This window comes from Trichomycterus rosablanca, chromosome 17, assembly GCF_030014385.1.
Source record: "Trichomycterus rosablanca isolate fTriRos1 chromosome 17, fTriRos1.hap1, whole genome shotgun sequence".
In the NCBI taxonomy this organism is placed as follows: domain Eukaryota; kingdom Metazoa; phylum Chordata; class Actinopteri; order Siluriformes; family Trichomycteridae; genus Trichomycterus; species Trichomycterus rosablanca.
In genome coordinates this window covers 20,113,090-20,230,424 of record NC_086004.1, presented here as the reverse complement: position 1 = coordinate 20,230,424, position 117,335 = coordinate 20,113,090, and the positions used below count along the sequence as shown (strand labels likewise).

Genomic DNA, 117,335 nt, shown 5'->3' with positions numbered 1-117,335 from the left:
AAAATCCATTTATAGTGCAGTCATCTTTCATGTGTTACTGTGGGTATGAAAACGTTTTACTTTATTTACTTTGTATCACTTGTATAAACTATTCCTTTAATGTGAATGCAGATTTTGTTTGTGTATAAACTGTATTTTAATTTCTTTTGTACTTTTTTATTATAATAAATGTCCTTTATGTAAATCACTTTAAGTGCTGTATTTGCTTTGAACTTTTTTTTACAGTAAACATTGATGACGATCAACAAGTCCTGCCAAACCAGTTTCTCATTGTAATCAAATAGCTGTTAGCACTACTGTTTGTATGCACCCTAAATACATCATCACAGTTTAATATTTTTCATAACAATGATAAATTATTGGCCCCCCTTGTAAAGCTGAGTGAAAAGGGTTATTAAAAATGACCTTTTGGGCCGCTCAGGTGGCGCAGCGGTAAAACACGCTAGCACACCAGAGCTGGGATCTCAGCTCTGTCATCCGGCTGGGCTGGGTGGCTGCATGAACAACAGTTGGCTGTTGTTCATAGGGTAGGACAAGCCGGATAGGGACTCCTCATAACTGGGCAAATTACGACCTCTGCTGGCTGATTGATGCCGTCTGAGTCGAGGAATAATGCGATCAGGGTGTGGCTCTCCTTGCACAAAACTGATCAGCATATAAACTCGCCTCATGCACATGTCGGAGAGGGCGTGTGACAGTCCCACACTCTTCAATCGGGGCGGGGGTCAGCTCCAGTGGAGAGGAAGCATAACGCAATTGGGTATAATTTGGACGTGCTAAAATCAGGAGAAAAAGGGAGGAAATGCATTTAAAAATGACCTTTTGTTTAATTAGCTTATTCTTAAACTAAAAATTAGATAAATGTAACCATATTTAAAATAAAATTATTTAGCGCTTCACCAGCAAAACTACAAAGTCTTGTGTAATGCTTGATGAAATTGGAGAATTCAAAGCAAGAAATGTAAGGGCATAATAATGTAATAAAAAAATAATAATCTATAAATAATGAATCCCATCTTGACAAATCCTGCAGGCCCCTATGTCCTCTCTTCAGAACTTTCAGCTTTCTATTGGGGTTAATGGTGCAGAGATGGAAAAGAACCTGTTGGATTCTCTGCAGCACTCAATAAATCAGACCATTTAGGTAGAGTCGCAAGGACGAAGCTGCTGTTGAATAGAAGCTTTTTGTCAGCCTGCACTACAAACCACATGGCTAGTATAGTCCTGATGGTGAAACATGGTGATGGCAGCATCATGCTTTGGGTGCACTGCTCAGAAGCACAGAAAGACTGGTAAGAATGGAGGGACTAAAGACTATAGAAGACTATAGGACATTCACCTTTAGTGTCATTCACCTATCAGTGTCTCCAATTAACCTGACTGCATGTTTTTGGAATGTGGGAGGAAACCGGAGCTCCCGGAGGAATCCCACACAGACACAGGGAAAACATGCAAACTCCACACAGAAAGGACCCGGACCGCCTCACCTGGGAATTGAACCCAGGACCTTCTTGCCGTGAGGCGACAGTGCTACCCACCGAGCCACCGTGCCGCCCAAGCATGATAAACAGTTGATGAAAAAAAAGTTTATTTGCAAAACAAGAATATTGTTGCAAGAAAGAAATGAGAATAAAGACGATTTGTCAACAATGTACTCTAAGTTTAATTCAAGTCAAATTAAGACTGTGACTGAATACTTAATGTGTTAAGACAAACTACAATTGGTTATGTTTTTTATGATAATTAGACCACATTTTACATGTCATTTCAGAGGGCTCAACCTATTCCTGCAAATATACTTCATAAAATTAAAAGCATGTGAACATATCTTCTGATTATTCCCAACAGGTGTACAAAATCAATTTTATGAAAATAAATAAAAATAATGTGCCTGTCCAACTTTTTTGTAGCACGTGTCCAAAGCAAGGTCCATAGAGACATGGTTTGGGCATCTTTAAAAGAGTAGAGGCAAAAGGGAGGTGAGACGGTAATCTAAATAAATGCCTTTTGGAATGGGGTGTCCAATACAATGTCCAAAATGTTTATGGTCAGGTGTCCACATACATTTAGTCATGATATTTATTTGATCAAAGATCGTTTCATGTAATTCGTCCCTCTATAAGAAATGAAGTAAAACACATTTCACAGTATAAATCTTTATTGCTACGTAGCTGAAAATGTAATTAAAAATACAGCTTTTCTGCCCCAAACTAGTCATAGCAGCATCTCAAATGAAAGAATGAGCCATAACCCACCTTAAAGCTCATAGGAAATCAGGTCTAGCTGAAACACAGCAAAAGTGCTCACGTTTAGTCAATCTCCTAAATCAATAAACAAAGACATTCCTCTTCGTACTAATTATAACATAACCTTTAGCAGATTTCTGCATGCTAAAATAAAAAAAAACATAAAAATATCATATACATTATGCTTTGGATATTTATAACAATTTCTTATAAACAACAATCTTCATTTGTACAAAGTAACCGGTTCATACAGTTTATTACACGTACTTGTTTATATAGGGCATGCATCTGACATTTAATACATTAATAATCTGTATCTTCAAAATATGAGTTTGAAGGGGTGACGATAGGCCATAGAACCTTTAAGAAGGACCTATAGATTGGCATGAACCCATGAAGTACAAAAATAAACTTCAGCTTCTTGGCATTGAGAGAAAATATTTAGGCATCTCTAGAAAATAATGTACAGAAATAATAATGAGCTCAAACTTTGGTCACATGGCAAACAAAGTGGAACATCCTCCAAATTTCCAAATTCTTGTCGACTATCAACAAGACATATTTTGGAAAACAGTTGGAGAATTTATAATGAATAAAAAACAGATTTAAAGCAATAGATCTTGAAAATGAAACCAAAGATTAATGCACATAATTCACGAGCAAGCGTACAATCTATTTGACATTTTGACTCTCAGGCAGTATAATTAATTACCGGCAGGCAAATGAATTGATTTCACACAAGTTGGATAAAATACCTTTAGTTAATACAAGGTTTTAACAATGTTTCAAAAGAGACTGTACATGACAGTATATCCCAGAATGTCTACATCACAGTTGTATTTAGAGTACATGGTAGACATTTTCTCTTAACCAGGGAATTGTAAATAAAAAAATCTATCTATCTATCTATCTATCTATCTATCTATCTATCTATCTATCTATCTATCTATCTATATGAATGTATATACATATAGATATATAGATATGTACACACACACACACACACACACACACACACACACACACACACACAATATTACTTGACACAATGTGTCTGTCAATCAGACGTTCTGAGTAGCTTAGCTTGCACATGCAGTACCAGCATCTACCAGTGGTCACTGATTCCCACAGCAAATGATATTTTCCTCTCACTGTTTCCAATATGGGCGGCATGGTGGCTCAGTGGGTAGCACTGTCGCCTCACAGCAAGAAGGTCCTGGGTTCGATCCCCTGGCGGGGCGGTCCGTTCGGGTCCTTTCTGTGTGGAATTTGCATGTTCTCCCTATGTCTGCGTGGGTTTCCTCCGGGAGCTCTGGTTTCCTCCCACAGTCCAAAGACATGCAGTCAGGTAAATTGGAGACACTGAATTGCCCTATAGGTGAATGTGTGTGTGTGTGTCTGCCCTGCAATAGACTGGCGCCCCGTCCACGGGTTACTGTGTGCCTTGCGCCCATTGAAAAGCTGGGATAGGCTCCAGCAATTCTACTATGAACAGGATAGAGCAGGAGTGAGTAGCAACAATCGTTTCCATTCAAATCTAGAGTCCCATCACCAGTCAAATGTGTTTGTGCACTTAGATTCAGCTTATATATATACAAAGTGCTTTTGCATTGTAAGGTCCTACTGATTAAAAAAAAGGAAAGAAAATGAACTTGAGCCTTAATTTACAGGATACAACCAAATAACATTCTGTTTACTTTACAACACCATCCCAACCAACAGAGAATTTTAGTTTGTTTAATATTTTTCGAAAATACTAATTTATGAGTGAAAATTTTGTGAAGTGACTCTTGAAGACTTAAAAAATCTGACTCTTAATAGGGCTACAAGGTTAACGAACATAAGACTTTAGCAAATAATAACGTTTACTATAATTAAAATAAATTTAAATGAGCAAATTACTAGGAAACAAAATGACAAATGTTGGAATATTTATGGTTTTAGCAAGAGATCTCAAGCTCTGCTTTGCTATAGGGCTGGGCGGTATATCGCAAATATCGATATATTCGATATTAGTTTTCACACGATGTTGAAAATGACCATATTCGATATATAGAGTATGTCTAGGATACACAGGTTACCATTTAAGAACATTTAAAACAGCACAAAAACTGTGTTCAGCACGCTTTCTTTTGCGCATGAGCAGGTGGGCGTGTACACGCACACGCTTGCAAACTGAATCACTAAAACGAGTCAGAAACGACTCTTTTCAAACGAATAATTCATTGGAATCGAATCAGGGAGCTGTGCTCTTATCTATGGTAAAAGATTCATGACGCTCACTTTATTTCATTATGGTGTCCTGCGTAAACAACTCCATGAACAAGTTCATTTGTTAAAGAGATTCAGTCGTGGACCAGGCCTGAATAAACAGCTGTATAAACCAATCAGAGCTTCCGAATTCAGATTTTGGGCAGAATTTCAATCTCCCTCTTTATTGATTGTAGATGCATAAGTGACAGTTTAGTTAACAAATTTACATTTACATTTACATTTTTGGCATTTAGCAGACGCCTTTTATCCAAAGCGACTTACCTGTACATTACAGTTACAGTATACAGTCTGAGCAATTGAGGGTTAAGGGCCTTGCTCAAGGGCCCAACAGTGGCAACCTGGCAGTGGTGAGGCTTGAACCAACAACCTTCTAATTACTAGTCCAGTACCTTAACCACTAGGCTACGACTTGCCCAGTTTCAGCTTTTTACCGGGAAAGCTGAGAGAATAAATGATCTAAAGTGGTTTTCATTAGTTATGTGGACAAACAGTTGGAAATGGATTTATATATTCTGGAAATATTCTGGAAACATACAAGATGACCTCCAAGAAGAAAGACAAGTAAATTATATCCCTAATGGAACAACACACGAATATAGATTTGGTCTCAGTTTGAAGAAGAGAAGCTCAGGTAAGCAGCGGTTATGATTTTATGCTGCTGTGTGGTTGATCTGGGTCATGGTGCTGCTGTTTACCATGCACTTTCATTTTGCAATGATAGCAAAGCATTATCAAATATTGAACTTTTTCGGGATTTTTTTGATGCTCATTTATTTAAAATACAATGGACAGCATAAATGTGATCGTGAGATTCTGCTGGTTTGTTTGATATTAATATTGTCAATATTAACACAAAAACAGCCTTGTAATAATACGAAATATAAACACTGTAATTGGTCAGAATTGATCAGAACTACAATGTTTTGTGTTTTTAAGATAACTTATACAAAACAATATAAAGTAAAACACAGACAGTAGCCTGCCATTGCGCGTTAAAAAACTCATTTCTCAATATGCTTTTGAGAAGTGGCGATATACGATACGATATAATGTAAATAATGCTTAAGGGAGCTACACTAGTTGAGGGAGTTCATAATGTGTGTCTCTACGTATATGAGTTATGGCTCTTTGTGAGACTGAAGAGATGTGGTCACCGACTGCGCCTGTTTTAGTGTCTGTCTGAGCTCTCCTCGGCCAGAGCGGGTGTGGTAGGGGAATCGACAATGATGTGATTGGGAGGGGTAAAAAACATTTGGCACAAAGACTTTAGCTTTGCAGCTTATATTTACAAAATATGGATATGGTGTCACATGGATTCATGAGCAGTTTAGAAAAATGCTCCACAAGGCCACTTACAGTCACTTTTACATACTTTTTAATGTTAGGACATAAATGTACACAGTTGTATTGGCACAAAGCAGGGAGTCATTTGCAAACCAAGTTTTTTCTATGAATAGCATATGCTTTAAAAAAAGGATATGATTTTTATAAGGAATATATTCATGAGTTTTAGATTCAGAGCCTCATCACCCCGAACACAGGAAACATTTTAGAGATCAGCAATTTTGTACTGCTTTGTACAAAAGCTTTATACACATTAGTAAGGAACATGTAAGTCATGGCAGTCATAGGACTAATTAATTGGAAAGCACTATGAAACCAGCACACTGGCACTGAAATTGGGATTCGAATCTCAGCGGTCCAATCAGCCAGCAGGGCGTCTACACATAAATACATAATTGGCTATGTCTGGGGGAGGGGATGGGGATGGCTGAGACGGATAGGCACCCTGTCCAGGGTATTCCTGCTTTGCGCACCAGCCATGACCCTGACCAGGATACAGTGGTCGATGCAAATAAAGAGATGAATCGGAACAATAAATAATTGGAAACGATACTTCAAGTCTAAAACTTAGTTTAAATTAAATTTTCAATTATTTTATGATATTTTATTTCTTTCGCCATAGCGGATCTAGTCCTCATACCAGACTTGGCACAGTTCTTATACCAAAGGCCCTCCCAACTCAACCCTTCTATTTTATCCAAGCTTGGGACCAGCACTAAGAGCTCACTGACAAATGCACCTTCCAATATCTAGGCTGTTTCTCCTTCCCATCCCACAATTACTAGCCAACCATATCCATGTAGATGTCTGACTGGCCAAGTTTAAATCGTGGATCTCAGGGATGTGCTGCTAAAATGCGTGTACAAATTTTTACCCAATTGCGTTATGCTTCCTCTCTACTGGTGCTGACCCCCACCCCTGATTGAGGAGAGCAAACTGACACGCCCCCTCCGACACGTGAGCAGTAGCCGACTGCATCTTTTCACCTGCACGAGGCGAGTTCATATGCGATCAGCCCTGTGCACGGACAGACACACCCTGATCAGCATTATTCCTCTACATTGTGCAGACGCCATCAATCAGCCAGCAGAGGTCATAACTGCATAAGTTATGAGGTCCCTATTTGGCTCCCTCCCTGGATGAACAACAAGCCAAACATTGTTCATATAGCCGCCCAGCCCAGCCAGATGGCAGAGCTGAGATTTGATACAATGTATTCAAAATCCCAGCTCTGGTGTGCTAGCGTATTTTATTGCTGACTTTGCAAATAATTTGCATACAGTGAAGAAAAGCTCAGCTTAATTCTTTGCTTAAAGAAAATCCTCTGTGGGGACCAAAAGTCTGAGAGCACCAGTGAAAATGCTTTTGTGGTTCGAAACTCGGCGTTGCCACCGGTCGGCTGGGCGCCATCTAGCGGGCAAAATTGGCAGTGCCTGCAGCAGACACTACTTGGCTACCGTGACTGCTGGGGCGAGATGACCGGACTATGTGGGTGGGGTTTTTTAATGCTGTGTAAGGACCCTGATTAACAGATAGAGGCACAATCTTTCACGGCTATTAGGTTCTAGTTGCTTTTAACTCATTTGACGCGTAAATACGTGAGTATGTAGCATCGGTTAAGGTTGAACCACTTGATCTAATGCCACACATAATAGTATGTCAAGACACTCAACATCACATGTGATAATATTCATTAGAAACAGTATTCAGTACAGTGTGTGTGTGTGTGTGTTAAGACAACCAATTAATTTACATGCCATGAAAAACCAGAGTGCTAGACTAATAGCAGGTGGTCTTTCACAAGATGCGCTACTTCAATTTATAATACAGATGTATGCGAAAGGTTGACACCCCTAACCAAATGACATCTGAAGCAATTGTTTCTTTTTTGTTTTTATATGGAATATAAAGGCTGTAGTTCGATTGTAAAGGTCGTCTGTCATCTACACAGCCTAACAATTGGAAGGTGCAACTGTCAGTGCATTTTCAGTTCTGTCCCAAGCCCGAATATAAATAAAGAGGGCTGGGCACCCAGGTGGTACAGCAGGATATTCCGAATTCGAATCTCAGCTTTGTTACTGACCGGCTGGGCACCCCTTAGTAGGCACAATTGGCAGTGTCTGAAGCAGACCAAATTTGCCACCAAGTCTGCTGGGTGGGAAAAAGCCGGAATAATAAGTAGGTGGGGTCTTTGACGCTGTGTTAGGACCCTGGTCAGTAGCCCGAGGTGCCTGTACAGAGGTGGAGGAACACTGAGATCAGTGCGTATGGGAGAATAAGAGGGGGTCGGAGGGAGCATGTGTCGCGCAAATGTACCCTCCTCGGACGCAACAGGGGTCCCCGGCAGCAGAAGAGTTATTGGCAGTGCTAAAATTGGGAGAAGTCATTTAATGTGGCAACCGAGAGCAGCCGAAAGGGAGAAAATTAAACAGTGTGCAAGTAATTGTGCAATAATGCTTGCAGAATAAAAAAAATAATGTATTTATCATTTTAATGTTTTGTTGCAAAGGTTGTGTTTTTGTCTTTTCACTTTAAAACACAAAATATGTACACTGGTATTACACAGTAATGCCCAACTCATACATACTTACACTGATCAGCCATAACATTAAAACCACCTCCTTGTTTCTACACTCACTGTCCATTTTATCAGCTCCACTTACCACATAGAAGCACTTTGTAGTTCTACAATTACTGACTGTAGTCCATCTGTTTCTCTACATACTTTTTTAGCCTGCTTTCACCCTGTTCTTCAATGGTCAGGACCCCCACAGGACCACTACAGAGTAGGTATTATTTAGGTGGTGGATCATTCTCAGCACTGCAGTGACACTGACATGGTGGTGGTGTGTTAGTGCGTGTTGTGCCAGTATGAGTGGATCAGATACAGCAGCGCTGCTGGAGTTTTTAAATACAGTGTCCACTCACTGTCCACTCTATTAGACATTCCTACCTAGTTGGTCCACCTTGTAGATGTAAAGTCAGAGACGATCGCTCATCTATTGCTGCTGTTCGAGTTGGTCATCTTCTAGACCTTTATCAGTGGTCACAGGATCCTGCCCATGGGGCGCTGTTGGCTGGATATTTTTGGTTGGTGGACTATTCTCAGTCCAGCAGGGACAGTGAGGTGTTTAAAAACTCCATCAGCACTGCTGTGTCTGATCCACTCATACCAGCATAACACACACTAACACACCACCACCATGTCAGTGTCACTGCAGTGCTGAGAATGACCCACCACCCAAATAATACCTGCTCTGTAGTGGTCCTGTGAGAGTCCTGACCATTGAAGGACAGCATGAAAGGGGGCTAACAAAGCATGCAGAGAAACAGATGGACTACAGTCAGTAATTGTAGAACTACAAAGTGCTTCTATATGGTAAGTGGAGCTGATAAAATGGACAGTGAGTGTAGAAACAAGGAGGTGGTTTAAATATTATGGCTGATCTGTGTATATTACATAATTAGTTCTGCTAAACTATGTTATTAATTAGATTTATGCATTTAAATATACTAAAGGTATTTATGATGTTAGTAGACACAAGGTATGTATGTACAAACAAAGCTAGCCATTTTGATCACATTGTCAAAGCTTTTAAAAAAAGTGCAACTGCTCCAAAACAATCTCACGTTTAATGGCACAAAATCTGCTGAAAATACAGATTTAATATGTATTAATGACTAATTTCCTGGTTCGGATACTAGATGAAAAAAAAAGCCCAGTCATGCTCAATCAGTATCAGCGTTACTTTGCAGCAGTTTAGTGCAAAGATCAAATATGTACAGTATTTATGCATTAAGGAGCTCTAAACCAGTTGCTCATGGCACATTTCAAGTACTCCTAATAGCTCCCAACTATGCTGTGATTTTAGCCCGAAGTAATAAGGTCTTTTTTTCTGTTCCCCATCCAAATTAGAGGGCTGTGTGCTTGATGCTTCAATGTTATGAAACATACAGGATGACCTACCACCACTATTGCACGTTTCCACCACAGCCCAGAATGTGCTGTGTGATGCACTATTCTTTTTCATTGTGCAAAAGGGTTCCAAAAAGTCCTCCACGTTGACCTGTGCTCCAGCAATAACCAGAATTCATTCCAGAGAAAGTTTCCATACAATAAAGAACGGCTTTTCCTTCAGGACCAGGATGGCAACAATTAGGAGAAAAAAATGAATTGGCATTACTGGCTAATAAAAAATGCATACCAGACCAGTGTGGACCCTGGAACCCCATAACCAACTGCAATAGGCACTTTTCTTACCTTCTGGTCACGGTTTAGCCCCTTAAATCTTTCTGCTATTAAACAAAATCCTGCTTAGATGTGTGACTCCAGTCGTAAAGGGCAATGTAGCTATGAGGTATTCTAGTTCACATTGTAGTTTTTTCTATGGGACAGCCCATCCTTCTCAAGACCTCGTTTAACTGGTCCTGAAATGTGTGCATTTTCCCAGTTCTCTAGTATCCTGCTTGTGAGATTTCACCCCAGACCAATCCAGGTACGCTGGATGCTACCACATAAGCACATGCAGGCCTTCACGCACAGATGTGAGCTGAATGAACTGGAGAATCACAGGTACCAAGAAGACGACTCCAACCTGCCTTTAAAATATGGCACTAGATCACAAAGTAGCACCGACTACAATGCCGTGTCATAGACCTCCTGTTGAAATGTGGTAGGAGGGAGACCAGGGTGAGGTTGGTCCCAGTTTGGATCTCTGTTGATAGGTGGAGTCAATGAAGGTGGGGGGCCTGGAACCACAGAATTTTGGCTCATCAGCTGCTCCCGAACATCTTGCTCCAGACTGGGAGGGACAACCAACTGATCCTCAGGGTCTGGCTGAGCAGGCGCAGCAAAATAACCAGATTTCTTTTTAGGTGCTTCAAGCGCTACCTCAATGACGTTGTGGCTGTCCTCAGGTGCCACGATGGAACCGTTGGAGAGTTTTTTCCAAAAGAGGCTGGAAGTAGATGGAGACTTTTTCAGGTCTGAGATCTCCCGGCCACAAACAGCCAGGAGGCAGCCGTTCGCGGTCGAGACCACCACGCTGTTCTGACGACGCATCTTGTTGTTGGAATAATCATGCCGGAGGTCCAGCTCCTTCGGGCTGTCAGGACGTCCAGAGCGGAGCTGAAAAGCACAGCAGTGGATGTCTACCTCCACCTCCAACTTACTCCCGTTGGAAATGACGCCGTTCAACGGTGCCTCATCGTCGCTGTCCAAACCGTTGTCGGACTGATTGCTGGAGAAGGTAGCAGAGGAAGGTTGTCGCTGGAAGAGAGCAGGGTGATTTCCCGGTACTAGGCTTCCAGGACCCACAGAATTGCACAATGTGGCAGCTGGGTGTAGGCTGCAGTGGCGCTCCGGGCGTGCATTAGGGCCTGAGGAATTTTGTTCATCAGATGCTGTAGAGCCAGCCTCACTGCCCACCTCTGAGGCAGATGTCTCACTGCTGAATTCTGAAGCAATGCCACTACTAGAGGAGGAAGTGGCTGGATCAACAGGTGGCACAGATATGGAAATGGGGGTAGGTACAGTAGTCACTCGAACATCATTGGAGAGAGGAGGCTCACAGGTACAACTATCCTCCCCAATGTGCAGAGCCACCACCACTGCCCCGACATTGTCCCGGCACCCATAACTCTGAGCAAGCGTGCAGAGTTTTTTGGCAGCGGCCCGCGGGTCTCGGACAGCCAGTACGGTTTTCACCGCTTCCTGGTAGGAGAGGTGCTGAAAAAGCGCCCTGTTTCCCAAGATTAGAAATTCATCCTGTGTACACAGGGGTTCAGTGCGCACCCAGGGCTTGGGTAACACCCAAGGTGACAGGTAGGAGCAGCCCAGCAGGCGAGAACAGCATGTTACCCCACTCACCTTGTTATCCTGCAATACAAAGAGATCAGAGGACACTTCAGTTGTTCAGATGTTGCGGTCAGATGTTAGCTTCGGAGTATGAGCATGAAGGAACGTACTGAGTGATCAAGAGGAACTGAAAATAGCAAGACTGCAGGAAGTCATAAAACTCTAATTCTAAATTAGTAATGCTAAAATTATACAGTACATTCTTTTCACACTTCACTAGGAATTTATCAGTACCAAGTTAAAATAACTGAGCGAAAGCTAATATTAGCAGGAACATTGTGCATTAACCCTATTTCAGTAAACTACTATTCAGAATTAATATGTTTTCCAAACAGACAACATCGTATGCCATGAGTCAGGGCTTAGTTGGGCCAATTAATTTGAATATGTACACTGATATGCCAAATTTCCACCCGGATCTCAGTCTGCCACACAATGCCCTAACAAGCAAATGAGCGCCACAAGCTAGCGCACGCCTCTTCTGACACATCGGTCAGCATCACATTACACAAAGAGCATGTGCAGGTATGGATGACCACACTAGTTTTTCTATATTCTCTGTTGCAACGACAAGTACATAAATCCCTGTAGTGTTCACCTCTCAGACATAGGGTGTGTTCAAAAAGCTAGTGAGCTCTCTACATAGGCAGCATTTTACGTCATCCTATGCGCGCTCCCGAGAATGAAGCTGTTCGAAATCCTAGATGCCTTAATATCCTCACTACTGAGGCATCTTAAAATGTCAATGTTATTTTGACTCAAGAACGAGTGAGCATCGGAAGCGTCCTTAGTGATCAAGGCAATCCCAGCATTCAGTGCGGCAGCTCTTCTCTCACAAAAAAAAAACTAAAAACATGGCTGACGGTGCGGAGAAACTAGTTATTTTCAAACGTAAATAAATTATTATTGATTTTTAACTTGTATAAACTTGCACGAGTGTTTTTATTTGCAAGTTCGGGCTTGTCAGCGAATGTAACCGTTTTCTGTACACGAAGGGAGATAGGGAGAAGAGAGTTAGTTGACATGCTAGCACGCTGTGCTACCCCATCCCACTGGTTTCAATCCGATGGAATCGCTGTCTAAGTAGCGCGTTCGAATAACCTGTCTTATAAGTCATTGACTTATTAGAATTCTCTCTACTGAGGCAGCTGCCTATGTAGGCAGTAAGACAGCAAGGCAGCTCCCTAGGTTTTCAAACACACCCACAGTCAGTTGTCTCTGATCTGATGAGTGCCTGGCCTGAAGGGTGCATATGACTGATATGATTGTTACAGTGGGTAAATGTTACAGTGGGTAAATTACAGTTTGAACTTAATCAGACAAAAAGGTCTGGCTCCATCCGACCCTGCCGTAACCCTGCTGCACTGTATGTGCTGACCACATACAGTGGTACCTTAACTCAACGTCATTTAGGAACTCAATTTTTGCTTTCCATCCACCTTTAAACCAAAATCTAAGAATACATCCGGTAAAAAGACACGCTGCAACCAGGGCTGGATTCTGAGTACGTGGTATCGAATCCAGCTCTGCTTCACCGGTTCGAAGCTGAGTGGCTGTATGGGCAACGATTGGCCGGTTGCTCAGTTGGGGGGGGTGGGACAAAGAACCGTGGATGTGGGTCTCTCTCTGTCAGAATGCGATTACGACCTCTGCCGGCTGATTAGAGGCGCCTGCACAAGAGATGAGGAAGAGTGCCCTTAGGGTGTGTCTCTCCGCATGCAACGCTAGGTGGCACCAAACTCATCAATGTGTGGGTGGCAAAAATGCATCTGGCTGCTGCTTATGATCTCCTCGGTCAGGGCAGGGTTCGGCATAGACAGAGAGGAAGCACATGATGCAAATTAAACAATTGGATGCGCTAAAGGGGGAGAAAAAGGGGAAACAATTTATTTAAAAAAAGTATAAGAATAAATCTGGCTTTAAGAGACAAAATCCTAATCCTGCAGAGGAAAACTGCAAATTAGAATGATTCACTAAATAAGCTATACAGAAGTTTACCCATAAATTACACTTAAACATCATATGTGAAACATGTTAGATGTTACATCTTATGTATGTTTTACAGATGCAGGGTGCAAACCAGTAAATGAACATGTTATGGTAAAATTTACCTCGGTTATAATTGCTTTGGCTGTTTTCACCCTCTCTGTCTCCTCAGCACTCTGTTCCAGACTAAAGACCTTGGACAAGGTCAGTGCTTGGCCGTCTCTGCAAAGAACAGCTTGGCAGGTGCCCACGTTGGCCACAGTCAGGCTGAAGTAGCTTCCTAGCTCTGAGGGCTCCTGATGAATGTAGCAGAGGAGACCCGACGCACCAAGCTTCTGTCCGGCCATCCCCAGCTTTCTGTGGTACCAAAAAAAACAATAATCTGCATCCTATATCCACTCTGTACAATATTGTTTATTTATATGTATTAAGACATTTATACGTCTAAATAAACTGTTTGGTCTAACATATGTTGACACCCTTTAAAAATAGTGGGTTTGGGTGTTTCAGCTACACCCATGGCTAAAAAGTGTATAAGATGAATAAGCTGTGCTATTGGCCAGTCAGGCGTCTACATAGACATGATTGGTTACGTCTGACATGTGGGATAGCCGAAGCCTTGCGTTTGATTGGCACCCTGTCTAGGGTGTTCCCACCTCGCTCCCAGTGTTTCCCGGTGGAACCGGACCCACCATAATACGTCTCCAACTTTGTGGCAGCTAGGAAATGTCATTTCTTGTTCCAGCATGACAGATCTCGAGGAGTTTACTGGGGTTGATGGCAGAGCCTTCAAAGCCTGACCCCGCTAATACTTTTTTTTTACTGAATGGGCACAAATTAATGAAGACACACTTCATTGAAAACTCTTTCCAAAGAGTGGATGCTGTCCACTGCAAAATGGGGTGTTGGGTTAGGGTGGCAACTCTATATTAATGCCCATTGTTTGGAAAGAGATGTCCACCAAGTTCACAATCAGGCACTCACATACTTACGACTATACACTGATCAGCCATAACATTAAAACCACCTCCATCGTCTCTGACTTTACATCTGCAAGGTGAACCAACTAGGTAGGAGTGTCTAATAGAGTGGACACTGAGTGGACACGGTATTTAAAAACTCCAGCAGCGCTGCTGTGTCTGATCCACTCATACCAGCAAAACACACACTAACACACCACCACCATGTCAGTGTCACTGCAGTGCTGAGAATGACCCACTACCTAAATAATACCTGCTCTGTGGTGGTCCTGTGTTAGTCCAGTGGTAAACCGGCGACAGGGTCATGAGCGGCAAAGGCTCATTGATGCACGTGGGGAGCGAAGGCTGGCCCGTGTGGTCCGATCCAACAGACGAGCTACTGTAGCTCAAAAAGCTGAAGAAGTTAATGCTGGTTCTGATAGAAAGGTGTCAGACTCCATGCCTCGACGGGTCAGGGCTGTTTTGGCAGCAAAAGGAGGACCAACACAATATTAGGAAGGTGGTCATAATGTTATGCCTAATCGGTGTAAACCCTCAATAACATAAAAATGATTTTTAATAGTGCTCATCATTCATTCATTGCACAAAGTGTTTGAGCGTGCATGCATAACACCCACCTGTGTGAGGTGAGAAATGTGTTGGACATGTACACACTGTCCACACAGCTGTGTTGGACCTCTTCAGCCAGCACGTCTCCCATGGTGCACTGGAGCAGTCGTGGCACCTCTTCATTACGGTCACCATCAAATATGCTGTACACCGCCTCCATGCCATCTCCAAAGCGGTCCATGGTCAGCACGGACACGCACAGCCTACACAGACGGAGCAGAGCTTAGACGCTTAATTCCCTAAACCGCTTTATCTTGGTCAGGGTTGCGGTGGGTCAGGTTTTACCGGGAAACAATTGTCTGTGTAGATGCCCTGCAGATTATTTTCACATCCAATCTTTTGCATTAGACTGTACATACATTTGCCAGCCACCCTTAGTGATAAATGCCATCATAAAAGAGGAACTGGACTATTCTCAGTACAAAGTTTACACTGAATTAGTGGCGTGTTTGTGGTTGCCATTCAGTCAGACTGAGTCATTTAGAAACATTAAACACAACAGGGGAACCTGAGTGGTGGAAAAACATCCTTGTTTTTTATATGACCTGAAATAATTCAGAAAAGGGTGGGGGGCAATGACTTTTTCACACCATTGTATACATAAACTACTATAAGCAAATAAACAGAAGACAGAGCAGAGAAAAGAAACAGATGTGTGACAGTGATGGCAGAGACAGAGGAATGGAGGCAGCCCTTTAAGGAGGAGCCTAAACCGATGGCTCATTAAAAATACAATATGAGCTCTTGCAAACAACGGGATCTGAGCCCACATGGCAAAACACACGGCAATGAACATAAGGATTCAATGTTGCCAGTTTATGGACATGTGACCATTTTTTTATAAAACAAGGGCGCCCAGGTGGTACAGTGGGATATTCCGCTAGCACACCAGAGCTGAGATTCTGAACTCCTCGGTTCAAAATTCGTCATTGCCACACGTCGGCTCTGGCAGGCATAATTAGCAGTGCCTGCAGCAGATACTAATTGGCCATTGTATCTGCTAGGGCGGGACAACAGGATTTTGTGTGGGTGGGGATCTTCATACGCTGTGTAAGGACCCTGACTGGGGGAAGAGACATCTGTGTCGAACGCAGGGCCGAGAAGAGGAGGGCTGTCCACGTGTTGGAGGAGGCGTAAGCAGCGACATGCTCTCCTCGAATGCAATCGGGTATCCCTCAGCAGCAGAAGGTAAATTGACTGTGCTAAATCGGGAGGAGAATGGGGTAAAATGCTTTAAAAAAAAAGGGGCCACTGACGTTTTATGGATCTTGCTTTATGCACAGGGGCCTACCCCAAACCGCTGCCTCAGAGCTGGAAAAATATCATTAATCTCCCAAAAACTAGGCTGTTTAGCCAAATCCCAGACCCTGCCAATCCCTGACAGATACCTGACCAGCCAATAGCATTACTGTCGAACCCCAAATCTCAGCAGCCACCCGAGTGCATTATTCATCTTATATAATTAATCTTGGGGGCATTATTCCCATACTCTCCTAATGTAGCTGTTCCCAATTCGCCACTTGTGTCCAATCATTCGCCACTATTGTCTTAACAATTACAAATAACCCCTTGCTCCACCCAAGTGCCCCTCCATCTTATATACTTTTTTGTATAACAAACTGTATAACAAACACGTAAACCCAGTAACTAGGACATGGCTAGGAAGGGGTGTCCGCATACTTTTGGAAATATAGTGTATGTGTCATTGACTTAGTGCTGCTCACTTGTTTCTTTGGCCACTCATTTCAGCGTAGCCATGATCCCAAAGATTACATGTGCCATGTGAGTCCCCTGCAGTCTTCTGGTCCAGCTTCAGAGTAGTAATATGACTAAAAGAGATTCAAACACAACAAATATAGTCGTCATCAGTAAAGGCAGCGAATATGTGAATGTAAAAAAAAAAACCATGCACATAATTAAGTTTGCTTCTGAATTATTTGTTGTACTTTTGCATATTTATCCCTCTTAGATTTTCAGACTAAACTTAATATAAGACAACCTGGCAACCTGATCAACCACAAAATACAGTTTACAACTATTATTTAAGTTATTGAAGCAACTAAAGTCATTCAATACCAAATGACCTGGTGTGCACTCTCTTTGTTACTTAATCAACAAATTAACAAAATTCTAAGTGCTCAGTCTAAGTGCTGGACACACCCAGACTTGACCCTGTTCTAAATTGAATCACTTAAATGAAACCAAGCAATGTGAAGTACTCTAAAAAGCTCTAAACAAGCAGCAAACTATGCCATCATTAAAAAATGAGATGAGAAAAAAGGATTGAAATATAACATTTAAAGGATAACAAAGACGTCTCAGACACTTGGACTACAGTGAACCAAAGTGAGAGTTAATCTTCAAATGGAGTATATTTGGAACACTGATGAATCTTCCCAGAAGTAGTTGGCCTGTCAATTCTTCCTAGAGAGACAAACAACTCATCCAGGAAGGCACAAAGGACCCCAGATTAGGGCTGGGTGATATATCGCAAATATTGATATATTCGATATTATTTTTTACACTATACGAAAAATGACCATATTCGTTATATTAAGTATGCCTAGGATATACAGATTACCAGTCAGAAATGACTCTTTTCAAATGAATTATTCATTGGAATCGAATCAGGGAGCTGTGCTCTTATCTATGGTAAAGATTCATCCGTTTTGCTCGATCTATTTCATTACGTAAACAACTCCATGGATCAGTGTGCATGTGTTCCAGTGATTCCGTCGTGGTTTAAGCCTTGATAAACAGCTGTATAAACCAATAAGAGCTTCCGAATTCAGATTTTGGGCAGAATTTCGGTTGTTCCTCTAATCTAAAGCAAGATATGCAATTTTTTTTTGGATTTCTCTGGTATGTGTCATTTAGGTGAGCTGGAATAAAAAAAAAGCTCTCTCTTTATTGGTTGTAGAAGTGTAAGTGACAGCTTTGAAAGCTGAGACAATAAATTACCCGTTGGATATAGATTTATATATTCTGGAAATATTCTGGAAACATGAAGGAAAACATTTACAAAAAAGTGGATTTTATCCCTAATGGAACAACACAGATACAGATTTGTCTCAATTTGAGGAAGAGAAGCTCAGGTAAGCAGCGGTTGTGAGTTTATGCTGCTGTGTGGTTGATCTGGGTCGGGTGCTGCTGTTTACCATGGTGGTTTACATGGTGGTGGTTCAATGATGCTGTGCTTCAACATCGGAAAAACTTCCTCACAAAAAACATGGAAGACTGATCTTCAGCTATCAGAAGTGTTTGGTTGCAATAGTTGCCAAATGTGCTATTACTTCTTTCAAATGGGTGAGTAATCACTTAAAAGCTGTTATGCATTTTCTATATTGAATTTTATTTGGAGATCTCAAACCATGTGGTGTGACACTACATTAGCAGTAAACATTTTAGAGCTATTTTCAGATACAAAGTACCCTGTGCTGATGCTTACACTGCTGATCTTTCTCCAAAACAGACGTAGTTGCTCACCTGAACAGGTTGAGGGTCTTGTGTTCCAGTATGAGGCTGCTGTTGCCGGTCAGGTCCAGCTCCTGCAGAGTGGCAGACAGAGAATCTGGCAACAAAACCTCTGTGAGCTCATTGCAGCTCACATCCACCAGCTGTAACACAAAAAAAGCAGAAGATTGGACATGTGTTGTAAAATGTGCACAGATGGAGCCTTTAAATGTGAGCCCAGCATGTATCCATCTTCCAATTAAACTCCTATCAAATCCCCATTACCATAACTTAGAGAAATGCAGGTACCAGACATGGTAGAACAAGCTAGTCCAACACTTCTGAGATCTTGAGCTTAAATCTCAGCTCTGCTATTGACTGCCTGGTTGCCTTTACAAACATAATTGGCTACGTTTACGAGAAGATGCTGATGCTGGTCAGTGACACCTGCACAGAGATGGTGAATAATAGAGAGCAGTGCGTGACTCTCTGTACGTGATACTGATCCCTGTGTGAACATGCATCATGCAGGTAAAAAGAAGCGGTTGGCTACTAAAATTGAGTAGAGATCTGCAGCAGTAGAAGAGAGATACAACCAGGTAATTGGATATGACTAAATTGCGAGAACAAGGGGAAAATGCATAAATAGAATTTTAAAAAACATAAATACACTGATCAGCCATAACATTAAAACCACCTCCTTGTTTCTACACTCACAGTCCATTTTATCAGCTCCACTAACTGTATAGGAGCACTTTGTAGTTCTACAATTACTGACTGTAGTCCATCTGTTACTCTGCATGCTTTGTTAGCCCCCTTTCATGCTGTTCGTCAGTGGTCAGAACCACTACAGAGCAGGTATTATTTAGGTGGTGGATGATTCTCAGCACTGCAGTGATACTGACATGGTGGTGGTGTGTTAGTGTGTGTTGTGCTGGTATGAGTGGATCAGACACAGCAGCGCTGCTGGAGTTTTTAAATACCGTGTCCACTCAATTAGACACTCCTACCTAGACCCACCTTGTAGATGTAAAGTCAGAGACGATCGCTCATCTATTGCTGCTGGTTGAGTTGGTCATCTTCTAGACCCTCATCAGTGGTCACAGGACACTGTCTATGGGGAGCTGTAGGCTGGATATTTTTTTTTGGTTGGTGGACTATTCTCAGTCCAGTAGTGACAGTGAGGTGTTTAAAAACTCCAGCAGCGCTGCTGTGTCTGATCCACTTATACCAGCACAACACACACTAACACACCACCACAACGTCAGTGTCACTGCAGTGCTGAGAGTGATCCACCACCCAAATAATACCTACTCTGTGGGGGTCCTGACCATTGAAGAACAGGGTAAAAGCAGGCTAAAAAAGTATGTAGATAAACAGATGGACTACAGTCAGTTATTGTAGTGGAGCTGATAATATGGACAGTGAGTGTAGAAACAAGGAGGTGGTTTTAATGTTATGGCTGATCAGTGTATAATGTCAAGCTATTTCCATATGCAAACACAGGCAGCACAATGAATCATACAAAAGCAGTGACTTGTCATAAGATGCCACCTTTCCAACAACCTAGTTTAGAAGTGACCATCTCACCAATTCACCTCACTTGCATGTCTTTGGACTGTGGGAGGAAACCAGAGCTCCTAAAGGAAACCCACGTGGATACGCGGAGAACATGCAAACTCCACACAAAAAGGACCAAGGACCTTCTTCTTGTTGTTGTTGAGGCGACAGTGCTATCCACTGAACCACAGTGCTGCCCAACTTACATGCAGAGTCAATTATGTTCGCCAGGGCACTGTTAGATAACAACCAGTATTAACAAAGGCACTTTTGTTGGTCCTGTCCATGCTTATCACATACAGACCTTTATCTCGGGCAGGTTCAGGACTTCAGGAAAGACACTGATGTGATTGGAGTGTGCTATCAGGGTGTGCAGTCTCTTGCAGCTGAAAACAGTTGAGGGGATGGTCTTCAGCTTGTTGCCGCTCAGATTCAGCTCTTCTAGGAGCTCCAGTTTGCTTAGCTTACTGAGATCAACAACAAAGAGGAAACAGCAGAGATTACTGTTAGGTTTTATTCTCATTTACCTTAATAATAATACATGATTTAAATTGGTACATTAATAAAGTGCAACAAAATACCATTATTAATATCAAGCAAAATAACTATCAATGTGCGCTCAGGTGGCGCAGCGATCTGTTACACCCAATGTTTCCCAGTGGACCTTGACCAGGATAACAGAGTTAATGTATTATTTATTTTATTAAGATTTTTTTTTTCTCCCCAGTTTTCTCCCCTAATCTAGTCGTGTCCAATTACCCATCAGCATTATTTCTCAGCCCTGTGCAGGCGCCATCAGTCAGCCAGCAGAGACAGCAGTTGCACCAGTTTTGAGGACCCATGATCCGACTTTTTACCCCTAACCTTTGGACTGTAGGAGGAAACCGTGGCTCCCGAAGGAAACCCACACAGACATGGGGAGAACATGCAAACTCCACACATAAAGGACCCGGACCGCCCAACCTGGGAAACAAGCCAGAGCCTTACCTGACTTTATTTTGACCATGGATTTGACCATGTGTCTCAATTCCTGCCCCTCCCCATCTCCAAACTATTCAAAAACTAAAAGCTTTAGTTTTATTAAATCTATTAAATATTTCTGGCTTTCTTACTTGTTCAGTTCATTTTTTTTTTTTCTAGCACGTCCAATTTTTACCCAATTGCATTATTCTTCCTCTTTACTGGTGCTGACCCCCTCCCCCACGATTGAGGAGAGCAACAGACACACGCCCCCTCCGACTTTATCTTTTCTCCTGCACGAGGCGAGTTCATATGCGGATCAGCCTTGTGCACGGAGAGCCACACCCTGATCAACATTATTCCTCTACTCTGTGCAGATGCCATCAATCAGCCAGCAGAGGTCGTAATTGCATCAGTTATGAGCTCCCTATCCAGCTCCCTACCTGGATGAACAACAGCCAAACATTGTTCATATAGCCACCCAGCCCAGCCGGATGGCAGAGCTAAGATTCGATACGATGTATTTAAGATCCCAGCTTTGGTGTGCTAGCGTATTTTACTGCTGCACCACCTGAGCAGTAGTTCATGCAGGTGGTGACTAGACTCTTCTTTTTTCTCCCATTTTCTCTCAGTTTAGCGTAGTCAATCTTACGCTGCTGGGGGATCCCTGATTGCAGTCGAGGTGGGTATATTGCTGCTCACGCCTCCTCCAACCTGCACACAGCCCTTAGCGGAAACCTTTTTCACCTATGCATTCTGCACAGGCGCCGCTCTATCTGCTAACCAGGGTCCTTACACAGCGTTTAAAGACCCCACTCACAAAGTCCAGTCCTCCCACTCTAGCAGAGACAGGTCTGCTGCAGAAACAGCCAATTATGCCCACTAGATGGCGCCCAGCCGACCGGTGACAATGCCGAGTTTCAAACCGAGGAGTTCAGAATCTCGCCGCTGGTGTGCTAGTGGAATATTCCGCTGTTCCACCTGGGTGCCCCAGACTCTTCTTGACCAGATCAGAAGTTGCGTAAGTGGCTGCAGATTCACATTTGGGAATTGGAAATGACTAAATTTAGAGATGAATGGGAAAATCCAGAAAAGAAATAAAAAAGGAAACTGTTTATATAATATAATATAATATAATATATTATAATTAATGAATGAAGTAAATGCACTAAGGTTCAAAACCAGTTTATTCTGGATTACTGACCATATAGTGATTTCCTAGTCTGGATTTTTTGCTGTATGAAAATAAAAAAATATAATAAGAGGATAAGATAAGAGAATACATTACGAGACTTTAATACCTCGCCGGGAAAGACAGCAACTGGTTGTAGGCCATGTGCAAAACCCGCAGATTCTGGTGGCCCGCCAGAACAGCAGCGCAGTTCTCATTCAGGTTGTTCCCTGTGAGGTACAGCTCCTGAAGGGTGCTTAAGCTCTCCTCGGATTGGCTACTCGGTGGGATTGTTTCCAGTGCATTGGCTGATACATTCAGGTATTTTAAACTGGGGGTGAAAAAAAGTGATGAGTATGTTTATTACCCTGTTAATATGAATCATGGAGACGATCAGCTAATGACTTATCCAAAGACACTTATTCAAATGGACAGAGCTGCCTGCTGGAATGACTGTGATACAACGTCCTCTCATCAAGCATCTTAGGATAAAACAGATAAGAGAGGAAATCGATAGGCTTGCATCTCTTAATGGAAGCAATATGAAAACACTTATCGAAAAATATCCTGGCTGAAGCAGGGAGACGCTCTAAAAGATCCAACGCTGCTAGATGTCATTATTAGAGATTTAATAATGGCCTTAAAGGCCAACCAATTATTTAATTCAGCTGGAAATTGCTTCTCTGGCTCGTATTACACCACCACACCCTAAGTCTGCTTTCTTTTCTACACAAACACGGGAGATCCATCTCCAGTGGCCTGAAAGTAGATTATACATCGACATCTGCAAAGACAGATCTGTACAGTTTCTTCAGGCTGCTTTCACTATGCTCAAGCTTTGGCCCAATCTACAGATCAGATTCTGGCTGTGCGTTTTTGTATTCTGTCTGTGCTGCGAAAGAGCACTGCAGCATGCTGCAGAGCCACAGGCCCACGAGGCAGGAAGAAACCCAGCTGTAGCACGTTCGGCACCTGCAGCTGACGTATAGAGACAGGGTGGAAGGAAGAGGTCTAGTACGGAAAAGGAATAAAAGCAGGACGGCATAAAGATGTTAAGACTAGAACTTGTAAGAGCACCGGAAATAGTCGAAGGATGTGCAGGACTGAAAAAGGAATGACCTACTTTAAGGCCTTGTAGAAGAAGCCCTCCGGGAGTTCGCTGAGCTTGTTGTGCTGCAGGTCCAGGGTTTCCAGAGGGATGTGGTCCAGTAGTTCAGGGAGGCGTTGCAGTGCATTGTTGCCCACTAGGAGCTTTCTCAGACTCAGACCACTAAGCAGTCTAATGATAGAGAATGGTAAAGAGAGATAGAAAAGATAGTCAACAGTGAGACTTCTTCTCACCTTGTCAATGTTAATGCCCAATATAATGCAATATATATATATATATATATATATATACAGTGTATCACAAAAGTGAGTACACCCCTCACATTTCTGCAGATATTTAAGTATATCTTTTCATGGGACAACACTGACAGAATGACACTTTGACACAATGAAAAGTAGTCTGTGTGCAGCTTATATAACAGTGTAAATTTATTCTTCCCTCAAAATAACTCAATATACAGCCATTAATGTCAAAACCCCCGGCAACAAAAGTGAGTACACCCCTTAGTGAAAGTTCCTGAAGTGTCAATATTTTGTGTGGCCACCATTATTTCCCAGAACTGCCTTAACTCTCCTGGGCATGGAGTTTAGCTTCACAGGTTGCCACTGGAATGCTTTTCCACTCCTCCATGACGACATCACGGAGCTGGCGGATATTCGAGACTTTGCGCTCCTCCACCTTCCGCTTGAGGATGCCCCAAAGATGTTCTATTGGGTTTAGGTCTGGAGACATGCTTGGCCAGTCCATCACCTTTACCCTCAGCCTCTTCAATAAAGCAGTGGTCGTCTTAGAGGTGTGTTTGGGTCATTATCATGCTGGAACACTGCCCTGCGACCCAGTTTCCGGAGGGAGGGGATCATGCTCTGCTTCAGTATTTCACAGTACATATTGGAGTTCATGTGTCCCTCAATGAAATGTAACTCCCCAACACCTGCTGCACTCATGCAGCCCCAGACCATGGCATTCCCACCACCATGCTTGACTGTAGGCATGACACACTTATCTTTGTAATCCTCACCTGATTGCCGCCACACATGCTTGAGACCATCTGAACCAAACAAATTAATCTTGGTCTCATCAGACCATAGGACATGGTTCCAGTAATCCATGTCCTTTGTTGACATGTCTTCAGCAAACTGTTTGCGGGCTTTCTTGTGTAGAGACTTCAGAAGAGGCTTCCTTCTGGGGTGACAGCCATGCAGACCAATTTGATGTAGTGTGCGGCGTATGGTCTGAGCACTGACAGGCTGACCCCCCACCTTTTCAATCTCTGCAGCAATGCTGACAGCACTCCTGCGCCTATCTTTCAAAGACAGCAGTTGGATGTGACGCTGAGCACGTGCACTCAGCTTCTTTGGACGACCAACGCGAGGTCTGTTCTGAGTGGACCCTGCTCTTTTAAAACGCTGGATGATCTTGGCCACTGTGCTGCAGCTCAGTTTCAGGGTGTTGGCAATCTTCTTGTAGCCTTGGCCATCTTCATGTAGCGCAACAATTCGTCTTTTAAGATCCTCAGAGAGTTCTTTGCCATGAGGTGCCATGTTGGAACTTTCAGTGACCAGTATGAGAGAGTGTGAGAGCTGTACTACTAAATTGAACACATCTGCTCCCTATGCACACCCGAGACCTAATAACACTAACGAGTCACATGACATTTTGGAGGGAAAATGACAAGCAGTGCTCAATTTGGACATTTAGGGGTGTAGTCTCTTAGGGGTGTACTCACTTTTGTTGCCGGTGGTTTAGACATTAATGGCTGTATATTGAGTTATTTTAAGGGAAGAATAAATTTACACTGTTATATAAGCTGCACACAGACTACTTTTCATTGTGTCAAAGTGTCATTTTGTCAGTGTTGTCCCATGAAAAGATATACTTAAATATCTGCAGAAATGTGAGGGGTGTACTCACTTTTGTGATACACTGTATATATATGCAGCTTATATAACAGTGTAAATTTATTCTTCCCTCAAAATAACTCAATATACAGCCATTAATGTCTAAACCACCGGCAACAAAAGTGAGTACACCCCTAAGAGACTACACCCCTAAATGTCCAAATTGAGCACTGCTTGTCATTTTCCCTCCAAAATGTCATGTGATTTGTTAGTCTTACTAGGTCTCAGGTGTGCATAGGGAGCAGGTGTGTTCAATTTAGTAGTACAGCTCTCACACTCTCTCATACTGGTCACTGAAAGTTCCAACATGGCACCTCATGGCAAAGAACTCTCTGAGGATCTTAAAAGACGAATTGTTGTGCTACATGAAGATGGCCAAGGCTACAAGAAGATTGCCAACACCCTGAAACTGAGCTGCAGCACAGTGGCCAAAATCATCCAGCGTTTTAAAAGAACAGGGTCCACTCAGAACAGACCTCGCGTTGGTCGTCCAAAGAAGCTGAGTGCACGTGCTCAGCGTCACATCCAACTGCTGTCTTTGAAAGATAGGCGCAGGAGTGCTGTCAGCATTGCTGCAGAGATTGAAAAGGTGGGGGGTCAGCCTGTCAGTGCTCAGACCATACGCCGCACACTACATCAAATTGGTCTGCATGGCTGTCACCCCAGAAGGAAGCCTCTTCTGAAGTCTCTACACAAGAAAGCCCGCAAACAGTTTGCTGAAGACATGTCAACAAAGGACATGGATTACTGGAACCATGTCCTATGGTCTGATGAGACCAAGATTCATTTGTTTGGTTCAGACGGTCTCAAGCATGTGTGGCGGCAATCAGGTGAGGAGTACAAAGATAAGTGTGTCATGCCTACAGTCAAGCATGGTGGTGGGAATGCCATGGTCTGGGGCTGCATGAGTGCAGCAGGTGTTGGGGAGTTACATTTCATTGAGGGACACATGAACTCCAATATGTACTGTGAAATACTGAAGCAGAGCATGATCCCCTCCCTCCGGAAACTGGGTCGCAGGGCAGTGTTCCAGCATGATAATGACCCCAAACACACCTCTAAGACGACCACTGCTTTATTGAAGAGGCTGAGGGTAAAGGTGATGGACTGGCCAAGCATGTCTCCAGACCTAAACCCAATAGAACATCTTTGGGGCATCCTTAAGCGTAAGGTGGAGAAGCGCAAAGTCTCGAATATCCGCCAGCTCCGTGATGTCGTCATGGAGGAGTGGAAAAGCATTCCAGTGGCAACCTGTGAAGCTCTGGTAAACTCCATGCCCAGGAGAGTTAAGGCAGTTCTGGGAAATAATGGTGGCCACACAAAATATTGACACTTCAGGAACTTTCACTAAGGGGTGTACTCACTTTTGTTGCCGGTGGTTTAGACATTAATGGCTGTATATTGAGTTATTTTGAGGAAAGAATAAATTTACACTGTTATATAAGCTGCACACAGACTACTTTTCATTGTGTCAAAGTATCATTTTGTCAGTGTTGTCCCATGAAAAGATATACTTAAATATCTGCAGAAATGTGAGGGGTGTATTCACTTTTGTGATACACTGTATATATATATATATATATATAGAGAGAGAGAGAGAGAGCAATATAATGCATAAAATCCACAAGGAAAAGTTATTTTTCTCTTAATTTCTCAAAATAAATAAGTTATATTTATGAGTAGTTTTCTTTTCAGTCGCTGCTGTATTATTTTATGGGTCGCCAAAGTGGATCATTCTGGCCTTTTGACACCGTATGCCCTTCCTGACACAACCATCTCTATTTTATCCAGACTTGGGGCCGACACCGAGAACCCACTGATGAGTACCCCCATCTATTCCTGTGTAGACGCCTAACCAGCTGACAGCACCGCTGAGATTCATACACTGTCCCTATTCAAAACAGGGACAGTCATAGCCTAGTGGATAGAGCTTTGGGCTATCAATCAAAAAGTTGAGAGTTTGAATCCTGGCTCTGCCATGCTGCCACTGCTGGGCCCTTGAGCAAGGCCCTTAACCCTCTCTGCTCCAGGGGTGCCGTACAATGGCTGACCCTGCGCTCTGACCCCAGCTTCCAAATAAGCTGGGATACGCTAAGAAAGAATTTAGTTGTACTGTATGTCTGTATATGTATATATGACAAATAAAGGCATTCTATTCTATTCAGATCCTAGCGGTAGTGGGCTGGTGTATTATACCAGTGGTCCCCAACCACCGGTCGTAATGGCAACCAAAACAAAATTACACACACTTCAAATGTTATTGTCTCCTATCACCCCTAGGTGGGAGCGTCTTATTGCAGCAAAAAAAGCTTGGGGTTCTCACTGATTTTTCATCATTGGTAAGTAATATTGTTATGCTACAATATTGTTACTTTGTGTTTTTTATTATGCTCTTGTATAATTTTGTTTTAAATCCTCCTGCCCCGCTGGTCTGTGGAATTATATCTTATATGCAACCGGTGTGTGGTGCGAAAAGGGTTTGGGACCACTGTATTATACCACTGCGTTACCTGACCGTCCAAATTGCATTCATAACTACTTATAATAAATATGTTGTTTTTGATTAATTATTATTTATAATCAGTAAAACATTGTTTTTTTTTTTCTTTTTCTCCAATTCCCCCTTCCCAATTTTCTCCCCTAATCTAGTCGTATCCAATTACCCTGATTGCGTTACGCTTCACCTTAAGCGATACAACCCTCCACTGCTGACTGAGGAGCTTCGCAACTGACACACGCCCCATCCGACACGTGCACAGTACCGACTGCCTCTTTTCATCTGCACGAGGCGAGTTCATATGCGGATCAGCCTTGTGCACGGAGAGCCACATCCTGATCAGCATTATTCCCCAACTCTGCGCAGACGGCATCAGTCAGCCAGCAGAGGTCGTATTTGCACCAGTTATGAGGAACCCTGGTCCGGCTCATTCCACCCTGAACAACAGCCAATCGTTGTTCATGTGGCCGCCCAGCCAAGCCGGATGGCAGAGCTGAGATTCGATATGATGTATTCGAAATCCCAACTCTGGTGTGCTAGCGTATTTTACTGCTGCGCCATCTGAGTGGCCAAATAAAATGTTGGTTTTAAAATAAAATCCCAAAAGATTTCATGCTAGCACACCAGAGCTGACATCTCAAACTCATCAATTCGAATCTCAGCTCTGCTACCGGCAAGCTGGGTGCATACACGAGTAATGATTGGCTCGTTCGCAGGGAGGGTGCCTGAGGAAATACCTCATAACTGATGGAATTACAACCTTCCCTGGCTAATTGTTGGTGTCTGCACAGAGTCGTGAGTTAATGGGATAGGGGTGTGACTCTCCGTGCACAAAGCTGGTCCACATATGAACTCGCTTCGTGCAGGTGAAAAGATGCAGTCGGTACTGCACATGTGTTGGAGGGGGCGTGTGTCAAGCACGGCACTCCATAGTCAGGAGTGTTGGTCAACATCAGTAGAGAAGAAGCGTAATGCAATCGGGGGAAAAGCATTAACTACGGTAAGATAGCTGACCCAAAGTCCCACTGGCTTCTCCTAAGGTCCATGAATCACTAGACAGTTCAAGGGTGTACTTATCTCACTTGTCTCCACCAGATTAAAATGACTGACTGAATATAGATTAGGACTGCTAATGATATTGCTGTATTGGTGGTGAGTATTTGTGCATTATTGAGATTAAAAACAAACAGCAGCAAAATAGCTTCACAGTAGAAATAAATCATTAGGCTGCAAATAACGCGGCAGAACTCAGATAACCAGGACAACTGTTACCTGTGGTCTGATTTTACCCTGCAGGACCTTGCAAACAAAATTATCCAAAAACAGGTTCCTGTAAGATACACTGGATAGCAACTTTACAAAGCATTTCCCCTCCAGAGTTCTTTATTTCCCCTGAGAGCTTCACTAGATCTGGGGAATTTTGAGGCCAAGTCAACACTTCAAACTCATTGTGCTCCTCAAACCATTCCTGAAGAATTACAAGAACATATACTGTTCATATACAATTATAACATTATGACCACAGACAGGTGAAGTGAATAACACTGATTATCTCTTTATCACGGCACCTGTTAGTGGGTGGGATATATTAGGCAGCAAGTGAACATTTTATCCTCAAAGTTGATGTGTTAGAAGCAGGCAAAATGGGCAAGCGTAAGGATTTGAGCGAGTTTGACAAGGACCAAGTGATGGCTAGACTACTGGGTCAGAGCATCTTCAATACTGCAGCTCCTTTGGGGTGTTCCCGGTCTGCAGTGGTGCACGTAGGGAGTACAAATGGAGTACAGTGTGATGCTTTGAGCAATGTTCTGCTGGGAAACCTTGGGTCCTGCCATCCATGTGGATGTTACTTTGACACGTACCACCTACCTAAGCATTGTTGCAGACCATGTACACCCTTTCATGGAAACGGTATTCCCTGATGGCTGTGGCCTCTTTCAGCAGAAAATGCGCCCTGCCTGCCCCAAAGCAAAAATGGTTCAGTAATGGTTTGAGAAGCACAACAATAAGTTTGAGGTGTTGACTTGGTCTCCAAATTCCCCAGATCTCAATCCAATCGAGCATCTGTGGGATGTGCTGGTCAAACAAGTCCAATCCATGGAGGCCCCACCTCACAACTTACAGGAGTTAAAGGATCTGCTGCTAACATCTTGGTGCCAGATACCACAGCACAACTTTAGGGGTCTGGTGGAGTCCATGCCTCGACGGGTCAGGACTGGTTTGGCAGAAAAAGGGGGACCAACACAATATTAGGAAGTTGGTCATAATGTTATGCCTGATCGGTGTACATTTAATTTAATTAAATATGAATTAACCTACATTTTTAGTTTAGTTTAATTCATCAATAGTAATCCCAACAGCCAGTTTATTTAAGACGTGATATAACTTACATTGACCAAAATCAGAACTTGGACTGTCTAGTGATATTTTTATTAACATACATTTTCATACCATAGTAAATATCATGACAAATTAAAAGTAGTGGTTCCTTACATTAATTTCATGTGTCTATATGCTGCTAATGGATATTACCAATTTGTCCCAGCAAAAATGTCTATAGATCCAGAAATAAGTCCAGGAAAGTGACTCTTACTGTTTATCTCGACACAGAAACCTTTTGGTTCAATTAGTTACAAACAGTTTCCCTGTTAATGTGACATTCATTGCAATTTTGGCATTTTACCAGTGCAAACCTTGTATCTTACCCTTTCGACACAGACAGTAAGTGGACTCACCCACCGTCCTGGCTTCCCTCCAAAGGCTGACCAGACTTTAATTCCTCCCGTGTAAATCTCATCAATTTGACTTAATAAAATGATGGGCCACTGAACAGTCTTCTGAGGATGATTTAAAATACATAAACACTTACTGACCTGGCTGGAAGCTCCAACAGCAGATTGTGGGAGACATCCAGCACCTCAATCTTCCTGCTGTCACAAACCCAGTCTGGCAGGTATTCCACACAGTTCCTATTAAATCAGCACAAAATTATGTCCATGATTATCAATTTAGTTTAGTTCTTTTTAGTTCTGCTTGACATTTAACACACTTTATTGTTGTGCATTTAATTTTAAATATAAGAATTGCCGTTTTACCCATCGATCTACACTTAATGACCCACGATGAGAATTTTTAAAGTTCTAAAAATCTATTAAAAATTAAACATTTAAATCTATTACCACAAAAGTGACAGTTCACACAACAATGACCCGAAGCATACAGCCAAAACAACAGTAGATTGGCTTTGGCGCAAGCTTTGGAATGCTCTTGACTTACTAAGCCAAAGCTCAGACTAAAACCTCATGGAAAATCTGAAGAATTAGTTTACATACGATTGCCATCCAATGTGATGGAAGTTGACAGGATGAAAGAATCTGCTATTATGAATGGGAAAAACTGTCCAAATCCAATTTTGTAGAGTTTCTAGGAATTAAATTTTTTAGAATTAAAATTTCTGATTTTTGCAAAATGTTTTTACTTTGTCATTATGGGTGATAAACTGTATGTTGATTGGTAAAACATGAATTATAACTATTTAAAAATGGTTATAAATCTTCTACAATATACTATAAAACATTCATTCATTCGTTGTCTGTTTTACCACCGCTTTATCCTATTTAGGATCATGGTGGGTGCAATTCACCAGACGAAAGGTAGGAAACAACCTGGACCAGTCCATCACAGGGCAAACAAAACACACACACACACACCTAGAGCAATTTTAGTAGCTCCAATTAACCTGACACACAGAAAGGTCCTGGACGGCTCCACCTGCGAATTGAACCCAGGACCTTCTTGCTGGGAGGCATCAGTGCTACCCACTGAGCCATCATGCCACCCTCCTATAAAACATTTATATTAATAATAATAATATACACCGATCAGCCATAACATTAAAACCACCTTCTTGTTTCTACACTCACTGTTGATTTTATCAGCTCTTACCATATAGAAGCACTTTGCAGTTCTACAATTACTGACTGTAGTCCATCTGTTACTCTGCATGCTTTGTTAGCCCCCTTTCATGCTGTTCTTCAATGGTCAGGACCCTCCCAGGACCACTACAAAGCAGGTATTATTTGGGTGGTGGATCATTCTCAGCACTGCAGTGACAATGACATGGTGGTGGTGTGTTAGTGTGTGTTGTGCTGGTATGAGTGGATCAGACACAGCAATGCTGATGGAGTTTTAAACACCTCACTGTCACTGCTGGACTGAGAATAGTCCACCAACCAAAAATATCCAGTCAACAGTGCCCCATGGGCAGTGTCCTGTGACCACTGATGAAGGTCTAGAAGATGACCAACACGAGCAGCAGCAATAGATGAGCGATCGTCTCTAACTTTACATCTACAAGGTGGACCAACTAGGTAGGAGTGTCTAATAGAGTGGACAGTGAGTGGACACAGTATTTAAAAACTCCAGCAGCACTGCTGTGTCTGATCCACTCATACCAGCACAACACACACTAACACACCACCACCATGTCAGTGTCACTGCAGTGCTCTGTGGTGGTCCTGACAATGGAAGAACAGGGTAAAAGCAGGTTAAAAAAGTATGTAGAGAAACACATGGACTACTGTCAGTAATTGTAGAACTACAAAGTGCTTCTATATGGTAAGTGGAGCTGATAAAATGGACAGTGAGTGTAGAAACAAGGAGGTGGTTTTAATGTTATGGCTGATCAGTGTATATTCTCTACAACTCACCATGATAGGTCCATGTGTGTTAGCTGGTTTGGAACTGGATAGATGTTGACTGTTGCTAGACCTGTGAGAAACAACAGTGCACCTAAGATCTTTTCAATTACTACATCAAAGTATTGTTAAAAAATGTACTTTAAAATGCTTAAAATGAATGTATTTACAGAAAATCAATGACTTTTAATAGCTTGTTCATCCTAATTTAGGGATCATGGGATATAATAGGTAAATAGCAATTACAGGCAATACATTTACATTCACCCACCCAATCATTTACTTGCTCAAGCTGCTAACTCGCTTTGCTTGCTCATTTCTGCTCTCAATGCTTGCTTGGTCAATTAACCATCCAATAATCAAGCTATCCAATTGCTAATAAACTAACCTCCAAGCGTGTAAGGTTCTCATCACCCTGTAAATAAACTGTCAACCCCCCACTAACTCTTTGGAATTAACTGGCACATCAACTAAGCCTTTCTTGACCAACATCAGTATCCAGCCATACAAACGCTCTTGTATGACTAAATGGCCAGAAATTTCAACAGACAAACTTCAAAGTCTTGTGAGAAGCCTTCTCAAAAGAGTGTCTATTGTTACAGATGAAAAGATCACAGAGAAGTCACTCTATGTCAATACCATTTGGTCCAACAAGCTCATAGTCAGGTGTCCAAATACTTTTGGCCATATAGTGTACTTACACTTTACTCACCCACTTACTAACTTAAACTACTTACTTTAAACTAAACTTTAAAATCTATTTAGCAACTTTCTAGGGTCCTAAGCATCTTTCAATAATCTGTTCCCTACTCAGATTTTACCCAGTGCCAGCCTAGGATGAAACTAGCCATCCAAAAGGAGATCCACTCACGATTGTTATTAGCATACAGAGTACGCAATGCAAAACCACTGAGGGTGAGCTCTTCCAGTTCGTTGCGCTCGCAGTGTAAGCACTCCAGATTGCAGGTGGCACTCAGGTCCAGTGAGGTCAGTCGGTTATCCCTCACATCCAGTTGAGTAAGTTGCTTTATGGGCTCCAGTGTCTCGCTCTTCATACAGCAGAGCCCGTTAAGCCTAGAAAACAGTCAGAGCACCAAAGTATAAAAATTAAAGGGCAGAGAACATGATTAATGCAAGAGAAGACTATCCAAAACAGAAGAGGTGCAATCAAACAGACATGAATTAGTAGTTCCATATGACCACTTGAGAAGAACTTTAAGAGAAAAGCATTCTGACTTTAAAAAATGAATGCCTGATGCTATGGCTAGGTCAATGTTAAAAAGTGCATAAAACACACGCTAGCACACCAGAGCTGGGATCTTGAATACATCGTACTGAATATCAGCTCTGCCATCTGGCTGGGCTGAGCGGCCACAAGAACAACGATTGGCCTGTCATTCATATAGGGGCGGGGTAGGGTCTCCTCTTGGCTAATGCAACTACGACCTCTGCTGGCTGATTTATGGTGCCTACAAAAGGGTGGGGAAGGAAGCTTTAATCATGGTGTGTCTCTCCGTACACAGGGCAGATCCGCATTAGCACTCGCCTAGTGCAGGCGGAAAAATGCATACGGCTGCTGCCCACGTGTCGGAGGGGGCGTGGGTTAGTTTCGTTCTCCTCAATCACAGAGCGGGGATCGGCATTAGTGGAGAGAAAGCGTGATGCAATCAGGTAACTGAAACTGAACGCGCTAAAAAGTCGAGACAAAACGGGGAGAAAATGCATAAATAAAAAATAAAAAATGCATTTGTGCCACTCAGGTGGCACAGTGGTAAAACACACTCTAGCACACCGGAGCTGGGATCTCAAATACATTGTATTGAATCTCAGCTCTGCCATCCGGCTGGGCTGAGCGGCCACATGAACAGCGATTGACCTGTTGTTCATATAGGGGTGGGGTAGTAGTAAGCCGAATAGGGTCTCCTCGTAACTAATGCCAGCGGGGAAGGAGTGCATTGATCAGGGTGTGTCTCTCCGTACACAGTGCAGATCCGCATTAGCACTCGCCTAGTGCGGGTGAAAAAATGCATACGGCTGCTGCCCAAGTGTCGGAGGGAGCGTAGGTTAGCTTTGTTCTCCTCAATCAGAGTGGGGATCGGCATTAGTGGAGAGGAAGCGTGATGCAATCGGGCAATTGGACATGCTAAAAAGTCGAGAGAAAACGGGGAGAAAATGTATAAACAAAATACAAAAAAAAATGCATTTGTAATAACTCGGGAGGGGGGGTGGGGGTTATTTGTTATTAAATCTGTGGACCAACCTGAGCACTGGTAATGAGTTTGCAGATCACACTGGAATAACCCATTTCTTAATGTTCTCCAGCTGGTTAAACAGTATCTCATGCAGAGAGGGTCTATGTTAACCTCAAATTCCCACTTGCATCTGGTGTTTATCAAATATTCTTCTAAGAGGAATGCACGGCCCTCCACCACCAGAGGAGCAGTGGTTTTGAAGGTATACCCCAGTTTTATCTCCAACAATAGGGGTTTTAGGAATACAGTAACATTTCTTTTTATAAATGTTTTCTCTAAGGGCTTGTTTAGACCAGGTTGTTGTATGCAAAATTTACCATGCAGGACAGCAATTCTTTGACATTCAAATTTGTTTATCACAGCGTCCACAGGATCGTCTTATTTGAAAGCCCAGCATTCTCAGAGCTCGTAACGTCTGAGGGAAGGAAGACTGGATGGAGGCTGGATGTTACTCTCTTGATGTGTCTGAATATTCCAACAATTTAATAACAATATTTCCAAATGCACAATATTGATATAATTAGGTTTTTTTTTTTTTACCATCTACAGTCCATAACATTATTAGCAGATTAAGAGTATCTGGACAAAAAACCCCAAAACTGAAAACAAATATGTCTGTGACCCTCCATCTCTCAGACGGCATTATAATTATAATAAACATAACCACGTGGGCTCAGGAATACTTTAGGAAACACAGTTTGGGCTGTGTCTTGTGAACTGCAAGTTAAGAATCAACTACGCAAAGTAAAATCAGCAATATCCAGAAATATGCAGAAAGCAGGGGCGAGAAGAGGAGGGCTGTGCATGTGTCGGAAGAGGCGTGTACAGCGACGTGCTCTCCTCGGATGCAATCTGGTATCTCTCAGCAGCAAAAGACAAAACTGAGTGTGCTAAATCGGGAGGAAGATGGGGAAAAAAAATGCATTAAAAAAATACGCCAGCACACCTGAGCTGACATTTAGCTCTGCCATCCGTCTGGGCTGGGCGCCCACATGAACAATGATTGACTGTTGTTCATACAGGGTGGGAGCCGGATAGGGACTCCTCATAACTGAGCGAATTACAACCTCTGCTGGCTGGTTGATGCCGTCGGCACAGAGTCGAGGAATAATGCTGATCAGGGTGTGGCTCTCCTTACACAAAGCTGATCCGCATATGAACTTGCCTTGTGCAGGTGAAAAGATGCAGTCGGTACTGCACACGTGTCGGAGGGGGCGAGTGTCAGTCTTGTTCTCCTCAATCAGGGCAGGGATCGGCATAAGTAGACAGGAAGCGTAATGCAATTTGGATAATTGGATATGCTAAAAAGTCGGGAGAAAATGCATAAACAAAATATTTTTAAAAAAAGAATGGGGGGGTCCACTTTTAGAAATTTAGAACTTGTCCAAGTCGTGTCCAATTACCCTGATTGCGTCCTCTATACTGATTCGACCCTTCACCGCTGACTGAGGACGCCTCTCAACTGACATACGCCCCCTCCGGCACGTACAGTCAGTACAGACTGCATTTTTCACCTGCACGAGTCGAGTTCATATACTTGACGGGCACTGTGTATGGAGGGCCACACCCCCATCAGCATTATTCTTCAGCCCTGTGCAGGCGCCATCAGTCAGCCAGCAGGGGCAGCAGTCGCACCAGTTATGAGGACCTACGATCCGACTTTCTTACCCTCTAACCCTGAACAACAGCCAATCGTTGTTCATGCTGCCGCCCAGCCCAGTCGGAAAGGCGGAGCAGAGATTCGATACGATGTATTCAAAACCCCAACTCTGGTGCGCTAGCGTACTTTACCGCTGCGCCACCCGAGCGGCTAACTAATTGTAACCTTAACTATATAGTGACTGTACCGTTTTAATTGATAATAAAAAAAAATGCAAATCTTTGCTGATTGTTTTTACTTCATATTTCTACCGTCCCAACATTTTTGGAATCAGGTTTATAAAAGATGTTGCTACTGATTGGAATGGAATTATAAATGAAAATTGTTACAGCAAACACCCTAAACCTCCCTGTCAGAAAAACTAGTTGGATAACCCACAAGCGGAGAGTTCGCTGAGCCGCAAATTGCCCCTGGACAGATGTGTTACACAAGATTTCCCAACACACTGTCAGAATAATCATAAGGCATGTAAAAGAAAAGCCAGCAGTCTGTGAAAAAAAAGCTGCAGGAAATAAAAACAAGAGGAATGACAGTTACAGAGAAAAATATAAGCAACTGCAATCATTTTAATCCTCCAACCCACACAAAAGAGCTGCTTTTCCACAAGCATTAAAAAATACCTAAAGAATGGTGAAATAAAACAATATGGACTTCAGTTATCCTGGCAAATTAAAAACAGTTAGTAAAGAATGTGTTGGGTGGCCAGGTTGCGCAGCAGGATATTCCGCTAGCACACCAGCGCTGAGATTCTGAACTCCTAGGTCATAATTGGCAGTAATTGGCAGTGCCTGCAGCAGATACTAATCGGCCACCGTATCTACTAGGGCAGGACGACCGGACTATGTACGGATGGGATCTTCATACGCTGTGTAAGGAACCTGATTGGCCTGTGCAGAGTGCAGGGGCGAGAAGAGGAGGGTTGTTGTAATTGGATGGTGCAGCTGTAAACTACGCTAGCCAACTACTAATGAGAACCCAGCTGTGTCTACACAGACATGGCTGGCTATGGAAGGGGGGTAGACAAGCACCCTAGCCACTGGGAGGTGCACTTGACAGTGCAATCTCAGTGCTGGTCCCAAGCCTGGATAAAAATGAGGAAGGTTGCACCAAGAAGGGCATCCGGCATAAAAACTAGTATGCCGAACAGAATGACATGATGACCCTTAAATGCGGGAACAGCCGAAAATAAAAATAATACTATTATTATTTTTTATTTATGCATTTTCTCCCAATTTAGCATAGTCATTTTGTCTTCCGCTGCTGGGGGATCCCTGATTGCAGTTGGGGTGGGTATATTGCTGCTCACGCCTCCTCAGACCTGCGAGTGGAACCCTTTTTCACCTATGCACTCTGCACAGGTGCCTCTCTACCTGCCAATCAGGATCCTTACACAGCGTTTGAAGAACCCACCCACATAGTCCGGTCATCCTGCCCTAGCAGAGACGTGTCTGCTGCAGACACTGCCAATTATGCCCGCTACATGTCGCCCAGCCGACCGGTGGCAATGCATACTATTATTTTAGTATACCAAATAATGAATTCCAAACAATTGTGCTACTGTGATCAGTATGTACATTTAGAAGTGCAAATATAAGGCCGCTCAGGTGGCGCAGCGGTAAGAACACATGCTGGAACCAGAGCTGGGATCTCGAATACATCGTATCGAATTTGAGCTCGGCCTGCCGGCTAGGCTGAGCGGCCACGTGAACAACGATTGGCCAGTTGTTCAGATATGGGTGGGATTAAGCCGGATAGGGTCTCTCTCTCATAAGTAATGCAATTACAATTGATGTCGCCTGCACAGAGATGAGAAAAGAGTGCTCTCAGGGTGTGTCCCTCCGTACACAGTGCTGAGCTGCACTGTACTCGTCAAAGTGTAGGTGATAAGATGCATACGGCATGCTGCCCACGTGTCGGAGGGGGCGTGGGTTAGCTTCGTTCTCCTCAATCAGAGCGGGGATTGGCATTGGTGGAGAGGAAGCAAGACGCAATCGGGCAATTGGACGCGCTAAAAAGGGAGAAAAAGGGGGAAAAAATGCATAAAAAAAATATACATATATAAAAAAGAAGTGCAAATATAAGTTGTGGATCAACAAGTCTTCTCTCAACTACTTAATGAGCACAGCTCGGTCCAGGTCACAGAGGCTCTAATATCTTCCCTTTTTTTTCTCTTTTTCTCTCCCTCTGTTCTAATCCTAGCTCTCTTTTATGAGTCTTGCTGGAGCTCTGATCCCCCACAGGTGCACCAGGCCCCCTGCAAATTCAGAATCCTGCATAAAGAACAAGTGTTTTCTTAAAGCCAAGAGCAGAAATTGAATGCAATGACTGAACCACCTGATGGATGTTGGGAGGATATAGTATATGACTGGAAACTCCAAAAGAGACATGCAATCCATGAGCAAAATATTGGTGTGTCAGGTCAGATATGAGTACTGTTTCATGAGAAAACAGCCAGCCAGGAATGGTTAGGAGAGAGCAATGCACAGGAAGAGAGTCCATCTAGCAGGTATGTTCACTCTCTCATGTACTGGTGATCTTACATTACCATTGTCTATTGATCCTGCATTATGCATGAAGATACTGACAACAGTACTGAGAGAGAGAGAGAGCAAGAAAAAGAGAGAGTGAGAGAATAAAGTGAAGCATAACAAGGAAAAATTACAGGCCATACACAGATGCAAACAAGCACAAATATACTATATGATCAAAAGTCTGACCATGAGCTTGTTGGACACTATATTCTTATTCATTTATTTGGATTTTAATTCCATGATAGTATTATATTTCTGTCTGCTTATTTTATCATTTGGGCTATTTTTGATTAAAATTTTTTTGGCTGCAAGGTTCTAGTCATGTGCAGAGGTGGAAAGTAACGAATTACATTTACTCGCGTTACTGTAATTGAGTAGTTTTTTTGTGTACTTGTACTTTTTAAAGTAGATTTTACAACCTGTAATTTTACTTTTACTTAAGTATGTTTTGTATTAAGAATTGTAATTCGCTACATTTTAAATAACATCCGTTACTGAGTAAAAAAAAAAAGGAGAAAACAATAAAAAAACTCGACATCAAACCGGCCCGTTAGGCTGTTTGATCCGGCCCGCTGAGCATTTACAAAATTTTTCTTTAGAGTAGGGCTTGCGAACTGAATCACTGAGTTAACGAGTCAGAAACGACTCTTTTCAAATGAATTATTCATTGGAATCGATTCAGGGAGCAGTGCTCTTATCTATGGTAAAGATTCATTCGTTTTGCTCACTCTGTTTCATTATGATGTTGTGCTTAAACAACTCCATGAATCGGTTCATTTGGTGAAGAGATTCAGATGTATAAACCAATCAGAGCTTCAGAATTCAGATTCTGGGCGGAATTTCAATCTCTCTTTTCATTGGTTGTTGTATTAATGACAGTTTAGTGAACGAATCACCAATTTAAGCTTTTTACCGGGAAAGCTGAGAGAATAAATGATCTACAATAGTTTTCATTAGTCAGGTGGATAAAACAGTTGGGTATGGATTTATATATTCTGGAAACATACAAGATGGTCTTATATAAAGTGGATTATATCCCTAATGGGACAACACATGAATATAGATCAGGTAAGCAGATAAGTGGTTATGATTTTCTGCTGCTGTGTGATTGATCTGGGTCGCGGTTCTGCTGTTTACGGTTGGCTTTCATTTTGCAACGATAGCACAGCATTATCAAATATTGTGATTTTTTATGTTCATTTATTTTAGTATTTTTTTTTTTTAAGTAAAACGAACAGCATAAATGTGATTGTGAGATTCTGCTGGTTTGTTTTTGATTTTGATCATGTTCCTATGAGGGTGTAAGACCCTAACCATCTAACCCCCCCGCTACCGCTTCGGTGAACACCCGACATCCCACCCCCCACCCTATGCCTTCCACGAACCCGCCAGCCCAGGGTGTTTCTTTATTTCCAGTTCTGAAAGTTGGCAACCTTAGTTGGCACTATTGACCTGAACCAAGTTAGTTTGCGTCAAGTCCAACAAGCTATAAAATACAGCGATTTATTGAGGATAAGCAGAAATAATGCTGTTTTTAATTGATAACAGCAGTTGCAGTCTGTTAGGTGTGTAGAGAGGCTAAATCCACACATGAACTGCTAATATGCTGCATGGCTGGTGAGCTGTAAGTAGTCTGCTGTATCATTCCACTATTAACTTCTGTTGGAAAATGACGTCCCTCCTTCTGTTAAAAAACAACTAAGTAACGTTTACTCTAAGTACATTTTAAATGAGTTACTTTTTACTTGAGTAGATTTTTAGACTAGTAATTTTACTCGTACTTAAGTAAAAAATCATCAAAGTAATAGTACTTTTACTTGAGTACAATATTTTAGTACTCTTTCCACCTCTGGTCATGTGTATTCCTTGGTGTATTCTATAAGTATGTGTTTTACCATACCAGACCCCGACAAACTGCCCCACCTACTGGGGGAGCACAGAGAGAGCTGCACACTAGCAGCACTCTATACACACACCTGCCACCAGGTAAGGGACAGTGGGTGAGCATGTCTCATACACACACACGCACACACAAGACAAGTGAGCAAGACAAGATGCCATTCTGTACCATGAACAAAAGGCACAATATTCATGCCAGGCAGGGATGCTAATAATAATCCAATACCTGACATAAATCTGTGAAAAAAGGTTGACAGTTAACATTACAATCTAGACTGGAACTATGGATCTTACACACTGAGACAGTGATCTGCTGGAATCTGACATTGATTCTATGGGTCTGTCCAAAAACCTAGTGAGCTGCCTTGCTATCTACTGCCTACCTAGGCAGCTGTCTAAGTAGAGAGGATTCTAATAAGACATCAAACTTATAAGTCATATTATTTAGACACACCACTTAAGACAGCAATGATGGCGATTACATCACCACAGATTTGCTTACTAAGCTAACACAGTTACCTTTCAAACCAATAAACTGAGGCCACAAAGTTAAAAGCACACATTTGCCATGCTAATAAAGAACCAGTAAACTGAATAGAGATGAACATGCATTAAGCTCACCGTAAGTCTATGCTCTTGATGTGGCTTATCCGCAGAAGGCTACCGAGGTCCAAGGTCTGCACCTGGTTCCCAGCCATGGCAAGCCTGTCCACAGCAATCAGCCTCTCCAGCACGTTAGGAATGTGGGGGAAGTTGTTGAAGGAGAGTCCCAGGCTGTTAAGCTGTGTCAGCTCGCCCAGCTCGTCGGGCAGCGAGCTCAAGTGATTCCCATCCAGGAAGAGTGTCTGCAGGCTGGGATAAAGAAGAGCAATCTGAGAAGAGCGACTGGTTTACTTCGGTTTGCATTTTGCTGTTTGGACAGACTGACATGGCATGTGATGATCAGTTATAGGCATGTCACCACAATCAGCTGTTTTTAAGGGCGCATCATATGAGAAGCGTTTTGCATGAGTCTTGGTGCAAACTGCTCAGCGCTTGGCTCGATGTCATCAAAGTGCACCACAACACAAATCTGCACTTGTGTGAAATAAGCATTAAATCCACACTGAAAGCGTCCACATAAATCTATGTTTAGCTGTATTTTTCTCAATATTTCACTTTTAAACTTGTGTTATAGCTCGGGGTGCTGAGAAATTGTGAGAATCAGCTTTTTCGAGAGGGTCTAAAACACTTATTGTTAAAAAAGCTTTCCGTGGTTTCATGTATTAAAAGAACAACATAGGAACACTAAACCTCTCTTTATTATAACTGCTCATTTGTTCTCTCCACTAATGAAATTTCTCACTCATTGTTTTAATACAATAAGTCACGTTAAGCTTTGTTCACATTAAGCGTTGTTTGTAGGCGCTCAGGTGGCGCAGCGGTAAAACACACACTGAACACCAGAGCTGGGATCTCAGATACATAGGTCAACGATTGGCCTGTTGTTCAGATAGGGATGGGATATAAAAGCCGGATAGGGACTGTCTCATAACTAATGCAATTACGACCTCTGCTGACTGACTGACGGTGCCTGCAGAGGCGGGAAAAGAGTGCTGTCAGGGTGTGTCTCTCCGTACACAGTGCTGATCTATATATTATATATAGTGCTGATCACAGTGCTATATATATATTTTAGGGCTGTCGAAGTTAACGCGATAATAACGCATTAACGCGATTTCAATTTAACGCGATAAAAAATAATAGTGCCGTTAACGCAAATTCTAGTTAATGTTGAGACTTGACTGGTAGAACTACAACGCTCGGTTATTATGTTAACATTATGTTAAAACAAATGTTTTAATGTCGGACTTGCCACCGTTTTTCATTTGCGGTTTGTTAACATAATGTAACCGATCGTTGTAGTGATGCACTTATAAAGAAATAAATACACGCTATATTCACAAGTTGTCGGGAGCAGAACACTTTTATTAACTTATTCTGTTAAGGTACCAAATACCGGAAAGCGGAGTCAAGCACGTTAGTCCATGCACTATGGAAGCCCCAAAGGGTCAAAACACACTCACTTCGTGTAGAAACGGCCATCAAACCATTGTCACAATACAACCACAGAAAAGTCTGTTACAATAACTACACCTTATCCCACCTAAAGCACCGCTGATCTACAATGTTTGCTGATGGAGAAATTCTAAACTACAATCTGACATTTACTGCCTAGTATGTGAGTGAATAAAACTCCCTTACAGTTTTCTCTTGTCCCAGCAGTTTTTAACATCAGTACATTTAGCATAAAATGTGTTCACTATTTTAATTGTAACATTTCACTTAAAAATCCTTGTTTTCTATAACATTTACACAGATTTTTTTTTAATGCGATTAATCGCGATTAACTATATGAAATTCTGAGATTAATCGCGATTAAAAATTTTAATCGTTTGACAGCCCTAATAAATTTATTTATTTATATACACTGCTCAAAAAAATAAAGGGAACACTTAAACAACACAATGTAACTCCAAGTCAATCACACTTCTGTGAAATCAACCTGACCAGTTAGGAAGCAACACTGATTGTGAATCAATTTCACCTGCTGTTGTGCAAATGGAACAGACAACAGGTAGAAATGAGAGGCAATTAGCAAGACAACCCCTATAAAAGAGTGGTTCTGCAGGTGGTGATCACAGACCATTTCGCTCTTCTCTTCCTTTCTGGCTGATGTTTTGGTCACTTTTGCATTTTGTCAGTGCTCTCACTCCTAGAGGTAGCATGAGGCAAATAGCTAATAGTTCGTCTCACTGAAGGCGGTTTTGGACCTTTTGGGTCCAACTGGGTCAGAGTGAACTTTGAGCACAGCGGCAAGCACAAAAATCACAAGCCCAATGCGGCAAAAGTGCGTGGTGTGCTAAGCTAAGCAGCACCGCCACACTCCATATGAAAACAATGACACAGCCGACGCAAAAGTGGTTTTGTCGCCTTTCATGTCAATGCGCCCTTACAGTTGAATGTTGAATGCCATGATTTAGCCTAAAAAGCAAGAAATATCCAGACTGGTGACAGCAAGGCAGTGTGATGATGAAAAACTGTAAACTTTACTTACAACAGGAGTCTTTAACCTTTATTCTAAATTTCATTTAAAGGTGGTCCTATCATTACATTTAAAATAATAAGTTCATAATTTATTTTGAACAACTCAAAGTTATTCCATTAACTACTTTAATGACTAAGGAGCAATAAAATAGTTGCATGGATAAACATCATACTGTTATTTGTCTACTCATGTGTCACTTTATTGTTAAAATATTATTATTATTATTTTATCCTTATAATAGAATAGTGCACAGGCCTTGATTTGAGACACCAGAGTAAGACAAAACACAGTACATCATATGTCTGTTACAGTTATTCGTATGTGCTACTTAAAGAAAACCACTTCAATAATTTGATCATGAACATATTTTTGCAGTTATGGTATTATACATTATGTAACCTAGTAAGCAGAAGAAGTAAACAACATTCAATATGCATGTATGAACTAAAAGGTGCGATGCCTGACACTCCAACGGATTTCCATTCAAAATGACAGAGGGCTGGCTCATATGAGAAACATGGTGTTATATACTGAGAGAGAAAAGCTTAGTCACCTGCACATGATTATGTTATTGCTACTAAATATTCAGAACCATCACTGCTCACATTACTGTATGTCATCATACTACATAAATCATAGAGTGAACATTTCCCCACAGTCATAATGTTTTTACACAGAGAGGAGTGGCCACACTCTTATCACTGCTCCACATTTACTGTACACTTTAATCTAAATGACTCTGATTAACTCTGTATGTGCAGGCATCATAAAAATATCTGTGGATAGTAAGGACAGACCTCTGGAGGTTGTTGATGCAAGGTGGGATGGAGCTGAGGCCGTTGCAGGTGAGGTTGAGCTCGGAGAGGGTGGTGATTTCACACACAGATTCTGGGAACACGCCGAGTCGGTTGTGAGATAGGTTAAGACTCTTCAGCTGGGTGAATCTGAAAACATATATAACGATAAGATGCGCAATCATTAACTTATACAGTCAGTGATGTTTAGTGGGGGAGAAATCTTTCATTTCAATAAACCCATGATGCTTTGCTGGGTCAATTTGATGGCTGGATTCTCAGGGACATGCTAAAGTAATTGACAAAAAAACTATCCAGTGTTGTTTTGGCTGTATGCTTTGGGTCACTGTAATGCTGAAATTGGTTGTGAGTTTGACTGTGATCTGCAGAATGTTTTTTTAAGGATGTTTGACATTTGGTTACATTTATCCATCTCTTAATTCCCCATGTTCCTGCCACAGAGAGGAATGATGCAGCCACCACCATGTTTCACCCTAGGGATGGTATTAGCCAAATGAAGGGCAGTAAATGTTTTCCTATAGGCATACTGCTTGATGTTCTGTCAAATCTGTCAAGTTCTGTCATTTCTTGTATCATCAGACCAGAGAGTCATTTGCATGGAAATGCCTTTTACTCAAAAGTGGCTTCTGTCTTGCCAATCTACATAAGGATTCTGATTTATGAAGTGCCGCAGATATGATTGCCCATCTAACAGGTTCTCCCATCTTTGCACAGACATTTTAAAGCTTTTTTAGAGTGACTGTTGAGTTGTTGCATAAATGTGAGTGATAGAAATGTTGCAGAACGTATTTTTAAATAGTTAAAATTATCATTTAAAAACTGTGTCTTCTGTTTTCTAGCGTTTTTGTTTTATATTTCTTTTTATATGAGGACCTAACACCACTGAATGTCATAATTTTGCAAAAGTAGAGAAAATCAGGAGGGGGAAAATATTTTCGCAGCACTGTAAACTGTTCTTTTCCCCTGTGCCGCCACACACAGTTATTAAATAGACGCAACAAGTACTGAGAAAACAATATGCAACCAAGTGTGAAGTCTTTATCAGCTGCAAAACAAAATAGTTTTCCTCACATTTACACCTACTCTCGCTCTCAAAAAAACAAACACAAAAACAGGAACAGAGATAAATACAGCCTGTTTACCATACAGTCATGGTCAAATACCCAAAAGACTGAACTATATCAGTAATAGGCAAACATTTTTACATGTTAGTCAGAACAAGGGTAAGATAAGAGAACCCACTTAGCCTTCCTCCATCCCACTTATAATGAAAGTCCATGGATACTGGTTGGGGCAGTGAACTGCAATCTTCAGGTCTTCTACAGAATTAAATCTGGACTTGGACTGGGCCACTCAAATACTTGCCAAATAGCCAATTCAGTGTTGTTTTGGCTGTATGCTTTGGGTCATTGTAATGCAGTCTGAGTTTGGCTGTGATGCGGCCACCATGTTTCACCCTGGAAGTGTTTTGGTAATTGGTTACCTTCATCCATCTCCAAATTCAAACACAAGAACAGTCATAAATACAGCCTGTTCACCACACAGTCATGGTCAAATACATTTCTAAAGACTATATTGATAATAGGCACAATATTCACATGTAAGCCAGAACAGGGGTAAGATAGGAAAACCCATTTAGCCTTGCTCCATCCCACTTATAATAAAAGTCTAAGGATACTGGTTGGAGCAGCAAACTGCAATCTTCAGGTCTTCTACAGAATTAAATCTGGACTTGGGCTGGGTCACTCAAAAAACATTAAAATATTTGCCAAATAGCCAATTCAATGTTGTTTTTGCTGTATGCTTTGGGTCATTGGTAATGCTAAAATCTGAATTGTTGTCCCAGTCAGAGTTTGGCTGAGTTTGGATGTTTTGGTATTTGGTTACATTTATCCGTCATCTAATTCTCCATGTTCATGCCACAGAGAAGCATAATGCGGTTACCACCATGTTTCACCCTGGAGGTGTTTTGGTATTTGGTTACATTCATCCATCTCCAAATTCAAACACAAGAACATACATAAATACAGCCTGTTTACCTTAGTCATGGTAATATACATTTCTAAAGAATGAATTATATTGGTAATAGGCACAATTGTTCAATGTTATTCATGACAGGGGTAAGACTGGAAAACGTATTTAGCCTCCCTCCATTCCCCTATTAATCCAAGTCTATGGATAGTAATTGGAGCAGGCAATAATCTTTTAAAACTACAGTAAATGTCACTGCATTACAAGATACAAAGACACACATGCAGCAACAGATTGATTTAGTTGTGTAGAAAATTCTAGATTGGATTTAACCTTGAGGCATAGCTGTCTTATTCCCCATTAGTGATTGTATGACACAGCTAGAAACGGCTCTGTTTCCTGGTGAATCTGACTGCAGCTTTTAGACTAAGCTATAAACAATACAATGAAGCTACCAAGCCTTGTACAGATCTCGTAAGGTGGATCATAATATTCCATACAGGAGCATCCATACACACACACACGACTGTCTAAGTACAAAAGCTAAGATGAAAACCCAAAGTGTCACCTTGTGCTAACAGAACAACTGTCTGGATGGTCAAATGTAATTTTAGATGCACCAAACATAAATATTTACATACATGGGGTTAGAGGTGACTGTGTTGGAATGAAAAGCCCAAGTTTCAAAACTGTCACTGTACAACTTGACTAGCATTCATTGCTAACCTCATGGTAAAAGAAAGTGTCAGGCAAGTCTGATGGTCTGGGCCGGTGCATTGCAGGAACTGAATAACATAACTGAATATCTGAAAATAACCTCAAAATTCTTCATAGCAAAATCTCAAACCATCAGTCAAGAGGTGAAGTCATTAATACAATACAAAGCAGGTCAATGATGTAAAACAAAATACAAATAGTTTTTAAATAGTTTTGAAAGGCCACTCAGGTGGCACAGCGGTAAAACACGCCAGCACACCAGTGCTGGGATTTCGAATACATCGCATCGAATCTCAGCTGTGCAATCCGGCAGGGCTGGACAGCTACATGAACAACGATTGGCTGTTGTTCACAGGGTGGGACAAGCCGGACCAGGGCTCCTCATAACTGGTGCAATTACGACCTCTGCTGGCTGATTGATGGCGCCTGTGCACAGTTGGGGAATAATGCTGATTAGAGTGTGGCTCTCCATACACAAAGCTGATCCGCATATGAACTCGCCTCGTGCAGGTGAAAAGAGGCAGTCGGTACTGCACGCGTGTCGGAGGGGGCGTGTGTCAGATGCAAAGCTCCTCAGTCAGCAGTGGAGGGTTGTATCAGTAGGGTGAAGCGTAACACAATCAGAGTAATTGGATACAACTAGATTAGGGGAGGAAACTGGGGGAAAATGATTAAAAATGATTAAATCAGGCTAAAATTAAGCTTTTAGAAGAGCCGTGCTAATGTATCGACTGTGTAGCCTGTAATAATAGGTCAAGTCTGTGCCAGAAAACCAACAAACTAACCAGTGGTCCAACCAGAGTTGTAAAAATCTCAATATTAGCAATTAAAAGTGGCTTATTGGGATTAAACAAGCTAAAGTACATATACTAAAGAACATAAGCTACACTCAGTTTAAAATTCAAGCCAGCTCACATTTCAAAAAAGGACGTAAATGAGCTTAACATGAAACAAGGTCATGAGGTAAAACTGACAAACAATACAAACACAAGATATTCAAAGTGGCTTTGCAAATCACTGCTTTTTGTTTTTATTTGCATTTCACCTACTGTCCCAACCTTTGTGGAATTGAGGTTTGCATAACTTTCTTTAAACTATAATAGTAGGAAAACAAGCGAAAACAATTATTTTTGTTAACACCTATGTAGTAAAGATAATAAAATAATAAAAAAACAGGTCAACAGTAAAAACAGCAAAACAGACTGTAAAGGTGGTAAAGGTAATAATCTAATCAGCAACACACTGCGACCGCAATAAACAAGCAATCCATGTTTCAACAATCTTCCTCATATAAATGCAGGAGGTTATTAATCTAGAAAGTTATATCTACTATATATATATAGTACACTATATATTCCTGAACATGAGTTTGGTAAACATCCTATTTCAAAACCATGAATTGGGCTCTGTTTGTACCCTAAACAGCCAAAAAAAAAAAAATAATAAAAAAAAATATATATACAGTGTATCACAAAAGTGAGTACACCCCTCACATTTCTGCAGATATTTAAGTATATCTTTTCATGGGACAACACTGACAAAATGACACTTTGACACAATGAAAAGTAGTCTGTGTGCAGCTTATATAACAGTGTAAATTTATTCTTCCCTCAAAATAACTCAATATACAGCCATTAATGTCTAAACCACCGGCAACAAAAGTGAGTACACCCCTTAGTGAAAGTTCCTGAAGTGTCAATATTTTGTGTGGCCACCATTATTTCCCAGAACTGCCTTAACTCTCCTGGGCATGGAGTTTACCAGAGCTTCACAGGTTGCCACTGGAATGCTTTTCCACTCCTCCATGACGACATCACGGAGCTGGCGGATATTCGAGACTTTGTGCTCCTCCACCTTCCGCTTGAGGATGCCCCAAAGATGTTCTATTGGGTTTAGGTCTGGAGACATGCTTGGCCAGTCCATCACCTTTACCCTCAGCCTCTTCAATAAAGCAGTGGTCGTCTTAGAGGTGTGTTTGGGGTCATTATCATGCTGGAACACTGCCCTGCGACCCAGTTTCCGGAGGGAGGGGATCATGCTCTGCTTCAGTATTTCACAGTACATATTGGAGTTCATGTGTCCCTCAATGAAATGTAACTCCCCAACACCTGCTGCACTCATGCAGCCCCAGACCATGGCATTCCCACCACCATGCTTGACTGTAGGCATGACACACTTATCTTTGTACTCCTCACCTGATTGCCGCCACACATGCTTGAGACCATCTGAACCAAACAAATTAATCTTGGTCTCATCAGACCATAGGACATGGTTCCAGTAATCCATGTCCTTTGTTGACATGTCTTCAGCAAACTGTTTGCGGGCTTTCTTGTGTAGAGACTTCAGAAGAGGCTTCCTTCTGGGGTGACAGCCATGCAGACCAATTTGATGTAGTGTGCGGCGTATGGTCTGAGCACTGACGGGCTGACCCCCCACCTTTTCAATCTCTGCAGCAATGCTGACAGCACTCCTGCGCCTATCTTTCAAAGACAGCAGTTGGATGTGACGCTGAGCACGTGCACTCAGCTTCTTTGGACGACCAACGCAAGGTCTGTTCTGAGTGGACCCTGCTCTTTTAAAACGCTGGATGATCTTGGCAACTGTGCTGCAGCTCAGTTTCAGGGTGTTGGCAATCTTCTTGTAGCCTTGGCCATCTTCATGTAGCGCAACAATTCGTCTTTTAAGATCCTCAGAGAGTTCTTTGCCATGAGGTGCCATGTTGGAACTTTCAGTGACCAGTATGAGAGAGTGTGAGAGCTGTACTACTAAATTGAACACACCTGCTCCCTATGCACACCTGAGACCTAGTAACACTTACAAATCACATGACATTTTGGAGGGAAAATGACAAGCAGTGCTCAATTTGGACATTTAGGGGTGTAGTCTCTTAGGGGTGTACTCACTTTTGTTGCCGGTGGTTTAGACATTAATGGCTGTATATCGAGTTATTTTGAGGGAAGAATAAATTTACACTGTTATATAAGCTGCACACAGACTACTTTTCATTGTGTCAAAGTGTCATTTTGTCAGTGTTGTCCCATGAAAAGATATACTTAAATATCTGCAGAAATGTGAGGGGTGTACTCACTTTTGTGATACACTGTATATATATATATATATATATATACTGTATATATACAGGGGTTGGACAAAATAACTGAAACACCTGTCATTTTAGTGTGGGAGGTTTCATGGCTAAATTGGACCAGTCTGGTGGCCAATCTTCATTAATTGCACATTGCACCAGCGTACCACCCAGACTGTTGCATGCCCAGAGTGAAGCATGGGGGTGGATCAGTGATGGTTTGGGCTGCCATATCATGGCATTCCCTTGGCCCAATACTTGTGCTAGATGGGCGCGTCACTGCCAAGGACTACCGAACCATTCTGGAGGACCATGTGCATCCAATGGGGTGCCGTGTATCAGGATGACAATGCACCAATACACACAGCAAGACTGGTGAAAGATTGGTTTGATGAACATGAAAGTGAAGTTGAACATCTCCCATGGCCTGCACAGTCACCAGATCTAAATATTATTGAGCCACTTTGGGGTGTTTTGGAGAAGCGAGTCAGGAAACGTTTTCCTCCACCAGCATCACGTAGTGACCTGGCCACTATCCTGCAAGAAGAATGGCTTAAAATCCCTCTGACCACTGTGCAGGACTTGTATATGTCATTTCCAAGACGAATTGACGCTGTATTGGCCGCAAAAGGAGGCCCTACACCATACTAATACATTATTGTGATCTAAAACCAGGTGTTTCAGTTATTTTGTCCAACCCCTGTATATATATATATATATATATATATATATATATATATATATATATATATATATATATATATACACAGTGGGGCCAAAAAGTATTTAGTCAGCCACTGATTGTGCAGGTTCTCCTACTTAGAAAGATGAGAGAGGTCTGTAATTTTCATCATAGGTACACTTCAACTATGAGAGACAAAATGAGAAAAAAAAATCCAGGAAATCACATTGTAGGATTTTTAAAGAATTTATTTGTAAATTATGGTGGAAAATAAGTATTTGGTCACCCACAAACAAGCAAGATTTCTGGCTCTCACAGACCTGTAACTTTTTCTTTAAGAAGCTCTTCTGTCCTCCACTCGTTACCTGTATTAATGGCACCTGTTTGACCTCGTTATCTGTATAAAAGACACCTGTCCACAGCCTCAAACAGTCAGACTCCAAACTCAACCATGGCCAAGACCAAAGAGCTGTCGAAGGACACCAGGAAGAAAATTGTAGACCTGCACCAGGCTGGGAAGAGTGAACCTACAATAGGCAAGCAGGTTGGTGTGAATAAATCAACTGTGGGAGCAATTGTAAGAAAATGGAAGACATACAAGACCATTGATAATCTCCCTCGATCTGGGGCCCCACGCAAGATCTCATTCTGTGGGGTCAAAATGATCATGAGAACGGTGAGCAAAAATCCCAGAACTACACGGAGGGACCTGATGAATGACCTGCAGAGAGCTGGGACCAAAGTAACAAAGGCTACCATCAGTATACACACTACGCAGAGAGGGACTCAAATCCTGCAGTGCCAGGCGTGTCCCCCTGCTTAAGCCAGTACATGTCCAGGCCCGTCTGAAGTTGGCCAGAGAGCATATGGATGATCCAGAAGAGGATTGGGAGAATATCATGTGGTCAGATGAAACCAAAATGGAACTTTTTGGTAGAAACTTAACTCGTCGTGTTTGGAGGAAGAAGAATGCTGAGTTGCATCCCAAAAACACCATACCTACTGTGAAGCATGGGGGTGGAAACATCATGCTTTGGGGCTGTTTTTCTGCCTTCTTCCCATAGTGCATCCTGGTGCCATGTGTTCTCCAGGTAAGTAGCTCGTCTGTTGGATCGGACCACACGGGCCAGCCTTCGCTCCCCACGTGCATCAGTGAGCCTTGGCCGCCCATGACCCTATTGCCAGTTTACCACTGTTCCTTTCTTGGACCACTTTTGATAGATACTGACCACTGTAGACCGGGAACACCCCACAAGAGCTGCAGTTTTGGACATGCTCTGACCCAGTCGTCTAGCCATCACAATTTGGCCCTTGACACACTGGCTCAAATCCTCATGGTTGCTAATTTTTCCTGCTTCTAACACATCAACTTTGAGGATTAAATGTTCACTTGCTGCCTAATATATCCCCCCCACTAACAGTAACACTAACATTGAAGAGGTAGTGTGTTATCCTTCAACACATTCAACAGGAAATCAGTGGCACAAGTGTATATTTGATGGATTACTTGGTGAACACTGTCCGATATTTACCTGTTAAAGTTGCAAAGACCTCCAGGACCCTCCAGACTAATAAAGTTGTGGCGCAAATTAAGGTGCGTGACGTCTTGGCTGTAGAACAAGTATTCTGGCACCTCCTCCAGACTGTAGCAGGACAGATCCACCAAGCTAATTGTCTGAGACACCACCTACAAACAAACAAGGGTACACAAAAAATATTTAAAAGAACGTTCTGGATGTTTGATTACATACGAAATTAGTTTAACCACCGGAACCAGAGACACGTCTGTCTGGTCAGCAATCTGTATACGGTGGTCCAAGAGCTTAGCAGGCCAAAAACTAGAAAGTGTCCCAAAACTTGTGTCCATATAGTAAAGGTTGCCAGGGGTCATAGTCATGATTTGTGTTTTGGATTATTTCTGTCCTGCTGAGCTAAGTAATAAAGATCATTCATAATTTCATTTACATCAAGTCATCATCACACCTCCAGCACGTTACCCGACCCGGTATAATATTCTACATTTTTATTTGTTAATATACCTCCATTCCTGCATTTCAGGCCTGCAACACATTCCAAAAAAAGTTGGGACGGGGGCAATTTAGGGCTAGTATAGAGGTGAAAAAACTAAATAATGATGTGATTCCAAACAGGTGATTGTAATCATGGTATGAAACAAAAGCAGCATCCAGGAAAGGCTGAGTCTTTGATAAGGGGTGGCCCTCAAAGGGTCGATTGTAACGTGTCCTGCCGTGATTGCAGTCTGCCTTTTAAGCCCTGTACAATTTGTGGTTTTTCTTGGAGGATACACTCTGTTTGGTGTCAAAATGCCAAATTTATATTGTATATTTATAATGTATATCTACATTTATATTGTCCTCCTTTACCACAGACACGGCCTCATAACACAAGAGACGTACCGGTTTTTCTTCTTCTTTCTTCTTGTATTCACTTTCCAATCTTTCATTAAATTCCCTTCCTTCTGCTTCAATTTTCTCTTCTTGTACATTTTGGGATTATTTGTAAATATTTCTCAACATCATTTGTTGGAAAACCACCTTAATTAAAAGCTGATGTGGAAACATTGCCATTTAGTGGCGGGATGCTGTCACTCTGGACAGAGCGCTAATTAATTACAGATATGTGGAAAATGTCATAGTTTATTGTATTATGTATTAGATGTTTTAAGCAACAAAATCTAGAATTTCAACCACAAGTGTCAGTTACATTTGTGACGCCTGGGTGGGTACCACAAAGGACAGTTGGATATTCTGCTAGAACACGTGTCAAACTCAAGACCCGCGGGCCAAATCCGGCCCGCCACGTCATTTTATGTGGCCCACGAGAGCTTAAAGGACACAAAATCGACATGCATTGTGGGAGATGCAGTTTATGCACGATTTTACAGTGTATTTTAAGACAATCATATGTCGTACACATAAATTGACGAGGCGGGCCGCTCAGGTGGTGCAGCGGTAAAAAACACGCGCTGCAACCAGAGCTGAATTTCGAAAGTGCGTCGTTTCGAATCCAGCTCTGCCTTCAACCGGTCGAAGGCCGGGCGGCTATATGAACAACGATTGGCCTGTTGTTCAGGTGGGGGGGTGGGATTGGGGACCGGAGGGGGTGGGTCTCTCTCTGTCAGAATGCGATTACGATCTCTGCCGGCTGATTAAGAGGCGCCAGCACCGGAGATGAGGGAGGGTGCCCTTAGGGTGTGTCTCTCCGCATGCAGCGCTAGGTGGCGCCAAACTCATCAATGTGTGGGTGGCAAAGATGCATCCGGCTGCTGCCAGTGTTTCGGAGGGGATGTTGGTTAGCTTCGATCTCCTCTGTCAGGGCAGGGTTCGGCATAGACAGAGAGGAAGCACGATGCAAATTGGATAATTGGATGCGCTAAAGGGGGAGAAAAAAGGGGAAAAAATATTTAAAAAAAATAATAATAAATAAATTTTAAAAAAAAATGACGAGGCAGGCCTTGAGTTTCACACCTTAAGCTGGCGGCCACCCGGGCGTCACAAATGTAACAAACGACACTTGTGGTCAAAATTCTACCCTTTGTTGCTTAAAACATCCTATACAATAAACAAACATAACTATGAAACTATGACATATCTGTAATGGATTGGCTCTCTATCCAGCGCCAATACATTGCACCCAGTGTTTCCATTAAAACCAGACTGCCAAGACCCTGACCTGAATAAAATGCTTTGTAGGAAGGAACCCTCAAAGTGCTACACATTTTTAAACTTATTGCATTGAGCTAAAATATCAAGACCGAGCTGCTCTTATAAACACAGAGTGTATCAGTGGTAGAACAGATTGCTGCCTTAGCTTGCCTTGAAGAAACAGAGTGAGAGAGAGAGAGAGTGATAGCGTGAAAGGCAGCGGTAGATGTAATCTGGCAGTCCAGCAGTCTCGCCTTTGTACTGAAAAAGTGTGTTTAGGAACCAACACCACAAAGCCGGCAGCGACTTCCACTGTTCATTAATCCCAACATGTGAAGCCTGTACACAACCACAGACAAACAGACACACAGACGTAATGAATCGTTTCGATGTTAATGTTAACGCCTTCATCACTGGCGTGATTCCTTTCTCTCCATCGTTCTCTCACTCTCACCCTGTCATCACAGTAATCATCGCTTCACCTCACACAGGCCTCCCTCCAAAGCTAATCCTGTCTACATTAGATTTTCATTGTGCTCGGTCTACTCCCTCTCTGTGTTTCAGCCATCTTTGACTGGATTTTCAGCAATCTTCCACTGGATGGAGAAATTTAGAATTAGAAATTGCTGATGTTTACAAAAGAGCATGTAATTAATGGGTAGAGGCCAGTGAGGAGGAACCGAATAGGAGTACCCAGGCAAAAAGGGAGATGTCTGACCTAAAAACACAACCGAAGAATTTAATTTATGTAGTCTTTAAAATGACATAAGACTGCTGCTATAATTACTCACAAAATGCTGTCTTCATTTAAATCAGGACTTCTGTGAACGCTGCAATATGCACCCAGTGTAGCGACGAATGCAGCCCAATATGCTCATTATGTAAACATTGCAGCAGTGGTCTTGTTAATAGAAACACACCCTGTTTTACTGGTTGTAGTCATACAATAAGAGACTAGTGCTGTTTATTTTCTCTGGTAACCTGCTTTTAGCTTTATATAGAAGAAAATCTAGATTTGTTTTTTTAATTATTCATGCTTGTGTGGACAGGGCCTAAGGTTGTGATGGGTCAAGTGACGGGTGAGGTTGTGATGGGTCATGTGATGAATAAACTACAGACCAACAATTCAGCTGTCTTGATTGCATTTTTCATAATAATGCAATGCATAGCCGCTCAGGTGGTGCAGCGGTAAAGTACGCTAGCGCACCAGAGTTGGGGTTTCGAATACATCGTATCGAATCTTAGCTCTGCCTTTCCGACTGGGCTGGGCAGCAGCATGAACAACGATTGGCTGTTGGGGGGGGGGGATAAAATAAAATAAAATAATGCAATTCAGAATAAAAACGACTATTATTAATAATAACTTATATTAATGGTACTAATAATAGCAATAGTACTAATAATAGTAAAGTAATAATAGTAATAGTAAAATATAGTAAAAATTAGTAAAATGTTATTATGCATAATAATAATGCATAATAACAACAGCAATAGTAGTGATAGTAATAGTAAAATAGTACTAATAATAGTAAAAGTACTTAAAATAGTAAAGTAGTGATAGTAATAGTAATAGCACTAATAATAGTAATGGTAATAGTACTGTTATTAGTAATAGTACTAATAATAGTAAAGTAGTGATAGTAATAGTACTAATAATAGTAATGGTAATAGTACTGTTATTAGCAATAGTACTAATAATAGTAAAGTAGTGATAGTAATAGTACTAATAATAGTAATGGTAATAGTACTGTTATTAGCAATAGTACAAATAATAGTAATGGTAATAGTACTGTTATTAGTAATAGTACTAATAATAGTAAAGTAGTGATAGTAATAGTACTAATAATAGTAATGGTAATAGTACTGTTATTAGCAATAGTACAAATAATAGTAATGGTAATAGTACTGTTATAAGCTAGAGTTGCCATGGTGATGGTGGACGCTGGCGCATTTGGCTGCCGCTACCGTTACCGTATTTTACCGTATTTTATTGTATTTTTATCGTTTTTCGTTTTCATCTTTTTACACACCTTGTGGATCTATTTCTTTTATGTTACTTTTGATACTTTTATTTGTGCTTTTGATACTTTTTGTTCTTTCTACTGTACATCGCGTCTGCGGCCGGTGGTGAACGGTGGATGAGTTTTCCTGGGATCGGCACGATGTTGAACTATTCCGTTGACCAGCTGAGGAAGTTCAACAACTGCACTACTCCATCGTGTATTTCAGTCATCAAACAGCTTGGACTCCTTCGCCGGCCTCGTTATATTCACAGGGGCTCCCGGAGAAAGCTTGTTTATCTTCGAAACGGTAACGCTATTCCATCCTTCTGGTCAGCCGTGCGCACTGTCGCTCCGCAAACACGTCATCAGAGCGCTGCTGCCTTGCACACCAGTAGCGGTGTAGTCTCCATGACAACGCTGTCCACGGAGTGGGATGGGAAACGCGGAGTGGACTTAGCAAATCTCCGTTCTCTTCCTCGTTCCTCACAGCCAACTACACAACAATACCACTTGAAAATGGCATTGCTTAATGTTCGTTCACTCAACACAAAAAGTACTGTACTTAGTGAATTTATATCTGACAGTGAACTAGACTTTTTCTGTCTCACTGAAACTTGGCATAAACCCTTGGATTATTTTACGTTAAATCAGACCACGCCAATGGGATACTCGTATATTGATGAACCTCGTATGGAAGGGCGAGGTGGTGGTGTTGCTGCAGTCTATAGGGATGATATTAAAATAACCACTTTGTCTTTTCCTGCTGCTCTTTCTTTTGAACACCTGGCTTTCAAGTTGTCAGGGCCTACTCCTCTGGTCACTGCTGTAGTTTATCGTCCGCCAAAGCCAAACGCTTCCTTTCTCTCTGATTTTTCAGATTTTTTAACCCAGCTTAGTGCCCTCTCATCCTCTGTACTGCTTATGGGTGATTTTAACATCCATATTGATGACAACAACTGTAAATTTGCCAGGGAATTTTTGGAATTGTTACAGTGTTTTAATTTCACACAACATATACATTTTCCAACTCATAAAAAAGGTCATACTCTTGACCTTGTCTGCTCTACTGGTGTCCTAGTTCATCAGCCGTCCAGCCATGACCTTACTGTCTCTGATCATTTGACAATCATCATGGACATTGAGGTCACTAGGCCCATCACTAGAGCTAAACGTAAAATATCCTTCAGGAATCTTCAATATATCTCTCCCTCTGCTTTCTCAGATTCTCTTGTTAAAAAGATGTCTGTCTGTCCTGTACTGTCTAGTAATTCATCTGACCTTGTCGATTACTATAATGACATACTCGCCTCATGTCTTGATGAGCTGGCTCCTTTGAGAACCAAATTTGTTTCATTTAGTCATTCTGCACCATGGTACACAATTGAGCTTCACCAAATGAAATCCCGTAAACGCCAGCTTGAAAGACTTTATAAGAAAACCGGTCTAACAGTACATTATCAGATTTATTCTGATTATCTTCAACATTACAAAGACGCTCTTACGGCAGCCCGATCCACTTACTATTCCGAACTCATACATGCTGGATCAACAAATCCTAAGACTCTCTTTTCCACAATAAATAAACTTCTCAAACCAGTTGACAATACTACCAATTCCTTTACAGTTGACAAGTGTAACTCTTACCTCTCATTTTTTCAAACAAAAGTTGAGAATATCCACAATTTTCTGACAGTTTCCCCTGTCATCTCTGTTTCTCCGCCTATCTCATCTCAATTTATTACCCAGCCTCTGTCTCAGTTCTCACCTGTGTCTCATTTGGACCTATCTGAGATCTTAACAGGGATGCGAAGCTCCACTTGTGTTTTGGATCCTGCTCCATCAAAACTTGTTAAGGGTTGTTTTCCAGTTATCTCATCACTTATCACAGAGATAATCAATTCCTCTCTTAGTTCTGGCTCAGTCCCTCAATCACTCAAATTGGCTGCTGTTACTCCCATACTTAAAAAACCTGGACTTGACTCTAACATTATGAGTAACTTTCGGCCCATTTCCAATCTTCCATTTCTGTCGAAAATACTGGAACGTGTTGTTGCCTCACAGCTCAAAGATCACCTAAATTCCAATAATCTATTTGAATCATTTCAGTCTGGTTTCCGCCCCCAGCACAGCACTGAGTCAGCCCTCCTCAAAGTCACAAATGACCTTCTTCTTTCCTCAGACTCTGGACAAATTAATATTCTCGTCCTCCTTGATCTTACTGCAGCTCTTGACACCATTAATCACTCCATTCTTCTGTCCCGCCTTGAATCCTCTGTCAACATCACTGGTACTGCCCTTTTGTGGTTAAGGTCATATCTCGTAAACAGACAACAGTTTGTTAATATCAACAATTGTAGTTCTGCCATTGCTCCACTGTCCCAAGGCGTTCCCCAAGGCTCAGTGTTAGGTCCCCTTTTGTTTATTCTTTATATGCTCCCCCTTGGTGACATCATACGTCGGCATGGTTTACATTTCCACTGCTATGCTGATGATATTCAGCTTTACATCTCCTCCAAATCCATTAATACTGAACTTCACTCCACTCTGACAAATTGCATCACTGAAATGAAATTGTGGATGAAAGCTAATTTCCTCAAATTAAACTGTGAAAAATCAGATATGATCATCGTAGGTCCTACAACCCTGGCAAAAACCACAAAAAATTTTCAAATTACCATTGATAATGACACTTTGTCTCCGTCTTCTAACATCCGAAATCTTGGTGTAATTTTTGATAGCAACCTCTCTTTTGACCGCCATGTAAATCACATCACCAAAACTGCTTTCTTTCATCTAAAAAACATAGCACGTCTACGTCCATCACTCTCCTTTTCTGCCGCCGAAACCTTGATTCATGCTTTTATTACATCCAGAATTGATTATTGCAATAGCATCCTTTATGGTACATCTAACAAAATCCTAAAAAAACTTCAGTATATCCAGAATTCAGCTGCTCGCCTCCTTACTCATACTCGCTCCCGTGATCATATTACACCTGTTCTACAAAAACTTCATTGGCTTCCCGTTGCTCAACGCATTCAATTCAAAATTCTTCTATTCACTCACAAAGCTCTCCATAATCAGGCCCCATCCTACCTCACCGACCTGCTCCATCAGCACATTCCCTCCCGTAGCCTTCGCTCTTCTGAGGCTAACCTACTGTCCATACCCTCTAGGACCAAGCACCGGACCTGGGGTGACAGGGCCTTTTCCATAGCTGCTCCATCTTTATGGAATGCTCTCCCCAAACACCTACGAGATTGTCCTGACCTGTCCAAATTCAAGTCACTTCTCAAAACTCATCTATTCAATATGGCATTTAACTTGTAACAACACGAAATAAATGCTTTTATTTTTGCTATTCTTTTTAATAGTTTTTATACTTAGATCACGACAGAAATGTGAAGTCCTAGATCCTAAAACTTGTAAAGTTTTCAGTTTCCTGATTGCATGTAAATCTGTCCTGTTTCTGTCTAATTTTAAGAAATTGTTCTATATTTGTTGTTCTCTCTCATAATTTAGCTCATTTTTAATGAACTGTCTTATGCTGCTCTCTTTGTTTTTATCTTAATTATTCTTGATGTTGATGTACTATTTTGATTTTGTACTATGATTTGTATGGTGTATGTACGTATTTGTTTTGATTATTTGTCTTATGTAAAGCGTCTTTGAGTATCTTGAAAAGCGCTATATAAATAAAATGTATTATTATTATTATTATTATTAGTAATAGTACTAATAATAGTAAAGTAGTGATAGTAATAGTACTAATAATAGTAATGGTAATAGTACTGTTATTAGCAATAGTACAAATAATAGTATTGGTAATAGTACTGTTATTAGTAATAGTACTAATAATAGTAAAGTAGTGATAGTAATAGTACTAATAATAGTAATGGTAATAGTACTGTTATTAGCAATAGTACAAATAATAGTAATGGTAATAGTACTGTTATTAGTAATAGTACTAATAATAGTAAAGTAGTGATAGTAATAGTACTAATAATAGTAATGGTAATAGTACTGTTATTAGTAATAGTACTAATAATAGTAATGGTAATAGTACTGTTATTAGTAATAGTACTAATAATAGTAAAGTAGTAATAGTAATAGTACTAATAATAGTAATGGTAATAGTCCTGTTATTAGTAATAGTACTAATAATAGTAAAGTAGTGATAGTAATAGTACATTTACATTACATTTTCAGCATTTAGCAGACGCTTTTATCCAAAGCGACTTACACAATGAGCTGAACACAATGAGCAACTGAGGGTTAAGGGCCTTGCTCAGGGACCCAACAGTGGCAACTTGGTGGTGGCGGGGCTTGAACCGGCAACCTTCTGCTTACTAGTCCAGTACCTTAACCACTGAGCTATCACTGAGCTAATAGTACTAATAATAGTAATGGTAATAGTCCTGTTATTAGTAATAGTACTAATAATAGAAAAGTAGTGATAGTAATAGTAATAGTACTAATAATAGTAATGGTAATAGTCCTGTTAATAGTAATAGTACTAACAATAGTAAAGTAGTGATAGTAAAAGTAAAATAGTACTAATAATAATAAAGTAGTGATAGTAACTGTAAAATAGTACTAATAATAATAAAGTAGTGATAGTAAGTGTAAAATACTACTAATAATAGTAAAGTAGTGATAGTAACTGTAAAATAGTACTAAATATTATGCATAATAAAAGTGCATAATACTAACAACAGTAATAGTAATAGTAATAGTAATAAAAATAATAATTTGTATAAAACAAATAACAATAATTATTAGTATGAAACCCAAGTCACTTCAAAACCCTGTGATCTCTATATATAGACAGCATTTTTCTACACTTCTGAAAAGAAGCCTGTTTCAGTTCTTAGATGCCTCAAAATGCTGCCTACTGAGACGCCTTATTCTGAGCAATATTCTGACCGAAAATCAAGGGAGCTCCTAGCGCTTCCTTAGCTGCAAAGGCAAACCAAACATTCAGTGTGGCACAATTTTACCCCCAAAAAATGTCTAAAATAAAGCGGCGGATAAAAGCGGTGAGGTGCAAGTAATTCTAATCAAATTATTAAATTTTATAACATTTACATTTACATATTCAGCATTTAGCAGACGCTTTTGTCCAAAGCAACTTACAGTACAGAGACAGTATATTGACTAAGCAATTAAGGGTTAAGGGCCTTGCTCAAGGGCTCAACAGTGGCAACCTGGCAGTGGTGGGGCTTGAACCAGCAACCTTTGGATTACTAGTTCAGTACCTTATCCACTAGGTCACAACTGTCCCATATTAAATCAATTATTTACATTCACAACCTGGCAGTAGTGCGGCTTGAACCTGCAACCATCTGATTGCTAGTCTAGTACCTTAACTGCTGTGCTACCACTGTCCCCAGTTCATTTGCAATTTTGGGTTTGTCATGAGTATTTTAACACGGAATAAAGTGTCAGCTGGCATGTTAGTGGGTTGTGTCATCTCAGTCCCTCGGTTTGATTGACCCGAGATTAACTCTTAGCTTAGTAAGCTAAAACCGCGGCGGTGGACAAGGACATAATCGCTGTCTAAATAGAGCGAATTAATAATCTGTTTTCTAGCCTGCCGCTCAGGTGGTCGCAGCGGTAAAGTACGCTAGCGCACCAGAGTTGGGTTTCTAGATACATCGTATCGAAACTTAGCTCTGCCTTTCCGACTGGGTTGGGCGGCAGTATGAACGACGTTTGGCTGTTGTTCAGGGTTAGGGGTAGAGTCGGAGCATAGGTCCTCATAACTGGTGCGACTGCGGCCCCTGCTGGTTGACTGACGGCACCTGCACAGGGCTGAGGAATAACATTGAGGGGGGTGTGACCCTCCGTGCGCAGTGTCTCTCGGTGTATGAACTCGGCTCGTGCAGATGAAAAATGCAGGCTGTACTGATTGCGTGCCGGAGGGGGCGCAAGTCAGTTGAGTGGAGTCCTCAGTCAGTGGAGTCCTCGTTACTTAGGCAACTGCACAGGTAAACAGTGGGCAGCAAGGCAGCACATTAGGTTTTGAGAGAGATCAAGAGGTTCACAATATTTACCACACAGCACCTTTGTCACTGCTGACAGTAAAGGTGCTTTATGGAAAATCTGTGTTTACAACATAGACATTCTGTGCTAGAAGACTGGGTAATAAACACAAGAGAAACACGGGAAGAGACTCGGCTTCACCCAGCAGACTTTGGCTTTCTAATGAAAAGTTGATGAGTGACTTGATTAGATAAAGCGCCATGGACTTACTTTGGAGGCCTGCCGGTGCCAGCGCTGGTACTCGGCCAACGTGTCAAAGTTGACGTAGTAGGTCTGGGCCTGGGGGCCGGCAGAGCTGAACATCAGGCAGTGCAGTCTTCTCTTCACCTCCTCCACCTGGAGATTCACAATAGAGTATCATGAGTATAAAAATACAAAGCTAAACAAACCTTATATTGTCATACTGTATAACATTTTTAAGCATAATTAAAGTAAAATGAAGTGTGTGGACACCTTGGACACCCCTTTACAAATTTATGGGCATTAATATGGCATGACAATCCAAGGGTATGAGTTTTCAGACCATGTCAGTCAAGTCTGTACACAAACATCTCTACATTATTTGAGCAAAAGTATGTAGACACCCTACTATTGTATGGAGTGAACAGCAATAACAACTCACACTTTTCTGGAAAGTCAGGCTTTCCACTAGATTTTGGGGTGCGATCAGGGAATCTGTGCCCAATCTTTAATAAGAGTATTTGTACCACAAATCCTCTGTAAGATCTATACTTTTCTACAATGAGAAAGAAAACAGGGAAGATTATGACTGACCCCTCACACCCTGGTCACTCCCTTTTCCAGCAGTTTCCATCTAAGCGAAGACCAAGAGCGAGAGCTAAAAAGACTCTGACCAACCGTCACCTCCACAGCTTCTTTCCCCAGGCCATTACCCACCTAAACAGGGATCATTCCCTGTTTCCAAGCAGGAAAAATGGGCGAGCGTGAGGATTTGAGCGAGTTTGACAAGGACCAAATTGTGATGGCTAGACGACTGGGTCAGAGCATCTCCAAAATTGCAGCTCTTGTGGAGTGTTACCGGTCTGCAGTGGTCAGTATCTATCAAAATTGGTCCAAGGAAGGAACAGTGGTACAGCGACAGGGTCATAGGCGGCCAAGGCTCATTGATGCACGTGGGAAGCGAAGGCTGGCCCGTGTGGTCCGATCCAACAGACGAGCTACTGTAGCTCAGATTGCTGAAGACGTTAATGCTGGTTCTGATAGAAAGGTGTCAGAATACACAGTGCATCACAGTTTGTTGCATATGAGGCTGCAAAAGGGGGACCAACACAATATAAGAAAGATGGTCATAATGTCAGGCCTGATCGGTGTACCTTTTCTACATTATTCTACTACATCTATATCCAGAGAAGAGAAATTCCTTGTACACTTGGTACTTAGTGAATAAATAAAGATTCTGATTCTGACAGATACCACAGTTTATTAGCAAAGCATGGTGGTGGGAATATTCAAGTCTGGGGTGTTTTGGCAACTCTAAGCAGACTAACAATCTGAGGTATGGGGTCTTGCTCAAAGATCCAATCATGAGCAACCTTCTGATTAAAGGAGCTGTGATAGCTCAATGGTTAAAGCACTGGACTAGTAATCAACTGCACCCTGACAAAGAAGAACTACCCCACAATTCTTCAGAAACATGCTAGACCATCAAGCATTTGGGTCACATAGAGCATAGCATGTCTTTCTGTTCACAATACGGCTCTGTGAGCAAACCCAAGACTGGTAGCTGGCAAGGTCGCACCACAAGTACCACCTGGCAAGACTGCTCATGTAGTGTTGCGGAGTGTTTAAACTAGTGAGTTCTCAGCAGAGTCACCAAATGGGGTATCTTCTCTGGGACAGATTGGCACACCGTTGCAAGAAAATTGGCTGAGTCACATGGTGCTTAGCGTGGCTCTACGAATTCAATATGGCTCTGTGTGGGAACCCAACAATGGTAAGTAGGGCAGTACATGACCCTAAGTCGTATTTGGTCCAGTTGCCGGCATTAAGCGCAGTCTTTAAAAAATGCCGTTTGCAGCAGTCAAAAGCCAATTGTAGAGAGCTTTCAAAGAAAAGCTAAGCTTTCCAAGACCCAAATAATCAAAAGTTTGGGAATACTTACAACTGGCACAAAACAAAAAGGTGGTTTGTACACTGTGCAGAGCTTTGATGGTACCACAGCAACACTAGCGCCATGTTGCACGTCTATATTGTTTCATTAAACTTCTTAATCGCGGAGATCCTAGAATACCGTATTCCTTAGCAATTTCAGTTAGGGGCACATTTTCACTTCTATATTGTTTCATTACGCTTCTTAATCGTGGAGATCTTGGAATACCATATTTCTTAGCAAGTTCAGTTAGGGGCACATTTTTACTTCTACATTGTTTCATTAAGCTTCTTAATCACGGAGATCCTAGAATACCGTATTCCTTAGCAAGTTCAGTTAGGGCGCATTTTTACTTCTATATTGTTTCATTAAGCTTCTTTATCTCGGACATCTTGGAATATCGTATTTCTTCACGAGTTCAAGTAGGGCGCATTCACAAGTGCCACGCACTTGCTCCATTGGGCTCGCGATTTTTGCGGTTGCTGCGGCCATCAAAGCGCAAAAAGCTTCTCATGTGACTGTGACTTAACGCTTACCACTTTGTTTACATCCTTTAAAATTGGAAGTAAGTTTGGAGTGAATGTGTAGGTTAGAATCTGGGCTCATTCTGTCTTTACTGTACGTTGGACTTAATGAGACGTGCCTCCCTCTAACTATTTTATTTCTGCTATTAGTTTAAGCACTTTGCTTTGTGCACGGAATGGCATAAACACGTTGCACTTTGTTTAATGTGGAGCACTTGAGAATTTGATAATATGGACATAAACCCTGTTTACATTGAGTTTTGTGCCATATTATTATGTCATACAGTCTGTTGTTAAAATAAAAGAAGCATAAATTAGATTCCGAGTTAAATCTACTAATCGATAAAATATAGATTAATCGACAGAAAAACGTTGTTAGTGGCAGCCCTACTGGCAAGTTATTAGAAGCGGCTGCAGACTAGTCACGTGTCTAAGGAGGCTTGTTGTAATCCTGCTCTGCTTGATCAGACTAAGGGATGTGCAAGCTGCAGTGGATTTACAATCGGGAACTGGAAATGACTAGATTGCCTGATAAAAAAGTTAAAATCCAGAGATAAAAAAGGGCTGGTAACTGGGCTTGTGTCTGAAGGGGCACATGAGGTAGTGGGGAAAATAGGAGAGGAAAATCCAAACATCTTATGACTTTCTTCTTTATTCTTTCATTTACTTTGCAAACCTGTTATATGAAAGCAACAGAGCACTTGAGGTTGTGTGTTATTATGGTCGATTGCTGAAATACATTCTCATATCATCCATTTTTATAATGTTCAATACCAAACGTGTGTGTGCATCCATTTCAGTGGCAAACCTAATGAGAAAAGATGACAGAAATAAACTGAGATACGGATTTGAACGCATCATGAGTACAGAGCTACCGATTGAAAAGCATATTAGATCGTTTCAGAGAAGCTGGATGATTCAATGCTGCTAACAGTACCTGATGTAATTACTGGATCCTGCATGCTCTACATCATTCCATTCCAGCTGACTCATTGCTAATGTAAGTCTGACTATTCGGGCCTCGGTGTCCCAGCATCCAGTCTCCACTCTTCACTTGTCACCCACAGCTCAGTTTGAAGACAAAGAACAGGGCAAAATGGATGATTAAGGTGATTTCTGCCTTACCTTTCCCCCGACCAAGGGCAGGATGTGCATCTTTCCCGTCAGGCTGTCCTTAACGGAGGCTACGATCAGGCAGGTGCCACACAGGATGACTTGTCTCTCTGCCCACTTGTGGAGCTGCGTCTTGCCCTTCCGCACGATGAAGACGCCCGTCAGTAGAGTCCGCTCCTGCTGATCAGCGTTCACCGGCCGATCTGTCAACATACACATATACATATACATAAAGGCCCTACCTAATTCACGACCATCAAAATCTCATGTAATATGCAATTTGCTGTGCTATTCAAAATTCTAGTTTTGTGCCTCACATTTACTGGTTAATTTGCAATATGAGGTGGTCTTAGCAATCCAACGGCAAATCAGTTAACAAACGGTTAGTCAAAATGTCCAAGATATAGAAATCTAATGCCTAGTTCACACTACATGATTTTTGCCCTGATTGTCGCTCGGTGACTGGTCGGCGCTAGATTTGCCGGCTCGGGAGCAACTCGGCGTTCACTCTGTGATCGAAACTCGGCTCTCAATCGTTATGTGTGAACTACTCAACGACTCGATCCGAGTGCTCGGCAACTGAAGATAAATATCTAGCATGTTAAATATCTGGATACGAGTCGGCCGACTGGCAATGAGTGCGGTGGCAACAGCCAATGAGAACGCAAGATACAGGGTGAGTGGAAATGCAGGGGAGAAGTTGTAAAAAGGTGGAACAAGGGCAGGGGCACACACTCAAGTTTTACAGTCTTTCTGACCTTATCGTAACATAACACCAACGTTGCATTGCAAAAATATTTATTAAGCTTCAACTCACTATTTTTTCTCCTTGACTTTACGCTACTTGCTGACGTGCATTTTTGAACGTGGTATTATTAAACCCCTCGTCACTTCTCACATATGTTTTTGTGACAAAACGTAGTTTGGGAGACCAGAGAAGCTCGCCTGCGATTCCAGTTGGTGATAGATGGTGTAGTGTGAAACCCCCTATCGCCGATCAGTCGTGTAGTGTGAAAGCCACACCGACTTGAAAGACTCCAGATTACAAGAGATCCAGTTGTGTAGAGTGAACTGTACAGCGACCTGACGACTTGGAAAGTCGTGTAGTGTGAACTTAGCATAAAGGTAACAGAGTTCGGAAAGCTCCCAACCGATTCTGTGGACGCAGAGGGGGGGGGGAATGACAAACCACAGACGAGAATTTTCATCTTTGAGACAGAACATGAAGCCTCGCACCGTCGCTGGATGTTCTAGGTTTAAATTCAACCGTTAAGGTAGGCAGTGCTGTGTATTGTAGCTTCCATTTAACCTACCAATCAATTTATGATTGTTCTATAATGAATGCCTGAAATGTGGCACTTTTCTTTGGTCTGTGAGGTCTGTGTAGAGCCCTAACCCTAACCCTAACCTCAATATCAGAATCAGAATCAGATTTATTGGCCAAGTATGTGGATACACACAAGGAATTTGTTTCCGGCTGATGGTATCTCTCTAGTAATAATACAGTGTACAAGCAATGTATACATTAAACACAAAAACACAAAATTATACAAACTATAAGATTATATACAGGCAATATACAGATATGTAATTTAGCAGCATCTGAAATATTTACAAAACAGTAAAGTGCACAACATGTAGGATGAGTACTACAGTGTAGTCAATTGGCAGCAGATATCACCTTCGGCTGCATTTTTCCCAGCATCGTACCAACTTTTTAATGCCATCAGCAAAAAATGTTTTTGGTTGAGCGTGTAGCCACTGATGCACCGCTGCATTCACATCATCATCACATGAGTCTTCTTTCCTCTTAAAACTTCTTTGAAATTGGTGAAAATCAGATGGTGCTAAATCCGGACTAAAAGCTCTCTCTCAGTCTCTCACACACGACCGATTACTACTCCTCCCACCCTCACCGTTTCCAACTAAAATATAAAAGTGCGGAAACAGTTTGAAGATCCCTCGTACATATTCACACTGTTCATGTAAGTAGCAGGTCTTTAAAGTAAGCATTTACACAGAAATACAAAATAACAGTATGAATGAGTGGTGTGGCCACCCCCCCACAACGTAGAGCTTAGCATAGCGCCCTACAGGGAGGCAGCTGTCAGAATGCTCTCTCACTTGCACACAAACACACAGGCCGTATGCAGAATACAGGGCAGTCCCTGTATGTGAAAAAGAATCAACTGCCAGGAAATGATGTCACATGGACCAGTCTGTCAGTGTGGCATTTTGTCCAGTTTCCCCAGAATCACTGGGTGTAATGCAGTAAGGCGAGGCATACTTACTTGTGTAGCACATTTCACACATTAGCAATTTAAAGTGAACTTAATAGAAATAAAAGCATTAAATAGAGTATTAAACTGAATGGCCTGTAGCACCGCTGGGGATTCGAACCCTGGATCCCAGTTGTAACACACCCCGTACAGCCTGCTAATCCATTGCAGGGGCTGAGCCACCCCAACAGCCCCCCCACCACCACCCGTAAGAACACAATCAATAATGTCTTTACGTAGATAACTGACCGGCTAAAGGCACCCCTGAGGATTATAATCCAGAATCCCAGCTGTAGCAGGCTAGCGTCATTTACCTCTGCGCCACCAGAGCACCCGTGGATCAGACCTTATTACCTCGCGATAACATCCTACCACAGAAAACAGTTAAATAGCGACTGCCAGGTATTAGAACATCAAGAAACCACTGATACACTTACACCCTTTCACAAGCATTATCCCATGCAGCTTGGCTGATGGTCAAGTCCCTGAGCTCATCCTCCCCAGATGTGGTCAGACTGATGAATTTTGGGCTTGATGCCAAGTTAAACTCGCCTCTCTCAAGCTGATTATGTAGCCGGTACTGGCTTCGGTACAGGACTTGTAGAGGACACAAGACGGGTCCTATCTCCACCAGAACCCAAAAACACTCAGACTAATTGCCTCATGAACAAAGTACAAAGGACATGCACAACTTTTACCTTCTCCCAGCTTCCATAATGATGTGAGAGCAGATCACCAAGGAGACTCCCTCCAGGAAGTTTGCGCAATGCTCGTGGCTTGACGCCCAGCTGAGCTTCCTAATTTTTTAAAACTGTTCAGGGCCAAATGGCTTTGGCAACACACTGGACTAGGGATGGCAATGGTGAACAAGTTAACCCACACCTGCGCATTGTATGGCCCACGGGCCACATCCAGCCCTTTGGCTGTCCCCTACCGGCCCGCATGAGGTCAGTGGCAATTAAATATCAGACGTAAATAAATGTGCATCACATATGCAATACAACAGGATTGTTTTTTATTTTAAAGGGTCCTGATTTCTTTAAATGTACTTAAGTTTTAGCACCCAGGTGGCACAGCGGGATGTTCTGCTAGCACACCAGTGCCAAGATTCTGAACTCCTCAGTTTGAAACTCGGCGTTGCCACCGAGTTCACCCTGTCGGTCCGGCCCTCCACCACAGTTCCAGTTTCTTACGTGGCCCCTTGGAAAATTTAATTGCCCACCTCTGAGTTAACCAATAGCTGACATAAAAAGTAATTGTTTGATTGATGCTGATGGTTAAAAACCACTAACATTTATAACCAACAGGTGACAATTGAAATTGACAGTGCATCTACCCAGCCTCAGTGTGCATGTGTCAGCTCATTTTACAAGTGGCATTCTGAGATTCTAATCCAAAATTTAGATAATTTAAATAATGAATGGTGGAACTATTATGCTTTAAAATCACAGAGAAGCCAGTTTGCTTCACTATGGAGTCTGACTTCATGTAAAATTCTGCACTAGTGGATCTATGTGTCACCTTTTTATGTGGCTTTTTTCTACGCATTAATGATGGAGATATTTTGCATCATGTTCCAACATAAAGGAAAACTCTACTTATCATCTTACAACATTCAGTAAGAGCTTTAAAATACATGATGTGTTACACTGTCATATGCGCAGCACTGGGATTACAGAAGGCAGTATGTAGCTATTCAGAACCAGATCCCTCAGGGTTCTTTATATTTTGTAAAATTCAATATTAAAATGTCCCCAAAGAATGTGCAGAGGAAGCCTAGTGGTGAGACAATGCAAAAAAAATCACTATTTGTTGTGTTGTATAATTACACCAGCCAGTAGCTGTCACTGTGTATCAGACAGAGGGGACAGCGAGTGAGAGAGAAGAAGGAAGTCGCTGAGTAAAGTATTCTTTCTTTCGTGCAATTACACCTACAAAATACAACACTATTGAAATAAAGAAGGAAATAATAGAGAAATATGAGAGTTATTGTTGTTTATGGTAGATACATTTTATAAAAAAAGAAGGAAATTTATTATGGTGTATGGTACAGCACACGTACTGAAATGTGATGCGGTGTGTTTTTATGTACAGTACAGTACTACTACTGTGTATTGTTGTTTATTATTGTTTATTACAGTAATGTCTATTCTATCAATTAAGATTTAAGGGAAAATATACTTGTATTTACAACAAAAAAGACCATTTAAGACATTAGAAAGGTTAGGTGGGGGGGGGGGGGGGTTGGAAGGTCTGGCAAGGATTAATTCTATCTACATTATTTCTTATGGGGAAAAATAGGTTTAACTAACGAACATTTTGACCTAAGAACAGCCCTCTGGAACCAATTAAATTCGTAAGTCAAGGGTCCACTGTATTTATTTTTTTGTGAGAAAAGTCGTGCAGCACTGATGAAATTTTAAGATAACTTACTAGGGAAGATATCATGGCAGCGTGGAAGCGCGCATAGGATGATGTAAAATGCTGTCTATGTAGAGAGCTCATTAGGTTTTCAAACACACCCACTGAAAATGTAAACCATGTTGGTGTATGTTACGCAGACGACACTCAGTTCTATGTCAGAATTAGCCCTGCTCGAACCTTGACACATCGTGCTTTATGTCTTTGTGATATACAGTCATGAATAAGTAACTTTTTAAAGCTGAACGCTAGCAAAAGTGAGTTGCTTTTAATTGGCTCAAATGCCCTGACATCTAGTTTGACGGTCCTTGGCATTAAGATTAATGGGACCCTGGTAATAGAGTCTGCCCATGTATGCAATCTTGGAGTGTTCTTTGACCCCACACTCTCATTTGACATTCATATTGATTTTGTAGTTAAGACAAGAGATGTACTGTAATGTCCTTCTATCTGGCCTCCCTAATAAAAAAACTAGGGCTAGCTCGATACCACTTTGTTATGTCCGATACCAATACTGCAAATTGAGTATCTGCCGATACCGATACCAATCCGATACCATTTCTCATTCTCATAGTCATTTCTCCTCTCAAACAACTAAGCAGTAATAATACATGTCTCAATGCATCATGGTTAAATAGCTATCTAAATAACAATGTTCAGGCTGTGAAACTAATATTTTATAGCAATAAATACAGAACCTACAACATCACACTTATACAAAACTGCTGTTTTTATTTTCACTTTTACACACAGAACAATTAGCAGCATTTTTGGTTTCACTTACGTCGGAGCTGTTGTTCACATGACGCATCTTGCGTTACGGCGTGTCGTCCAAAGTGTCTACAATTGGAAGATGTGGATGTCAATCAAAAGCGATGGACCGATTAGAACTGACACAGAGTTGAGATTTTCCTGTTAAAGTTCTGTCACGTTTTTAGATTATTAAACCCTGCTGGATTTTGAAGAGGACATCTGTGGCTAAACAGGAAACGGTGGAGTTTGTTTTATTTCATAACACTAATGGATTAATCGTTGAGGATGTGAGAGATCTCCAAGCCAGGACAAGATTTTCTTTATCTCAGGTGAGCGGTTTATCATTTATAAAGTGAGTTTTATTGTGTTTAAACAGTGTTTTTAGATGTGGCAGTAGTAGATGATTTTATAAATGCTAAAAGTTTAAGTAGATCAGTGTGTTTTAATTTCTGAATGGCTGTTGCGGATGAGTTGTAGACCAGTGGCACATGTTAATGATGTCATCAAGATGCACCTTGTTACGGCAGTTGCAGAGTGAGCGAATAAACGGCGCTCTGTTGGAACGTGTGTTACTTGCTTTACACACATTGTTACTTGCTTTACACACAAACAATGGCCTTATTTACATTAAGTGTTATTTACATTAAGTGTTATTTACATTAAGCAACAGTATCGGATCGGATTACAAGTTTTTTTTCCTTTCGATATCTGATCCAGTGATTTGGGCCAATATTGGACCGATACTGATAAAGGGTATCGGATCGCTGCCAGCCCTTGCGTACTGCTTTTAGATACTGTTCAGTGTGGAAGTATGCATTTCGTATGCAGCCCATGTCTAGTTGGGTACTGGTCAGATATGTAACTTTGTTTGAACATTGAACCAACTACAATGAACCAATAAGAAAACCTTTTAAAAATCCATAATTGCTTAAGCTCTTTGATCTTTACTCAGCAGCATAAGAAAAGCTTTATTCACTGAAGCTTTGAACTCTATTTTAGATGTGAAAGATGCTTTAAAAGAAAAAAACAATTTTTTAAGCTAACGTAATATACCACTGTGCCACCAGAACACTAACACCATTTATCCAGAAGTAAATACACTATATTGCCAAAAGTATTCACTCACCCATCCAAATCATTGAATTCAGGTGTTCCAATCACTTCCATGTCCACGTGTGTATAAAACCAAGCACCTAGGCATGCAGACTGCTTCTACAAACATTAGTGAAAGAATAGGTCGCTCTTAGGAGCTCAGTGAATTCCAGCGTGGTACCATGATAGGATGCCACCTGTGCAACAAGTCCAGTCGTGAAATTTCCTCGCTACTAAATATTCCACAGTCAACTGTCAGTGGTATTATAACAAAGTGGGAGCGATTGGGAACGACAGCAACTCAGCCACGAAGTGGTAGCCATGTAAAATGACAGAGCGGGGTCAGAGGATGCTGAGGTACATAGTGTCCAGAGGTCGCCAACTTGCTGCAGAGTCAATTGCTACAGACCTCCAAACTTCATGTGGCCTTCAGATTAGCTGAAGAACAGTGTGTAGAGAGCTTCATGGAATGGGTTTCCATGCCCAAGCAGCTGCATCCAAACCCTACAACACCAAGCACAATGCAAAGCATCAGATGCAGTGGTGTAAAGCACTGGACTCTAGAGCAGTGGAGACGTGTTCTCTGGAGTGACGAATCACGCTTCTCCGTCTGGCAATCCGATGGACGAGTCTGGGTTTGGCGGTTGCCAGGAGAACGGTACTTGTCTGACTGCATTGTGCCAAGTGTAAAGTTTGGTGGAGGGGGGATTATGGTGTGGGGTTGTTTTTCAGGAGTTGGGCTCGGCCTCTTAGTTCCAGTGAAAGGAACTCTTAATGCTTCAGCATACCAAGAGACTTTGGACAGTTTCATGCTCCCAAATTTGTAGGAACAGTTTGGGGATGGCCCCTTCCTGTTCCAACATGACTGCGCACCAGTGCACAAAGCAAGCTTAATAAAGACACGGATGAGCGAGTTTGGTGTGGAAGAACTTGACCGGCCTGCACAGAGTCCTGACCTCAACCTGACAGAACACCTTTGGGATGAATTAGAGCGGCGACTGTGAGCCAGGCCTTCTCGTCCAACATCAGTGTCTGACCTCACAAATGCGCTTCTGGAAGAATGGTAAAAAATTCCCATAAACACACTCCTAAACCTTGTGGAAAGCCTTTCCAAAAGAGTTGAAGCTGTTATAGCTGCAGCGGGTGGGCCGACAACATATTAAACCCTATGAATTAACAATGGGACGTCACTCAAGTTCATATGCGTGTGAGGGCAGACGAGTGAATACTTTTGGCAATATAGCTAATATTTCAGGGTTTAAGTGTGGAGCCTTTGAGAAGTTATTTCTTCTATACTATAACACTGCTTTTGTGTTAGCTTATTTTTTTCTCCTTTAGCCTTTGAATTCTGTATGGCAATATCGCTATTGTTCTACCATGCTGCTTCCAGTTGTAACATTACACCAATTAAGCTTGTCTGGTCTGTGATTTATGCTGATGTTAAAGCCTGACGGCTTGCTTTATAAAAATAAAGACTGCAAATGCAAACCCCATGTCTAATATCAGGTTTAAACCCTTTGGCAGCTTGTATGCGAAAGAATTCTGGTGGAATGATGCAGGCTGGCCAAGAAACAACTGAGCAGCTGATTGTTCTACGCTTATGTGTATGTACAGAACAGAGCTGTCATTCCACCATGGATTGATATTCAATATCACTGTGAGGAGGTTCAAGCTCAAGGATCAGACAATCTGCATTCGTCAATGTTTAAGACTTAGATATCTGTGGCATGACCCTTCACACCACAATGTTGTATGTCCACATTGTTAGCATTGACAATGTTCTGACCATTGTAAAAATACAGTATTGGGACAAAAGTAAATACACAGCTTCAGGATAAATCCTAAAGACTAATAAGAGCCCATTTATAACTCATTCACTCATTGCCTGTTTTACCACAGCGCTGGGTACAATTTAGGGCTGGGCGATTTTGCCAAAAAAAAAAAAAATCTCGGTTATTTTTAATTTTTTACCGATTGTCGATTACGATTTCGATTTTTTTGTTCTTGTATAATGCAATTGAAAAAAGCATTTTAATTTAAAAGACTACAGAACTGAAAAATAGTAACAGCACCACCTATAATTATCCTTTCAGGGAACTCAAACTTTATAACAATAACTATATAACAATAATTAACAATAAAACAATTAAAACAATTAAAACAAAATAGAAATCTGAATCAGCTATATCCTTTATAAGAATAGCTTACAAACGACTCCTATTTTAAATAATGTGCAGCAGAACCTCCTTACATTAAGAAAAGTGCTCGGGAAGGGGGGGGGGGGGGGAATCTAGACGTTACCGTGTATAATCCTTGTTGTCTTCTGTTTACTGTTTTAGTCTATCCCCTGGTTTTGGACTGGATGGCAGGATCCAAGGTTTCCCAGGTAAGCGACGCACACGCAAAACGCACCCGGCCATCCACGTGATGTAAAAGAAAATGTGATTCATCAGACCAGGCCACCTTCTTCCATTGCTCCATTGCACTGTGTATTCTGACACCTCCCTATCAGAACCAGCATTAACTTCTTCAGCAATTTGAGCTACAGTAGCTCATCTGTTGGATTGGACCACACGGGCCAGCCTTCGCTCCCCTCCATGACCCTGTCGCCAGTTTACCACTGTTTCTTCCTTGGACCACTTTTGATAGCTACTGACCACTGCAGACCGGGAACACCCCACAAGAGCTGCAGTTTTGGAGATGCTCTAGCCCTCTCAATTTGGCCCTTGTCAAACTCGCTCAAGTCGCTCATTTTTCCTGCTTCTAACACATCAACTTTGAGGATAAAATGTTCACTTGCTGCCTAATATATCCCACCCACTAACAGGTGCCGTGATGAAGAGATAATCAGCGTTATTCACGTCACCTGTCAGTGGTCATAATGTTATGCCTAGTCTGTGTATAATACACCTAAAAAGTGTATAAAAATAATAATTTAACTTTCTGGCAGTGGGAGGAACTTCAATCACCTGCAAAGAGACCCAATCTTAACCCTCTTAAACACTTTTGGGACAAATTGGATCTATAATTGCAAGCCAGGCCTTTTTATTTGACCTCATACATGCATTTTTAACAGAAGGGGCACATTCTTAAAAGACGCATACCAAAATCCTAGAAAAAGCCGTTCCTAGAAAAGTGGAGGCTGGTATAGGCACATAAGTAACAAGTTCGTGTTCAGGTGTCCATAAATTTGAGGTAATCCATGTTACTTGGGTTGCACTAAATAAAATGTAAGTGTAGTTAATACAGCCAAACTGAGCACCGTGTTCAACTCTCTGGACAACTTGACAGACATCTGGATCTCCTCATTGAACTCCCACCAGCCTCACAGGCAATTCCTGTAATCTTGGCTTGAAGCCTGATCCTGCTGTTGACAGCACACTTGGCCGCAGTACAGAGTCCATCAGGGCTCGCACACCATAATACAAATAAGATCAAAAGAAATGTGCAAATGTGGGATGTTCGTGATGAACTGATTAACCGATAACCAAACCAAGCAACCATGCTATTGGTTTTAAATGTTGTTTTTTAAACGTCATGTTTTACACACTTTGGTTACATTCATGACAGGACAGGTAGTTACTCGTTCTGCTGAACACATGGAAGGAATTGGAACGTCTGTAGCGAGTCAGACCAAAGGAAATGCTCCTTGTACTGCATGGACACAAGTTCCTACAGACACGCTCCCAAATCTAATGCAAAGGCTTCTCATAAGGTAGAGGCTGTTATAAGTCATAGGCGCCCAGGTGGTGCAGTGGGATACTCCGCTTGCACACCAGTGCCGAGATTCTGAACTCCTCGGTTCGAATCTTGGCTCCGCTACCGGTCAACTGGGCGGCATCTAGCAGGCACAATTGGCAGTGCCTGCAGCAGACAAAATTGGCCACCGTGTCTGCTGGGTGGGGAAATGACCGGACTAAGTGGGTGGGGTCTTCAAACGCTGTGTAAGGACCCTGGTTAGCAGACCGAGGCGCCTGTGCAGAAGCGTCGGAGGGAGCGTGAGCAGCAATATACCCTTCTTGAACGCAATCAGGGATCCACAGCAGCGGAAGACAAATAGACTATGCTAAATTGAGAGAAAAAGTCATTTTTATTGTCATGGTTTTAAAATATGATGTCCAAAAAATAAATAAATAAATGCAACATACGGTGGCAATATACGATAAAAAAAAAAAAGATAAAACATTACGCATTAGTCCACAATGTTAAATCAGTTCATCTGGACACAAGTTTGTTGTAGAGACACGTTTCGTCACTCATCCAAGTGACTTCTTCAGTCTGAGCTGGTGGTGAATAACCCCAACCTTATATGCAGTTGATTTGCATAACGACTGATCACCGCCCATCGAACAACAATGAAACCGGTGATCAGGTCCATGTGCAAATCACAATGACCACTAAGCGCAAACCAGTGGTTAATCCGGGAGTAGCGGAACAATTGAGACGGACATTCTCCAAACACAAAAAGTTGCTTTCAAACCCCAAAACAAGCTACGCCAGAAATTCACCCTAAGGAACGGGTCCCTCGACACAAATAGAGTAACGTAGTGTATGCTGTTAGGTGCCGGGAGGATTGCCGGGAACTGTACATCGGGGAAACTAAACAGCCACTGGCGAAACGGATGGCCCAACATAGAAGATCGACCTCTTCTGGTCTGGATTCTGCGGTTTACACTCACCTGCAAGCCAGCGACCACTCATTTAATGATGAAGCTGTGCAGATCCTTGACAAGGAGGAACGCGGAGTCAAAGAGGCCATCTATGTGAAGCGGGAACGACGATCTCTTAAACGAGGGGGGAGCTGAGAGTACATCTCTCCCCATCTTACAACGGCGTGATAGGAGCTATACCCCAATCATATGTGAAAGGCACACATGGCCATTGTAATTAATGGTCATTTTGATTTGCATATGGACCTGATCACCGGTTTCATTGTTATATAATGGGCGGTGATCAGTCGTTATGCAAATCAACTGCATATAATGCATGATTTTTGCCATGATTGTCGCTCGCCGACTGGTCGGCGCTAGATTTGCCGGCTCGAGAGCAATTCGGCGTTTGCTCGGCGATCAAAACTCGGCTCTCAATCGCTACGTGTGAACTACCCAACAACTCGATCTGAGCGGCTCACCGAGCACTCGGCGACCAAAGAGAGATTTCTAGCATGTCAGATATCTGGATCCGAGTTGCCCGACTGGCAATGAGTGCTATGTGACATACTGTACATACAGTGTATCACAAAAGTGAGTACACCCCTCACATTTCTGCAAATATTTTATTATATCTTTTCATGGGACAACACTATAGAAATAAAATTTGGATATAACTTAGAGTAGTCAGTGTACAACTTGTATAGCAGTGTAGATTTACTGTCTTCTGAAAATAACTCAACACACAGCCATTAATGTCTAAATAGCTGGCAACATAAGTGAGTACACCCCACAGTGAACATGTCCAAATTGTGCCCAAAGTGTCAATATTTTGTGTGACCACCATTATTATCCAGCACTGCCTTAACCCTCCTGGGCATGGAATTCACCAGAGCTGCACAGGTTGCTACTGGAATCCTCTTCCACTCCTCCATGATGACATCACGGAGCTGGTGGATGTTAGACACCTTGAACTCCTCCACCTTCCACTTGAGGATGCGCCACAGGTGCTCAATTGGGTTTAGTCCATCACCTTTACCTTCAGCTTCCTTAGCAAGGCAGTTGTCATCTTGGAGGTTGTGTTTGGGGTCGTTATCCTGTTGGAAAACTGCCATGAGGCCCAGTTTTCGAAGGGAGGGGATCATGCTCTGTTTCAGAATGTCACAGTACATGTTGGAATTCATGTTTCCCTCAATTAACCGCAGCTCCCCAGTGCCAGCAACACTCATGCAGCCCAAGACCATGATGCTACCACCACCATGCTTGACTGTAGGCAAGATACAGTTGTCTTGGTACTTCTCACCAGGGCGCCGCCACACATGCTGGACACCATCTGAGCCAAACAAGTTTATCTTGGTCTCGTCAGACCACAGGGCATTCCAGTAATCCATGTTCTTGGACTGCTTGTCTTCAGCAAACTGTTTGCGGGCTTTCTTGTGCGTCAGCTTCCTTCTGGGATGACGACCATGCAGACCGAGTTGATGCAGTGTGCGGCGTATGGTCTGAGCACTGACAGGCTGACCTCCCACGTCTTCAACCTCTGCAGCAATGCTGGCAGCACTCATGTGTCTATTTTTTAAAGCCAACCTCTGGATATGACGCCGAACACGTGGACTCAACTTCTTTGGTCGACCCTGGCGAAGCCTGTTCCGAGTGGAACCTGTCCTGGAAAACCGCTGTATGACCTTGGCCACCATGCTGTAGCTCAGTTTCAGGGTGTTAGCAATCTTCTTATAGCCCAGGCCATCTTTGTGGAGAGCAACAATTCTATTTCTCACATCCTCAGAGAGTTTTTTGCCATGAGGTGCCATGTTGAATATCCAGTGGCCAGTATGAGAGAATTGTACCCAAAACACCAAATTTAACAGCCCTGCTCCCCATTTACACCTGGGACCTTGACACATGACACCAGGGAGGGACAACGACACATTTGGGCACAATTTGGACATGTTCACTGTGGGGTGTACTCACTTATGTTGCCAGCTATTTAGACATTAATGGCTGTGTGTTGAGTTATTTTCAGAAGACCGTAAATCTACACTGCTATACAAGCTGTACACTGACTACTCTAAGTTATATCCAAGTTTCATGTCTATAGTGTTGTCCCATGAAAAGATATAATGAAATATTTGCAGAAATATGAGGGGTGTACTCACTTTTGTGATACACTGTACATATGCCATATGTAAGATATGGGTGAAGGGAAACGCAGGGGAAAAGTTGTAAAAAGGTTGGACAGGGGCATAATATAGTTTATATCAGAATACATCAGCACGCACACACAAGTTTTACAGTATTTCTGACCTTATCATAACATAACACCAATGTTGCATAGCAAAAATATTTATTAACCTCCAACTTACTATCGAAAAATCCATGCTGTTCACTCAGATTCATTTATTTTTTACACTGCACATCAGCGCACAAACTTTGATCGCTCGCCACTTGTTGACGTGCATTTTTGGACGTGGTATCATTAAACCCCTCGTCACTTCTCACATATGTTTTTGTGACAAAACGTAGTTTGGGAGACCAGAGAAGCTCACCTGCGATTCCAGTTGGTAGTTGATAGATGGTGTAGTGTGAAACCCCCTATCGCCGATCAGTCGTGTAGTGTGAAAGCCACACCGACTTGAAAGACTCCCGATTACAAGAGATCCAGTCATGTAGTGTGAACTGTACAGCGACCTGACGACTTGGAAAGTCGTGTAGTGTGAACTTGGCATAAGGTTGAGGTTTTCACCACCAGCTCAGACTGAAGAAGTCACTTGGATGAGTGACGAAACATGTCTCTACAACAAACTTGTGTCCAGATGAACCGATTCAACTTTGTGGATGTGTGTACCTGGATTATTGAGCACGCATCAAGAGATTACGCATTAGTGTGGCCTGGAAGAATATACACATAGATATATCATGTGATCTGGATCCAAAAAGAAAGAATAACGGACATCGATAACAAGTACTATCAGTATGACTGACCCCTGCACAATAAACTGAGCTGATGTGAATTACTCCATGCTAGTCATTGTCCTAAGGGTTGCATGATGTCAATGCTGAACCTGATCCAAAATGTTGAAAGTCCAGTTAATAAAATTACAGTGACAGAGGAGTGCAAATCTGAGACAAAGTTCTTCAGTGTGAAAACAAACCATACTGCCCTAGTACACCAGAAGTGGACGGCAGCATTCATTATCTGGAGGTCCAGACAGGAGGCCAGTGGTAGATAAAGAGGTGCTTTGAGTCCCTTTACAGATAATAAATGCTTTCTGGTTATCAGCTTCCACATTTTCCCCTCTTCTGCGCATCATTCTAGTTAAGACTAAGATCTCTGAGCCCTTGACTTACCGTGTTAGCAAAGTCACACACACTCACAGTGTCTCGATTTCGCTTTTATTTTCTTATTTTCTCCCCCTAAGTTAAGGCTCAGAGAAGATCAATATCTCATTAAATGGCCACAGCCAGGCCCAGAGATGATTTATTTCCAAAGAGCCAGTGTTATTTCCGACGGGCCTCTGTCAGAGGAACACCAGCTCGGCCAGATGGAGCCAGGCCAGAACTCTCATCTCTTTTCCCCAGGAGCAACAGCTGCACTGACTGACCCTCCCCACCCACAGAGCGGAGGACTGGGGTCGCCAGGCCTGCGTTTCTCACCACGTTTAACTCTATCGGTTTATACTTCTTATCAATGTGTCCATAGGAACACTTTGGGTCTGTCTGAAAACCTAGTGAGCTCTCTACAAAGGCGCATTCCCAGAAAGAAGGCTGTCTAAATTCTGAGATGCCTTAAAATGCTGCCTACTAAGGTGCCTTATTTCGAAACTATAAACTGGCTGAATAATGAGGGAGCATCCGATGCTTCCCGAGCAGTGAGAGCAATCCCAGCATTCAGTGCGGCACAAATTTTCAATTTGTATAAAGGTGCACAAGTATCATTTATTTGCTAATTCGATCTCGTCAGTGACAATTTGACCGTTTTTGGTACACAGAGGGAGATGTTAGCTGGCATGCTAGTAGGTTGTGCCGCTAACTGTGTTAGCTTGGTAAGCGAAACTGCGGTGACATAATCGCCATACACACTGTCTAAGTAGTGTGTCTAAATAATCTAGCTTATCAGTTCGATGTCTTATTAGAATCCTCTCTGCTTAGGCAGCTGCCTAGGTAGGCAGCAGGCAACAAGGCAGCTCACTATAGGTTTTCAGACCAGAGATGTTCCCAAGTGAGTGTCAATATAATCTACACAAAACATATATTGGAAATGTAGCGTAGAAATAAACAAATAATATGTAAGTTCAGATAAAAAAACAACAACAGATTAGCGACTGTATTTCCGTAACGAGAAGATACCAGTTAAAAGCTTAAACTGATACGTTTTGTTTTCATTGCAAAACAAAAGCGCACGATAAATCACGGCACAGTGGCCAAAATCCAAAACACAGCAAAAAAATCTTAACCACTGCTTACCTTAGCTTATGTTCTTCCAGATGCTATTACATTTATAACCGTGTGTAAATGTGCTTATAATTAAAAACCTCCAAACTTTTCCCGGTTGTGAAGTAAAACATGAACTCGTTAGAAAGCCAATCAAGCGTTTCATTGACAATCATCTGTGTGACGCAAACTGAATAAACGCAAATAACAGCATTTCTTACTAAAATTTAAATCAGAAGGTCTGATTGATTCAGAAAGCGCTCTTTCAACCATTAGCGCCAATTCTGTAGGAGCGTTCCATTCACCCAGTTGTTCCTTTGAAGTGCACTACGTAGGGTATTCCACCATTTCAAGTGAGATTTCAATCCAAAGGTAGCGACAATGTTCAAATGAAGTCATCAGTGTGTAGAAAACACAAGGGCACTCAGTAGGGACCATGTGGCTAGGGACTCTTGTTGTTTACGAGTCATGAGTCGAGTCTGAAGTCGCTGTGTGTTTCAGACAGACCTTGTGTCACTGAAAATTAAAAATACAAGCTAAAAGTGAAGAAGTCTGTTTAAATTCCCTATACCGCCAAACGTACTCCAGAACCTGACTTGTTGGACATCCTGTTGGACACCCTTATCTTGCAGCTATAATAACCTTGACTCCAGGTCAGGCACTGGTGGCACGAGAAGGCTTGGCTTGCAAGTGACAATCCAATTTATCTCCGAGGTGTTCAGTGGGGTTGAGGACAGGGCTCTGTGCAGGAGCTCCTCCACACTAAACTTGTCAAACTAAGTCTTTATGGACCCGGCTTTCTACACAAGGACACAAACATGCCGGTGAATGAAAGAGCCTTTACTAAACAGTTACCCTGACGCTGAATGCATACGTTTACAATTTATTCCTTTTCTAGATGACTATGTGAAAAGGAAGTCCAGCACAAACAGGAGAGGAAAGCAAAGTGTGTTTGTGTCTGGTCGATGCAGTGACAATCGTATCTTCTTAATGTAACACTGACTCAGCACTACACACATACACAATCCATCAGTCTAGTTATTAATGGAAGCTATATCACAGAACATCAGGTGCCCCCTTTCCAATCAAAGCAAAGCCTATCAATGCTTCAAGAGGATCATTAGACTCACTTAGCACCACACACTATTAGAGTGTGAGTGTGTCTGTGTGTGTGTGTGTGTGTGAGCCCAAGGACAGAAAGCATCACTTCAATACGATGTGCCCACCTTCCCCAAGAGGCTGCAGAGTACAAGTGAAGAACATGCTGATCATTCATCTAGCATCCATCACTATCCATCAGGGTGTCATGCAGGCTGTACTCCACTATATCACCTTTGACATACGAAGTCCACACTAACTGACCTGCCCACTTTGCCTAGTGCCCACAACTGACCACAAAGATTTTGTAGTCTGACAACTAATAGCCCCACACATGAGGTTCTGCCAAAGCAGAATCAATAAATTATTGTTCGAGTGCCACAGCCCAAACATCCCAAACTGTTTCTATGAAGATTACAATCCAGTAGGGTCTTTATGGGATGAGTTTCTTACATTTACTTTGAATTTTATTTGATTGCAGACAGTTTGAACCCAAGATATTTCATGTTTTGTCTGCTCAACTTTATTTCATTTATTAAGAAACATCCATTCCTGCATTTCAGGCCTGCAACACATTCCAAAAAAAGTTGAGGGCTTGAAATTAAGGGCTAGTAATGATGTGATTCCAAACAGGTGATGTCAACAGGTGATTGTAAAAATGGCCTCCTGTTTGTCAACAAATGCGTGAGAAAATGATTGAAATGTTTAAAAACAATGAACCTCAAAGAAAGATTGGAAGGGATTTGCATATTTCTCCCTCTACAGTGCATAATATCATTAAAGGATTCAAGGAATCAGGAGGAATTTCAGTGCGTAAAGGCCAAGGGTGTAAGCTTAAGCTAAACGCCTGTGATCTTCGATCCCTCAGACAGCACTGCATCAAGAACTGTCACTCATCAATAGCTGATATAACCACATGGGTGAGGGATTACTTTGGAAAACCTTTGTCAAGCACTACAATACAGAATTACATGCACAAATGCCACTTAAAACTTTGCAAACTACTGTGCAAAAAAGAAGCCTTATGTTAACCATGTCCAGAAGCGCCGTCGACTTCTCTGGGCTCTGAGGCATCTAGGATGGACCATCACACAGTCGAAATGTTTATTGTGGTCAGATGAATCAGCATTCCAGGTCTTTTTTGGAAAGAATGGATCAAAGACAAAAAAGGACCATCCAGACTGTTATCAGCAACATGTCCAAAAGGGTCTGTCATGGTATGGGGCGGTGTCAGTGCCCTTGGCAAAGGTAATATACACTTCTGTGATGGCAGCATTAATGCAGAAAAGTACATTGAGATCTTTACGGAACGTGACCCCCCCCCCTTCCCACCACACAAACACACTTGGACAGTGTTTTTTTTTTCTGAAAACCAAAGGGAAACATTTTGCACATCTGCAGTTGCTGAACATCACCAGAAATAACAGTTATTTCAGAAACCAATCAAGATGAAACTTGAATTAATGTCAGGGACTCACCGCTGTAGAAGCGAATCATGCAGCTGAGGTCCGAGTTGGCAGCTTCTTGCTGCACACGCACAGGATCTTCGTAGCCCATAGTGGTCAGGTAGTCGTACACCATCTGCAATGGCCGTTCAGAGGAGTCCAGCCTCCTGTTGACAGAAAGATTGAGTATGTGAGAGACTGAGTAAGGGAGGATGAATTAAACAGAGCTGACAGTCTCTAAAGCAATGGTATATCCATCTATTCCTACACAATTCGAAATTTCATTGTACTGTGTATAGTGACAATAAAGATTCTATTCTAATTATGTGCATTCACAGCTCGAAGACATTTCCATCAACTCATGAATAGCTGAGTAATTACATAATACCACTTCAGTTTTCTGTACAGTGACTCTGCTGTACAGGTTTGCACTTCAACAGTCTGATGCTGGGAAATCTGAAAAATTGGGCAAAAAGGTCATACTTTAAGACATTTTTAACCTGATATTTATCATAATAGGTGTCACGATGGTGCATAAGGTAGTGTGGTCTAGGGCAGCGGATCTTAAACTGGGGTGTGTTATCTCTTCATAGGTCACAAAAAATAGGAGGGGTCGCAGGATGACTTTTTAAAACATTTAGGCGGCAGTGGTAGCTTAGTGGTTAAGGTACTGGACTAGTAATCGTAAGGTTGCCGGTTCAAGCCACACCATCACCAAGTTGTCACTGTTGGGCCCCTAAGCAAGGCCCTTAACCCTCAATTGCTTGAATTGCTTGAACTGTATTCAGTGTAAGTCGCTTTGGATAAAAGTGTCTGCTAAATGCCACAAATGTAAATGTACTGAAGGTACAGGTACTGGATTAGTAATCCAAAAAAAAAAAAAAAAAATCCAAAAAAAAAAAAAAAAATTTAAATCTATTGTTTTACAAATTATTAGGGCGCTCAGGTGGCGCAGCGGGATATTCCACTAGCACACCAGCGCCAAGATTCTGAATTCCTCGGTTCAAAACTCGGCGTTGTCACCGGTCGGCTGGGCGCCATCTAGCGGGCATAATTGTCAGTGCCTGCAGGGAGGGATGGACAGAATATGTGGGCGGGGTCTTTAAACGCTGTGTGAGGACCCTGATTGGCAGATAGAGGCGCTGTGCAGAGTGCATGGGTGGAAAAGGGTTCCGTTAAAGGCTGTGCGCAGTATACACTCCTCAACTGCAAAAAATCGGGGATCCCCAGCAGCGGAAGACAAACTGACTACACTAAATTGGGAGAAAATGGGAGATTATAGACTACAGTTGCACAATTGATAGTGTTTCCTTACTGTTCCTTTAAAGTATTTATTTGTTTATTTATTAAAACTTTATTAAAACCACACATTTTGGTTGCATTAATAACAGAACAGGTAGTTACTCCTTGCACAAGATTCATCAGTTCACAAGTTTAACGTCAAACACACTCATGGACAATTTAGTATCTCCAATTCTCCTCACTTGCATGTCTTTGGACTGTGGGAGGAAACCAGAGCTCCCGGAGAAAACCCACACAGACATGGGAAGAACATACAAACTCCACACAGAAAGGACCCAGACCGCCCCACCTGGGGATCAAACCCAGAAGGCGACAGTGTTACCCACTGTGCCACCGTGCCGCCCTCCTCCAAAGTAAAGAAATGGACCAAAAAAAAAAGTAGTTAGATAGCTAAGAATAAAAGATGGAACAGTGGCTCCAGAAAAAGCCAATTAAAAGTTCAGGAGCCATCTACAAGTGGGTCTGTTTCTTCATGAGCTCATCAGGTATGGCCCTTCATATAACAAAGGGTCAATGCAATCAAAAAGAATATATAAGATACAGCTTAATGTGCCAAGTCAAAAATAAAATGGAACATCCACTATGCAGACTTAAAACCAGTCCAAATTAAGGGGTACATTTGCAAAAGATGCAATATATTTTGCTTTTTTTAATATTATTTTTTGCATTGCACTTCTTGCTGTTAAAAATAAAGTCCTATAATTGTTGCATCTCAGCTTCTGCTTTCTGTTCTATAGTGTGGTTAATGCTTTAGGAAGGTTAGCTGTGACTGTATGCTATCAAATCAGTGGGTTGGGAAAAGGGGGGGGGGGGGGGGGGGGGTCACAGGACAAAAAGTTTAACTGGGTTTAATTACTGTCTAGAGTTGCCACTATCTGCATAGAGTTGAGCTGCTTATGGTCACACCAGTTGGTGTATTTTTACAAAGTACACATACAGTGTATCACAAAAGTGAGTACACCCCTCACATTTCTGCAAATATTTTATTATATCTTTTCATGGGACAACACTATAGACATGAAACTTGGATATAACTTAGAGTAGTCAGTGTACAGCTTGTACAGCAGTGTAGATTTACTGTCTTCTGAAAATAACTCAACACACAGCCATTAATGTCTAAATGGCTGGCAACATAAGTGAGTACACCCCACAGTGAACATGTCCAAATTGTGCCCAAATGTGTCGTTGTCCCTCCCTGGTGTCATGTGTCAAGGTCCCAGGTGTAAATGGGGAGCAGGGCTGTTAAATTTGGTGTTTTGGGTACAATTCTCTCATACTGGCCACTGGATATTCAACATGGCACCTCATGGCAAAGAACACTCTGAGGATGTGAGAAATAGAATTGTTGCTCTCCACAAAGATGGCCTGGGCTATAAGAAGATTGCTAACACCCTGAAACTGAGCTACAGCATGGTGGCCAAGGTCATACAGCGGTTTTCCAGGACAGGTTCCACTCGGAACAGGCTTCGCCAGGGTCGACCAAAGAAGTTGAGTCCACGTGTTCGGCGTCATATCCAGAGGTTGGCTTTAAAAAATAGACACATGAGTGCTGCCAGCATTTCTGCAGAGGTTGAAGACGTGGGAGGTCAGCCTGTCAGTGCTCAGACCATACGCAGCACAGTGCATCAACTCGGTCTGCATGGTCATCATCCCAGAAGGAAGCTGACGCACAAGAAAGCCAGCAAACGGTTTGCTGAAGACAAGCAGTCCAAGAACATGGATTACTGGAATGCCCTGTGGTCTGACGAGACCAAGACAAACTTGTTTGGCTCAGATGGTGTCCAGCATGTGTGGCGGCGCCCTGGTGAGAAGTACCAAGACAACTGTATCTTGCCTACAGTCAAGCATGGTGGTGGTAGCATCATGGTCTTGGGCTGCATGAGTGTTGCTGGCACTGGGGAGCTGCAGTTCATTGAGGGAAACATGAATTCCAACATGTACTGTGACATTCTGAAACAGAGCATGATCCCCTCCCTTCGAAAACTGGGCCTCATGGCAGTTTTCCAACAGGATAACGACCCCAAACACAACCTCCAAGATGACAACTGCCTTGCTGAGGAAGCTGAAGGTAAAGGTGATGGACTAAACCCAATTGAGCACCTGTGGCGCATCCTCAAGTGGAAGGTGGAGGAGTTCAAGGTGTCTAACATCCACCAGCTCCGTGATGTCATCATGGAGGAGTGGAAGAGGATTCCAGTAGCAACCTGTGCAGCTCTGGTGAATTCCATGCCCAGGAGGGTTAAGGCAGTGCTGGATAATAATGGTGGTCACACAAAATATTGACACTTTGGGCACAATTTGGACATGTTCACTGTGGGGTGTACTCACTTATGTTGCCAGCTATTTAGACATTAATGGCTGTGTGTTGAGTTATTTTCAGAAGACAGTAAATCTACACTGCTATACAAGTTGTACACTGACTACTCTAAGTTATATCCAAGTTTCATGTCTATAGTGTTGTCCCATGAAAAGATATAATAAAATATTTGCAGAAATGTGAGGGGTGTACTCACTTTTGTGATACACTGTACATTAATACTGTACATTATCACATTAATACTGTGATAGCCCAGCTCACACCTCCAACCCCCTATCACAAATCTCCCCTACTGTGTACATCACTGCTGACCAGGTGAGGAGACAGCTTAATAGACTCCACACAAACAAGGCTGCTGGCCCCGATGGGGTCCCCCCCAGGGTCCTTAAAGCCTGCGCCACCCAGCTGTGTGGAGTCCTGCAGTATGTCTTCAACATGAGCCTGAGTCTCCAGCGTGTCCCCGTGTTGTGGAAAACGTCCTGCATCGTTCCTATTCCGAAGACGCCGCGCCCTAGTGACGTCAAGGACTACAGACCAGTAGCACTGACGTCCCACATCATGAAGACCATGGAGAGGCTAGTCCTGGACCAGCTCCGACCCATAGTCCAGCCACTTCTAGACCCACTCCAGTTCGCCTACCTGCCACGTCTGGGAGTTGAGGACGCCATCATCTACCTGCTTGACCGAGTCTATACTCACCTGGACAAGCCAGCCAGCACGGTGAGGATCATGTTTTTTGACTTCTCCAGTGCATTCAACACAATTCATCCGGCTCTTCTGGGTGAGAAGCTGACAGCGATGCAGGTGGACACCCCCCTCGTGTCCTGGATTACAGACTACCTGACCGGCAGACCTCAGTACGTGCGCCTGCAGCACGGTGTGTCGGACAGAGTGATCAGCAACACCGGAACACCACAGGGAACTGTTCTCTCTCCCTTCCTCTTCACCCTCTACACCACGGACTTCAGCTATCGGACTGAGACCTGCCACCTTCAGAAATTTTCTGATGACTCAGCGATAGTTGGATGTATCAGCAAGGGTGATGAGGACGAGTACAGGGCTACGGTGAAGGACTTTGTCACATGGTGCGAGCTGAACCATCTACAGCTTAATGTGACAAAGACAAAAGAGCTGGTTGTGGACATGAGAAGAAAAAAGGCACCGGTGACCCCTGTGTCCATCAATGGGGTCAGTGTGGACACTGTTGAGGACTACAAATACCTGGGAGTGTACATAGACAATAAACTGGACTGGAGTAAAAACACGGAAACCCTCTACAGGAAGGGCCAAAGTCGTCTCTACTTTTTAAGACGGCTAAGGTCTTTCAACATCTGCAGGACTATGCTAAAGATCTTTTATGAGTCTGTGGTGGCGAGTGCTATCCTTTATGCAGTTGCATGCTGGGGCAGCAGGCTGAAGGTGGCAGATGCCAACAGACTGAACAAACTGATCCGTAAGGCCAGTGATGTGGTGGGTGTGGAGCTGGACTCGCTGACGACAGTGTCAGAGAGGAGGATGCTGTCTAAGCTGAAGTCCATTATGGACAATACCTCTCACCCGCTGTACAACACACTGGAAAGACGCAGAAGCACGTTCAGTCAAAGACTCATTCCACCCAAAAGCACCACGGAGCGCCACAGGAGGTCATTCCTACCTGTGGCCATCAAACTTTACAACTCCTCACTTAAGTAATAGACCTTACAATACGTGCAATATGATAGTTGTATCATAAATAGTGCAATATATGTCACCACTGCATCTGCCACTTTATTTTAAGAGCGTTTTAAGTGTATTTTAAGAGCGTTTTGCCACTTTATTTTAAGAGCATTTTTACTTTACTTTACTTTTTAATATATTCTTACCTTTTAATATTCTTAATACATATATACAATCTGAGCAACTGTAACATCTGAAATTTCCCCTCGGGGATCAATAAAGTATTCTGATTCTGATTCTGATTCTGATTAAGCAAGTACATTTAAGGACATTTGTACTTTGTAAATAAGGAGCAGTCCAAAGTACCCAGTCATCTGCTCATAACGATTTGGCCTTTAACACAGTCAGACAGGTCTTAATGCTGCTCATATCTGCTGCATTCAGTACGTGTACTACGTGTAGATACCGTCTATCTATCGATCGATCGATCGATCGATCGATCGATCGATAGATAGATAGATAGATAGATAGATAGATAGATAGATAGATAGATAGATAGATAGATAGATACAGTGTATCACAAAAGTGAGTACACCCCTCACATTTCTGCAAATATTTTATTATATCTTTTCATGGGACAACACTATAGACATAAAACTTGGATATAACTTAGAGTAGTCAGTGTACAGCTTGTATAGCAGTGTAGATTTACTGTCTTCTGAAAATAACTCAACACACAGCCATTAATGTCTAAATGGCTGGCAACATAAGTGAGTACACCCCACAGTGAACATGTCCAAATTGTGCCCAAAGTGTCAATATTTTGTGTGACCACCATTATTATCCAGCACTGCCTTAACCCTCCTGGGCATGGAATTTACCAGAGCTGCACAGGTTGCTACTGGAATCCTCTTCCACTCCTCCATGATGACATCACGGAGCTGGTGGATGTTAGACACCTTGAACTCCTCCACCTTCCACTTGAAAATGCGCCACAGGTGCTCAATTGGGTTTAGTCCATCACTTTTACCTTCAGCTTCCTCAGCAAGGCAGTTGTCATCTTGGAGGTTGTGTTTGGGGTCGTTATCCTGTTGGAAAACTGCCATGAGGCCCAGTTTTCGAAGGGAGGTGATCATGCTCTGTTTCAGAATGTCACAGTACATGTTGGAATTCATGTTTCCCTCAATGAACTGCAGCTCCCCAGTGCCAGCAACACTCATGCAGCCCAAGACCATGATGCTACCACCACCATGCTTGACTGTAGGCAAGATACAGTTTTCTTGGTACTTCTCACCAGGGCGCCGCCACACATGCTGGACACCATCTGAGCCAAACAAGTTTATCTTGGTCTCGTCAGACCACAGGGCATTCCAGTAATCCATGTTCTTGGACTGCTTGTCTTCAGCAAACTGTTTGCGGGCTTTCTTGTGCGTCAGCTTCCTTCTGGGATGACGACCATGCAGACCGAGTTGATGCAGTGTGCGGTGTATGGTCTGAGCACTGACAGGCTGACCTCCCACGTCTTCAACCTCTGCAGCAATGCTGGCAGCACTCATGTGTCTATTTTTTAAAGCCAACCTCTGGATATGACGCCGAACACGTGGACTCAACTTCTTTGGTCGACCCTGGCGAAGCCTGTTCCGAGTGGAACCTGTCCTGGAAAACCGCTGTATGACCTTGGCCACCATGCTGTAGCTCAGTTTCAGGGTGTTAGCAATCTTCTTATAGCCCAGGCCATCTTTGTGGAGAGCAACAATTCTATTTCTCACATCCTCAGAGAGTTCTTTGCCATGAGGTGCCATGTTGAATATCCAGTGGCCAGTATGAGAGAATTGTACCCAAAACACCAAATTTAACAGCCCTACTCCCCATTTACACCTGGGACCTTGACACATGACACCAGGGAGGGACAACGACACATTTGGGCACAATTTGGACATGTTCACTGTGGGGTGTACTCACTTATGTTGCCAGCTATTTAGACATTAATGGCTGTGTGTTGAGTTATTTTCAGAAGACAGTAAATCTACACTGCTATACAAGCTGTACACTGACTACTCTAAGTTATATCCAAGTTTCATGTCTATAGTGTTGTCCCATGAAAAGATATAATGAAATATTTGCAGAAATGTGAGGGGTGTACTCACTTTTGTGATACACTGTAGATAGATAGATAGATAGATAGATAGATAGATAGATAGATAGATAGATAGATAGATAGATAGATAGATAGATAGATAGACAGATAGATACTTCATTCATCCCGTACACAATTGTTAAAAAAAACCATAATGTTACTGCTTTTCCTCTAATAGAAACTGTTCTACTTGAGTTCTGTTTTAAAGTAATTTTAACTATTTTTATGGCACTTGATAACTTAAGCCACTTATCAAAATATGCCAAAAAGAATGGATGCTAAACTCAATACATATTTAAAATCAATATTACTGCTTGTTTAACTGTAATTAGGTAAATGACCCATGTTCTTGCTTTGCAGCACTCACTCTACTAGCTTTAAAACATTGCCACGCCTTAATTGTTCACATCTCATTTTACTATTGTTAGGGCTGTACTAAATTCAAGGAAAAATTTGCACATTTGAACTTCACAGACCTTATTTTTAAAGAAAAGTGCCACATTTCACAGCAGTTATTAAATAACACTTTAAAATTGAATGATAGTATAAATGAAAGCTACAAGCAGCTCAGGTGGCGCAGTGGAAAAATACGCTAGTACACCAGAGCTGAGATTTCGAACGCATCAACGATTGCCCGTTGTTCACACAGGGTGGGTAAGCCGGACCAGGGTTCCTCATAACTGGTGCAATTACGACCTCTGCTGGCTGATTAATGGCGCCTGGGCAGAGTCGAGGAATAACGCTGATCAGGGTGTGGCTCTCCGTACACAAGGCTGATCCAAAAGATGCAAAAAAGATGATTGTCGGTGTAGTCGGTACTACACAGTACTCAGTTGCGGCGCTCCTCAGTCAGCAGTGGAGGGAAGTATCGGTACAGAGGAAGCGTAATGCAATCAGGGTGATTGGATACGACTAGATTAGGGAGAAAATTGGGGGGGAATTGCAAAACAATATACAGTATATATACAGGGGCTGGACAAAATAACTGAAACACCTGTCATTTTAGTGTGGGAGGTTTCATGGCTAAATTGGACCAGTCTGGTGGCCAATCTTCATTAATTGCACATTGCACCAGTAAGAGCAGAGTGTGAAGGTTCAATTAGCAGGGTAAGAGCACAGTTTTGCTCAAAATATTGCAATGCACACAACATTATGGGTGACATACCAGAGTTCAAAAGAGGACAAATTGTTGGTGCACGTCTTGCTGGCGCATCTGTGACCAAGACAGCAAGTCTTTGTGATGTATCAAGAGCCACGGTATCCAGGGTAATGTCAGCATACCACCAAGAAGGACAAACCACATCCAACAGGATTAACTGTGGACGCAAGAGGAAGCTGTCTGAAAGGGATGTTCGGGTGCTAACCCGGATTGTATCCAAAAAACATAAAACCACGGCTGCCCAAATCACGGCAGAATTAAATGTGCACCTCAACTCTCCTGTTTCCACCAGAACTGTCCGTCGGGAGCTCCACAGGGTCAATATACACGGCCGGGCTGCTATAGCCAAACCTTTGGTCACTCGTGCCAATGCCAAACGTCGGTTTCAATGGTGCAAGAAGCGCAAATCTTGGGCTGTGGACAATGTGAAACATGTATTGTTCTCTGATGAGTCCACCTTTACTGTTTTCCCCACATCCGGGAGAGTTACGGTGTGGAGAAGCCCCAAAGAAGCGTACCACCCAGACTGTTGCATGCCCAGAGTGAAGCATGGGGGTGGATCAGTGATGGTTTGGGCTGCCATATCATGGCATTCCCTTGGCCCAATACTTGTGCTAGATGGGCGCGTCACTGCCAAGGACTACCGAACCATTCTGGAGGACCATGTGCATCCAATGGCGGTGCCGTGTATCAGGATGACAATGCACCAATACACACAGCAAGACTGGTGAAAGATTGGTTTGATGAACATGAAAGTGAAGTTGAACATCTCCCATGGCCTGCACAGTCACCAGATCTAAATATTATTGAGCCACTTTGGGGTGTTTTGGAGAAGCGAGTCAGGAAACGTTTTCCTCCACCAGCATCACGTAGTGACCTGGCCACTATCCTGCAAGAAGAATGGCTTAAAATCCCTCTGACCACTGTGCAGGACTTGTATATGTCATTTCCAAGACGAATTGACGCTGTATTGGCCGCAAAAGGAGGCCCTACACCATACTAATAAATTATTGTGGTCTAAAACCAGGTGTTTCAGTTATTTTGTCCAACCCCTGTATGTATATATATATACAGTGTATCACAAAAGTGAGTACACCCCTCACATTTCTGCAAATATTTCATTATATCTTTTCATGGGACAACACTATAGACATGAAACTTGGATATAACTTAGAGTAGTCAGTGTACAGCTTGTATAGCAGTGTAGATTTACTGTCTTCTGAAAATAACTCAACACACAGCCATTAATGTCTAAATAGCTGGCAACATAAGTGAGTACACCCCACAGTGAACATGTCCAAATTGTGCCCAAATGTGTCGTTGTCCCTCCCTGGTGTCATGTGTCAAGGTCCCAGGTGTAAATGGGGAGCAGGGCTGTTAAATTTGGTGTTTTGGGTACAATTCTCTCATACTGGCCACTGGATATTCAACATGGCACCTCATGGCAAAGAACTCTCCGAGGATGTGAGAAATAGAATTGTTGCTCTCCACAAAGATGGCCTGGGCTATAAGAAGATTGCTAACACCCTGAAACTGAGCTACAGCACGGTGGCCAAGGTCATACAGCGGTTTTCCAGGACAGGTTCCACTTGGAACAGGCTTCGCCAGGGTCGACCAAAGAAGTTGAGTCCACGTATTCGGCGTCATATCCAGAGGTTGGCTTTAAAAAATAGACACATGAGTGCTGCCAGCATTGCTGCAGAGGTTGAAGACGTGGGAGGTCAGCCTGTCAGTGCTCAGACCACACGCCGCACACTGCATCAACTCGGTCTGCATGGTCGTCATCCCAGAAGGAAGCTGACGCACAAGAAAGCCAGCAAACAGTTTGCTGAAAACAAGCAGTCCAAGAACATGGATTACTGGAATGCCCTGTGGTCTGACGAGACCAAGATAAACTTGTTTGGCTCAGATGGTGTCCAGCATGTGTGGCGGCGCCCTGGTGAGAAGTACCAAGACAACTGTATCTTGCCTACAGTCAAGCATGGTGGTGGTAGTATCATGGTCTTGGGCTGCATGAGTGTTGCTGGCACTGGGGAGCTGAAGTTCATTGAGGGAAACATGAATTCCAACATGTACTGTGACATTCCGAAACAGAGCATGATCCTCTCCCTTTGAAAACTGGGCCTCATGGCAGTTTTCCAACAGGATAACGACCCCAAACACAACCTCCAAGATGACAACTGCCTTGCTGAGGAAGCTGAAGCTAAAGGTGATGGACTAAACCCAATTGAGCACCTGTGGCACATCCTCAAGTGGAAGGTGGAGGAGTTCAAGGTGTCTAACATCCACCAGCTCCGTGATGTCATCATGGAGGAGTGGAAGAGGATTCCAGTAGCAACCTGTGCAGCTCTGGTGAATTCCATGCCCAGGAGGGTTAAGGCAGTGCTGGATAATAATGGTGGTCACACAAAATATTGACACTTTGGGCACAATTTGGACATGTTCACTGTGGGGTGTACTCACTTATGTTGCCAGCTATTTAGACATTAATGGCTGTGTGTTGAGTTATTTTCAGAAGACAGTAAATCTACACTGCTATACAAGCTGTACACTGACTACTCTAACTTATATCCAAGTTTCATGTCTATAGTGTTGTCCCATGAAAAGATATAATGAAATATTTGCAGAAATGTGAGGGGTGTACTCACTTTTGTGATACACTGTATATATATACAGTGTATCACAAAAGTGAGTACACCCCTCACATTTTTGCAGATATTTAAGTATATCTTTTCATGGGACAACACTGACAAAATGACACTTTGACACAATGAAAAGTAGTCTGTGTGCAGCTTATATAACAGTGTAAATTTATTCTTCCCTCAAAATAACTCAATATACAGCCATTAATGTCTAAACCACCGGCAACAAAAGTGAGTACACCCCTTAGTGAAAGTTCCTGAAGTGTCAATATTTTGTGTGGCCACCATTATTTCCCAGAACTGCCTTAACTCTCCTGGGCATGGAGTTTACCAGAGCTTCACAGGTTGCCACTGGAATGCTTTTCCACTCCTCCATGACGACATCACGGAGCCGGCGGATATTCGAGACTTTGCGTTCCTCCACCTTCCGCTTGAGGATGCCCCAAAGATGTTCTATTGGGTTTAGGTCTGGAAACATGCTTGGCCAGTCCATCACCTTTACCCTCAGCCTCTTCAATAAAGCAGTGGTCGTATTAGAGGTGTGTTTGGGGTCATTATCATGCTGGAACACTGCCCTGCGACCCAGTTTCCGGAGGGTGGCGATCATGCTCTGCTCAGTATTTCACAGTACATATTGGAGTTCATGTGTCCCTCAATGAAATGTAACTCCCCAACACCTGCTGCACTCATGCAGCCCCAGACCATGGCATTCCCACCACCATGCTTGACTGTAGGCATGACACACTTATCTTTGTATTCCTCACCTGATTGCCGCCACACATGCTTGAGACCATCTGAACCAAACAAATTAATCTTGGTCTCATCAGACCATAGGACATGGTTCCAGTAATCCATGTCCTTTGTTGACATGTCTTCAGCAAACTGTTTGCGAGCTTTCTTGTGTAGAGACTTCAGAAGAGGCTTCCTTCTGGGGTGACAGCCATGCAGACCAATTTGATGTAGTGTGCGGCGTATGGTCTGAGCACTGACAGGCTGACCCCCCACCTTTTCAATCTCTGCAGCATTGCTGACAGCACTCCTGCGCCTATCTTTCAAAGACAGCAGCTGGATGTGACGCTGAGCACGTGCACTCAGCTTCTTTGGACGACCAACGCGAGGTCTGTTCTGAGTGGACCCTGCTCTTTTAAAACGCTGGATGATCTTGGCCACTGTGCTGCAGCTCAGTTTCAGGGTGTTGGCAATCTTCTTGTAGCCTTGGCCATCTTCATGTAGCGCAACAATTCGTCTTTTAAGATCCTCAGAGAGTTCTTTGCCATGAGGTGCCATGTTGGAACTTTCAGTGACCAGTATGAGAGAGTGTGAGAGCTGTACTACTAAATTGAACACACCTGCTCCCTATGCACACCTGAGACCTAGTAACACTAACGAGTCACATGACATTTTGGAGGGAAAATGACAAGCAGTGCTCAATTTGGACATTTAGGGGTGTAGTCTCTTAGGGGTGTACTCACTTTTGTTGCCGATGGTTTAGACATTAATGGCTGTATTTTGAGTTATTTTGAGGGAAGAATAAATTTACACTGTTATATAAGCTGCACACAGACTACTTTTCATTGTGTCAAAGTGTCATTTTGTCAGTGTTGTCCCATGAAAAGATATACTTAAATATCTGCAGAAATGTGAGGGGTGTACTCACTTTTGTGATACACTGTATATATATATATATATATATATATATATATATATATATATATATATATATATATATATGAAAGCTACAATACACAGCATAGCCTACCTTAACAGTTGAAATAAGTAAACCTAGAGGAATCACTTTTCCAAACTTAGTTACCTAAGTAGTGTTTTTAGCTGTTTCAGACTTTTTGACTAACCGATTCCTAACTGAATTGCCATAGGATTGCTATTGTAACAGACTTTTCTGTGGTGTAGTATTCTGACAATGTTTGATGTATGTATTTACATATTGTGTGCATTTTTTCCCTTTGGGGAATGGAAAAAGTGTGCTTCTCTACACACATGATCATCTCTGTGTAGTCTGTGCTCAAAAGAACAATCCAGTAAAGTATTATGCTCTTGATCGCTCGGTTACACTAGGACCGCCTCATGGTGCGAATTAATCAGTAAACATAAGGGAAATGGAATACTACGCAAATAAAAAATGTTAAATGACATATTTAATTTCACAGCAAAGGCTCGTTTTCTTCAAGGTCTGTGACATCTGTGAGTGCATCCGTCAAGCAGGTCGGCAGGATGATAAGACACAGGATCAAACATTGGTTTACTGCTTTGTTGCTTGCTTTTAAGATCGCTTGTCTTGCATCCTTCGCCCTCCTGTTTCGGCTGGTGGCTCCCACTGTTTTGAAGTTGTCTGTCTGTCTGTCTCATTAGTAATGTATAATTGCTTGTCATATAATAGCCATTTAGGGGGAAATCAATCAGCAGTCACTTTGTTCAGATCTCGTATTGCTGAGCCAGACTCATCATTAGTGAGATAGACTGGCTTGTTTGTATACACAAATAAACAACCACTCAGGTCACATTTTTTCTCTATTATCCAAGCATCATGACCATGACCATAGGGTAATAAATAAATATCAAATGATGACAGAAGCAGGCTTAACAAACACTCATTATTTAAAACCCTCCAAAAATTCCAGACTGAACACCGGATTTGTCATAATGCACGTCCCTCCCGATAAAGTCATCCTGCTCGAGTGGTCTGACCTCAGCGCTGAATTATTTCTAATAATCAAAAAAAATCTAATAATTAAAAAAGAGGACAGCATGAATCATGGGTTGTTATTTTTCTGTGTGTCAATGTTGTCATCTTTTCCTCTGACACCTAATGCATCACAGGCCTTGTAGAAAAAGAACGCTGGGTGCGACAGGTCTGGATATGTGGGTTCTGCAAGGAAAGACACGTGTAAGCATGGGAAACACATACTCATTTCATAACAAATGATTTCTGATTTTATATAGTCCTTATTAAAGCCTGTTCGTTTACTGTTAATCACAACCAGCAGCTAAGTGTTATACTTCCTGCATTTCTACTGTGGTCATATTGACATGGTTAACCTCAGTGTAGGTCATTTATAGCATTAGGAAATGCATGCATCTATGTGTGAATGCAAGTGCCAGTGTGGTTTGCTGTGCTTCCGATGTACAGCCCTTCTCTGCAGCAGTAGGAGCAAGAATTTAACTTGGACAATGGATCCAACTACATTAGGGGAAATGCAGGTGGACTAGTGTATTGGACTCCAAAGCCACCTGTGCATCCCTGTTATTTTAAACAAATAGGAATCGAGAATGTTTAAGTTGTTTACTTCATATGCACTGCAGAATAGAACTCTTGCAGCACCTTTCGTATAGTTTGTCAAAAGACAGATTGCTATTGGCCGGTTAGGCGTCTGCAGAGGCACTTGTCATTCCTCATCAGTTGTGGCCTAGTGGTCAAGCCCCACCACTGCCAGGTTTCCACTGTTGGGCCCTTGAGCAAGGCCCTTAACCCTCAATTGCTTAGACAATATACTGTCACAGTACTGTAAGTCGCTTTGGATAAAAAAAAAAAGCGCGTCTGCTAAATGCTGAAAATGTAAATGTAGATGTAATAGCCTCTGCTGGCTGGGTATAGTGGATATCAGTGCGTGACTCTGTATGTGATACTGATCCCTGTTTGAATCCGCCGTGTGCACGTAAAAAGAAGAGGTACTAAGAAATAGGGCTGGGCGATTTTCACGATTAATTCGGTTAATTCGCATGAACCCGATGTTAGAAATGTGACAATCGCGATTGTTTACATACTTTATATTTTCATTAAAATACCAACATGTCACGAGGCAGAAACTGACCAGACGCTCGCGGAATATAAATCAGGGAAAGTTTAATATAAAAAGGGCGAAAACAGTGTACAAAATCAGGTAGAGTCAAAAACCAGCGGATAAACTAAACAGTAAACAGAAGACAACAAGGATTATACACGGTAACGGTTCGATTCAGTAATCAGGAGCGCAAACACAATCGGCAAAACGAGACACAAACAGAGTTCAAATAAGATTCACCGAATCAAAAACAGCCGAACTGAATCAAAACTCCGGAGCCGGTGAGCGCGATCAGGATTGGCTGACCGGGACAAGCGACAGACACGTGACAGTCCGTGAGAGCATGGGATTTGTAGTCCATATAGTTAGAAGCAGAACGTGCCCCCTCCATCCACCCCCCCAATCGCAAGAGGACAAAATCAAAGCTGAGCGATTACTTAATGCCACCGCCACCCCCACCCCCCAGTGTAGATACTGATACAGACTCACTCAGTGGTGGAAACAGCACAGCACAGGCTCGTGTTCTTTTTAAGAAACCTGTAAAGAACTTTTTGAAGTTCTTTTTCTAATGTAAGGTGGTTCTGCTGCACAATATTTAAAATAAGAGCTATTCTTATAAAGGATGTAGATAATTCAGATTTCTATTTTGTTTTAATTATTGTGATATTGTTATTGTTATAAAGTTTGAGTCCCTTGAAAAGATAATTATAGGTGGTGGTGTTACTATTTTCTTTTAAATTACAACACAAAAAAAAGAAATTTGAGTCTTATTTCAATTGCATTATACAAGAACAAAAAAAATCTAAATCGTAATCGACAATCGGTTATAATTTTAAAATAATCGAGATTTTTTTTTTTTTGCAAAATCGCCCAGCCCTACTAAGAAAACAAGGGTACCTAATAAAGTGCTAAGGGAGAGTATACTGAATTTGCTCATTTTGTCAAATAATTGTAGCAGCCTTAAGTGTATTATTCATATAAATAGATGTAACCATGACTACAATAACAATTACTTTAAGGTATTTATGTGGCCTGTTGTGAACTGTACTGAAGTGAGGTTATGGTAAATGCTAGGCTGCTCTTCCCTGTGATCCCACAAATTCAGTTATGCTGAGTTCCAGGGGCTGACGTGGTTAATTTGATGCTTTAAAAGTCCTATCACACTTCCACTTAAAGGTCTTAATCATGTTTCTGTGTGTTGTGTGGTCAGTGCCCTGCTGGAAGTCAGTCGTCTTCCATGTATAGTGTAATAAAGATACAGCACTAATACCCGTTTCTTTTTTTAATAGAATAGAGATCTTAAAGCTCTAAGAATTAGCAAATCCCTAATGAGCCAGGCTCACACTGACTGCATGATTGCATTGCTGCAACGAATTTATAAGAACGTCCTTAAATGCAGTGACAGCATTCAAACCATAAGACAAGCTTGTTCGTCTTGAGCATCAACGTTATGGGAAGGTTTAGCAAGTTAACTTTATGATCACCTCAGCTTTACCTGTATCGCAAAGGCAGTTTAGTATCAAATTTTAATCACCATACCCAATTACTGAACCAATCCGAGCTAATACGCTAAATTGCATAACATTATGATCACTGACAGGTGCAGTGAATAACACTGATTATCTCTTCATCACGGCACCTGTTAGTGGGCGGGATATATTAGGCAGCAAGTGAACATTTTATCCTTAAAGTTGATGTGTTAGAAGCAGGAAAAATGGGCGAGCGTGAGGATTTGAGCGAGTTTGACAAGGACCAAATTGTGATGGCTAGACGACTGGGTCAGAGCATGTCCAAAACTGCAGCTCTTGTGGGGTGTTCCCGGTCTACAGTGGTCAGTATCTATCAAAAGTGGTCCAAGGAAGGAACAGTGGTAAATCACCGACGGGGTCATGGGCGGCCAAGGCTCATTGATGCACGTGGGGAGGAAAGGCTGACCTGTGTGGTCCGATCCAACAGACGAGCTACTGTAGGTCAAATTGCTGAAGTGCATCGCTTACCTGGGGAACACATGACACCAGGACGCACTATGGGAAAAATGCAAGCCTGTCGAGGCAGTGTGATGCTTTGGGCAATGCTCTGCTGGGAAACTTTGGGTCCTGCCATCCATGTGGATGTTACTTTGACACGTACCACCTACCTAAGCATTGTTGTAGACCATGTACACCCTTTCATGGAAACAGTATTCCCTGATGGCTGTGGACTCGGTCAGCAGGATAATGCGCCCTGCCACAAAGCAAAAACTGTCTTTCAGGACTGCTGAAATCTTTCTGGATTGCTGAGGTCCTGCAGGATTGCTGAGGTCTTTCAGGACTGCTGAGATCCTGCAGGACTGCTGAGGTCTTTCAGGACTGCTGAGGTCTTTCAGGACTGCTGAGGTCCTAAAGACTGCAGTCTAAAACATTTTTTAACTGATTGTAGACTAGCAGATCAAAAGAATTACTGATAAATCAATTAAAGTTGAGGTCAAATGTGTTCAGAGACACCACTTGTTTTAAGCAAATGTAAGGCAGGAATTAGAACAGTGACCATTAAATGTAGTGCATTGTGGAATGCAAAGAATTAAAACAATGACGGCTTTAAAGCAAATGCTTTAAAAAAGCTAATGCTTTTCTAAGTCCTACCACAAAACCAGACGAGTAAGAAAAAGAATTACAGGGTGTAACCAGATAACAATCTGAGTGGGTGAACTTCACATGTGGAGGTCTGCATCGTTCTCGATTTAAGTTGCTTTCTGCTACTTAAATGTTTATTAACACGCTCATGTCTACCATGTGGACGTTTATCAATGAGTGTCATGTCCCAAATATTCCTTTAAGTGCAAGAAATTTTGTTTTGCCAATGATCTGTTAAGCAGAATCACACACTAATGTTTAGGTTTGGTAAAGATAAACTTGTCTGAACTTGTTGCAGATTTAGGTCTCAGATTAAAGAAGGAAATAGGTTGTAGGCGATGAACAGCTAAATAAACGTCTTTTCATTCCTGATGGACTGACACATGGTTACATCATAGTGCATTCAGTCAATAGTTTAAACTGGGTGAACTTTAACGAATGACAACGTCTCAGTGCAGCATTCTCAATACAATCCTGGCATCAGCACAATTTCATGAATGCCAAACACATCTACGCTTTTGTTTTAAGGACTATTTGGGATTGTTGTCCAGTACTGTATTTTTTTAATGGAATCCACTTGGCCAAATACTGTTTTTACAGTTGTGTAATTTCTGTGTATTTAAGTTTGTTTTTTACAGTTTTCCCTGCCATTGCACATTTGGTAGTTTTTATGTGCAACTCATTAAAACATATACAAAATACTAGCATTAATTCTTTCATTAATACTGACAAATAGAGGACAAATTCATTAGAATCATTATTATCATTACTTACATTTGTAAAGCCATAATTTGCCTATTTGTTTATAGTTTGCTTTAGTTCAATTTCAATTTTTACTGAGGTCCTACTTTGGTGTAGTTTGTTGAACTCGCCCGTACAAACCACCCATCACCTAAGCCTCAAAAGACAAGAATTGTCAACTGGAAGTTCACTAACAGTTATTCTTCATGAAGAATTTACATTATCACAACAATATAACATCATATGAGAATTATAGAGACGTTGTTGGTTTCACAATTAATCGTCATACAGATAATTACAATTAAAAATTGTAGTATTATTTTTAGAGATGCATGAGTACCGATACTGGTATCGGGTATTTGCCCGATAACGCGCTCATTAACTTGTGCTCGTACTCGCAAACGAGGCTCCGATACTAAACATCCGACTAAACATACTAAACTGGCTCGGGAGCAACTCGGCGTTCGCTCGGCGATCAAAACTCGGCTCTCGATCGCTAAGTGTGAACTATCCAACAACTCGCTGACCGCTCGCCGACCGGATCGAGTTTTCTAACACGTCAGATATCTGATCTGAGATGTGCGACTGGGAATGAGTGACATGTCGAACAGCCAATGAGAACGCAGGATACGGCGTGAGGGGAAACGCAGGAGAGGAATGTAAACAGGTGGGACAGGGGGATAATATAGTTTATATCAGAATACACCAGCACACACACACGTTTTACAGTATTTCTGACCTGATCGTTCTCTACAAAACAACAAAACACCGACATTGCAAAAATATTTATTAACCTCCAACTCACTACAGAACAATCCATGCTATTCGTGTTGCCAAATCCACTCAGATTCATTTATTTTTCCTCCTTGATTTCATCACGTCAGCGCACAAACACTCTGATCACTCGCTACTTGTTGACGTGCATTTTTGGACGTGGTATCATTAAACTTCTCGTCACTTCTCACGTGTGTTTTTGTTTACAAAAATACATGTACTTGTATCCCTAATTATTTTACTTCATTACAATTATATAAAGAATTGTATGTAACATATTTTTAGAATATATTTTCACGGTTTACCAACACTGGGCACAATGCCAATCCATCTCAGGGTCTTGGCCACCCCTCCCCCGTTCATCAAGCATAGCCGATCATGTCTGTACGTGGACACCTGACCGGCCTCTAGCACAGCTGGGGATTGGAACCCCTGAAACAAGTGGTAGTGGGCTAGCATAGTTTGCCGCAGCTCCACCTGATACTTAATAAAACTTAATATGATAAAAGCACTTAAAATAATTAGAACCATAATTGTTTAGGAATGGGGAACCTAAAGATTAAACGGTTAGCTCCAAAAAACTAGGATTGAAGGACACGATTGAGACATGATTATAATTTTTGCTGACAATTATGCCTAACAGGCCTACAATAATATTTAAGCAGCACTGGTGACATATGCAAGTTAGTTACTTATGTTGAACTATGGTTTTTATGTTTTACTGCAGTAGACGTATAAAAGTACATACTCTACAAAAGGTTAAGAGTATTTTTTAAAAAGCCTTCCTAACTCAATTTTTTAAAACAGGATGTCTTTTATTTACGGCAACAGGTACACATCCATGACACTGAGGGTAAATAATGGTTTGTCAAACAAATGACATCATCTTTAGCTAACACTTTTAGACATGATGAAGCAAATTATACAAAATTACTGCTAAATCGCTCATAACTAGTCATGCCAATATTTAGTACTGCAGTATGTCAAGATATTCAACCCAACCTATAATCATCATTGTTCTTTAAAACACTGTCACTGCATTTGAATCAAACTAACAGCAGTTTCACCAACTTTTAAAGCAGATGTTCTTTTAATACATTTCAAACCAAAAATTACAATATAAAGTGTATACAATTATTTTGGAAGTAAATGTAGAAATGTTTATTTATTAATTATTTAGGATTTTAAGGTCATGTTTTACACATTGGTTACAATAACGACAGGACAGGTAGTTACAGGTTACATACACATGATTCATCAGTTCCAAGTTCGATGTCACACAACATCACAGGCAACTTTGTATCTCCGATTCATCTAACTTGCATGTCTTTGGACTGTGGGAGGAAACCAGAGCTCCTGGAGGAAACCTTACAAAGACAAAGACCCGGGCCACTCAAACCCAGGAAGTCGAACCCAGGACCTTCACGCTGTGAGGTGACAGTGCTACCCACCCAACCACTGTGCTACCCTCAATTGTAGGAATTACCCAAGTAAATCAAAAGTCAATCTCTTAAACACCATGAGCTTGTTTCTTTGGGAGACACAACATGCATTGCATTTGCCAAGGTATTTTTGGTGACCCAGCTACATCAAATAATTCCTTTAAGTAAATTAATAATTTCTTGTTTAAATTGGGAACTGTCCACCGTTTTCCCTCTTGTGCCAGATCATCACTGGTTGGGGTAAAGCCATGAAAGCAGCCAATCACAGGTGCACCATCAGAATATGGTTCCATGAGGGCAATATGGCAAAATACACTAAATGGTCAAGTATGTGGACACTTACTTACAGTTACAGTTTTCCACACCCAAACTGTTGCCGCCAAGGTTGATATCTAGTCACCCTAATGAATGAATGTATACACCTGTAAGCAACAGGTGTGGTTGGGGCAGTTGTAGTTTAGCAGTTAAGGTACAGAACTAGTAATCTAAAAGTTGCTGGTTCAAGCCACTCTGTCAGGTTGTCACTGTCAGGCCCTTGAGCAAGGCCCCTAACCCTCAATTGCTTGGACAGTATACTGTCACAGTACTGTAAGTCGCTTTGGATAAAAGCGTCTCCTAAATGTCAAAAATGTAAATGTTAAAATACATGTACTCATTAATAATCAAAAGTAGGGTCATCGCCATACTTTAGGGCACATCGAGTATTATATTGTAATTAAAACCAGTACAGGTGATCAACATCAGTTAATCTAATTACACCCACAGCACTAAAAACATGTATAATGGTGTGATTATATGACATCATCATATAAAATCATATCTGTTAGCTTTACCTGATAAGGTCTCCGTGCAACTGCAGATAGATGCCTTGGGCTTGGCGCTGGGCACACAGCTCCTCCACAGTGGTGCTGGTGGAGCAGAGCACCAGTTTAAGGTCAGGCTGGGCTGTAGATGAAGACTGGGGGCCCGGGGTCACCACCTCATTGGCCCCGTACAGGCAAACACAGCCACGCTGGTTGTCCCCCTTCAGCCAGTCCCGCTCACGTGAGCCAAACCGTGTCTTTCTGGTCATGCAGGCACGGCTGCCGTTCCTTTTCATGTTACGCTGTAACATAAAAAATAATGTTTTTGTTGTACATCAATCAAATCATGAAATGGTCCAGTATATGACCAGCAACACAAAACATGTGAGAGGCAGAGAGGCTTCTGGGGCATAAATATGAACCCACAGCACAAACGCTGTGGCTGCAGACACAAGTCAGGCTTGATTTAGAGATGGCAGGCCAGGCGTTATACTCTTACTCAGGTGGGGTTGCTTGATCGATTTGGACTACACAAAGGCAACAGTGTTAAATAAAGTCCTGCATGGGTGGTTACCATGGAAAGTATGATACAGGTAAAAAAAAAATAACACCACTGCTTAATTATACACCGATCAGCCATAACATTAAAACCACCTCCTTGTTTCTACACTAATTGTCCATTTTATCAGCTCCACTTACCATATAGAAGCACTTTGTAGTTCTACAATTACTGACTGTAGTCCATCTGTTTCTCTGCATGCTTTGTTAGCCCCCTTTCATGCTGTTCTTCAATCTCCCAGGACCACCACAGAGTAGGTATTATTTAGGTGGTGGATCCTTCTCAGCACTGCAGTGACACTGACATGGTGGTGGTGTGTTAGTGTGTGTTGTGCTGGTATCAGTGGATAAGACAGCAGCGCTGCTGGAGTTTTTAAACACCTCACGGTCACTGCTGGACTGAGAATAGTCCACCAACCAAAAATATCCAGCCGACAGCACCCCGTGGGCAGCGTCCTGTGACCACTGATGAAGGTCGAGAAGATGACCAAATCAAACAGCAGCAATAGATGAGCGGTCGTCTCTGACTTTACATCTACAAGGTGGACCAACTAGGTAGGAGTGTCTAATAGAGTGGACAGTGAGTGGACACAGTATTTAAAAACTCCAGCAGCGCTGCTGTGTCTGATCCACTCATACCAGCACAACACACACTAACACACCACCACCATGTCAGTGTCACTGCAGTGCTGAGAATGATCCACCATCTAAATAATACCTGCTCTGTGGTGGTGCTGTGGGGGTGCTGACCATTGAAGAACAGGGTAAAAGGGGGCTAAAAATGTATGTAGAGAAACAGATGGACTACAGTCAGTAATTGTAGAACTACAAACTGCTTCTATATGGTAAGTGGGGTGGATAAAAGGGACAGTGTAGAAACAAGGAGGTGGTTTTTATGTTATGGCTGATCAGTGTATACCTACAGACTAGTGACAAATTCATGGGTCCTAGTCCCATCCAATTACCCAATCGCATTTTGCTTCTTTTTCACCTGCACGAGGTGAGTTCATATGGAGTTAACAGAGCTGAGATTCAAACAAATGTCAGCCTTGGTGTGCTAGCGTGCTTTACTGCTGCATCACCACTACCCGAGTGCCCTGCATGAAAGAATTAAACAAATTAAAAATCCTGGATCAAGAGGACAGGCTAATGCATGTGTAGCATACTACAAGAGAAAGTTCCAGGACTAAATGCTTGACCCCTACAGCAAAATGGTCTGGCGTCTGTCATGCCGCAGGGGACATTTTCCAGACATGGTCTGAATCCGTTTGCCCTTTAGATTAAAGGGGTCACTGCAAATCAACACAAATTTATTCTGACTGATAATCTAATCAATATGATGGAACAGTCCTATCCATATAGTGCTGGTCTCCTCCAGAATGCCTCCGTCCTGAGAGAACAAAAGGGTCAATGAATCGTTTGATGAATATGAAAATAATGAAAGTCATATGCTACAGCATTTACAGTCACCAGATCTCAGGCTAAATGCTATCCCATCAAACCACAAAATGACCATCACCGGTTCCAGAGACTTGGAGAACCTAAGACAGAATGCACTAAAGCAGGGGTGTCAAACTCATTTTCACCGAGGGCCACATCAGCATTATTGTGGCCCTCAAAGGGCCGATTGTAACGAATCCTGCTGTGATTGCAGTCTGTTGTTTTTCTTGGAGGCCGAATTCTGCATTTATATTGTCCTACTTTACCACAGACACGGCCTCATAACACAAGAGACGCACCGGTTTCTCTTCCTGAAGCACAAACTTGTTTTCACTTTCATTAAATTTCCTCCTTGTGCTTAATTTTCTTACTTATCTTCTTGTACATTTTGGGATTATGTGTAAATATTTCTTAACATCATCTACTGGTGGGATGTGTCGCTTTGCAGGTCACAAAATCAGCATGCGTTTTGAGAGATGCAGTTTATGTAGGATTTTACAGTGTATTTTAAGACAATTGTTCTGCCCTCACTAATAGTTTATCCCCCTTTCTCAGCTATACAGACAGCTAGACAGAAAGACAGACAGACAGACAGACAGACAGACAGCTCTCTTCAGGATAGTCGGTTTTATTTGCTTCCCAGCTGTGTGATACATTGTGTGCACCAGAATGAAGTAAAAATACAAACAATTAAAACAATAAAGAACTTAACACAGTAAAAGCACACAGCTGTAGTCAAGTGTTACATCTGGTACAATATGAGATTTACCCAAACGTAAAATAGCGCTAACAAGTTTAAAGATACTAATGGCTATAGTAACGGTAACAATTGTATTTAATTACGGTAAATTTGTAACTAGAACGCTGTGATATACTCACTAAACATTTACAAACAACTGAGAATATAAACGCCACTACTTACAAACGATGCTTTGGTATTATACTGATAATTATTTATATTTATTATTATTGTTTACATTACTACCCGCGTTCTTTTGCCGTAAAAGTCACATGGCTTCTCAGCGAAGGTCAAAGTTAGTTGCCATGACTACGATGTCAACAGTTGCCGCTTTTAAAGATGCAGGAGTCCCATTAAATTATAAGCGCGTCTCTGTAACGACTCGAACCATCACAACAATCGTACAGTCGTTTAAGCTATATCCGGCCCGCGGGCCGTGAGTTTAACACCCCTGCACTAAAGCTTCTAAAGCTACACGCTCCTAAGACACTTTATGTTGGTTTTAATGTGTTAACCTGTCTGAAAATCAGTAAATAAATCTAGCTGACTCACTATCACAGATGATTGTGTGCTGTAACCTTCAATCAGTGTGTTAAACGTTGTTGATAACAAGCCAGGACTTCATAAATGATTGCTTGCCATGAACAGCAAGTGACTTAAGACGTAGAAAATAATAGGACATCCCAAATCTGTGGGGTTTTGTTTGCTTGTTTGTTTGTTTATTAGGATTTTAACGTCATGTTTACACACTTTGATTACATTCATGACAGGAACGGTAGTTACACATTACTCATTACACAAGGTTCATCAGTTCATGGGGTGGCACGGGGGTCACCTCACAAGCATAAAGGTCCCGGGTTCGATCCCCAGGTGGGGCGGTCTGGGTCCTTTCTGTGTGGAGGTTACATGTTCTGCCCGTGTCCGCGTCCGGTTTCCTCCCACAGTCCAAAAACATGCCACCAGGCTAATTGGAGACACCGAATTGTCCTACAGATACCTGGCCGCTAGATGCACAAACCAGTGCACTGTAGTGCCGGTCCCAAGCCCGGATAAAATAGGGAGGGTTGTGTCAGGAAGGGCATCCGGCGTAAAAATCGTGCCAAATCAATGCGGACCGTGATCCGCCGAGAGCCGACCCCGCAACCGAACAAAGGAACAAAAAGCCCGAGGAAGAAGAAGAGGGTTCATCAGTTCACAAGGTTATATCGAACACAGTCTTGGACAATTTAGTATCTCCAGTTCACCTCACTTGCATGTCTTTGGACTGTGGGAGGAAACCGGAGCTCCCGGAGGAAACCCACGCGGACACGGGGAGAACACGCATACTCCACACAGAAAGGACCCGGACCCGGACCCGGCCCCACCTGGGGATCGAACCCGGGACCTTCTTGCCGTGAGGCGACAGTGCCACCCACTTAGCCAGCGTGCCGCCCTGTGGGGGTTTGTTTTACTAATTTACTGACAGATCCTGCAGGCAGTTTGTTTTTAACTAATTACTAATGACTATAAACTGAACATTAAGACGAGCTGATTGGATAATAAATGATTTTGACAGATGATGTCAGCTTATAAGTAGGCTAGGTGGTGTGCCAGATTCCCCCAAAAGATCTGGGTGTGTTAACAGGTTGGGTAGCACTGATGCCTCACAGCAAGAAGGTCCTGGGTTCGATCCCCAGGTGGGGCGGTCAGGGTCCTTTCTGTGTGGTTTGCATGTTCTCCTCGTGTCTGGGTGGTTTCCCACAGTCCAAAGACATTCAAGTGAGGTGAATAGGAGATACAGTATTGTCCATGGCTGTGTTTGCCTGATGAATCTTGTGTAACGAGTAACTACCTACCTGTCCTGTCATGAATGCAAGCAAAGTATGATGTTAAAATCCTAATAAATAAATACATGTTAACAGGTTAGAAGGGCATGAGAGGGGCAGTTAGTTCTATAATAAATGCACAGAAGTGTTACAGTTTAAATGTGATAAGCGAATGATGGTGAATGACAGCTGATGCGGTTCATGTATTCACGCGTAGGCTGCTTCAGACCCAATTAACAGGGAAAAATCCGCTTCATTGTTGAGTTCTTCATCCGCAGATTGTTTGTATTTTTACCCCCCGTGAACTTACTCTAAACTAAACCAGATTCGACTGACTTTACCTTCAGCACTCGGATGCCAGTAGCGCCTCGGCTTGCAGCTCGGTTCGACGACGCTTCGCGGAGCACCGGGCTCGGAGACATCCCTGCGCCGCTCCGGCCGCCATCCACAGCTATTCCGTTTTTCAGCTCAGCGGCGGTATTCGGCGCTGACCTGGCCGCGTTTTCCTCGTCCTTCATGTCGCCTACATGTATGTGGTTCACCGCAAGTATCCTGACATAACGTCGCCGCAACCGACGACTGTTAAATTCCGACACAGAAAGCGGCGGAAAAAGACCACTCCGATTCGGTGAGACGCCATCATGGGGCTGAAGCTCTCCGGCTGTCAGTGACGTGCTAAATAAACATGAGGGGGCGGGGTTATAACACAGTATTTATACTGCACATGGGCGGGGCTAGATTTGAGGCGCGTCTCAAATCGCAACGTTGCTTGAAGAAATATACGGAGCCCCTGAAGGTCACTAGTGAATGCTCACTAGTTACTAAGTGATGCGCACCAGATACTAAGTGGTGCTCACTAGTTACTAAATGGTGCTTACTAGTTACTAAGTGGTGCTCACTAGTTACTAAGTGGTGCTCACTAGTTACTAAGTGATGCGCACCAGATACTAAGTGGTGCTCACTAGTTACTAAATGGTGCTTACTAGTTACTAAGTGGTGCTCACTAGTTACTAAGTGATGCGCACCAGATACTAAGTGGTGCTCACTAGTTACTAAATGGTGCTTACTAGTTACTAAGTGGTGCTCACTAGTTACTAAATGGTGCTTACTAGTTACTAAGTGGTGCTCACTAGTTACTAAGTGATGCGCACCAGATACTAAGTGGTGCTCACTAGTTACTAAGTGATGCGCACCAGATACTAAGTGGTGCTCACTAGTTACTAAGTGGTGCTCACTAGTTACTAAATGGTGCTTACTAGTTACTAAGTGGTGCTCACTAGTTACTAAGTGGTGGTGCGCACCAGATACTAAGTGGTGCTCACTAGTTACTAAGTGGTGCTCACTAGTTACTAAGTGGTGGTGCGCACCAGACACTAAGTGGTGCTCACTAGTTACTAAGTGATGCGCACCAGTTACTAAGTGGTGCTCACTAGTTACTAAGTGGTGATGCGCACCAGATACTAAGTGGTGCTCACTAGTTACTAAGTGGTGCTCACTAGTTACTAAGTGGTGGTGCGCACCAGACACTAAGTGGTGCTCACTAGTTACTAAGTGATGCGCACCAGTTACTAAGTGGTGCTCACTAGTTACTAAGTGGTGGTGCGCACCAGGTACTAAGTGGTGCTCACTAGTTACTAAGTGGTGCTCACTAGTTACTAAGTGGTGCGCACCAGACACTAAGTGGTGCTCACTAGTTACTAAGTGATGCGCACCAGTTACTAAGTGGTGCTCACCAGATACTAAGTAGTGCTCACTAGTTACTAAGTGATGCTCACTAGTTACTAAGTGATGCGCACCAGATACTAAGTGGTGCTCACTAGTTACTAAGTGGTGCTCACTAGTTACTAAATGGTGCTTACTAGTTACTAAGTGGTGCTCACTAGTTACTAAGTGGTGGTGCGCACCAGATACTAAGTGGTGCTCACTAGTTACTAAGTGGTGCTCACTAGTTACTAAGTGGTGGTGCGCACCAGACACTAAGTGGTGCTCACTAGTTACTAAGTGATGCGCACCAGTTACTAAGTGGTGCTCACTAGTTACTAAGTGGTGATGCGCACCAGATACTAAGTGGTGCTCACTAGTTACTAAGTGGTGCTCACTAGTTACTAAGTGGTGGTGCGCACCAGACACTAAGTGGTGCTCACTAGTTACTAAGTGATGCGCACCAGTTACTAAGTGGTGCTCACTAGTTACTAAGTGGTGGTGCGCACCAGGTACTAAGTGGTGCTCACTAGTTACTAAGTGGTGCTCACTAGTTACTAAGTGGTGCGCACCAGACACTAAGTGGTGCTCACTAGTTACTAAGTGATGCGCACCAGTTACTAAGTGGTGCTCACCAGATACTAAGTAGTGCTCACTAGTTACTAAGTGATGCTCACTAGTTACTAAGTGATGCGCACCAGATACTAAGTGGTGCTGACTAGTTACTAAGTGATGCTCACTAGTTACTAAGTGATGCGCACCAGATACTAAGTGATGCTCACCAGATACTAAGTAGTGCTCACTAGTTACTAAGTGATGCTCACTAGTTACTAAGTGATGCGCAGCAGATACTAAGTGATGCTCACCAGATACTAAGTAGTGCTCACTAGTTACTAAGTGATGCGCACCAGATACTAAGTAGTGCTCACTAGTTACTAAGTGGTGCTCACTAGTTACTCAGTGGTGAGCACCAGATACTATGTGGTGCGCACCAGTTACTAAGTGGTGAGCACCAGCGTGTGTGTGGGTGTATGTGTGTCTGCCCTGCGATGGACTGGCACCCCGTCCGGTGTTACTGTGTGCCTTGTGCCCACTGAAAAGCTGGGATAGGCTCCAGTACCCCCCATTGACCCTGATTGGACAAGCGGTTAAGAAATTGAGTTGAGTGAGTGAGTGATTTTAGTTAGTGACTTTTTTTTTTCTGTTTATCGATCTGAAGTTCTATCTATTTACTTTTTAAGCATTAAACCATTCAGTTAGCCACCATTTATAGGCTAATTAAAGTCATGTGAGCACCAACAAGGTGAGTCTAAATTCTAATTAATCACAGGTTAGGCTGATTTTGTTCTTTGTTTCAAACTGAACATATGGTGCTATTAATTGTGTCCTAGCATTATTTATAATTTTTTGTCATTTTTGTGTCTTGTGCTTTTCTGTATTAAACATATGAGTTCATATGCTATATAAACTGAACAGTTTCACTAAATAATGTTACCTGAAATGTATACATAAACAGTGAATATAAAAAGTCTACATACCTCTACAATGACATCTGACAAAAAATCTGAACTTTTTTCTTTTTGTTGGTGTCCTATAATCTGTACAATTTATTTGAAAAACAAAATTTAGGGGCGTTTAGGGGCAAAATAAAAATACTTATATAATGCAGTAATGTGGTTGCATAAATATAGACAACATTAAACTAATACTTTTTTGATGCACTATTTTATGACAGCATTCAGTCTTTTTTAGTAATAGTCTACCAGCATGGCGCATCTTGACTTAGCAAACTTTATCCACTCTTTCTTGCAAATGTGTTCCAAATCTGTCAGACTGAGAGCACACCTCCTGTGCACAGATTTCCGATTGGATTCAGGTCTAGGCTCTGGCTGAACCATTCCAAAACTTTGATCATCTTCTGGTGACGACGTTCTTTTGTTAATGTGAGTGTTTCTTCTGGGTCATTGACATGATGAAAGTGAAATTTTGCTTCATCTTCAGCTTTTTAGCAGAGGCCTGAAAGTTCTGTGCCAAAATCGACATATTTAGAACTATCCATAATTCCCTGCACCTTGACTTCAGCCCCAGTTACAGCTAAAAAACAGCTCCAAAACATAATGCTTCTGCCATCATGCTTCATGGTAGGTATAGTGTTATTTTGGTGATGCACAGCGTTGTTCTTGTGCCAATCATACCTTTTCAAATTATTGCCAAAATGTTCAACCTGGGTTTCATCAGACCATAATACATTTTTTCCACATCCACTGGCAGACTAGATGATTTTCTTTGTAAGAAACAGTCTCCGTCTCGCAACCCTACCCCACAGCCCAGACATATGAAGAGTACGAAGAGATTGCTGTCACATCATTGGACACAAGCATTATTAGACAAAAATTCCTGCAGCTTTTTTTTTATGTTACTGTCGGCCTCCAGGTCTTTGCATTGTCACGGTCGGTCCATATTGTATTTACTTGTTGATGAGTGTCTTCACTTTGTTCCATGGTAAATGTAATGCCTTGGAAATTTTTTGTATCCTTCTCCTAACTGATACCTTCCAACAATAAGATTCCTTTAATACGTTGTATGCTAGTTTATTTACAGAGTCATTTTAACTGATGGCAGATTTATACTGACTCCTATTTAACATAAGGATGAATGGAAAATGATTGGCTGGTCTGAGGAAGGGAATGCAGGAACGAATTCCTCATAACTGGTGCAATTACGACCTCTGCTGGCTGATTGATGGTGCCTGCACAGGAAGGGAAGGGGGTAATGGTTTGTTTGTTTGTTAATTAGGATTTTACTCATGTCATGTTTTACACTCATTGGTTACATTCACGACAGGAACAGTAGTTACTCGTTACTCAAGGTTCATCAGTTCACACAAGGTTATATCAAACACAGTCATGGACAATTTAGTGTCTCCAATTTACCTCACTTGCATGTCTTTGGACTGTGGGAGGAAACCGGAGCGCCCGGAGGAAACCCACACAGACACGGGGAGAACATGCAAACTCCACACAGAAAGGACCCAGAGCGCCCCACCTGGAGAAGGGGGTAATGGAGATTGGTGAGTGACTCTCTGTATTTAATGCAGGTCTGTGTAAGAACCCGCCAGGTGCAGGTGAAAAGAAGTGGTCAGCTACTGCACACATGTCGGAGGGGGAGTGCGTTAGTCACAGCCCTCCATAGTCAGGAGGGGAGGTCAGCAGCAGTGGAGGAAGCAAACTGTGCTTATAAAGATTTGCAAGATGTTGCTGTCTTTTTATTTCTATTTTACCTACTGTCCCAACTTTACTGGAATTGGGTTTGTAATTTGTGTTACAACTTTTAATGTGACCAAGGGTGTCCAAACTTTTGCACTGACCTTTCCTGTGGCATACATTATCTATACTTTCACAATATAACCAGTGTATTTAATTAAAAATCTTCATCAGTATAACACTCCAGTTTTTAGAATTCATTCAAGACATCATCAATGATGCTGATTTTACCACTAGAGGGCGCAATAGTAACATAGCACGAGTACACATGTGGGTTTGGCATGAAAGACAGGATTATACAGAAAAGAACCCCAATTATTAACTATGCTGAATATCCAATGAAAGGCCCTGTGAACCTCTGGGGGTGGCACGGTGACTAAGTGGGCAGCGCTGTCGCCTCACAGCAAGAAGGTCCTGGGTTCGATCCCCAGGTGGTGCGGTCCGGGTCCTTTCTGTGTGGAGTTTGCATGTTCTCCCGTGTCCGTGTGGGTTTCCTCAGGGCGCGCCGGTTTCCTCCCACAGTCCAAAGACATGCAAGTGAGGTGAACTGGAGACACTAAATTGTACATGACTGTGTTTGATATAACTTTGTGAACTGATGAACCTTGTGTAATGAGTAACTACCGTTCCAGTCATGAATGTAACCAAAGTGTAAAACATGACGTTAAAATCCTAATAAACATAAACAAACACAAAAAACTCAGTTGCTATTACTATTACCCCCAGTCTCCTGCACTGTGGGGTAAGCTGAAGAGTAGTGTTGGAATAGACCGAGGAATTCTAGGACCCTGCATGATCTGGAGAGTTTCTGTATTGAGGAGTGATTTTGGAGCAGTTCTAATGCCTGCTTGCCAGGTACTTTTAATAGTGGACACGAGTTGGAATGCAAAATAAAATGTTCTGCGATTTGAGCCTCAGTAGCTCTTTTGTTGGCACGTACCAGACACCATAACCTTCTTATTCTGAAGCATCAATAAGTCTTGGCTGCACAACAACTCGTCTGCGATTTAGGGCTCGCCTGACCATGATGATTCGACCCTTGTCAAAGTCACACAAGTCTTTATGGTGCACATATATGCTACATTCCACATGTGTAAGTACCATCAGCCCAACATTTAATATATTCCAAACTGTGACATGCACAACTGTTATGCTGTGCAATATCCAGTACATATTTTTTTTGGGTAGGGATGGTCCTAATGTTTTGGCTCATCATAATTTTCATAACTTATTCAATACAATATTGATGGCATTAACATGGCACCTTCCGCCTCTATATGGGACCCGTAAGCAGTTCCCAATTCACCAATATTTCTTACATTAATTAGAATATGCACAAACAATCCATTAAACTTAATGAATTACTCAAAACAGTTATGTATGTGGATGAGCTGGATGTCATGGATGCCTTCCAGACTCATTTTTTTTACCTTTCATATTGAATAATCAAGTTGCATAGTGAAACACAGTATGCCA

The 117,335-nt window shown here is 42.2% G+C and overlaps 1 protein-coding gene across 1 annotated transcript; it reads right to left on the bottom strand.

Moving 5' to 3' along the window:
• Nucleotides 1–9,478: 9,478 nt before the first annotated feature.
• On the bottom strand, nt 9,479–111,549 carry phlpp2 (PH domain and leucine rich repeat protein phosphatase 2). The gene is made up of 19 exons (XM_063013057.1): nt 111,237–111,549; nt 106,384–106,655; nt 85,002–85,135; nt 66,813–67,003; nt 63,264–63,389; nt 52,873–53,027; nt 44,868–45,014; nt 41,604–41,834; nt 33,512–33,714; nt 32,653–32,713; nt 30,817–30,912; nt 23,564–23,719; nt 22,571–22,771; nt 20,614–20,776; nt 18,783–18,913; nt 17,021–17,125; nt 15,305–15,499; nt 13,833–14,064; nt 9,479–11,742 (listed from the first exon to the last, which is right to left on the bottom strand). Exons 1-19 carry the CDS (start codon nt 111,411–111,413, stop codon nt 10,501–10,503), a joined length of 4,218 nt encoding a protein of 1,405 aa, XP_062869127.1. The 5' UTR covers nt 111,414–111,549; the 3' UTR covers nt 9,479–10,500.
• Nucleotides 111,550–117,335: the final 5,786 nt, after the last annotated feature.

Coding starts and splice junctions, on each gene's coding strand:
- phlpp2 (XM_063013057.1), bottom strand. CDS start 111,413: ATGAAGGACGAGGAAAACGCGGCCAGGTCAGCGCCGAATACCGCCGCT. Junction 33,715..41,603: donor ATCAAGAGCATAGACTTACG/GTGAGCTTAATG, acceptor ACTGTTTTCTAG/GCTTAACGGGCTCTGCTGTA. Junction 15,500..17,020: donor ATGAGTGGCCAAAGAAACAA/GTGAGCAGCACT, acceptor CCGTCTGTGTAG/GCTGTGCGTGTCCGTGCTGA.